The following is a 117,365-nucleotide window of genomic DNA, read 5'->3' as shown; positions in this document are numbered from 1 at the left end:
GGCGGAATAAACCGGTTGTATTTTGTGGCGTTGTCTTTGAGCAGCCGTCCGCTACGAAGAGTGCGAGTCAAAAACGACACGAATTTAACCGTAATATCCGGAATTGTAAGTGTATGGTATTTCAAAATATGAGCATACAAATCTGAACAATGAAGCTTACACATTCAGTCACAAACAGGTTTTATGTTTTCACGGCTCACATACAAAGGAACTTGCATGGATGGTTTAGTGGCCAACGGTCACTAGAGAGAAAAGAGGAAAAACAAAAGTATTGCAACTCATATTTATAAAAAAGAAATCCGAAAAAAAAGTTTAAAATATACATCTGTTTTAATTAAAAGATGAGGACAGAATGTGCAAAAATAGTGACCAAGGAATGTGCAAAGGTTCACTGGAGACTAAAGCTAAGGGACATTTCTTTAAGACAAAACATGAAGTGCCAAAGTATGAAAACAAAGCACACGCCTCATGGATGTACATGAGCACAATCACACACAAAGAGTCAGAGCCGGTCAGACCCTCCCCTCAGTGTCCATTAAACCACCCTGAAAGCCTAGTTATTGATCCGTTCGTTATGCTATGTATCAATTTAAATCTGCACAGGAAGCTTAGGCTCAGACCTAACTCCCTATGTGTGTAATATGATACTATGCCTAACTCCTTAGATTGAACTACACGCCTGGTGGGAAAGTGCTTTTTCATCATAAAAATGACTGTCTGATAGGGTCATGTTCAACAATGAAAGTACTTACAATTAAGTGAACGTCAAGCAATGCTTCTGCGAGCCAGTTTCATAGCGATGCCATTGACGGACCTTTATTTTGTAACTCAATGCGGTTCCAGGGGGAAAACAGGAAACAGCATTGTGGAGTCCCACGCGAAGGTTGACAACATGTCACCTCATTTGCCACCGCAGCAGCAAAAACAAGGCTCAGATCAAGGAGCTGGAAAGCATCATTTCCCCATCGGTGAGGAGCGCGTTTCTCATTGGCTGATGTGCTTATGTGTCCTAGAATACATCTAACTAAAAGGATATCACACAAGGAAACATAAACAATTATACAGAAATATTGTAGACCTATTAAAAAATTCCATCAAGAGCAATTGGTTTACTTTAGCACCACAGATACACCGAGTTTACATTTGATACAAAAAGGATTCAATTACCATCAAATACATCCATCCATCCATCCATCCATTTTCAATACCGCTTATCCTCATTAGGGTCGCGGGGGCGCTGGAGCCTATCCCAGCTGACATAGGGCGAAGGCAGGGGACACCCTGGACAGGCCGCCAGTCCATCGAGGGCACATGTAGGGACATACAACCATTCACTCTCACATTCACACCTATGGGCAATTTAGAGATCAATTAACCTGCAGCATGTCTTTGGACTGTGGGAGGAAGCCGGAGAGCCCGGAGAGAACCCACGCTGCCACGGGGAGAACATGCAAACTCCACACAGAAGGACCGCTCCGACCGGGAATCGAACCCGCGGCCCTCTTACTGTGAGGCGACAGTGCTAGCCACTACACCACCGTGCAGCCCCCATCAAATACAGTGAGATGATAATAAGGCCACCACAGACTAACCTCTGAAATGATTATATCATTTATATTTATTATTGACGAGTGCTTTAGTGATTTTTTAATGCAGGCTGTTTCTTTGGACAGCACAAGCATGAATATTTCACACAGTCTTATCCTGTATCTCCTCTTCAGGGTACAGTGGACTTGTGTCCGATGCGTTTTCATGTCGCGAGAACATTTTGTGTAACTGGACATCGCTGAATAAAATTACCTGTTGTGACCTCTGGGGAAATCGCGGCCTCGTGACTTTACAACCACAAACTAGAGTCCCGGGACATTCAAAAGGGGTCCCATGACAGTAAAGGGGAACAGAAGTAAAGGGGGAACAGAAGTGCTCGCCATACAACATTCCACACCAAATCTTTCTAACAAATGGTATCAACCCAAAACAAATTGCTGCAACAACTTTTTTTAAAGGCCCATGGGATGTCCGTCATCTACTCACATTAGAATGTTTCTTAGCTCTTAAATTATACATAAACACAATGTTCATTACGGATTGATGGCTCGAGAAACTTCCAGCTTTCAAATGATGCTCACCGCTTCTATGTGGCATGTACTGTTGAGCTGCTATCTCCTCCTCACATCCCCTGTCCCCCTTTTACAAAAAGACAGATAGTCTATGTGGGTCTCTCGGGTTAAAGTCAGACTTTAACTGAAGTCACTTTGTTTTCTTTCTCCCCACCACCCGTTGGTGACGCCCGTCTGCCTCCAGCACATCTCCGCTCTGCTTAGTATTCCATTCGGATCCCTGTAATGGCCCTCATACATGGCGGAGCGGCAGCGTCTCTCCTCTCCACTGAAGGAGCCATAACCCCTCTCCAAACAGCTGGTTCGATCTGGTTCACGCTGGGGACATCGCAGTTGGGGATGAAAAATGTCTCGTTAGCGTTTTTCATCAAGATGGATGGGGGAAACCTCTGTCTGCCTGAGTGTGTGCCGACCTTGAGCGAGAGCCTGACCCTCTAAATGAGCCCATCAGCAGGAATCTGCTTACGTTCGCCAGCAAGCATGCCCGAGGTCAACGAGTGCATCAAAACTAACCCAGACTTGTATATGCCGTATATAATGCAGTGTCTGATCTAAAGTGCTTTACAATACACTGAGCGCATACATCTTAAACTGAACATAAAAGCGAAGGAAGAGAGGAGAGACGAGTCTTTGTTGTAGTTCTTTTTTTATCTCATGATTTTTGATTCAGCCCCTCAATCTGAGGGGCTGAAAGTAATATTTTATGCTCACTTCCATCATTAAAACTCATCTGTTCCCTGAAGTACAGTAAGTACTCAAAGGATCACCCAGAAATACAAAAGTAGACCACGTCATGTCAGTTAAAACTAGTAGGGGTATGGAGAGGTCTGATCCCACAAACTATTAATGTCCAGCTATTCTGACTGAGTAGTTTGACCAAAAACAAAAACAAACAACTACTTACTTGCTTTCTCCATGAACTTCTAACCGTGACGCACACAAGCGGCGAAATGAAGCCAAAAACTGCAGTTCCTCCAATGGCCACTTGAGGGCTGGCTACAGAAGAGAGTCAATAGCGGGAATGAGTTTTTGGTTAAAGGCCTTGGTCTGTGGTTAGCACAAGCTTCAGAGAGCTCAACGTTTTGTTCTGCGATACAAATACTTCAACGTAAACATCTTAATCGGTAATTTTGAATTTTTTGCACGTCTTAAAAAAAGGGGGTTGCTAACAAGTGGCTACGAAACGCCATCACAGACGAGCCCGCCCTTTAGTCTAGAATGCATTCAGAAACAACACGGCCCACTGCTTGGACCACTTTTGGAGTTCAGCTATGCAATCACTGCAGATCCAACGACTCTGATGTCGACAATGTGGTCAAACTGTGGAACTTCGGTCGTGTGATGACGGTGGGCCGTACACGGGAGGGAGATGGTAATCCCGCCTCAATGACCTTTTGACCTCCTCCCACAGCGGTTGCCGTTTAGGTCTGACAGCTGATGGACTCCATACTCGCAGTGCAGCGACGGAGACGGGATATGTCCCAGTGCCTGTGTCAGTGTGTCCCATCCAAAATTATGTTGGGATTATTTTTACGAGCAGGGCGACCCAGGGCCTTTTTTTGGAGAGTGTGGGGGGGATATCTGCGTCTGGTTGCTTTGGACTCACCAGATAAGGCAGACTCAAGTGGCGCGCAAGCTCTGGAACAATAACAAACAGTGGATTTATCGTTGCAGACAGCACTGGTGTTTACAGACAGCACCCTCCTGCAGGCGCTGATATGAGGCACAAATGTACCATAATCACTCCGATGAAGTTCAGGGGGAGGGCTGGCAGTTCAACGTATGTTTCGGTCGCAATACTTTCTGTGCCCCGTCAACAGGTCCTTTCTCACGATGTGGCTCTCGTAATCCTCGAGAACTCCTTTATGAAAATAAATAAATAACCACAGTGAAAATTGTCAGTCAGATTTTCTCACCGGCTAGTTAAAACAAAGGCATTTATTTAAAAGTATCATGAAAACAGAATGCCAATAACCTAATGGAATATTGGATGGAAGTGTCCATGCAGAGGTAACCAAGGCAGGGAGTTATTATTTGGCATATGGTGCCCCCTACTGGTGAGAGATATAGGCTCAAGAAATACAATGTAGCAGTATGCCGCTGTAATAATTAGTCTTTCTCAGTGTTTATTATGATCTATTCAACAATATTAACAAATATAAATAATGGAAAATCATATTATTATTATTAGGCTCAAATAATAACATAATAAAACATGAAGAAGATAATTCAATCAATAAGTCTGTGATGATGATTTTGAAATTACTTTTTAAAGTGGCCTTGCAAGATTAAAGGGTTGGGAATGTTGCCAACTCTTTTTCAATGAAAGCAGCTGAACGAGCTCCAAAAGACACAAGAGGTTTTTTTTTCTTCTATTTTTTTTGTCAGAGCGTTTGATTTAACTAACTCCTACTGTCGGGATTTAGCCTCACAGAATGTTTTTTTTCTGCTTATCATTTTCCCCTTTGCGATACATTCGTCTTTGAGCATGGCCGCTGTAATTCAAGATGTCTCTCCTTCAAGCTGCACTGAACATACCGGTACATACATATACTTTCATGTTGAATGGGATGTATGTGAAAAGGCTCACTCAGAGTCACAAACCCACAGAGTCTTGCTGGAAATAAATAGGGAACTTTTGTAGAGTGATATGTTAATAATGCGGAGCCCGATTGACCGGTATTCAGAGTATATAACTGGGATTTGAAACGCAGTCAAAATGAATCATGAATCTAAATAAAAACGTCAAGCTCCAAAAAGAAAACACATAACAACTAAACTGCTGTCGCATTAACCGTCCTCCTCGAGGGAGGCTCCGGCCAAATGAACAATGTGCTTTTTTTTTTTGTGCGTCTGTCCTTTTATCAGATTTTCTCAGAGGGGCCGAACGGTGAGGGTGAGGTCCGCCCCCCGCTGTGGGATGATGTAGCGCTCCTCCCTGAGCAGGCGCAGCAGCAGGTCCTGGGTGTCCCGGGGCCAGTGGTAGATCCTGGTGCTCTGCAGCCAGTTGGGGACGTGTCTCTGCAAACACAGACGGACAGACAGCGGGTCAGCCTTTTCAATGTTCTTCCTACATTAATAACTCTACTACTGCAATTCATAGAGTCTAATGGAGAGGCTTATTATGGTCTGTATGTGTTCTGTGTGTATGCTCTTCATTGCTCGTCACTTGCCTTGAATGCATTCGGAAACAACACGGGTACCAGTCTGAAGTTCAGGCAGCCTTGTTGGATGAACTCATGTTGAATCTGTGCCAACAGGAACACGTGATTATCAGGCCGGGTTAGGAGTCAGCAGTTAAGCACCATATAAAAATAGTCAATTAAATATGAGGTCAAAAGAATACTTTTAGTTTTTTAAAGCGTGAATGGCTGCAACCACGAGAGCTCCTTGAACACACAGTCAGACACACACACACACACGTTACTTCAGCACTTGTGACACACCAACACCGTGGGGATAATGATAAAATGCCCTCATGTGGGAGGGGGGCGTTTAATGACACAAACCCGCCACCAGAGGGTGATATCTCCCACTGTCCTCAGTTGTTGACAGCTGCGTGAGCCTCACCTGATTGTGAATGTACTTGGTGTGCAGGCCGTGCTCGTCATCTCCATCTCCCTCCACATCCTGCCTGTACCTAGGGCTGATGACCACGATGATGATGACTGATTTCTGTGAAGTGACAGCACACTGTCAGTCGTTTGCAGAAGACAATCCGTTACACAATTTGGATTCAGACTCGATGGCTCGACTTACGTCATTCAAAAAGCTGTCCATCCATTTGTTGATGCCCATTCTTCGGATCGGATTATCAAAGATGTCGATCTGTCAGCAGGCAGGCGCATTAAGTGTGAGTGTTTGTTCGGAAAGTCACCGAGAGGCATAAAAGGTGATGAAGACATGACTTACTGCTGGGTTGAACCCCTGATCAGTCAGAAACTTGGTGAATGTAAGGATTTCTTCGGCTGTGTCCACTGAATACGTGATGAAAACATTCCCTGCCAAAGGAAAAGTCAGTGAAACCTCTTTACCTATGTCATTACACTTCCTAAGATCAAGAGCACAGGTGCATGCAGGGACACTGACGCGACTTACTGTACTCCTCAGACAGGCTGATGATCCTCCGGATCTCCCTCGTGGCCGGCCCTGGACTGGCCTGGAGGGAGCGGTACACGTCGACCTCGTGCATCACTTCTCGAGGAGGGCCCACGCGCTGAGGCACAGACCCATAGTGGGTATTTGGAGCATATTTAGATGGCAGCCTACCGTGGGGGGGATTCCTGTGGGAGGGTTATAATCAGAAACAAGCTGAGATTCATGCATGACGTTTGTGGAAAATTAACGCGTTTAAAATATCTGAATATCTTTGACAAACGGGACAGGAATTGTCCTGTCATACCGTGACTGTTGGTAGCGGTGAGGCTCGTCGCATGGATCCCCTGGGTAGTTGCGCTTAAAATGATAATTATAATTATCATTGTGACGGGGCATATTTGCTGGAGGGCAGCACGCACACTGTCGAACATGACTCCCCTGCATTGGATTGGGGCCTGTAGAGAGATAAGGAGGAGAAGCAGACATTAAATGAGGTCATGCAGACTCACCAGAAACAGGGTCGGAGAGGCAACTTTTATAACTAAATCCATCACAAACGTACAGGATCTGTGCATGTCATGGAAGTGGTCCTACTTTTGTAACAGTCATCGGAATAGCAGATTTACCTTTTAGTCAATAATATTCCAGATCTGTAAAAATAATATTCCATATCTGTAAAAAATATAATAATATCCCCAAATGACCTACTACTACTGACACTATGTTATTACATAGAGGGGTCATCCTCATGTCCCCACGATCCTCATTGTGAGAGATCGGTAAGGACAATCACTGCAGTTCAAAAAGGTGAAGACATACATTGAACATTTGACTTAGGGATGAAAATAATAATATTTTTTTCTGTAAAGAGAATACTGAACTGGTGAACATGGGACGCCGGGCATACAGACGCGCTCCCTGCACGAGTGCCACGGGACTCTGACGACACCCACACAAATTAAACTATTTAATGGTGAACAGTTCATTGAGTGAACCACCTGTTCAACAGCGAGGTAAACTTATCGATGGATGCATAGCACAACAAGACGAGAGGGCTCTGTGAGGCCACACCGAGGCACAGCGGTTCTGAGCTACTGTACATGCTGATGTCAGCACACTAACAGGCTCGCAAAGACAATGTAACCTCTCAGTTTGGTGTACATTTACGAATAACTTCGGAACACAAAGTACAGCAGCGGTAGCTGTGATTACAGTTCACTGTGCGTGGACCAGAGGGGGAACAGCGGTACACATTTTGTTGAGACATTGCCATCACTGAAACTAGCTAGCTAGCGGGGCTAAACAAGCAACAAAATAAATGTGTTCAAAACAGATTTACTGCTTTGTTTGGTCAGAGAAATGGTAGAATAAAATATATCGGTGCAGGCAACAAGCTTCTAATATTGAAATGAAATGAAAAGCTAATGTCTAGACTTGCTTTATTGAACGAAAGCTAATGGTTAGCGTAGCATGAAGTCAGTGACTTACTGAATATCTACAGGTGGGGTATTTAGTTGGTTGCAATCTGCACCTGGGAAAATGAGTCCCTGACAACTTAAACCTTTTGAAAAATGTTCTTAATGTAGATAATTGTGGTTTTACTTTTTACAGGTTTTTAAACATCTGTCTCTTATGTTTGCCTCTTAGAAACACAATGGAGGTGAATTCAATTTAATCTGTGGCATTTACAGCACAGAAAATTACATTTAATACAACTAGCAGCAACGCGTCTTAAAAAAAACAATATCTTATTTATTGTGGATAATCCACAGACCTGAAAGATAATTTTTTACCAATGTGAACACCATCATCAAAATTCCCATTACCTTCATTGTAGTGAGACAAATGACAAATAAAACAATCTGCAGGGATATAAATGCTAAACTAAAAGTAAGAGAAAATCTGTCTTTGTGTAATTTGACCCTATAATTAATTTAGATATTGGCCCTTCATTAATAAATTCTAAAATAAAAATGAAATATTAGCAGACATGTCATCCAACAACCAAACAGTATAATCTTATATTCAAAGATTATTTTGTATCTGCTGTGTAACAATAAAAAATAATAATTGTCAAATGTAAGGAGATATTCATGTTCCCCAACACTGACAGTAAAGGCCTTTGCACACCAAGTCGGTGGTTCTAGTCATAAATTCATGAACGTCTAAAAACAAATACGACCTCATGTCGTGACCTCACACTTTTCACAGCAGGTGTAATTTCCTGCATTGTTTCCCAAATTGTCAGAGTTGTTTGAGCACTCAGAGCCACCCTAATAAGAACGCCATCATCCAAAATGAAACCTGATAAGCTGATTAACTTTTAATTTAAAAAAGTAGATTGTGGCAGGTAATTGAAGAACATCTTGGAGTGTGGGACGGTCACAAAACAAAGGCTGTACGAAAGATTAGACCGTAGTGATAATGCTCTAGGCTAGTGGTTCTCGACCTGGAGTTCTGGACCCCCAAGGGTCCTGGAGTTGCCAGATGAAAATAAAAGAACAGCAGCTAAACAATAGCTTCTTGCTAATGTTGTTAATTCCTGAGCCGAGTTTGGGACTAGCACTACCCATTGCATCGACGTAATTAATTCAGTTGTGTCTCATATTGCAAATTGTCGTAACAAATGGAATAATAAAACGCATTAAACTCAACAGGCTCTACAGGTTAAAAACATACAAGGATTTGGTGTGCCTAAACACCAAACACATAATATTTCAATCACACTGACCGTTCATGCATGCTGCTGGGTATTGTGGTGGGACATCGTGGGTGCAGTTAACTTCAGACTTGAGTGAGAAAGGAGGCTCCAACGCCTCCTGGACAGAGTGACCATGGGGCCAGTCTGAAGGGCCAGCGATGCCTCTGCTGTGGTCCCCCACGGGACCCCGTTCATACAACAGCGCCTGCTCTCTGAGACTATGAGGCCAACCACCTGCAGGGAGGAGGCTGTTCGTCTGTCCCGGACGTGAAGATGTGACGGAACAAGGTTGGGGGGCACCGCGATAGGCTGCTCTGGGATCCTGCTGGTGCTGGTCCCCAGGGAGTCTCCACTGGTCGTCGTTGTGCGCTGGCCCCCTGGCTTGCCCATAGCTATGTTTCTGCAGGCTGGTCTCTGGATGGCAACTGCACTGTTTGCAAGCAGGAAACCAGGCCAAGTCCAGACTTGAGGATGTCATGCTCTCATCCGTCTCAACAGGAGCCCTCTGGTGCGGGCAGGGCCCTGACAACGGGAGGCAACAGAAAAAAGGAGTTCACTCGGAAAGACTCTTTGATCGGCTGGACAGACTTATAACTGCTATCTGATGAGGTGTATTGTCTTACCTTTAAAAGAGTCCATCTTGTCACTGAGGAAAACGTGTCTATTGCCTCTGGTGAAGTTGAAAATGAAAACATTGAAGGAATGTAATAGAGCGTGACAATTTAAAGAGACAGTATTTTACATGTGCACAACGTGTAGTTTCAACTGAGAGACTCAAAGTCCACTTTTAAAGTCGCTACCAAGAAGTAAAAACCATGATCACGATTGAAAATGTACATCTGAATGTGAATGAGCACGATCAAGTATAAACAGTTCTCAACGGGAGTATTACACATTCCTTTCTCTTCCTCTCGGAATAGGTGTGACACACTGCGTTTACCGTCAGAGGCGTGTTTGAGTGAAACACATCAACACGAAAACTAGTACAAAGGTCAGAATCATGGATCTAAAAGGTATGCCGAGTATGTCTCCTTGACAAAAATCTGAACAAGTTTTCAGTGTGTTTTCCGCACACACATGTAGAGAATAAAAGCAGAACGCTATACTACCTCACCTACCTTCTCTTAGGTCTGCTTATTCCTCAGCCACAGCACAAACCTGTTGTGAGGGAAACAGGAAACATTCCCACTATGCAAAGCAGAGTGGCCTCGTGACCCATTTATGCAAATTATTCAGGGCATTGAAGACTGCAACTGGCTTTCTGCATCCCAACAGAGTAAACTGTAACTTTGAGAGGTGGCGGGTCGGATTTACATACAGCCCCTATAAACGAGCACATGCAAATCTTCAAGCAACACATTCAAATTCGTCAGAAAGTACACAATTGACTTGACTTGTACATTAACAGCACCGCAGCGCTGCTCATATGTATTCAAATGTTTTATTTGGAACAAATCATTAAGCCATTTAATGTCTTGTGGCAAGTTTTGGATGATATTTCCAAGGCTATAAAACAGGTCAGGTTGCTTCCTTCATCCACATTCATATTTCACTCGCGGTATGATGGACGACACAGTCAGGTTGTAGTTGGCGATACATGCTAACGTTATAGTGCTAACACACTCACGATGACAAATGCTAATATGCAAATACGGTTTATAATTTTCCCCGATGCTAGCATGCTAGTTAACACTAAACACAAAGTGATGAGTCATTAGTTCAGCAGGTATTTCATCACAAACCAACAAGTACTGGATTCATTAAAATGTTCACCTAATGGTGGCACTAGAGGAAGAATGAAAAAGATCAAGTCATGAAGATATATCATCTGGGAACCATGAATGCCTTTATCGACATTCGTGCCAATCCATAAATGTTGGAAGCTGTCACCTGGAAGACCAGAGTCATCGGGATTCATCCTCTGAGGTCCATTCACGTCAAAACTCCATGGAAACACATCAAAACGTTTTTGAGATACTTCATTCTGGAATAAAAGGAATGGACTGACCACCCTTGCCGACCCTGTAGCTACTCAGCTCGGTGGCTGATAACAAAACCAAAAATGAAAGGCGCTAAATTCCAAATTCAGAGCATATCTGTGATTGTGGGGTGGGCGCCACACCGCCCTCAACATGGCGACGGTACGAACAGTGCAAACAACAGAAACAGTGGTGACAAACAGTGTTTACCCGTGGGCAATATATCTTATCTAAGATTATATTGTCAAACTACAATTTCCATGGTCATGGATGAACGTTTACTCTTTGAAGGTACAAGTCTGATCCATTCTTCCAGGTCCTTTCTACTGTCGGTTTGAGATTGGTTAGCACCACAGTCACAGGGTCGCTGGATGGTGAGGCCTTATGAACTGCCACTGAGAAGACTTTCATGGTGGTGTGGGTGAGGATGGAGCCCAGCTCGAGGGCCTTCGCCTTACATGTTGCCATTTGGACCAGCTCCTGCCGGAAGCGCCGGCTGACCATACAGTAGAGCAGGAAGTTGGTGGCGGAGTTGAGGTTCTGCAGCATGTTGGCTAAGTCTCCGGCCACATTGATGGGGATGCTGTAGTCGTTTCTGTTGAAATTCTCGTAGTTGTACTTGGTCCTGAGGATACAGTACGTGACAAAGCGAGGCAGGCTGAGGACGACGAAGGACACAGAGACGGTGCCCAGCAGCAGGATGGTCCTCCTCAGCATGCCCCTGGTGCTCCTCCCATGCATGACGCGACGCTCTTCCTTGGTAAAGAGGTTTGTGGCGCGGTACAGATGGTGCCCGATGAGGTAGTTGAAGATGATGACCGACACGATGGGGATTCCCCCCGAGAGGAATGTAGTTATCCACACAATAACTGTAGTGTACACCTCATTGCGGTAGTGACACCTGGGCAGAGTCATATTCACCCCGTCCACGGTGAGGTTGACCGGTGTGACGGTATTGATCCAGCCCACCGGCACGGAGACGAGGTGCGACACCAGAACAATGGCAACACAGGTCAGTTTAGTGACCCGGGCCTGGGAGAAGTGCTGCTTGGCCGCTGTGCTGCGAAGAACGAGGTAGCGCTCGATGGTGAACACCACCACGATCCAGGAGGAGCTGTAAAGCGATCCATACTGCAGGAACCCCAGGATGCCACACCAGGGATAGGAGTGCCAAAAGGGCTGCAGTAGCCAGAAAGTGAGGGTCAGGTCAACGAGGATCACCCACACCAGGTAGAAGGTGTCCACGAGGGCCAGACAGCTCAGGTAAACAATAGCTGTGTTGGACATCCCGCATTTACGGAAGCAGATCATGTAGAATGTGAAGAGGTTGGCTGGGGGACAGGAACACAAATTCTTAGATGGATACATTTTCCCGCCTGGTGGTACTTTATACCACAGACTTTAAAAATCCATTCATTGACTGCGTTCTGGACACTTCGGGGAAACAGCAAAATTAGGATGTCGAAAAATACGGACCCTTTGTCACGGCCCTTGGCGTCTGATACCGACGCACAAGGGTTTCAAGTAACTACCATGTAAACCCATCTTCGCCATTATTAGATGCTCAGAGAATATGTTACCGGGAGAGTGATTACATTCTATAAATACTGAAAAAAAGGTTGAAGCCAGTGTTGGTGTTCCAAAGTATAGTAGAGCTATATTTACTTTGTTACTTTGTTTTCCGTACTAATGTTATGTTGTCTATGTTTCACTTAGTTTACATTCTCATTTTAAGCCTAACCATAATGATTATTCCTTGACCTAGCTAAGTGGTTCTGCTAAAAGAACACACCACATGGCTAACACATGAGCTAAAAGATGCTAAAACAGAACGTAGACCTATGATTGACACTTTCACATTAGACAGAGATTGATACAAAATAATTATAAAAAGAATATTGGCTAGCGCCAACAAAGTATTCAAATGCCTAATAACTGAGTAATAATCGGTTTCAGTGTATAAATCAAAGGACATTTTGGTTTTTGCCAGAATGTTTAGCCTAGCTTAGCTCGGTCAAAAATGAGAAGTCCCCAAGTCAGTTCAATGTTGTCACAGCAGTCTGCAAACCTTATGAGACGATGTACATGTATCCAGCAGCTGTTGGTTAAGAAATATAGCCTAGTTCTCATGCTAACTCTTTCTAAAACAATAGGGTAATGCTTCTTTATTTCCAGTTGTACATGTTTAAAACATGCAATGTGTAACTAAGACCATTTTTGTTTCTGGAAGTGTATTTTTAGCTGGTCAGTTAGGCTCACCGTTTCCCTTCTTTCAGTGGTTTAGCTAAGCTACGGCCTTCCTACATCTGCAAAGAACATCAACCTTATTCTCTGAATATGGGTTTTAATGTCAGTGTGTATCACATATTTACAGGACTATCCTTTAATATGTGCAATTATAGCATTCACGTTAGTGATGAATATAAAATGGTGCTCGACCAGGATGCTTTGTGGGTCATAGTGTGCAAGGGATTGACGATTAGTGCCCGCAGGACAAACTGTGCAAAAGGGGACTGATTAACAAACAATAATGTCATTAATAACCTATAAACGCACGTCCTGATTAAGCCGATGCAAGCATTGTCCGGCCAAAGACGAGAAGATACAAACCTGGAATGCCCATGACGCAAAGCAAAGGGTAGTAGACCTTCTGGACGGCGACGAAGACGGTGACGTTGGCTCCCTCCATAGTTTATTCACAGCCAGGCAACAGCTCACATGCTAATACCTGCAATAAAGCCATTAGAGAGGCGGAGGAGAAGAGCAGTACCAGTAGACAAACACTGGGGAGGGCCTTTGTCACAGATTAGAGCTTTTTTTAACGCTTTAAAGCACTGGAGCTGTGGAGCTTTTATTACTTTGAACTACTTACGACCCATTTAGGTGAAAGTGGCAGGATTTTAAATGTCAGCTTCATCAATACAATGCTGCGATTACAATTATCACCAAAATGACTTAAATGTACAATTTGAAGTCGAGAAAAAGAAAACCGTACATTACAAATTTAACTTGGGATATGGATCCAACCTATACTATGCCATTATACCTCTTTAGCTTATTTGTTTGCACACCTCTTTTTTTTTTTAAGGTTTAACTAGTAAACAATAACTTGATTCGGGTCAAATGTGAGCCATTCAGCTGATGACTCACAATAAACGGCGGATGGAAGCTGATCGGTCTGCTTTAGGGCAGGTCTCATTGGGGAGTCGCTGAAGAGAAGGAAGCAGTGGAGGGTTCTGTTCAAAGGTGTTTCTTTTGTTTTTTTCAATCTCTAACAACATACAAAACAGTACACTAATCCACTGTTGACCACACACAGATCCCTATAGCTATGTCTAATGCTCGTTTTAGTGAGGCTTACTTATCATTAATAACCTTTTCTGAAATTAAGAGCAAAAAACAGAACAATGGGTAAAATCAGACATACCTGGTGTCTGTAGATCCTCCGTGCTGTGTTCTATATGGCTATGAAGTTATGCCTCCTCAAGGACAAGACTATCAGTGATATGAGGAGGGGTGGATGAGTCAGCTCCAGCTGCTGCCTCAGGAGGAGGGAGTCACACCACCTGACCTACGACTGGTGCTGAGATACTCAATGATGACTACAAGTTTGTACAGAAAGAAACTAAAATTTCAAAACGTTTTAATTTTTCCCCACTGGACAGCTGCAACTGAAAATACATTTCTCAAGGTATTAAAAATAAATAAACACTCAAAGGTTTGTGTTTTAAACCTTGCAGCTGTTGGGAAACAATGATGCTCCATGACACTGTACTGCATTCGGATGATTACTACTCTACTACTACTATAGTATCTACTGTACTGAGGTGCCCCTGACCCCCAAAGGTCTCAGGGTCACCTCATGTCAGTCAGTCTTGGTATTTGTTTTATTTTTTAAATGCCAATTAATTAGGGAATTTGCACCACTAAAGTACAGTATCAACTAAAGGGAGTCCGGCATTACTAATGTAATACAAATATACAGACTAAAAATGTACTTTGAAACTACAAACAACACTCATAACGACCAAACGTAATGCCCTGACACCCTGACACACACACACACACACACACACACACACACACACACACACACACACACACACACACACACACACACACACACACACACACACACACACACACACACACACACACACACACACACACACACACACACAGTGTCTTGGAAAGAGTGTAAAATGTTTATTGTCCTTTTCTGAATTCAAAACTCCATGTCACTGAATAAATGAAACAACTTTAAAAAAAATCTTTAAAAAAATTGAAAAGAGGGAGGTTAGCGACACTTAAAAGCAATTAGCTGTACGACTGAAACATTTTTCCATTGGCCACGAAACCATCTGTATTAAGACCTGATCAGGTCTGACTCGTTTTCTATTCCAGCTGGTTTCTTTGTGAACTCAACCCTTAAAGTCTTTCACATCTCATCGCAAATTGCAACATGAGTTGGCACCAAAGCTTCCACTGAACATACAGTTTGAAATTTAAATAAAATCACACTCTGTAAAAACTCAAATACTGATTGACGATAACCGTGTCAGGAAAACATAAAAGAAGGAGGAAGTGAGCTGGTCCAGGTTCAGCTGCAGGTCCACGAAGACCACCGCGCCGACGGCTCAAATAAGACACACATACTCTCTTCTTAAATTAATTAATTAATTAATCTCTTCCAGTTAAACAAAAGCAACACGGTTTTTCTAAAAATTATAAGCGAGGAGAGATATGTTTAAAAAATCCTTACACGCTCAGTTGTAATTTACAAAAACATGTGACATACATCATTTGTAAAAGAGCCATACGCAGCGGCAGCCTGACAGCTCTGAGAAAGATCTCTGGGGTGCATGGTCAGAAGAAAAAGAAAGAAAAAGGCTGACGGAGGACTGCGTCATGCTCGTCTCGAGTTGCTGGAATACTACTAACTGGAAAGTCAAGAATGAAGCAATAATCTGGGTTAGATTTGTTTTTTTTCCACATTATGGAAAATTTGAAAAAAATATATATGGAGGCTTTCGATCCGATCTCTAGAAAATAATACAGGAGCTACGGTATAACACAAGTCCAGATGAACTGTGCCTGCTCTGAAAGGGTTCTCTTCGTTTGCCTTCATCATTTGCATCATTTTCATATTACTTTTGTGCAGGAGAAAATACAAATCTTAAAGCAAACAAATAAACTAAAAACAAGCCTTTCTTATTTACATTGAATACATTGCATTATCACGATCCCGGTTAACTCCGTCCGTCGTCCTTCCCCACCACCTCAACCTCCCAAATTATGCCATTCGCCGAGTTCAGACACTAGAGGGCGTGTCAGAGACGGAGGGGGTTGTGTTCCGAGCTGGAGGAAGCTGTACAGATCTAAAAAAAGAAAAGAATAGACCTGGCTGGGAAGGCTCCAGAGTTTTGTAACAGCGCTGATTCAGCCAGTCCTGGCCCCAGCCCGAGGGGGGGAGGGGTCTAGAGGTTGTCCCCGGGCTGGTACTGAGGCTCTGTGGCCGTGAAGTAGTCCTCCAGGAAGGCTTGCAGGTACTCGAAGGTAGGCCGCTCCTCGGCGTCCTTCTTCCAGCACTGCAGCATCAGCTCGTGCAGCGAGATGGGGCAGTCCTGGGGGCACGGCATCCGGTAGCCCCGCTCCACCTGCTCCAGCACCTCGCGGTTGTTCATGCCTGGAAGTGAAAACACATGTGCAAAGTGACGGAAGTGCTGACCCTGAAACGCATCGATACGAGACCGGCTGCTTTCCTTTGGGCCTCGGTGACCTTTTGGGACAAATCTTTTTCCTGAAGGGATAGTTTGGGTGTTGTGGGGTTGTTGGATTGTACTGATCTCTGTCAGCAGGCTGCCTTTCCCCTCAGCTCATTGCGTGCTAACTGTCCTCAGCCCCACCAGCCACATCTGGACTAACATGTGTTTCCCTCCCTGCATGGAGCTGCACTCCGAGTACACTATGTGCCTCGCCTCCTCTGCTTTCAGGATAAGTTTCTGTCTGAAATGCTGTTTCACAGGCGAGTAGCAGAAATTAAGTGTGGTCTCATATTCTGGCAGAGAAAGGAAGGTTACCCAAGCATTAAATAACCATTTAATTCAATAAACTGCATGAGGGGCCTGTTGCCATGGAAAGAAAGCTGTGTTTGTTTTGGTAATGACTCCCGGTTACACTTACACACACTTACACACACACACACGAGGTTTGTTCTTATCAGGCCTCTTTATCGACGTGTCCCAAGTGGTCTCAAGGTGAAAGCGACGCCTCTGCTCTGTTTACCCCACCCCTCCTTCGCTCCACTCCACTCACCTGGGTAAGGCACCCGACCCTTGGTGACCAGCTCCGTCAGCAAGATGCCGAACGACCACACGTCCGACTTGATGGTGAACTTCCCGTACAGCGCAGCCTCCGGGGCGGTCCACTTAATGGGGAACTTTGCTCCTGCAGGAGAGCAGAGATGAAAGAAGCGTCGGTGATGTCCAGTCACCTCCTGAACCTCTGTTCTTGTTATAATACACAAGTTTGGTAAAGAGCTGTGGCCTTCTATGGTCGGACAAAGCTATCGCCTCTGTGTGCCTGCAGTACCTAAAATACATTCTGGTGTACTGGAGGTATGATTACCTTTTCAGTTCTATCTGACCCACTGCCGGGTCACAGATATACATGCGATTTTCTAAACTTTAAAGCTACTCAATGTGGAAAAGTTCCGACGTTAATTAAAACCACTCTAACGTTGGGTCATGAGAGGCTGAATGACAACGTTCAGCATCTGCCAGCTGTAAAAAAGATTTTACTTTTCAAAGCACAGCTTCAAAAACATGTGCGTGGCAAAATGACTTCATGTGTCAAAGGGAGAAGAACAATTCTTAAAAGATGATTTTCATAAGCACGGACAAACTGCATGAACAGGAACGGCTGTTGTGACCTCAAGCTCCCCAGCACTCACGATGTACTGGGTGACGACCAACACTTTGGAGAAACCAGTGTGCGCTAGATTAAATAAATTATCCAGCCAAGAAACAGAACTCAGTGTTGCCGACTTAAGACAGCATCAAGTGAAGAGAGATATAGGTCCCCGTCTGGACTCAAACACGTTGAACATGTGGCAGCCTCTCAACACTCCAAGCACCAGGGTAAAATGCGTGAAATATATAATGAAAAACACAAGCAATATAAATCAAAAGCATGTATGTGAAGGATGCAGCTGTGATGGGTGTTGTAGGTCCACTTACAGAAATAAGAACCCTTCAAACAACATAGTTCTTTGTTCATTTTGAGGATTGTTCTTGCATTTTGGCTTCCTATTTGAACATATCTAGACCATTTACTGTTCAAAAAACACATTATTTTCCACTTACCGTCTGTCTGAATTCACCTGACTTCACTCTCTGTCTGAAATGCTCCGTTTTAGGCACATGTCAATTTAAGAGAAGGGTTTCTGAATAACGAGAGTGCATTTCTGTGGATTGTTTTGTGATACTTTCACAGTATTTACATGGCACCTGTATCTGTTTTTTTAAATCAAAAAACACCTCTCACTTTCTACACAAGATTTCATCATCAGCGAATGAAATCGTCATGACAACCGAGCAACTCCGTCTACCGACAAAGCCCACAATATGTAGAAGCAAAGCCTTCAAAGACATCCTGGAAGTGCACCGGGAGAATGTTTATATCCTATTTCCAAGGGGATGAATGAACCTTCGAACTCTGCATATCTCTCCAGCCGACTTAATGACAAAAATCAAATAACAATAATAGGATGGACTGAACAAAAAAACGCTCATGCGGTCTGATTGTCAGACTAGAAACACTGTGGGCAGCTTCAATGGCCGATAATAGAACATTCATATCCGCCTTCTAAACTCTGAGAGTGTCTCCTTTCTGTTTCGGTGTTACAGTGAGCAAATCATTTGCAGCTTGATGTGGGCGTTTTTGCATATTTTGCAGTTCTGGGAAAATGTCCTCCATGACCTAATGCAGACACAGGGCCCGTGAATGTGTGCGAGCGGCACCACGTGCATTTAACATTGTGTGTGTGTGTGTGTGTGTGTGTGCGGGGGAAGCCCCACCTTGCCGGGCCGTGTATTCGTTGTCCTCGATGAGTCTGGCCAGGCCGAAGTCGGCGATCTTGCACACCTGGTTGTCTCCCACCAGGATGTTGGCGGAGCGCAGGTCTCTGTGGATGTAGTTCATCCTCTCGATGTAGGCCATGCCCGCCGCCACCTGGAGCCCAGAACGCCAGCGTAGGATTGTTTACTGCTGAATGTGAATTTGCCTCTTCGTGAAGAGAGAAGTACTACTTTGTGTGCAACTTTGAAGCGCATATAAAAAAAAAAAAGTGGATATATGTTGGTTGGGAGAGAAAACATGTCAATCCAACCCCCCCCCCAAAACAGATCTGCAGGGAAGTGATTCTGCAGAGCAGGAGAAGAGCTAAAAGAATAAAAACCTCCCGTATGCCCTTGGGCTTTAGAAATAGTTGATGGTAGTTATTGGTCAGAGATATTTACATTCAACATGCATGCATAATAAATACCTGTTTTTATGCAGAAAACAGAACATCATGTTTATGAAAGTTTAATTACTATTACAGTAAATGTATTACCTGCCGGACATTTGGGGTCAAAATAGGATGCTCTGCTATGGACTTATTAATATATTACGTTGAGAAGAAATGTTTTCTTTTGCACACGTTTTAAATTAAAAGCCGACCAGACAAGTTAAGTATGATGTTCTTTGAGGTGCTGGAAGTTTTTTAATGCAGAATATCTGTGTGTGTTCATCGATGGCGATTAAAAAACCCGAAAAGCATTTCTTCTTCAGGTCAGCATTTCCATCAAGAGGAGACACAAGTCGTGTTTCCATTCATGTATTTTCACATTAAGAAAAGGTGTATGGAAACAGTTAAATTGAATAATACTTAAATTGCCCCATTATGTTTTTACGCTCACGTGAGGTGATTTTTGCCTTTTGTCGAAAAAGAGATGAATTAGACACTGAAACCCATTTTGCCTCATGAGTTCTAACGTAGCAAACGTTTCGTTTAAATATCTCCAAACCAGTTGAATTAAACGCCCCAAATTCATATTTCTGTTCATTTGCTGTGGGCAGATTAACAGATAAATCAATTGCCAGCTATTCTGGGAGGATTTTACATTTTATCTTTAATATATGATTTTATATTAAATATTTTTGAACACTTTGAATATTTGGGCTTTGGACAGTTGGCCTGACACAGGAATGATCCAACTAAATGTAATGAAATATAGTGCTGGTGTCTAATACAAGCCTATTTCAAATGAAGGCCTGGTTCTCTGAGGTGTTAAAAGTACATAAAAAAATTTCCAAAGGTTCTGAATTAGTTTTTCTGTTTTCAGGAAACACGTCTACCATCCTGTTACTGTCATGCACCAGAAACCGGTCCTTTTGTTTTTTTTGGTGTACCTGCGCCGCCATGTCCACCAGGTTCGGCAGCTTCGACCCTCGTCCTTCTCCGTCCTTCAAGAATTCCAGCAGGCTTCCTACAGCAGACACAGACAGCGAATCAGTGGTGGCCCCGTTGCCTCGGCCATGAGTGTTTTGGAGACACGAGGCTTGTAATTTGTCCGTTTGCTTCCGATGTAAAACATCAACAATAATACATTGACTGTAAAAGGGAAAATAACGGATTGGGGGATCGCCACAAATACTTTGGACATTCATGAGATTTCACATTTTTTTAAAAACACATTCCCTTCTCCAACTCGACGGGCTGACCCAGATGTGACAGCTTGTGCATGCGACATCAAAGTTTCCCTCCTTGTATTCCCTGGTGTTTAATGTGCGTCCACAGCTCTTTCTTGTGGGCTTTCTGAATTGCAGTGTTTTTTGGAGGATTGTTTTTCGAAGGCCTTAATCATCTCCAGTCTCTTTGAAACAAAGAGTTTACCATCCCCATTATTCTGATTGGAATGAAACAACAACCCGTTCGGTCTAAATAAAAAAAAAGTGCAATTTGCTTAAATACATACTAGAAAGAAATCAGGTACATAAATATAGTATAGTACTGTAGATTTAAACCATTTTGTACATCTTACTGGGGTATTATATCTTTTTTGTTTTTGCTTTTGTGGCAACTCAGGTCAAACAAAGTTGAGACCAAGCCTATTCATTGTTATGCTCCACAAGCAGCAGGGCCTACATTAATGAGCACATCCATGGTCTTCAGAGGATGATTACATGTTTTCGGGGCACAAACATTAACAAATAATGTGTAGATTGTAATTTTGTACTAAGCACATTTATGCTTCCAAGAGGCTGAACCCTTTCCATTTTCAACATTACATGAGCTTTACCTTTATAAATGCTTGGCAGAAGGATGAATCTAAATGAACAACCTTTCCTCTCCCACTGGTCGAACTCAATGTGACAGACAGAAATGCATTGTAGACTGTTAAGGTGCTCACTAGAAACATATTGGGTTCTTTGGCCTGTCCCCATAGGAGACCCTTTTTAATAATAATAATAATACAAAACATTTTGGTTCCTGTGACCATTTCAGAGGGTTCCACCTAGAACCCAACTTTAATGGTTATATCTAGAAACATGTGTGAAATGTTCCAGCCAGAACCCCCTGGATGAGGTTCTACAGAGAATGCTCCATGAAACCCTGAATGCACCCAGGGGGCTCTGAAAAAAAGATACATTTTCGTGCCAAATGGAATTTATTAAGAAATGCATGTCTTCCTCTCTGCCTGTATCCATGTGTGTCATGAGCTCATGAGCGGTCAGTGGATACATATTGGCCGTAGCAAATACAGGAAGGAACAGAGTGTATCCAAAGTTTTGCATTAGCCTAAAGAGATATTTACAGAGAACAAACACGTAGCTTCAGGACACCGAGTCAGATTCAGGTCTCAAATTTAGCTGGACTAGTTTGGGCATATCGAGTTGGGGTCTTAAGGTGCAGGTTCAGGTCTCAGCTTGAGACTCTTTTGTATAATTGAGTGCAACCTCACAGGGCTGCTTACAAATTAGGTCTTGTTTTAAGTTTGATATGACTGTGTGTGTGTGTGTGTGTGTGTGTGTATACACGCATATGCTCATCTACCTTGGCCCATGTACTCTGTGACGATGTAAATGGGCTCCTCGGACACCACGGCGTAGAGCTGCACCAGCTTGTCATGGCGGAGTTTCTTCATGATCTGAGCCTCCTCCAGGAAGGACTCGGGGGACATGGTCCCGGGCTTCAGAGTCTTCACTGCCACCTTGGTGGTGCCGTTCCACGTTCCTGGCACACGCATACATAAGCTGGCGTCATAAGGGGCAACATCGATTCATATTCAAATCACATCACGTCAAAGTCAGACTTGCCAACCCCGCCGGCTGACCTGAAGAGAAGATCGGCGGCTGAGGGGTCGAGTCTTGCTTCAAAATGACAACGTGGTAAACATGCAGCACAGAATGAGATCAGGAGACAATATGAGAATCCGCTCGTCTGTAAGTCTCATGCACAGAGGTTGTGCTGGAGGATAATTAAATGGGTATGAGATTTAGACTGGACCTTGATTTTAAATGGCTTTTAAAAGCCAGGAGAGGCATCCAGCCACAATACGCCAACACGGGAGCAGATAATCCTTTGTAGGATGATTAACAAAAGGTGAGCCTGTAAGCTCCTCGCCGGTTGCATGCCAGGTACTGCAACACAAGCATGGCAATGCCACCAATGTGCACTGCCTCCGTGTCAGAGCGGCCATCATAAGAAATCACTGTAATCACTCCAATAAAGTGGTACTCCCTGCATCTCATTCTGTGACAGTACCGGCTAAACGAATATTAGTAGTGACCCAAAGGGATCGCAGAGCACATCGACTAACATGTCCGTGTGTTTGGGGGTCGGGGGCTTCTTTAGTGATGCAGCTGTGCAGACATTTTTGGGAGTCTGGACTGAGCTGGTGACGGTCACCTGCCGCGGTGGTTGGTAAAAGGATCCCAGAGGCTGGGAGTCATCTGGGAGAAGCGCTGTGCTCAGTATCTGTCCAGTTGGGATATGATAAGAATGAGCAACCTCATGTTCTGCAGTATGGAAGCCCAAATTGGCCAAAACTAAATAACAGGAATTTGTTTTTAACTTTGGTTTATTTGATAAGGAACAGTGCACATAAATAAAAACATTTCTGTAAATGTGCCAGAGTTAGCCAAGAAGCTATTTTTCATCTGTAGTCCCGAAATTAAATGAACGAAGAGAGTTAAACATGTAAATAGTGAAATTATTTAATTAATTCCTAAAACTTTTGCAGTCAGTGAAATAATGTGGACAAACCTGTGCCAGAAACTTACACACTAATTTCAGTGTTTAATTAGCAGTAGTGTTGCAGAATAAGAACCGCTGTGTTTAGCGGGGATGTACTAGCCTTGTTTGCTAGTTTGTTTTGCAAGCCAAGGAGCAGGACCAGATATATACCCTACATAAGAATCCCACAGTAGCTTGTAAACCAAATGCCTTTAAACCAAATAATAAAATACTTTGTCTTTCATAAAGAAAGAAATATCCTTTACAAAATACTTTGTCTTTCATAAAGAAGGAAACATCCTTTACAAAACAGATATGTTAGCTTCTGTTCGACTTCAAATCATTTAGCTTTTGTTCACTAGAGCAACGACGCAAATACCAAAGTCATTTGGAAACTAGAACGGGCACTCGGTAGAGCGCATACCTTGCCGAACATTTTGGCATTAGTTGCATGCCAATTGGATAAAAATTTACCGCGTTATGATAAAAATACGATTTTGACCTTTTCATGACCTTGACCTTTGACCCGATCGCTCCCACAATCTAATCAAATGGTCCCCGGATAACAGCCAATCATCCCACCAAATTTCATGCAATTCGGTTTAATACTTTTTGAGTTATGCGAATAACAAACAGACATATTTACAAATAAATACACAGCGATCAAAACATAACCTCCGCAAAAGTATTTTGCGAAGGTAACAACCAACTGGCGGTTGCTGTAACTAAAAATAGTTTATAGTCTTTTAGCTTGACGAGGCGGCTCATGCTACCTAGCTAGCCAGCTAGCTAAGAGTTTGACACTCTTAACTCAAAGTTAAGAGCACATGTTAACGACAGCAGCTAGCCGGCTAATTGCTTTGGTTACTTTGAGTTTCCATTAGTAACATGTTCGAACTTTGTGAAAAGTAAAACGCAGTCTTAATATTGACCATTTTGGAGTTCCATACCGCCCTCAATGCTGCACCCAATTGATTACTGGAAATAACAGCAAAGTAGAAATGTGTATTTATGCTTTAGAACCGATTTTCAAAACATGTATGGATTATGTTTTGCAAAATAAATCCTGCAGGAATGTTGGAAAGGCATAAGAAAGCATTTGCTTTCATCTCCAATTAGCGCACAAAATTTCTAATTATTTCTTGGCGTATTTTAGAGTGCATTTGAAAAGATAAATACAAATCTTTACATGTATTTCCAGGTTGGCCCAAGGTGAACATTCAAAATAGGGTACTATTGGGGGGCGGGTTGGTGAATTTCCTTACCGTAAAACACATCAGCAAAACATCCCGTCCCCAGCTTTACTTCCAACTCAAGTGTGTCTCTGCTGATCTCCCAGGCATCATGACTCAAGCCCATAGTGTCAGGGATGTAGTTCACACACACGCCCGTTAAATTAAAGCACAAACCATCCGCACTCTCTACATGGGGAGGGAAGGCAAGGCACACAGGGTTAACTACTGGGGAGAGGAACATGCAGTGAGGGACATGGAAGGGAGCCATCTCAAGACCGTGAGAGCAGAGTCTCCTGACACATTAGATGTTTTTTACAGATGATTTTGGAAGAGAGGGGGGGGGGGGTCAAAAAACAATATAATTCCCCCACCCAAACTGAGAATTATCGTAATTTCCTGCCCCTTTTTCTCATTTCATCCCCTCCCTTCCCAGGCCAAATTATTGGCTTGGTATTTTGGTCTGGTGTCTCTGCTGGCTCGGCCCCTTCCATGCGGCCCTCATCTTCCGGAGGCGACCGGATCCGTACCCATCCAGACCTCCCCAAACTGCCCGTTCCCGAGCCGCTTGATGAGCTGCAGCGACTCCCGCGGGATCTCCCACACGTCTTTGGTTTTAACGGACAGGTCGGCGAGCCGTGGCATCCCTTTGTGGCAGGGAACCACCAAGCGACAGCAGAGCCCCGCGGCTCGGTCTGCACGCGCCCCCCCCCGCAAGGCGATGCACAGATAAGAGCATAGAGAGATGTGGAGAGCGTTAGCAGAGCGTTCTGCAGGAGAGCGAGCAAATCCTCAAAGCAACAACAGAACGAGACAGATACAAGGAGGATGAAGAGCCAGCTGAAAATCAGGTCTAATGTGGACTCCATGATCCTGAGTGAGTCATCAGGGTTATTTTAATGATTTGGCTTGGAATCTACAAATCTCTAAAGGAAAGCTATTTTTCAAACCGAACTATTGAGTTGAATTATTATGGTAAGTGTAGGATGTAGTACTTTTGTTTTTTAGAAAGTCATAATACCTGATTCTCTTCTGCAAAGATTTAGACCGATTTTTTAATCAGACCCTGACGGTAAAAAAGTGGTTTAATAAAAAAAATTAAAATAAAGATTCTGACAAGTTCAGTGCAAGATGGATAAGCTTCCTCACCAATAACTCTTATTACTGGAGACACAAAGCAGCAAGTGTGGGGTCATAGAAGAAGCATGGCCCTGTGTTACGACTCACTTTGGCTAATGGCATCTACGACTCGCTTACACTTTACGATAATGACGGTAATTTGAGAGATTGCTCCGGCACATCCTTCACTCATCTGGGAAATGTACATCACACAGTTGTGGTTAAACACGGGGAGGGCCATGCTTGTTTCGGTCACCGTGTGGCGCTCCAGCTGCTCCCATTTCGATCCTCCGCGGCCGCGAATGCTCGCCACTTTAGCCGATGACACCGTGTTCCCTGTGTCACGAAATCAAACAACTCTTACTCTGGGAGGAAGCGCTCATGTTTGCCCACGATTGATTAAGCCGGTGGATTACGGGCAGAGTTTCCGTTGGTACCGCCATGCTCGTATCTATTAAGACCCCCCTCTCCACCCCGCTGCTAGCGATAAGGCCCCAGGTTGTTTGCACGAGGCAGTAAATACGAGATAAAGGCCCCCCCCCCCTCTCCCCCGTGGGGGGAGTTCAACATGCAGCTTGACCATCAAAGCCCATCTGGGCGGCCCAGCTGCTGCCTCAGCGGCTGCACTCAGAGGTCAATACAGCTCGATGTTCACCCTGCTGGCTGTCATAAACAATGTCGATGTGACCGCCACACACCACGCATCCAAACAGGCAGTATCTCCTAGAAAGGCTCGGAAGCTTCAAATGATGCCTGTGATCTGATCAGAGTCCGTCCATTCCATCCATTACCGCACGATGAAAGCTTTTTTAAATTATTATTATAAAAAAAAAAAAAAAAGGAAGAATCTGTCAGCGAGGGTGCAATTATTCAAATCGCTAAACCAGATTTTGTCTGACGTTTCTAACTTTGGCGCCGCCAAGTGGTAGTTTAACAACAGCAACTGATCCAACCCGGGGACAAAGACTTAATGGTCTTAGACCGCACCCGTTTTCACCGAGACGGAGATAAAACAGGAACATTTCGACGTGCAATTGCCATCTCAAAAAATGCGACGTACTATCTTCTAAACTTGACTTATTATTTCATAATAATGTCTTACTGAGTCAACTTTTTCATCTATTTGACTTAAGCAAGGCTGCTTAACCACAACCTCTTTTGTAAGAGGATGAATGGGCTACTTGTTCTTTCCAATATTGCATAATCTCGATTCTCAAGGCCTTTCTCGTCGCTTCAGTCGCATCCGACGAATAGCTAGAGCACATTTTTGCCAAAGCAGGGGAAAGCAGAAAGCACACGGGCTGAAAAGAGTCACGGTAATTAGCGAAGGCGCGTCGTCGGCGCCGTACACCATCTGGGTTTTTGATGAATAAATGGAGGTGATGTCGACGGGCCGTTATTGCACCGGGACACAAACGCACAGAAAAAACAAAAAAAACTGTGTTGATTTTAGAGCTTAAACGTCGATACGTCAATCAGAGCGTGGCGGGGGAAAAACAAATATTCGTTTCTCAGTGAGCGGGACACCGAGGATGAGAGCGGTGAAATGAAACGTGGCGACGAATGAGAACACATCATTATCGTTACTCCCTAGAGGAGGAGAAGCAAATGAGAACAGAGTGAATAAAGAGGAAAAACAACTACGAGCAATAATTCCCATCTCATCCTGTAAATCAGATTATCAAATCTATGCGTGTCAGCGGACCAGATGCAGCGGTCATCTCCTGACAGCAGTTGGAGCCGGCAGGAACAAGCCACACACACACACACACATACACACACACACACACACACACACTCTCGCCACTCAGCTGTGCTGCTCATTGAAAAATGAATGCGAAACTATATAAATAACAAAATAAATGACGTCTAGTAGGTTTCCATTTGGTCTGCCCCGGGGTTTAAGTATTCCTCTGTGTTCAAAAATGTGCTGGCAGGCCAGATGCAATTCCAGTGCAATAGTGTCTTCTCTATGCACTCTGGATCAATTCAAGGAAACCGTCACTGGGCCAGGAGAAGACTTTGATGTTGCTATTAACAGGGGACAAACGGGGCCCCCTGTTTATGGAAAGGGGCGGCGCAATGCTTCATGGGCCATATGGCAGCCCTAATGTACATACCATATTCTATTCAGTGCTGCAGGTTATAAGCTGCACCAGGCAACAATTTTGTGTAAATCACAAGTAAGGATCACATTTTCTGAGGCTTTGCTACAGCGATGCAGTTTGTCAAATTTGCAGACATGATGTCTGTATCTTTACTGCTGGATGTTTACTCGCCCTTTATGTCTGCATTTGCTGTAGTTTTTCTCTGCTTCTTTCCAGAATAAAAATGACCCATGCATCCTAGAATTAACCAGAATACATCCTGAAAAATAACAAGGATAAGTCCTGAAGTGATTGAGAATAAATAACGTCAAAGACGGTAACCAGAATTTATCCTAAAAATGACAAAGATATGTCATAAAGTGAACATGATTACATTAACTGGAATTATGTCCTAGAAATTTCATGGACACATCCTAAAGTGAATGACAGTACACAAGAGGAATGCGTCCTAAAATTAATCATATTAAGTCCTTAAATTCACAGGTTACTTAAAAGAAATCTCTAAATAGATTGAAAGCGCCGTGTTTAATACCTGAGTAGTGCTGGACCAGCTGCTGCAGCATGTCAAATTGAGCCCGTGTGGTGATGTAGTAGCCGCCACTGTCCAGCTTACGGATCTTATAATGCTTGACGTGGTCACCTTTCACATCGTCCCAGTCCCGTATGGACAAGGAGAAGGCACCTGGAGGGGGAGGGGGAGGGGAGAGACACAGTACAGGGTTGGAGTCGCTAAACATCACAAACCAGCCTGGTGTAAATCAGCAAAAAAAATCAAATCAAAGAATAATCTAACAAGAATCTGACCAAGCATTCAGCGCTCACTTTAAAAGACGTGAAACAATTTGGTTGCCACTTAAAAAAAGCATTACGGTTCTGTATTTTTCACTTTTTTTGTTTTATAAACAGCCTGTGTGACTCGAGTGGGTTTACCCTTTGTGGTTTCACTCTCCCGGATGAGGTAGGTTCCTCGAGGGTTGCCGGTGGACTGCAGCTGCCTCTCTGCGTCCTTGCGGCCCAGTTTACCAAAGTACCAGCTGCAATCGCAGGAGAGGACATGTTAACTCAACAGTACAATGCACCAGCAACACACACACACACCTTAACGGTGTGCAAGAACTTTGTGAAAAAAGTGAAAAAGAAAGCGGTTCAAAGCTGCAAATGTTGGAAACGTTTTCCCTGCACCGTCATAACTTATGCACAGCAGTTATTCTAATAGTCCTTTTATTCCTTTACAGCTGTGAGGGAGTTTAAGAATTATTTTATGTCATGGGCATCATATGTCAGATTAAAGTCTGCACGTGTGCGGCAGTCAGTCGGCAACTAATCTCCAGCTACTTCAGAGCACATTCGAGATGAAAGTCACTAGTCCTGGACCAGTGTACTGTGGCTCTCTGGGGAGCATTTACACACACACACACACACACAAAAAACTTACTCCTCTGCCTGGATGGAGTCCACCGGAGCCACGTAATTACTGGGAATGTAGCCACTGCCACCGGTGGTGAGCGAGCGAGCATCCCACCAGTCTCCTTCGCTGAAAGTGAGAGAGAGAGAGAGAGAGAGAGAGAGAGAGAGAGAGAGAGAGAGAGAGTTACAGGATTGGGAGAAGGAGGGGGAGAAAGTTAAAATCTCATTTACTGTACAGTAACCCTAACCCTCAGAGGCGTTGGAAGACGGGCAGAGCCAAGCAAGCCGTTTGCCCCCGCTTCCAGTCTTCATGCTAAGCTAGGCTAAACACGCCCTGTACTTTGTACTCTGTACTAATCAAGTCTATAGGAACGGATGGAACATGTTCGAGAGAAATGAGAAATGAATGAACTTCAATGAAAACAGTTTTCCCCTGCTAGGCTAGGCTAACCACTTCCTGACTCCAGTATTTCACATACACACACACACACACACACACACACACGAGACGCCGTTTTACTAGTTTTTGTTTCAGCCTCTGCATTCAACTGCTGGTGTGTGGCCACGATAAAAGAGGCTTTCTGATAAATGTCAAGGAGGAGAAAAGTAAGGGAAGAGGAGGTGAAAAGAGGAGAGGCTCCTTAAAGACCTCTCAGTCTGGACACCCACATGGCCATTAGTGTCTCTCTTTGATGTCCTCTGGGCATCTCTATCCGCCCCTCACTGCGCCTCAGACTCCTTTCATTTGTTCACTACTCACCCCCCACCTAAGATTTCTCATATTTCATCTTTACTTCCTTCCATATTGACATGCTATTCACCACACCTCCTTCCTCATAGTCCATAAAAACAATTCTGATCCACTTTTATTTGGGGTAGATTACCATGAGAAATGGAACTTTCTCAATGTTAAAATGTATGGAATGGCACATTTTAATATCCACTATATTGATATTTGACAGATAAAAAAAGGAAAAGGAGATTAATAACATGCACCAGGTGCTTTCTGTATGGATCTACTGGGTGGTTATTTTAAAAAGTAGCTATAATAATTGTAAGAACATCTTCTGAGTGCCACAGAGAGGGTAGGAAGAGAAATGCATTATTGTTATTTTCTTTTCATGGGATTCCCTGACAAGTATATAAATAATATCCCTTCGGTAAGTCAAGCTGAGGAGTTTTCCCATCCATTTATGTTTTATCACAGTCTTACAAACGCCCCCCCCCCCCCCATGTTTCCTTTTTCTTACCTCCACTCTCTTCTTCAGTAACTGGCTGTCTTAAGGGACAGATAGCAGTCGTAGTGGTTCGCCGTCATTACAAATGCTTACACGTGAACGCACAATAACTCATGTACTCTCCACACACACACACACACACACACACACACACACACACACACACACACACACACACACACACACACACACACACACACACACACACACACACACACACACACACACACACACACACACACACACAGCTCGATTCTATCCCACCAAAAAGAAAAGGGGATTTGAGAAGGATGCTAAAGACGGCGAAAGAGACTTTACACCTTTACTTATGCGGAGAGAGAGAGCGAGGGAAAGATGAAGTCCCGAATATCAGCCTTATTCTTCAGGGAAAAGTATGCAGGAGCGAGAGGATGTGTTTTGCGTGGGCAAGTGTGTTTTCATGGAGCCATGGGAGAGAATTTAACTGACGGGGGCGGGGCCATTGTCTGTCCCACTGCATCTTTCCGACAGGAGGATTTTCCCACCAAGCCCTTTACCACCTTTGTCCAGCAGGGGTCAGTGTGGCCAGCTGGAGGAAGAAGCCCACTCCTAAACAAGCAGCAAGGCGTGGACAGGGACGAGGGAGGTGGAGAGGAAGAGATGGAGGAGAGGGTGAAGATGTTTGGCCCCTGCTGAGGAGCAAGGGGAGGAAGAGGGTGTCGTCTTGCTCGTGGCTGAGGCCCGGCGGGGGCCTCGAGGTGTGTGGTGGAATGTGCGAGACGGCGGCTGGGACAGGATGCTGACCGGGTGTGGTGGTACGGTAGAGAGCTATCATAGCATTCATATTTATATAGTTAAAACTCTGTATTTTGGTGTGAAAGCACAGTGTGTGCTTGTTTAGAGGAAAGCAACTGTGAATACACTACAATAAACACTGGTGCTGCATTTCTTACATGCATTGGCAAATTTTTTTATGTATTATTGGATAATTAGTTTTCTCTTCATACACGTTGAATTGTGTGCTTGACTCCCTGCTGTTGGCTACACAAACGATAGATACATTGGAATTTAATTACATGGGCTGTTTTAAACAGTGTTGCATTGCTAGGCAACAGCTTGGGTCCATGTTTACTTCCTGACGGCGCATGTCATTCGTTTACACTGCGACAGGAAAAACACTGGGACACATTTTGGAACGTTCACAACTGAAATGCTCTTTTGATGGTTTCCACAGGTTTTCCTATTTTCCCATAATTACGAATTGTATTGTTCTTTATGGGAAACTTTGTGGGAGTTATTTGATTAAGGTACTAACACACATTTGTTTTTATTTATATTACATGTATTTAGTAATCTGTTGAATTCTATATTCTTAATATTTTTATTTTGCCAAATTCTCTCTCTTGAAACAATAGTCACTTGCTGTCCCTCTGCAGTGCAGTGGTGCGCCGTGCACGCAGAGAGCAGCATAATCACCACAAAATCTAACAGACAATAGTGTCGGAGCACAGACCCACCAGTCCCCCCCCGCCCCCGCCTCCTCACATGTCACTGCAGCGCTCCAGAAAACCCAAACAGAGAGAGAGGCAGCTCCAAGCAGCCTCATGCAGAGGTAAACAAACAAAATATGAATCCACAAGCCAAGGACACGATGATTAAAGAGCTGGAATACACACATGCACACACTGTACGTCTGCATTTCTGCTGAGCTGGAAAGACAGATCAACAAGCACTGTGGGTGTAGCGGGGCCCTTCCAGTCCAACCTCAGAGGGACGTCTTCAAGGAACACCTCTGCTCCCCTTAAATAAACATGTTTACTGCTCGTTGTCATGCTGCATGCTCGAGCCGCCGTTTTTACCTTTGCACCCTCTGCGCTTTTCTTTCATGTGTAAATTAATTAATTTGGCAATGTTGGGGCTCCCTGGTTGGTTGATTTATTTTGCTCCGGAGTAAGAAACCCAGACACTTATTTGTTTTTTCCCACGTACCCAGAGATGACTTACGTGCTGTTGATGATCTGGAACCGCTCCCCTTTCCTGAAGCTGAGGTCGTCCTCTGTCCGCGCCCCGTAGTCGTAAAGTGCCACGAAGAGGGTGACTCCTGCAGGAGAGGGGGGGGGTAAACACAGCATCAGTTGGGGGGTTCAAGTGCAATCCACGTGTTCACATTTGATGTGGCGTCACGCGATGTGTGCGAAATAGCGGGAAAGTTGTCTGCCGGCTTTCCTGCGGTTGAACCGGCAGAAGAACCTTTGCAGAATCATTCTCACAAAGGAACCTGAAGTCACCGTCACCTTCCCCACCAAGTCTTGTCCCCTCCTCCCACAGCTCTCATCTGGAGGTCTCACGGCCCCTTCTCTCACCGTGGCTCCCCCCAGCCTCACACACTGCTCGTCGCTCGCTTGTGGCTAACGTGAAGGGAGGAATTCGGCTGGTTGGAGGACGCGTTAGCAGATCGCAGAGGTTAACAATATAAATAAAAATGTGAGGTGGAGAAACACTCAAACTGTTAAACTGCCCATTTAGGAACAAATAGTCCATGATTAGGAGAAGACAGAGAAACAGCAGGGGGAAACATTTTGTACAGATATATACACACACTCACAAGATCCTCGGGGACGAGTTAAACCAGATAATATGGCTCACATCTCATTACGGCTTCAATTGAGTTAACACAAAAATTTAAAATTACACTCTGAAAAGATGAATCATTTATTCTGGCTTACTTTTAATTGGGGTTACAGGGTCACATAGTAGTTTGAGTGCTCCGCCTGCGAGTGGATTCACTTTCCAACAACTGAATAAGACGCTGAGCTCTTTGCCGGTAGACTCGTTGTGCGTTTCTCTTTAATAAAAGCATCAGCTAAATCCCTACAAACAAAGTCACGACCCGTCAGTAATGTGACTCCAGGGTAGAGCCACAAACGCTGGACGGCCTGGTGACGGAAGCTGGGATTTGGGGGTGCCTCAGTACAGTTTGACACAATACATTCCACGTATTTCAACGCATACTCCGTTATTACCGCTTGCATACTGCTTTTTGTTGTGAAGTTCAACAGGTCGAAACTCCCTCTCATGCATCTACTTTAGATCGCAGTAAAACATCTCCTTCAAACAATTATATATCCTAATTTATATTGGTAAGTTTCTCACCAAAATCTACATTTTAAAAGATTACATTTGAACACGTCACCATTACCCTATGAATTTGCCTAACCTTTGACTAAATAGAGCAGCACGATGCAGCAATGGCGCCTCCCTGTTAATGTTAGCTTTGTTATTTAGCCCAAGAAGGACTTTTAATGGACGTGTCTAAACTGGGCCAAATTCGGCATGGCACTCCCCCAGGGCCCCAGCAGCCATATTTCAACAATTGATTTAGTGAGCAGGCGACAGTGTTATTATAACCAAACATTATGAAATTATGAACAATGCTATGAACTGGAGTTGTCCTTAAAGAGGTTTTTGTTTCGCTCACTGCCTCACGGCGATCAGACAACGGCAGCACTGGAGAGCGTTTTGCTTCGGCAGGTATTAAGCTGTTTCATGCCTCTGAGTGTTTGATCGCATCTTGTTTTCTTTCTCAAGTCGCTTCACTTCAGACGCTCTCACGGGACCGAGTCTTTCTGGGTAACTGTGTTGATATGAAGAGAGGGTGTTTGTGAGGCTCTCGCCGTTAGGGCAGCCGATCATGTGGCAGCAAACAGAGAGAAGGGAGGGCACACTGTTCAAAAGAGAGTGTCTGATTGAAAATGCAACAAGACCCCGAATGCGTCACCGGTATGGTTTTGCACTGCGAATGTTCCATGAGGTCAGCGGAGGTGGGCATTAGGTACACTGGTGTATTGATTCGTCCTGGAGCTGTCTGCGGGGATCACACTCAATGTGCTACACAAGGTCATAGGTCCAGCTGGGAATTTCCATTTGGCAAACGGACATCAGCAAATGATAAACTGATAATCGATAAGATTCCTGATGCCAAATGCAATTTTGAGTCTCTGCAGTGCGACAGGGGACTGGGGGGTTGATTGTGGCTGTCAGAGCAAACAATCGAGGCAGCTGTGTGTTATAACAGGGGTTGAGAGGGAAGGGCCGGCTTATGTCCACATTTTTTCCCCACCAGGAGAAAATTAAAAAGCTAAGACTCTCTGCTCCTCTGCCCGCCGAGTGGATTTGGATTACTTGGTGGGGAAAAAAATCCGCACTTTGAGGGAGAGGACGCCTGTTAGGTCGAGTGGAAGCGCAGAGTTCCTCTGCAGAGCCGGCCCAGGGCTCAGTCGCAGAACATAAAGGATATCCTGAGTAGGAATATTCCCCTACATAAACAAGGATCCCGAGCGCACAAAGCCCCAGCGCTAATGCCAGCCGGACGTTCCTGGCGGGGGCCGGGCTGGGGTCGAGCTGGGGTCGGCGGTGGAGCTGGTGAGGATTGTCAAGAGTTTGGGGTCTCTAACCGCACCCCGAAGAGTTTTGCAAACGGTGTGTGTGTGTGTGTGTGTGTGTGTGTATTTGTCACTGGGTGCGTAGAATGCTGCAACTACGTGGGAATGCAGCCAAAAGAAATGACCTCCACACTCGGAAGATACTTTCCCTGTTCTGACAAAACAACAAAGACGCACTGAAGTACCTTTCGAATGAATTACTTCCGTCCTCCTTAGTTCTTTCTAAAATACCGATAGTCTCCCCCGAGCCTTGACTGTCTCTTTGAGATATCTAATAGCTCGACCACACTTTTTTTTACATGTATAACTACAGTGGATGGGCGTTGGAACGAGTGTGACCTACACTCAATACTGTGCCTGAACGCACCACGAGTAGAAGTGAGCCATGATGTTTGAAAGGTCACAAAAAAGAGATGTGTATTCTGTATTTTGGTGGGCAATCACAAAAAAACAACAGGGACACACACACACACACACATATATATATATATATACTGCACATACATACATACATACATATACACATATCCCTCACCTGTCCCACCGCGGGTCCTCAGGGTTCCTGTGTGCGCGGAGGTGCTGACCCCCCCGAAGACGGTCATCCCCTGTCCGACGGGGGCTTGGAAGTTGTTGTAGTTGGGGATGGCGGTGACCCCGAAGCTGGGGTAGTGCTGCGGCGTGGGGTCGGCCCCATAGCGGTAGCCCGCTCCCTGGGAGATGCTGGCGTCTCGGTCGTCCGTGAGTTTGGTTGCTTCCTTATCCTTGCATTGCACACAGCCCATTATCTATAATCTGTGGATGACAGGAGGAGGAAAAAAAGGACATTGGATTGGTTTATGAAAGTCAGCAAGAAGATTGCGCGTGATAAAGGGAGGGATAAAAAAACAAAACACAAACAGGCCAGAAAAGCATTAATGCAGGCAATGAATTTAACTTGTGTACTAAGAGCTGGACGGGTGGATCGATGGGATGAAAAACATTGTGTCTGGCTGCACTCGGTCACCTCAGCACACCCCCGAAGCGAGCTGAACTCATCGCTCCGTTCAAGGTTCTCCTTCTCACACTGCTTCCTCAGGCAGGGACATTGTGTTTATAGCCTGACACACACCGCTTGAGTGAAGGGAGGACGGAGTGTCGGTGGACAGATGCTGTTGTTTTTGTCATGGAGACGGACAATCGGCCTTCGTTTGTCTTAAACATTTTGGGCAAAGTATTCTACTTCATTCTTTACTGTGTAAATAAAAGTTATCTTGCATCGCCCATTAAGACGCAAGCTCGGGCCCCCGTCCATTCTGACTACATAATGTTAGCTTAACATATAAAAAGCCCTCCACCAATCTGACCTGTCAAAGTCCATTCACCATTCACGCAGAGTACGATTGAACCTGTAAAAACGCAGCAGCTTTGTCAAGTCGGACAAATGACGGAAAGTGACATCGCCGGGGTATGTCGACTCAGGTTTGGAGATGGAGTTGCATTATGGGAATTGAAGGATTCAGTGTTTGTGGAGCTTGACTCAAACTAAAATCAGGAAGTCTGGGCTTTGCTGCCTTGATTTTGGCTCATTTAAAAAAAAAAAGAAGAAATATATTTTACAAGCCATTTTAGGAAAGTGAAAAACTACCAAAGAGTTTGTGATGTTGCTTTTGTAACGGACCAAAACAAAGTTTATGTTGCACATGTGTGTGTAGATACCGCTCCAGACTACGGCCTTAAAAAAACATCTTGAAATACTTTCTCAATGGTTTATTGGATGGTCTTTCTCTCAGCAGAATAAATTGCTGAGATTTGAACAAAATAAATGACACACCACAGCGGGGGCACAAGATTGCCCTCGTTACGTGCTTCCAGAGGAATTAACACCAATCCAATTGTTTCTCTGCAAAAACAAGGACAAAAATCCAGACTCTCCCCTGAAGACAAAGTGTCGGTCTGGCCTTCAGCCAGTCTGTCCTCAGGATCACTTCTATGTTATATTTGCCTCCCTCCCTCCCTCCGTCTCAGTCGCCTCATCTGACTCCGGCGAGAGGCGGGATTCACCCGTGACACACGGTGAGGACAGAGAGAGGAACGGCGAATGAGGAGCGAGGGCTTCCCCTCTTTTCATCAGAGCTGGTGATAAACAAGTGGATGACCACAGAGAGGCATCTCACTCCCCCGTCTCGCCGACAAAACCATAAAGCACTCTGAAACGAAACAATCACACCCCGATCTAACAGGAAGCTGCCGGAGGGAAGAGGCTGACAGGCGAACAGCAACGCCAGCGCACAATATCCATCACAGTGAAATCTGCATACGGGGTTGTTTTGCTGGAGGCATGGAGCCAAAAAAAACTACAGAAAAACACACACACACTACAATCTCTAACGTCATCTATCTATACTTTCTATTTGAGAATTTCTCATTTAGATGTCACCGAGGACTCGTGACAGTTTTTCAATTCAATTCAATTCAGTTTATTTTATATAGCCCAATATCACAAATCACAAATTTGCCTCAGAGGGCTTTACAATCTGTACACATACGACATCCCTGTCCCAGGACCTCACATCGAATCAGGAAAAACTCCCCAAAAATAACCTTTGACAGGGAAAAAAGGGAAGAAACCTTCAGGAGAGCAACAGAGGAGGATCCCTCTCCCCTGATGGACAGATGCAATAGATGTCATGTGTACAGAATGAACAGCATTTACAAAGTTACATAAACACATTACATGAATATGACAATGTATGAATGGACCTCCACAATCCATGAAACAGAAGGAGGTAGAGAGGAGGCGCATCAGCAGGGCCAACGCGGGAGGCCGGTTCACCAGGCATCAGACACCTCCAGGTCCAATGGACCCTATGAGACGTGAAGTCACAACGACTCTGGGGAGGAAGCAGAGTTAATAAGGTGCAATGGAGAGATGTAAATTCATCCATAAGGAGAGAGAGAAGATGAGATAGGTGCTCAGTGTATCATAAAACATCCCCCAGCAGCCTATAAGCCTATAGCAGCAGTTATATTTCACTATTTTCGAATGAGGAATCTGTGGTTATCTAGCCTCCGCCAATTAGTGAGGTTGCAGTTCACATCCATACCGGTCCAAAATGTCATCACGTCGTCATTCGTATCCGATCAGACACTTCTTGTCACGTCAGCTGTTGGCGAAGGAACATCAGAGAGGAGTGCAGGTGTTGTCAGAGTTTTGTTGGAGTACAGAAAAGCGGAGCTGAGGGTTTTCATTGTCAGATGTTCAATGCCATGGCTGAATATTTAGATGATGTCGACGAGGAGGACGCAGGATTTCTGAACGAGACCCCTCCTCGAGCGAGACTCCGTTAAGACACAATAACAAGCAGACCGGATCACTTAAACCCTAACATACCCGCATAGTATAACCAGGGGACCACATGACTCCCCATGCAGTCGCTGTGGACTCAAATTCACTGACAGATAGGATGTTTTTCAAGTATTATACTATGAAACCTTTATACTATATTATATTATATTATATTATAAATGTTAAGATATTAGATTTTACCCCAGGTAATACTAGTAGTGTGTGTACGGCAATAGACTCCAAAAGAAATGGGACCATAGGGTCGAAAAATATCAAAGAGAACCTTTCAGCAACAAATAATTGCCCTATCACTGAAAACCGGATCAAAACAGGACACTTGTGCATGTAAAAGTACCCAGTACTCAGAATCACTCCAGTACTTAATTGACCTAATTATTTACATGTGATTCTCTCTTCCATTCTGATAATGGTAATAAACACTGTCAACGTATAGGATCCAGCTAGCAAGTCTTTACCCCTAGACATTCAATGCATCTTTTTATCTGAACCGCTGGTCTTTGTTGAGCAGCCCTCTCTCAGAGCGGGAGCTTCACACCGGCTGACACACTGTGACCGCTCTCTTTCAACGGAATTACAGGCCAGCCCCTCAGAAGGCACCGCTGGTGCCGAAACGCCGTCAGCACCAATCGAAGGCTGTCACAGGAAGTGAGAGAAATGAACTTATTATTTGTGTTCTTCTTTCTCTTCTCAAACCAAAAGCAGAGGACCAGCCTTTTCACACTGAACGCCTGTGTCTTCTCTCTTATGTGCTCATTCCGAGCTTCGTTTTCAATGTTGGCATCTTTCAGGAGTCACAATAAATTGCCTAAATTGTCTCTAATCATGTGTGTGTGTGTGTGTGTGTGTGTGTGTGTGTGTGAGTGTGTGTGTGTCTCACAGCAGATGCCGGAAACCGGCAGAGACCAGGATCTGCTCTGCGTTCGGACTCTTTACGTCACCCCACCGTGACTGGCAGAGGCAGCCTGAGTCAGCACTGGGGAAGCGGTACAAATGTATTGATCCCTACCAAGCCGGATGGACGGCTGTTCCTGTGCAGCGTGTGAACTCTAAATCTTTGGAGTAGGGGAATAGGTGTGGGTAAGCATCACAGCAGGTCGCGCGGCGTTGCCATGCCGATCGGTGACCTTGATGGGTTTCTGATTCGGGGCGGGTCATCTCTCACCATTGCGACGTGTAAAGCAAAGTGTTGGTCTGCTCCCAGATCCCTGTCGCAAATCTTTCAAGCCGGAGGGATGAAGAGCATACTTATACCATCAGTGGGTGTTTTGATGGAGAACACCGTTCAACATGTCACTCCAAAATGTCTCTCTCCTCCCCCCCCCCCCTCCAATAATTCAAACAAATACCACATTCTGTTATACGAGTACCCTGTTTTCCCCGACCAACTCTTCCCAATAAGAACAGCCGTTGTCAGAACTCAGGCTGAAAGTGCAAAGATGGCCGCTGCACCAATAACCCTCCGTTTGTCCAACGCCATCCTCCGCAGGCCCAGCGAGGGCCGAGCTCATCGCCGATTGCCCTCTTTGAACTGAAGGCTCTTTCATCTCTTTATTTCTCTCTCTTCCTTCCCTCCTTGTCAGGCAGCCCTCGCTGCTGATTAATTATTCCTCCTTCACTTTAAAAAAAAGAAAAGAAAAGAAGCCGCCACCTGCTTGCCGAAGGGGCTGTTTTTTTTGCCGTGTAGGCCCCCCCCCCCCCCTCTGTATATACTTTCATAAAAGGAAAGCATGAATTATTCTCTTTTCGTTGGCTTCTTGCTTTCTGTATGCCGTTATGATTGCCATCGGGCCACGCACCTCCTCCAGTGTTTCAGACAATTTCAACATGAAATCGATGAACCCTCCAGGGGGAAAAAATAAAAAATCCAATTCCAGGGCATTACGTGACCAGGGGTGGAGTCGGATCTATTATTAGTTAACGCAAGAGGCTATTCATGCAACACTGGATGGACGATTCACTGGGAGCTTTAATTGGTGCCAAAGACTAAAAGCATCTGAACGTGTAAAGAGAGGGATTTAAGGAGTGAATGGGGAGACAATTGATTAACTCAACATGAAACAAGGTGGCGCTCAACAGTGTTCCATGGGAATAAAGAAGCGTGTTGAGGGGGGGGGGGGGGGGGGGGGGGCATGTCACCCTGAGTGAATAATTCATGGGAAGGAGCTGAGGGTTTGTCATGGTGTTCGGGGGCAGCCGTCCGGGGACCTGAATTTACATTTGATGGAGAGGTGATGGGGCTCTGGGCTCTCACGTTCGGATCGCTCCAGGGGGGCTTTTTCTGCTGCATCGGTTCTTGGAGGTGTGAAGTGAACACCTGGCGGGATCGCGTCCTAATGAATGAAAACGCCTCCGGCTCCAGGAGAGTGGAAACAGGGTGGGTGGAGGTTGGAGAGGTGCTAACTAATTTGTTTTTTTGCACAGCTTGGGACAATATATGCTCAACAAGGACACGTTTATTAATATACAACACTTAAAATAAACAGTGCCGCTGGAAACAGAGAGCTCTAGGCTTGGCAACCATCTCCATGACAAACCTGAGTTATCGCATGTGTTAAGGTCAATAAATAACATGTACTTGCCGCTGTATTATATTACGTAGTGTATTGCTTGATTGTGTTTACCGTCAATAGAGAAAGTAGCCCAATGAGAGAATATTTAATACCTTGCACGACCGGCAGCAATAACGCAAAACCTCCTTTTATCATCTCAAAAACATATCCAAACTCCACCCCATTTTAACCCTGTCAGATGCAGAGAAGCTCGTCCACGCATTCATCTCCTCTAGACTGGACTACTGTAATTCCTTCTTCACTGGGATCACTGGCAAGAACATCCAGAAACTGCAATACATTCAAAACAGCGCTGCCAGGATCCTGAAAGTCCGGAAATATGAGCACATAACACCCATTCTCCACTCACTCCACTGGCTCCCTGTCTCACTCCGGATTGACTACAAAGTCCTACTACTCACCCATAAATGCATAAATGGACATGCACCTCCGTACCTACCTGAACTCATTACTCCCCAAACCTCCACCCGCATCCTCAGATCCACAAACAGCTCGCTCCTCCGGGTCCCCAACACCAAGCTCCGCCACATGGGCGACCGGCCTTTTGCTTATGGAACAGTCTCTCTGACCTCGTGAGGGCAACACAGACACTGGACTCTTTAAGACCGGCCTAAAAACCATTTTATGCAAGAATGTTTATGACTGTGTTAAATCACTGCCAGCTATTTTCTTTTTTATTATAGTTTGTTTTAACTATGTACTGGCTCTGTGGCATTATTATTATTACAACCGTAATATTTCAATGTTAACGCAACATATATGAGAGTATGGTAATACACCGTTGAGCAGCAAACAAGTGCACTAATCTTATGAGTTTACCCACGGTAGCTCGCTATGCTTGATGTTAGCACAACTGGAAGAAAACAGAAAAGAGCTGACGGGGGCAGCACAGAGTGATTTTGTGGGTTTTTCACATCTGTTTGGAAATTGAAGCCAATGAGGAAGTGCCTTAAAGTTGCATTCTGACTGATTACAAAAACATCCGTCAGATTGTATGTAAAGATGACTCTACGTCTCTCTTGATGTATTCCCTCAGTAAACAATGTTGTCTTTGTTTTCGTTCTACAACTGTTTTTGTTCTACAACTGTAACCCTTTCACATGAGTGTTCCGTTTTACTCGGCTCCACCCTCGCGTGGCACTAAAAATAATGGCGACGGCCATAAAACTTGGGCTGCAACTAACGATTTTAATAATTGATTAATCTGTCGATTATTTGTTCGATTAATCGATGAATCGGATAAAAAAACAAAAACGCATTAATTTCCAACCCATTATTCAACAGAACTGTGCCAGAAAATGCACAGGTAACAGGTACCGTAAATTCAGGACTATAGAGCGCACCTATCTATAGGCCGCACCTGCTATTTTTTTAAGAAAAAAGAAATTGTACATAAATAAGACGCACTTGTCTAAACCGCAGGGAAAGGGGGCGTGGCTTATCTCCGTGGCTTGTCTCTGTAAAAACACCCGTCCACCACGGGGGAAATAACCATTAGTTCTCGCACAACGTTACGGGTCTCTCCGATGGTCTTTGCTCTACCGGCTTTTTTTTTTTGTTGCTCCGCTCCGCTCCTCTCCGCTCCTCTCCGCTCCTCTCCGCTCCTCTCCGCTCCGCTCCCAACTCAACTTTAAAAAAAAAAATGTTATACTCAAACATCTCCGCGTCTTATTGGGTGGCGTAATAATCGCGCGACACAACGAATCAATAATGCAATTCGTTGCCAACTATTTTAATAATCGATTTTAATCGATTCGTTGTTGCAGCCCTACATAAAACCAAGATGGCCACGGCCAAAAGGCTTCAACACTATTGTCCACAAATCAATATGTGACATAACAGCAACTATGTCCACGTGTTATTTAAATTCTCTCCTCGACCCACTGATATAAAAATATGCTTTGGTGCAGCTCCAAATATTTAACTGCTGTACTTCTGAGTCAGTGCAGTTTCATGTTACCGTTTATAGAAAAAGGAGTTGTCATTATTGTTCCGCAGCACAGACAAAAACTCTTGAAGTGCTGACACCTGTAATTTAACCCAACGTGCCTTTTTCCCCGTTCATTTGTCTGCCCCCGTGTTTGTATCACCACACAAATGTCACCTTGAGCTCATGCAGTGGCACGACTGCAGCCCACTGCTCTGCTGCTGCAGCTGTGGCTCCATCACACCAGCGTTCACACTGGAAACATGTCAACAAAATCTAATTCAATCTCGACCAGTAATCAGGACTGAGCGCCCCCCCTGAGTCTTGTCAGATGCTGTGCAGGGGAAGGCCTTCCTCTCCGCACTCCCAGCATGCCGTTCTGCCGCTGGTGTGCAGAGAGAGAAAGAGGAGTTGGCCTGTGCCAGTCAGGCTTTCCTCTTCTATCTAGTCATGTGACACATGAGCTACGAGCACATGCATGCCTGCAACCAGCATCACCCCCCTTCATAAACACGAGTCACCGTAGACGCCAGATCAGGGGCGCCTGTGACAGAAAGCCGGGCTGCTGCGGTTGGCGGGTTCAACTGCAACGTTTACTCGCGTCCAGTTACTCACCCCTCGTCACATTTGCAGCATGGCGTGAGGGGACGCCATTAATCACCGTTCACCAAAGACGAGGCAGCGGGTGGGAGGACCATAGGCGTTGAGACAGTGTCAAGCAGCAGCTCTGTCCCGCTCCGTGTTGCCACATGGTGTCGTAACCATGCTTTTCTATCAGCATCTGTCGTAAGACTTAGGCCTGTGGTTTTTTTTCTCCTTTCATGGAAACTTCTTCTCGATTTCCACTGTGGTGTTCATGAGCTGCTTGTTTTTTGCACTTGACAATCAAATGAACACATCTACCGTTCCCTAGGCACAGGGGTCTTTACCTTTAAGTCTGTGACGTCTGTATGACAATATTCAGTGTCTGTCTTAGTTTGAGCAGCCCACGAGTAAATATTATACAGAAAGCAGAAAGCAGAGACCAGAGACACTCACCAAGCGGCAACAGGAGGAAAATATTTACAACCTTGGGACGATGTCAGTAAAGATGGAAACGTTCAAATAAGTGGAGTGGAAAGAAAACTAAAACACATTCCTTCCAATTTAGGAAGATAGTTAATAAAGACACAAGTAGCTGCCAAGGGCTTCCCCGAGGTCAACATAAAAGCCTCAAGTAAGCACTCAAAGGCTATAGCTCCTGCACCGCCAGGAACCTGTGTATTTCAAAGAGGCCGGGTGTAGTCAATAAAGCGAAGGATCTGGGCTCGATTATCTCGTTTTCACAGCTTTCTTTTTATAGCACGCATCCCCGCATGAGGCCTTTGTAAAAATCACAGACTCCATCCCTCTTTTATCGCTCTAAGTGTGAGCCCCTTTAAAGCGAGCAGATCGCCTCCTCAGTGTGTAAATGATAAGAGGCTGCGCCACCTGAGCCTGCAGACGGCCATAAAGCACAGAGAAGACGGGAGGCAGGGATCTCCAGTTGTTACTGGAGATACACTGCTGCTTATGGTTAGTCTCCTCTCGCCGGTTGGGGATTATGAGCTGTCAAAACTGGAAATGGCCCTTCCTCTTGCTGTTGCCGCCCGGCTTGTCTGTGGGGGGAAGCGGAGAGGCCACATGCTTGTCTACATCTCTTCCTGCTGGCTGGCACAACATGGGCCCAGCCTCAGTCGAGCACAAGCTGGGTGGGACGAGCGGTGACACCATTGTGTCAGGGCGGCTCAGTGTCAGCAGCACTGGTAAGAGCTAGCGGAGGGATGACAGCGGGCGCCTAGCAGTCGGTCCTCCGAGGTGGAGGTGGCGACAGTGACTCAGGACTACAGCTGCCGAGCCTTCGTGAGTGCTGACTACTAACTTCTGACTTCGTCCCCGGAGGCTGTGTCTGGATTCGGTCCTGGCTCCTGCCCCCTTGCCCCCGCTTCTTGCATCCTGCCCCTGGCCTCATTCCTCATTGGCCCTGCCTCCTTTGTGCCTCCTGCTTCAAGGGCCTGGCCTTATTGGCCCCGCCTCCTTTGCGATGCCTCCTGCCTAATGGGCCGGCCTCGTGCATCCGTAGCCCTGCCTCCTGCTGATGACCCTCCTCTCTACCTTCTGTTTCACTAATTGTGGAAATCTGGATTGTGGTCCATGCCTACTACGAATTATTCATACATTGTCATTTTCATGTAATGTGTTTATGTAACTCTGTAACTCTGTTCATTCTGTACACATGACATCTATTGCATCTGTCCATCCGGGGAGAGGGATCCTCCTCTGTTGCTCTCCTGAAGGTTTCTTCCCTTCTTTCCCTGTAAAAGGTTTTTTTCAGTTTTTTGGGGAGTTTTTCCTGATCCGATGTGAGGTCCTGGGACAGGGATGTCGTACTGTATGTGTACAGATTGTAAAGCCCTCTGAGGCAAATGTGTAATATTGGGCTATATAAAATAAACTGAATGAATGAAGGAATACTACTGCATTCATCCTCTTCCAGTAAAACTGAATGATCAGTCAAGATAGATCGGTTGATTAACTAAGAAATAATTGAATGACTATTTTGATACCGATTTATCATATGTTCAGCGTTGACCCCATACTGTATGGAAGGGCAATGAACAGCTTCTAAAGAGTATTCTAAATATTTCAACAAATATTTCCCCGCTGCAGTTTGAGCTGAAGCAGTATCGGATGAACCTGCGTGTTGTAAATCCTTTTGTTGGGGAATCGGACCAGATGACAGGCGTTAAGAAGATCTATATAGAATCAGCCAACCATTCTCTTTGATGGTCTCATTGCAAAATGTAGACCGTTTCAAAACCAGCTAAGAGTTCTTCACAGTAACCTCAATTAAAAAGCTTCTTTTCTTTTTTTTGTTGCAGCCCTTTAATGTTTTTCAAGTCAGTTCTCTCGCCCAATATGTCTTATCCATCTTTTTTTACGATGGAGGTAATAGATCTTGCTCCAGATGCTCCGCGTGCTATGTGCTATCTGCTTCTTGTGGTCTGGCTCTGTTAAGAAAGAAACGCAGAAGCTAGAAGAGAAGGCTTGTGAACCTTCATTAAACGGCCCACAAGGTTAAAAACATGTCAGGCACAGAAAGAAAACACCAAAAAAAGGAATGCTGCCGCTAGACGTGAGCCCTGCAGATGTGCGCTGGCAGCTGACCTTCTGTTAATAATGCAGCCGTGTCCTGGACTTGACCTGGCCACCGCCCCGCGTATGCAGCACTGGGCTTCGGCTCAGGAGCAACGCAGCACACAAGCAGAGAATAGAGGGGACACCTTCAGAGTAACTCCACAAACACCCTTATAGGGACATCTTGACATGGTGCTTGTTTGTTTTCACAAGGCTCTCACGCTGGGGGAACAGGGAGGTTTTCACATCGTGTCCTTCGGATCGGACAGAAGAGTGCTTGTTTCTTTAGAAACATTCAGTCACATTCAGCATTCAGTCACTGTGAACATCACTGTGACGTCTCATAGACGTCTGATGTTTCAAAACAAATCATTTTAGATTGACAGAATGATGTGTATTTACAAAATAATAAAGACAACTTTGAATAAAGCTTTGGTTGGTAATATTGGAGAGCCAGAATATAAAAAATATATAAAAAAACTGCCCGGTGCCAACTTCTTTCCCTATGAAAGTATCTAGCAGCACTAGCTCAAAAAAGTTGCTAAATCACAGACAAGCCCATCTCTTTAGGCCTCCCTCCAAAACCACTCCCCCAAAATGATCATCATAAACGTAAACAACGAACGCAGCTATTGTAACTCACCGCTGTCAAGCTTGCTTTTGTTGTATTCATTTTATTAGAAAGAAGACAGCGTAGAATCAAACTGGAGAAGGTAAATGACAAAGGTCCTTGGGCCATTCGGCTACCAATTGGGGCCAAGCCAGTTGAAACCGCAGGTCGATCAGACCCAAAGTGATGTGTCCCAAAAGAACACGTTGCTCACATTAAAGTGACCCATTTGCTACCTTCCAAAGAGTAACATTAGCTGGAGAGTAATCTACTCGTGCTGTGAGCCGGAGACAGACCAAACACTGCACTGCAGAGAAGCTTGCAGATCAACACCGAGCGCACACTTCCAGCTTGTTATGAAGATGGGAAGATGGAGGACAGCCCTATTGTCAAAGCGGCTTCCAAGAGTGCGTGCTCCACAGGAAACGGGAGGACACGAACCGTTGTTGTAACGCTTTGCTTCAGTTTCTCTCTGGGTCCTCAATAAATCAGGGGTAGCCCAGAACAAAGACTTTCACATGTACTGGCTTGGGGCTTGGCTTCTTACTGGTGCATACTGGTTTACAATGGAAACACCTTTATCAAACTAAAACTACAAACCAAAAAGAGGAACCAACCGCAAGCTTCACCTCTTCAGGCGCTGCGTTTCCCGCAGTGGGTGCAACACCCTGCTGAACGCGCACTTATCTCGGCCACACCCCCGTGCGACGGGATGTGGTTAAAAAAAGCCTGAAATACACCTTAAAAGGGCATTCAATTTCCATTCAACTCTCAGAGAACATCAGCTTTGCGAGGGCGTGGCTCTGCCACCCCCCGCACCCACCAAAAAAAGAACAAAACGTTCTTCCATTCAGGAGGAAGACAGTTTTGCTGATCAAGTACCTCATCAGAAAAAGAAAATCGCTTGTGCGTTTCGTCTTTGCAGTTTCACTTTCCGAACCTGGTGTTGAAAAAGGTCTTGGGAGGGGGTGGGGTTTGACTCGTGTCATCCACTTTCTACAACAGAAGTAAAACACAAAAGCTTCCTCAAGCGTTCAGATTTGCTTTTTAATCCTAATCCTCAATTTACAACTTGAGAAGGGGTGATACAGATTCAAGAGAGAGAGAGAGAGAGAGAGAGTCAGGATGACCACACACACAACTTGCATTCTACGGTTTTGATTTAGATTTTTTTTGTCAACAATTCTTTTTAAAGTGTTAAATAAATTAGGAAAATTCAGTAAAGAAAACAACCAAAATGAGCAGTAATAAGAACAGGCGCAAAATCACTCCCTTAGACAGCACTGCTTCAAAACCCATCTCTGGAATGAAAACTATACATCTCTGTGTTTGTGTGTGTGTGTGTGTGTCTTGTGACTGTGCGACTTCAGTCATGAGAATGTGCTGTGCCTCCAAGGAGGGGAGTGTGTGCAGCTGTGCCCGGCTCAATGCAGCACGTTCCCGCACACGGAGCTGCAAGAGTCTAGAAAAAAAGAAAAGAAAAAGAAACTCCCCCACTGCTCAGCACCTCCAAAGAGGATTGTGTTCGGGGATCATCTTTAAGGTCCATCGTTCTTTGTCTCAATGTGGACGCGCGCGTGTGCATGCAAACAATAAAGCAACGCGGCCCTACAGGCGGGACGGGACGTGATCACATGAATAAAGGCGTTTTTGTTGTTGTTGTTTCTTCATCACTGAAATTAACAAAGAAAACAGCAATATAAAAAATCTAGAATGTAGAGACTCAAAATTTCCAATGTCCAGAAAACGTCCAAACTAGCTTCGAAAAACATACCATAACATCCTGTGCTCACATCTACACAGAGATCCTTTCCCCCCCCTACCAGCCCAAAGCAACTGCTTTTATACACCCCTCAATTACCCAGAGTCACTCTGCAGCAGGCTGAACTATTCCTACAGTGACCACTGGCCACTCTCTAAAAACAGACACGTGTTTATAGTGAAAATGTTCCTTTGAATTCTTAACACTCCACTTAAACACATGATTACAGCCCATGTCCCGACAATTAAAGTCACAATTATCCTGGCAATACTTCACAAAATAAGTCATATGGAATCAGCCTCCCCCCTTCCTTGGTCTGGTCCAGTGACATCACTAACGACGTCACTCAGGGTATATAAGGGGGAAGTGGCTGGGTGCCTCCTTCTTTTATCCTGAGCACCTGGTGAGTATGAGAGTAATAATTGAAATAGGGACAAAGGGTGTGTTCTCACCCACTTTGTCACAACATGCAGTTCAACTGCCAACAAGTGTTGGAAGAAATGGGGCCTCCACGTGCAAACATATTGAACGATTTTCTACAACCCCACCACCTCAAAATATCTTTGTCATGTGATTGTTTTGTCCTCAGTTGAGCCGAGGAGCCCGGAGTTAAAGCTTTAAAGACCGGTCACGCAGCGGTTGAGCGGCGGTGGGACTTCCTGTATGATCGTCTCGAACCACCAGTCGTTGGTTCAATCACGGTGGGACATAAAACAGAGTCCGTCAATCGTGTGACAGAAGAGCTCTCTGGCCTCAGGTCTGAGGCCTCAGTCAAGCGTCAAAGACAACCAGCCCCGATCACACGTACGGCTATAAATAAATAAGACACATAAGATTAGAGCATCAGAGGTCGCTGTGACAACCCTTCAAACTCAACGCGCCCTGTCCGATGCGATTCTGTATTTTACACCTCTCACACTTGATTATGAAGAGACACACGAGAGGCCGGCCTGACGCAATCATTTCAATCCCAGGTCTTCAGTCCTGAATATTCAGTACTGGTTAATTGTATTGGCACTTGTGTGTCTAACCATTCAAAGCATTAGCAATGGAAGATTGTAGTTTTTAAAAGTAAAGGAAGTGGGGTTGTATCAAGGAACTTATCCATAACCATTGTGATACTTTGCAGTGGAGCAACACAGGAGCAAAGCAATGTACGGATGCAGGCGGGGGCAGCAGCAAAACCTGTTTTAGACACCCCAAAAAAAAGATGAAATATCACTTTAAATATACAGTCTATTCAGATCATTTTTAGCCGGTTAACTTTCGTCTTTAGACAGCAACCCAGTCGACGTTTCTGCCAAGCGGACTGGAGCAGGTATATTCCCCTACGCTCTCGCTAGAGCTGCCAGACGACCTTGAAAACCTCCCGCTGTTATTTAAGAACACGGGGGTCGCCGGTCGTCCGTCGCCGATCTGTCTGATGGCCAGATTAAGCGCCATACATTTTACTTAACTGCTGTCCCCCTCTACAACAATACATTGTAGACCCTCCCCTTCATCAGTGGCTGTAAATCCGCTGAGCAGCAGGCTTCTCCCAGCAGTCAAAACACAGAGGTTAAAGTAGCACTAATTCCTGCGGGGCTGCTCATTAAGCCGCTGGCTTAGTCCTTGGGGACCCGAGGCCGGCATATGGAGACAGCCCAACGGCCGCTCTCCCGCCACATTATAATTAAAACCACGTCACAGCTAAACCTCCAACATGTGGAGCGCTGATGGAAACCGTGGCTGATTATTGATGAGCCCGACTGCCCCGAGCGGAGGAAGCCAGTGCAAACATCAAAAGTGCACTCAACTCTGCGACGCCGTCATTGCCATCTCAACTGCTTCGACAACCCTAAATAAGATGACAACGCTGAGGGCTCTGAAGGGAATCAAAGGCGGTGGGTTGTTGATAACTGGAACCTCCATGGGATTTCACGGCATTTCGGCCCCAGATGGTTTTTCCTTTTGTGCGATGCGATGGCGTCTTGCCTCTGGGGAGGGTCGAGATTAGCACTCATTGGCAAACCAGAATTGTGTCTGAGTGAAAAGACTCCATTGTTGGCCTCTGTGCGTCCGTGTCCAGCAAGCCGGCCCAGCAGAGGGGGAAGCCACTCGCGGCTTTAGTGACCATGTACCCGTCACAGCTCTAAGTGAGTTGAACGCTTCGATGAGGAGCCACGGCTGCTGCTGTTGAGCCATCCGATTCCCCCCATCCCTGTTTTTTTTCTAAACCGGCCAATAAAACAAATTAATTAATTAGGGCTCATTCTCTCCTCCCAGGCCATATGGCGGCTTCCACGCTTAATCTGCATGCATTATAGACTGGGAGCACGCTTATTCTTTCTGAAAGGGGCCTTTCTGCAACATAGGAAAGACAAAAAAAATGGGCGCAAGGACATAACGACAGCACAAGTAGATTGGAGTCGACTTGCAGGACTTGTGTGAGAACCTTTCTGAGGCATAACATTCATTTTTTTTAAAAAACAGATTTGAAAGCAAGTTTGCAAGTGTGCTGCAGCAGACGTGTTGAAGGTGGTGAGTCAGGAACAACAGGATGAGATTACGCTGCTGTACTGTTTGCAGAGCAGGCCCTCTCACACACACACACATCTTCTCACACACATCTTCTCTCACACACACACACATCTTCTCACACGCACACGCACGCAGCCAGCCGTTCGGGCGCCGAGCGGAGACGGTTCGTGAACTTGAAAACAATGTTACTTTTGCCGGGCAAACAAACCCAGAAGCCAAGCCATGTGTTTTCAAACAGACAGACACACTTCAGCCTCCCGCACGTGGCCTCCACCCACCAGGCCGACTGCTATTACAGGCAACAGATGGGGGGGGGGGGGAGCGGGGGGTTTAGGTGACGGATCGTTAAAGCGCTGTGGTTGAAAACCCCTCCAGGCAATGATCTCCCCACGCCCACGCTGGCCCCTTTTATCTGAAGCAAAGTAAAGTATGTATGGTTAGCAGGGCTGCGCAAAAGAACACAAGCTCAAACCCCAACGGATAATTCTACCCGACCATTATGAGATTTTTTTTTTTTTTTTTTAAACTTAAAAAAAAAAAAAAAAAACTGCTCCTGGCAAACAAATCTGCATTTTTGGGCCCATTTTGCTGCTTGCGTAACATATTTTTATGTTGGGATATTTCTAGCACATTGTTCCACAATCATGCACAAGAATAATCCGTTACAGGACCACAGAAAAAACAAACACTGAACGAAAAAATACTTGCAATCCATGTGTTCTCTCAGAGATTTATTTCCAAACTGCTTTGTGGGTAATGTAGGAAAAAACATTAACAGGTGACAAATCAAAAGGAAAAAAACTTCAGGAACCCTGATAATATAAACAGAACCAATATAGATGCTTTTGTTCTGGTAACAAGGGCTCACTGAATGCTTCAGGGCTGAAACTAACAATTAAATTAAATCCATTAAGCAGATTTATTTTCCCTCAATTACTTGAATAATTATTGGGTTTCTAAAAAGGTCAGAAAATAGGGCCGATTGTCAATCACAGAAGACCTGGAACCAGAATAGTGGCTAATAATAATAACTGCAGGTTAATTTTCTGTGGACTGTTTCAACTCTAGATGGACCAACCATATGTATCTTTGATGTTGGAAACATCCAACGTCATCTGCGAGGCAGTTTAAAATGGTGGGGTTTTCCTTTTAAATGAGTTTCTACACGATGAACTAGAGCGATATCTACATTCAGAGAGGGGAGGGGGGGGGCGGGGGAACGACAACAATCTTCTATGATGAGAACCTGCTGGTGCTGTGTCCCGTGGAGGTTACAGAGGGTCTCTTTATGGTAAATGGACCTGTACTTGTTTAGTACTGTTCTAGTCTTCTGACCACTCAAAGCGCTTTAACACTACATGACATCATTCACCCAGTCACACCCATCCATTCACTGATGGGAGGGGCTAAGGTTCCACCTGCACATCAGCACATTCACACTCATTCATACACCATAGAACAGCTACGGGAGCAATTTGGGGTTAAGTGTCTTGCTCAAGCACACATCGACATGGGCTAGCGGAGCCGGGGATCGAACAGCCGATCCTCAGATTGACGGACGACCCACTATGCCACAGTCGCCCACTCTTTAAGGCTTCGGTAACAAGCACGGGGAGCCAACCACAATGCAGTGCCTCCGTATCCAGATGACTTAATTGGGCGACAGGAAAGAATGCTGAAGACAAAAAGAATTAGAAAAATTGCCACCAGACGTGTCAACGTAACGGAGTGCAGCCTAACTAGGGGTTCATTAGCGGCACCACTTCTGACCCGCTGGCTGCGCCTCTTTACAATTAGGCAAACCAAACCACAGAGATGGTGGTGGACTTCAGGAGGAAGACGACAGCTCCACAACTGCTGAGAGTTCTGGGAGAGGATGTGGACATGGTGGCGGAGGATGTGGACATGGTGGAGGAGTACAGGTTCCTGGGTGTCTCCATCGACAACAGACTGAACTGGAAGGCCAACATCATCGCTGTGTACAAGAAGGGGATGAGAAGAGTCTTTTTCTTGAGGAAACTTCGATCCTTCGATGTGTGCAGCAACATGTTGGAGATGTTCTCCCAGTCTGTTGTGGCCAGTGCTCTGGACTTATCTGTAGTCTGCTGGGGGAGCCTCATCAGGAACCCTGGGTGGGTTCTAGATGAAACCACTTGAATATACAAGAAACACTTGGGTGGTTGAAATGAATATGAAATGCTCCTCGGGTGGAGACCACTCGGTGGGTTCTTGGTTGCACCCTTAGAAGATGAAAAGGTTCTGCATAGAACCTCCAGAGAGTGTCCTGGGTAGAACCATAACACCATGGAAGGGTTCTCTGTAAAACTTCTCAAAGGGGGTTCTGGGTGGAACCTTTCATAGGTGGTTCTAGGTTTAGCAGTTTATATGCGTGTGCTCTGCCATCCTTGGGCATCCTCCAGAATGAGCATGTCCTGCGTCTGCCGTAGGTTGTCCACGTGAGGTTATCACAACACGCCCGCATAAATGCGGCCTGAAATCGAGAGACGTAGTGTGAGGTTAGAAATGAGTGTGACGAGTCATACCTCTGGTTTTTCAGCGTATCAGGATTTAATATTTTGTTCCTATTTCCTCCACATTGCTTTGTGCGCCGCCGAAACAGAGGCCCTGCGGGGGGAGAGGAGGGGAGGGGAGACCACACAGAGACGCTCAATTATTCATCATCGCATTTAATAAAACATGAATACCAACCCGCACTGGGCAGCCGCCACCATTCACACTTCTAGTCGAAAATGGGTCAAACTTCGGCCACAATACTTTGGGACTGACAGCCTGAACTTCTAAATGGTAAATTGTGAAAAGAAAGGTTTTAACCTATATTGTGAGGTACGAGGACGAAGTACGATACACACAGATGTCCAGCTGGAATAAAGGACCCTCCACATCCACTCAGAAGAACAACAAATGTAAATAATACAGAAACATGCTGCAAACATTTCAACAAGTAAACAGGTTGCTGCCAGTGTGAATCAAACAGCCTGTGCGACAGCCCCGTTTCACTGCCTCCATTCGCTCACCTCTCCAGGTGTAAATGAGGAGATGCGATTAAATGTAGGGCATCACAAGCAGGCTTGCCAAAACAAAAACCCTCAATGCCATCTAGTAGTGGACTCGAAAATTAATCTTTTAATTTCAACGCACAGAATCAAAGTGTGTGTTCCAATCTCAAGACGGCCAGTCTCTAGTTTGCTTTAGTATCTTCAGCACTCATTTGTATTAACATTACTTAATCTTGTTCCATCATTAAAATATAGAAATCGACTTAATTTGTAAAAAAGTTTTAGGTTTTTCTTCCTAGTTTTTGTTCTATCTTTTCTCTAACTACTCTCCACAACACATGTACGTCTCACAACCGTGAGGAGAAGAAATAGTGCAAAGCTAAACTATTAAAGGTCTCTGACACGCTCAAGACAAATCTCCCCCCGGCGTGGACAAACTTTAACGGCGGGAGCACAACGCAGTCATTGTGCGGCAGCGGGGGGCTGTGGGGGTGAACTGCTGCCTGATACATTGGAGCCCCATTAGCTGCTGATTTGACTTCTAGAGCTCAGCCGCACTGATCTGATTTAATCTTCCTCTGTGGCTTGTGCCGATTGCCGGAGCAGAGCGGATGACGAGGTGCTGCGGCGATGTGTCGCAAACCTTTTCTGCAGCAGCAGACGCCCACGTGGAAAGCTGCTGGTGGTTTGTGTGTGTTGGGTCTAATACGCGATCGCTTCCTGTTATTGCTTTGGATTAGGCCACCGCAAACGGTTCAATCGACAAACATTTTGCAATCCAAAAAATCCATGCGTGCGAAGCGGGGAATGCTGAAAAATATACATTAGTTTGTGTATAGTGAGGCGGTGACTGCCTCGGCCTCTTCGTCTCTTGACGGATTACACAAGACAAAAAGAAAGCAGTAAGAGATACAAAAATGCAAAGTCAATGAGGACAACAGGATGCAACACTCTGTTCCACTCACTTTTCAGAGAATTCAATTCAGCACGGTAGAAAACCAAACAACCGTTCATACAGTGAGATGTGACAAAGTATTCAGTTGTTCTTAATTGCTGAGCCAGAAACCAAACTGCTTTTTCACTTGTAGGATTCTATTTTGGGGATTCTGTGCACAAGAACTGGGGTTACCCAAAATACTCACGCTAACCTCAGTGTGTGTGTGTGTGTGAGAGAGAGTGGAACATGTGATTTAAGTCTTCTCTACCAGCAGAAAATTGCCATTTGGCTGCTCTGCATGTCTGCATCCGCTCTGTGGCCCTCTTCCTCTCCTATGCTCTCTCTCTCTCTCTCTCTCTGTCGCCTGATGCAGTCATTGTGACGGGGCTCCCAGCAGGCTTTGCTGCGAGTTCTGCGGAGCCCCTGGCACCCGGAGTGATAGCTGACTCTTCTCATCAGCAGCCCCCTACCAATAAAACATAATGGCGCTCCATCTGCGGGGGGGGGGGGGGGAGTCATTCAGCTAATGTGGAGCGGTCACATGACCGGCCTGGGACACAACAGACTCAGTCATTCTGCTGCTCGGCTACTGGGACAGATGAGTGGGCTACTGAAGTGAAAGACACACAGCGGGACCCACAGAGAAGACACTTATGTGAGCGACAGTTGGCAGGAAGGCAGGCACTGCATGTGCTACGCAGTGCAGCCAGAGGTCAAGAAGAGAAATCAGGCTTTGTGCAGATTTTTTTTATTTATTACTTTTCCACTATTTACCTCATAGAACCACGTACCGACCAGGATTGTTAGCTGCCAACATTATCCAAATAATAGTCCACGTTTCTAGTCTTTAATTAAATGAAACGGGTGTATATTGTATTAATTTAAGGTCCTATTTTTAATAAAGAAAAACATGTATCAAATGACTGTATGTAGGCCAAAGCCACACTGCACATATGAAAAGCAAAAAGTAGCAAGCTCATGTTAGCAGTGATAGGTACACTAACCTCTGCAAAGCATCATTCGTGCTCATGGTGACAGCGCTGATGGAGTGACAGCAAAGATTTCTAACAGTGCTGACAGAGATAGTCATTGCATGCATTCTTCTTCATGGTCAAAAATCTGGCAACCACATTACCCACAATGGAACTCAACAATGGACTTATTGTCTCTATATGCTTCATGCTCTCACCAGGTAGCTTTGAATTCATATACACAAAAAAGAACTTGACAAAACTTGAAATTTAAATTGCCAAAGTGCTCCTCCAAGAAACTGCTTGAAGGAAGGCAAGTGGTAGTGCCGGAGGGGAGGAAACAAGCAAGGAGCCTCTCTGAATGTGTCTGCAGAAGCCACTATCTTAGAGACATTGTCCCGCTCTCTCACCGGCTTCCCACCTCAGCCACCCGACATCTGAGTGGGCCCCCGGGGCCACTCTCTGAAGGTGCCCCTGCTGGGAAATTAACCCAAGTCTCTGGTGGTGGGCGACTGCTTTCCACTCCGCGCCGCTCAGACGGTTTAACACAAAACCAGCCGTCAGCTATCCACTTCTGGTTCATTTCGGGGCTAGTCTCTGAAGGGTAAGTAGGGCACTTTGCCATTTCAATAATAGCTGCATTTGCAAAGCTTACAGCTGCGGGCTGCAGCCTTTGCATGGATTTAAAGCAACCTTGCCGACTGTAATGAGAATATATTCAGCCGCTTGTGTTTTTGTCATGGGGTTCGTGGTAGAGATATGACATGCTGGAACGCTAATTAAATCTACAATGTTTCATCCCCGTTTCCATGAGCCCTGACGGTTGTGATTTGATTGGCAAGTCAGGACGGCCAGTGGGCTGCGAGCCCTTACGAGAGGCTGACTGACAGACGCCGCTGAGGAGTGGCTTAAAATGGACTATTTACTGCACCAGCGTTGCGAAATTCCAGGAATATTCAAAGTTGGAAACTTTCCACGGGAATTAACGGGAATAAACGAGAATATACGGGAATTAACGGGAATAAACTGAAAATGTAGGGGTAATTTAACTTTATTTACCTTGTCATAAGCAGACATGCATGCAAACATTTATAATACAACTTTTAAAAATGACATTTTGTGAGTAGAATTTTATTCTTTCATCGAACAACAAAAACATGAACGTTGAATAAAAAAAAAAGGTGTATTCCCTATGATTTTTTTGGGGTGTTTTTCCCTGAATCCTTTCAGGTCTAAATGCTTTCTTACTGGACCTCATCAACGTCCTCCTCACTGCTGTACAAAGTTAGTCTACTTTATACAAATAAACTTGGTATTAAAACATGGCTTCAGTTTACCAAGTAATCAATATGCTAGGTAATGACAAACAGTGTTGGGAAAATTCACTTTCTACATGAACTAGTTCAGTTCATAGTTCACACATTTTAAAATGAACTAGTTCAGTTCATAGTTAATAATTCAAAATGTTGAAGTTCACAGCTCCAAAAAATTAACTAGTTCAGTTATTTTTTTCAATATGTTGCGAGCTATAATTGAAATCTCTGTCTGTCTGCAATACCGCTCTTGGCCGCTACGCAACTCGGCGCTCTCACACTTGCCAGGCATAGGGCTGAAACGTTCAGACGCAACACTGATGACAAAGACGTTCAAAAACAACAGAACGTGAATGTTTACGTTTATGTTTCTGGCAGACAATGTTCCCAACCAGCTGCATTCAGGGTCCAGCTGACCTAGGCGTTCATAGTCTTGTTCTCAACTACATTTAAGTTCCCCGTAATATGCTTTTACCGGATACTTTCCACCCCTTTGCAACCCTAATCTGCACACATGCCTATACTACGAGACAGAGATTTGCCAGGTGATTAAAGCATTATGGAGGAAGCGAAAAGGGTGGTGTTTTTTCTTCTTCCACCAGATCAAGAATGAAAACTTCAGAAACTAAAAAGCTTCTGTGTGTTTGCAGGAAGACAGAATTCATTAGATCTTCGATTTCCTGATGCAGTTTATTCCACTGGAGGGAAACCAAAAAGCTCCCTTTTGAAATCGGGGAACCTCCAGAAAGAGACACTTCTGAGACCGACGGCACAATACACAGTTGGAGTTTCACGCACATCCTCTAAAACTCCGCCAGATAACTATACTACTGTTCGCGGGAACACCGTTTCTGGCCTAGGGGGTAATTTAACGTGACAGAGCATCCAGAAGACGAAGCCCTGTGACGGCGAAGGCCCCCGGGTCTGGCGTGCAACCGAACGCGCAATCGTCTCCTTTTTGCTGGCGTCTCGCAGCTGCACCGCCGATGCAGAGAAAGGCGGGCCTGCACAGTGGAACAGAAGCGTTATACAGAGGGAAAGACGGCCGGCAGAGTTCAGGAGACGGTGCACTGCAGTGGAAAGTGGGCCATAATAGCTCCCGGCAAATACTCGAGCATGCTCAGGAGCTGGAATTCTGCACATAAACACTCCCTCTGCGTGGACATCTGGGTGCATGTAAAACATTTTTTAAAAATCCTGAAATATGCCCACATTGAAATTCATAGACCACCATAAAACACAATGGCCTCTTTGCGATCTTCTAACCGCATTGTTCACGTGCCACACACACACACACGTATGCACGCACGCACGCACGGCAATGAGGTCATCATGTATGGAAGCACGTTTGTCCCCCTGTGTAAAAAGCAAAACACTCAGTCTGCCCGCCACCACTGTAAGACATCATGAAGTAATAGGACACTGTTAGCACCGTTAGCTGCAAGCCGCCGGCTCAGGTGTGTGAGAGGCCATCGAAATGCTCCCAAATCACATTTTCGTAACAAAGTTGAGATCCATGTTGTTATGTGGCACAAACTGAACTAGCTCTCCTACCAGTCTGGAAACAAGGAGAGAGAAAGCTAAACCAGACGGCGGTAGATGTTCAGTCGAAAAATACTCATTTACCAAAATGTTTTGCTTCCGTTTGGATTCCTTTGACCTTTCCCCGTTAATAGAACATCATGCATTTGTGATTTGTTTGATGCATTCTCGGAGTCATTTTGGAGTGAAGTACTTGATTTGTGTGTTTATAACACTCACAACAGCCAGTGAAAGAAAGAAATGCAACTCATTAGTTTGTGGATAGAGACACACAAGCTGCAATGACGCTGGGTTGGCATTTGATGCCCGCTTTCTCCCTGTCTCCTTGAGAATTGGTTGAAGGCTTTTTGCGTTTTATCATAATTGGGGCTGCTGCGGGAAAAGTCATCCCATTCACAACATACCATATACAGTATAGTAAACACTCTACATTATTATCAGGGTTTTCCCCCCATCGTCCAAGCAACAACTGTCTTTAATTAATTCCCCAAATTGACTTTTTGTTTATGATCTTTTATTTAATTGATTTTTTTTATTTTTTATTTTTAGACACACACACCCTTGGGCAGTGAGACATGATACAAAGATTGAGAGAGATTGCTGGTACTAGTACTGGGACTCTGTTGCTCGTAAAACACTACCGATGTTGTCCACAAGGGCTGCCAAATTCAAGTAATAGCTTTAAACGTGTGGAATTTAGACATTTGGACAAAACAAAGAATGCGACAAAGACAGAATGGTAGGCTGGGTATTTTCAAATCATTTCTGGCATTTCATATGCATAATTTAAAAGAACGACTGACAGATTACTAATATTTTTTAAAAAGTTGACTGTCTGATAATTGCAAGAAAACTGCCTTTTGTGCCATATTAAACACTACATCTTTGATGGCATAAAGCCAGTAAGCTCATTCAGCTGCTTTCCTAACCACCACATGATGCCTTGGATCTGTGGCGAGCTGCTCAGACACCCGCACATGGAGGAAGCCTGTTATAGTAACCTACCATTGCCATTCCAACGCTCCAGCACCAGCATTAACCTTACGCTGGCAGAATTAAAAGATACTTGCTCCATTTTATTCAGTGGTAAGGTTTTAAATATAGACAAAGGCACTATTGAACTACTGAATTAAAGGATAAATGGACGTGAGAGCTAAATGGAATCAAAGAGATTAAAGACAATGTAAAAAAAAGGAGGGGGGGGGGTTAAAATGGAAAATGTTGAGCATATATAAATACACACACGGACGGTATATATATATATATATATATATATATATATATATATATATATATATATATATATATATATAAATAAGAGAGAGAGAGAGAGAGAGACGGACGAACGAACACAGAGACGAGCCGTGGAAGTGGCGGGCTGATAAGGGACTGTGAGTGTGTGACGCCATATCAGCTTGACGGCATCGGTTACACCTGCCCTCGTAGTGAGACAAACAACTCCCGCTAATTGAATCCCTTTGAAGGAAACACCCTGAGGACGGACGACTCCATGGGGGCCGCGTCTTGACGAGCTTTCATGCGAGTGTATCGCTTTCACGCATCATTTCCTCCCTTGATTTCTCTGCAGCGATGACCCGGAGACATATGCCCGGCTCACAGATGTTCAGATTGATGGATCGTGTAAAAAGCTAGGAGAACAGTGTTTTTTTAATTTTTATTAGTAGAGTCAAAAGAAAACTAGCAGTTGAGATACGGAGATGCTGGAGGGATTGTAAGTGTCACAAAAGAATTAAAACGCAGTGGGCTTAGTATTTTTTGCGACTCGGTCAAGCTGTCAGAGCTACGTTGGAGCCCACACTGTCACTAACTTCACTACCTGAATACATATAATCAAATGTTTTGGAAAAGAAACAAAGTGATTTCAGAGAGAAGCAGACAGAAGGATTTACAGTGTGCGTACAGAAAAAAATGATAGATGCCGTGGAGAGGTGAAGAGTCTTATCAGAGGCCGTTAACATTTATGTATTTCATGAAGTAAACTAGTCCCAAATGCTTGAGTCTATGTCTCAGAGCTGGCCCTGTGGGATTAGGGTTGACGTAAAACAGAAGAAGATGGCTTTTTACATCACAGTTTCTATTAAATTTGGTAAGAAATGTCAATATTGACCCCACCACTGTGTGTGTGTGTGTTTCACATCATTTAGTTTAAAGCTTAAAAACATGTTTAAGTGCATAGTTCCTCTTTAACCTACATCCCTGATCTGTGGTTCAACTTTAACTGTAACAATAGCCATGTCACGACTCAGCCCCAGCAGGAGGCGAGGGAGAGGGAGAGGGAGAGGGAGGGACACACACACACACACTTCTACCCTCTCCTCTGGGAGTGTGACACAAAGGACAACGCTGTTGTGATGTCTTTCTGACCTCCGAGGTTCTGCCGTGACGCAGAGGAGCAGCTGACTGCACTCCCGGTCCCAGACGTATGAGCTGGGGCCATCTGACCCAACGCCAGCGCCGTGTGATGTCATCAACTGCTCCACTGGATTCTCCCGCAGGAGGGCTTTTTTCTTCTTCTCCCCCCCAACTTGAACTAATGAGACCAGGCGGGGGCTACATTTAATCAATTAAGTGAAAACACTGAGTTTGATTTAATCAGTTTTTCTTTTTCACTGAGACTGAGCTTTCTATGCAGACACTCGCGAACTTCAACTCCACATGCATTTAATTGGTCATGATGGTTTTCACAGTATTCTGGTGGCTGTAATTCCAATACACAATATGTATACATGCAGTATACTCAAGCAGCATACTTGCAAACACTACCACTTTCATCCACAGGGACCGCCAAAATCAAACACAAAATTAAAATTCTGTGTAGTAGCTATAAATCATGACCAGTTGAAAGATCCTCACAGTAACTTTAGGTGATCCTTGAACTAAAACAAAAAGTCTTAAGGCCATAACATCTTAAAAACAGACTTACAAGAGCAACAGGTAAAGATCTACTACTGCATTAGTTTTCCTGTGCTCTACAGCCCTCGCTTACCTGATCAGGTCTCTCCTGCCAAAAAACTGTGTCCAGCGTCAGTCAATTGACAGGTTGAACGGTATTTAGAACAAAGTGCTTTGTCAGCGACTCACCAGCAGTGTTAAGAGGATGACAAGCCGTTTAAAGCTATCTGTCTAACTGGGCTGGCATGCTAAACACAGGGGACTTTCATCAGCAATGCTTCATACTATTGTACAGCACCGATAAAAAAAAAAAGACGAGCAGCCCTTAACTCATCCTGACAAGAGTGGTATATATCTGCAATACAGAAATTCCCTGTAGAAATAGCAGATTTAACAAACTTGGCCGGAAAGATTTTTTTGTTTTGTTTGATGGCTGTAAAATCTAGATCTTCAGACCTTGTGAGCGTGATACAACAGCTTCTACAGAAACAAAATGATATAACAACAGACATTTTTGGCTTTCTTGGTGCAGAAATCGTATACTTAGGTGGAGCAAGCGAGCTGTCTGCCAACTGCATGGCTTTCTTAAAATAGGGATAATAGCACTTCCACAGCAGAAGAAAGCAGGGGAAGTGCTATTATCCCTATTACAACTGCACGTATAGTTGTACCACTTCCAGATTGTTGCAGTGCCCTTCTCCACACCCCTTTGAGAGCCAGTACAAATAAAACTCATTCCGAGTGGCAAGTGTTGTAAATACAGGCTGCTTCATTAGGAGACACTTCTGAAGAGGGATAAAATGGCCGTGGTGAGGCTTTATAGGCCAAATAAAAGGATTGGGAGATGCCCGTCAATTAAAAAAAGAAAAGAAAAAAGGTGATTGAGGTGATGGGAGCAGTTAGAGGAAGACGGCCGTGTCATCGTGCAACGCACCCGACTGGAAGAATGCAAAAGTCGGGGAGAGGAGCAAACAGCTTGGGCAGGACGGTGTTCTATTTTTTCAAGGGACGCCGACACACGGCATCACTGCACACCTCGCTGTACGCGGAGGAATGCGAGCAGGTCCTTCAGAGTCAGCTGAGCGCTACGGTTTCCTAACGCCTAGTGCCTAAACGCATCCCTGATATACGAGAGAGTGAGTGTGAAAGGGAGAGAGAAAGACTGCCAATCACGTGAGGTTGTCCTTCATCTGATCTCCACTGAGCATCTATAGGGAGATGCTGATGCTGCTGATGAAGGTGATGGTGAGGGTGAGGGTGTAAGAATGGTAAACAACCCGAGCAACCAATGCGTCAAGATGCGTTCAGGGGGTAAAAGCCTCCCACGCGAGAACAAAATAACGCACCGTATTCCGTGTGTTTCGCCACAGGCCACAGACGACCCACTCGTCGGGATCCTCTACAGGAGCACGGACTCGACGTGCGCTGTTGTGTACATTTCACCGGCTGTCATTCAAAAAACATCCGTCGCGTGCACCCCTCATTGTAGAGGAGCGGGAGAAACGCATAGCTAGCTAACATGCTAAAGCCCCTTTAACGTTCAATAAATGTCAACAATATTAATACTACAAGGAAAGCGAGAGAGAGAGCGAGAGAGAGAGCGAGAGAAAAAAAATCAAAGTAAGTCATACCGCTTCAGAGATACAGAGCCAGCCGAATGAGATTACAAAAAAAGGGAAGCGGTGTGTTTTACCTGTTCAGACGCGGCTAGTATCCCGCAGCTCTGGACTCCATTGCCGTGGTGGTGAAGTGATTTGACAGTGAGACGAGGCTGTGCTGCTGCGGTGGCCCCCGGTGTCGCGTGTGATGGCGTTAGCTCTGCAGGGCCCACGATGAAAGCAGCGCCGCCTTCACGGGCCGTCGGAAGTATCATGCTGAGAGAGGAGAGAAGCGGAGGGAGTACGCGACCTACGGGGGAACCAACACAGCGCCTTGTTCGGGTTGCATGGAAGCATTTTCGGAGGAAACGAGACGCTGGAATTGTTCTTCGTAGCTGAGCGGTCGGGTGGGATGTTTTAAGGAGAGAGAACGCAAAAGCCACGATGTCATTTGGTGGCTGATTCTTTTTCTGAATTCCAGCCTATATTATTGGTATTCCCTCTGACAAGGATTGGTCTCGTTAAATGTATGTCTTATGTTGTATGTCTTCAAAAATAAAAGAACTACATTCATTATAAATAAATAAACGATTTCAAGTACTTTTTCAGTCATTATTTATTGGTTTGGATTTTATTAGAATTGGGTAAAAAACAAAAATCAAGACACTCAGAATCCAGAGCTTTTCAGAAGTAAGTGAAGGAGGCCTAACGGGGCCTCCTTTGACTGACCCTCCAATCAGAGGGCAGTGAGGGGGGCTGTGATTGGTGAGCGTGGATTGAACACATATGTGACAACAGAACAAAATGATCCTAGACTTGTATTACATTTTAAAAAGCTTGATGGCATCCGACTTAAAGATTATTATGTATACGTCTCAATCGAAATATAGTAACATATAAACAGCTTCGTTTTGATATTTTGATAGATACATGTATGAGAAGTTAAGTTTTTATTGCAGGTGATGCTGTAATTCTGTTCGAATTCTAATGAAGTGACAAAAGGCTGCACGAGCTGTAGAGTATGTTTACTTTTTTACTTGACGTCAAAGCGCCATCTTCTGTCTGCACGCAGAACAGTTTCTCCTTGAGGTAATGGTGCACTTCTGCCTCCTGTGGCCAACACAAATCTTACAACAACAAACCACAGACCCATTTGAATAATTTAAATGCCAATAACCACGATAGATCCTAATAACAAATAAAAAAAGGAAAACATTTAGAATTTAACAGACGAGCGCAACAGACATTTTGCTTGAGCAATCTTTATTGTACAAATCAAGTCGATAAAAATAATTTTCACAGCAACAACTCAAGTCACAGACTTTGGTTCCGCAGAATTTCTGGGACATAAATGTAAAAGTATAGAGACCCATCAATGTGATCAAATTACACAACAGTAAAGAAGAGAAACACATGTTTTTCTTGAGCATTTGAAACCGAATATGGCATTTTAAACACAACTTATATGACAACTCGTGAAGTCTTGCGTTGTCAGAGAACCAGGAAGCAGCGATGAACTGCACCGGCATCACCAACTGACCTTTAAATACTTCCTGTTAATCTAAACACTGAGCGTATGCTTAGAATACTGATAATACTGGTTCCGGGAGTGGTTCGGTTTTATGGGCTTCCACTGGCTGCACTAAGCTGCTAGGAGACACACAGTAGCCATTTTATCTCTGCAGGTCGTTTACATCCGTTGTAAACTGAAAGCTAGAGGCAGAGGAGAGATCTCCAAACCTCTCAAAATGTTACATGACAGAAATACGGCGTGCAAGTCAAAAATATTCAGAGACTTACACGTATTCCGGAGAGAGACTTTCCTGTTTTTTAGACTGATAAGATAGCGCCAAGACGAAAACAATATGTATTTGGGCATTTTAAGGTGAACTGTCCCTTTAAGTTGTGACCCGCATGCGTTACCATGGGACATGGGTCAGAAGGGGGCAGTTCCCAGAGTTTACACACAGTAACGGCCTTTTACCAAATAGTGCATAAACTACCATCTGAACGTCGACATGATCCTGCACACAACTTTAAGATGGCAACACTATCGGTTTCGAGGAGCTCTCATTCAGTAGCTCGCCGAGAACGTCATTCTCAGCTGGAAGGAATAATAGGAGAATGTTGAAATAGGCTTCCAGCACAGCACATGTCATGTCAATTCCAGCGGGAAAAAAAAGTGTACGAAAAGGCATTTCCTGGACTTTCTGGTGTGAGAAGTTACTGCAGCAAAGCAGGTGCCGTGCACGAGCAGGACGCTGTCTCTTTAAATTAGTGCTTTATTGGGCTATAAAGGCTCCTTTTGACTTTGAGAATTCACACGTACTCCAGCACTAACAGTACATAAAGAAAACATATGATACTTACAACATTTTCAGAATCTTGCAAAGACCCATAAAAAAACAATCTTGAAAAATACTGACTGTCTGGCGGGATGCTGTTTTTCATCAGTCCACTCCAGATATCCGCTTTCCTCCGAGAGGTCTCAAAGACGACCGTCACCCTCCTCGCTGGAAAAGAATAGATGGAGACATGTGATGGAAGCAATGAATCCTGAGCCTAGCAACGCCATCCCTCCTGTCTGCATCCCAGAATACATCAGTTGCAGCTTTTTGGGTTTGGGGTGTCTATTCGAGTGACAACGCTCCGATTGTGGGTCAGTGAAGTTCAAGTAAATCATTGGTCAAGTCAAGGTGCAGCTTCACACCTCTACTATCTTCATTCCCCAATTCATAAACATAAAATAATTTCAAGTTACTCCAGGGGACTTGTATTTTATGTTGATTGTGGTGTGCCCCCCCCCCCCCCCCCCCCGCATGGGTCTGACTCAGTCCTGGTTCTAGCAATCCTCTAGTCCCCCTTTTTTCCTTATCTGATATTTAAGTGACGTGAGCCTTGACAAAAAAAGAATGGTCTTAAAGTGGCGGCGTCAAACCTGAGCTCGGATCCCTCCACGTCTTCGATGGTGTCAGGCAGCGGCTTATTGGCTGTCTCGGGCAGCAGCAGGGTCAGGGCGGAGCCCAGCAGAGGGCAGAGCCCGTACAGAACCATGGGGGCCTGCGGACTGATGCCCTTCAGGAGGTACATCATGGGAGCCAGAACCCCTCCGACCCGAGCACACATGGAGCCCATGCCGATCCCGTTCTGTCTGTGGGAGACGCACAAACCGGGTCAGAGCCTCAAAAGGTGAAGCAACGTCTCATCTATTCTCTGGCATTGGCCTGTGCATCCCGCACATCTACATCAGCTGTACCGGAGGCCTCCCCTCATTTTGCCGGGGGCCCGAGCCCTTAAGTGAGCCTATGTAGTGTGATTTAGAATATAGGCTTCATTTTGGTTTTATAAAACCTTGCATTGCATCGTTTTTTTTCCCTGGGAACACCCAGCGAAGTGTTTGGGAGGGAAACGCTCACCTGATAACGGTGGGGAACACCTCTGCTGAGTAGACGTAAATGATGGAGAGGGACGCCGTGATGCCAAACTTCCCGATCATGGCCAGCACCGTTTTGACGACGGACAGCTCTGGAGGAGAGGTTAAAGAGAAGTGAGGGGCGGGGGGGGGAGAGGTTCTCACTCACGGTTAAAACTTATAGCACCGCTGTTAATGACGGACTCTCTGTAGCCAGGTAAAACACCATGGCTCCCATCAGTTTGTGGCACAGAAACCATTTGAAAAACCAAGAAGTGTAGATTATCTTTTTTTTTTACCGTCAAGCCAAAAAAACACATTGAATCGTTGGCATATCTAATTATATATTTTTTTTAACTATGTTGCAGTTAGCACACCATTCTGCAACTGCTTTACGCACGCTGATTTTTATGTATAGTGTATAATTGTGTGGGGCCTCCAGTTTATACATGAAGAGATTAGTATATAAAAAAGAAAAATTCCATTTACTCCTGACTGTAAAGTAAGCCACCATAAACCTATATAAAAGTCTGAGTCACGCAAAAAGAAAGGTCATAGCGCCTAGCACTAACAGATAGAGTATTTTGTTAGCTGGACTCTGTTTGGACCGTCTGCGAGGAGGTCGACAGGAAGTGTGTCCATACACACCACTGGGGATGAAGATGGTCAGCAGGCAGGCCATGCCGCCCACGGCCAGGAAAGCTAGCTGGGAGAGCTTGCGTGAGCGGTTCAGGGTGAACAGGGTGATGGTGCGCGCCGGCATCTCCACCAGGCCAAAGATCATCTGGGTCAGGTAGATGTTCATTCCAAAGTCAGAAATGTTAAGGGACAGGCCGTAGTACACAAATATGTTGGTGAACCTGAGACGGGGGACGGGGGGAGTAGAAATATAGCGTCAATTCTGGAGGGCGCCGTGTGGGATATTTAGGACATGAAAAATTCAAAATGAAGTTTGGGTGTTTTTCAAGTTTACTCATAGTCAGTGTGTACCTGCAGTAGATGACGGTCCACACGCCCTTAGTTTGGAGAAACACTTATCCTTCAATGCTCTTGCCAAAACAACAAGACGCAGAAATTTCACCTCACAGCGGTAGACCAGCACCCCCCCCATGGAGTCCGGTGGCTCCGAGTGCATAGGCAACAGCATCCAGTTCCCAAAATATCTTAAATATAGTCTCCGCTTAAACTGATATTAATTGTATTAAGCGGACCTTCATTTTATGTGTCTAACATACGTTTTGCTGCTGCCACAGTGGTCCACTGCTTCTCACCTGTGTTGGTACTCATGTCTGATCCGCCAAACTTGGGGCTGACCATCATCTACTGCAGGTAATATACCGACTATGAGTAAGTACATCCTAAAACCCCACTTAAAAACACCCACATTTATCCCTTAAAAAAAACAACTCCACGGCACTTTTCTGGATTCTACCACCGCGTGGCACTTAAGTAAGGCGATCCCAACTCCTCCTCATGGTGGCTTTAATATTAGGTGAGAGAGACCATGTTGTGCTCCTTCGCTTCACACAAGGTGGAAACAACAAGCTACACAAACAGGTAGTGCAGTAGAGAACATGTCCTACAAGTGGATTGTGGGTGCCTGAGGATATTTAGGTTGAGAGGTACTCAGACAAGACATTTATGGTCCTGCAGGCTTCTGCTGTCTGAGACAGTGATGCAGCTAGTCCGGATGCTTTCTCTGGTACTGTAGAAGGTGAGGTCAGTTGAGGTCATCGCAAAATGGGCACACCCAAAGACCTGCTTCTCCCGCACAGCAGCGAGTCGATGAGGAGGGAGGGAGGAAGGGAGGAAAGCGGGGTGGCGTCGGTCTTACGAAAGTCAACTGACATCCCCTTCGTCTTGTCGCTGTTGATGTTGTTTACCCAGCAGCGTTGCGTCATCCGCAAACTTGGAGATTATGATTGTTTGGCACATCCCTGGTGGGGGTTCGAGTGAGGTGGGGAGATGGGGTTCGTGACACTTCCAGACTTCCAGGTGTGCGTGTCGTTCAAAGCAACTTATACTTTTATTACATTTGTTAAAAACATATTTTTAAATGTATGTATTTATTTATTTCTGTATTATTTTCCCTTTGCATTTCTCCCACCATTTATTTCCCCAAACTTATTTCTGTGTTCTTTTCGTGACACATGTTTTGATGCATTCCTTCTTCTTTATGCATTACTCTGTCTTTAGATGTCAGCACAAAGATTCTGTTATGTTTCATGTAGAATGCTTAGTTAAGTAATGTTACACTTTATGCTTCTCTTCTTTCATCTCTGGTGTGTCAAGTCTTTCGCTTGAATTAATAATACATCTATTTGAGTGTGGTTTGTCTCAGTGATAAAGGGAACTGTCCTTGAAAATGAAATGTGGTGTGCGGCATAACCTTTAATTTATGAATGCTGCTGCTCAGCCATTCTTTTTTCCTTGATTTGTGAGACCAGTTTGAAATATTGCTCGGGAGGAATGAGCTTTAACAAGAGGTGGCAAAGAGAAATATGCTGGGAAGACAAGGATGCGTCTTCATATCCAGATATACTGTATATTCCGACATGAAGAAAAAGGGAATGCTCTGCTCATACTCACCAGAGATAAAAAACAATCAAAGAATGCTTCCTCATTTTGGGGGTTCGAACGAGGTCTAGGAAGGAGTGTTTTTTCTTTATCCCCGTTTTCTCTTCAACGTCATGGTCCTGGAGAAACAGCGAATAAGATCGTCAGCAACAGACTTTGGAGGCAGGTTGAAAAGGAGGCCGAGCGCTACTGTTTGAGTAGTTTGCACGTGTTAATGATGATGACATTCATGCAAAGTAATAATGGTTGCTTCAGAGTGATACTGGAGTACCTATATCATAAAGTTAGTGCACTCTCACCGCTACTAAAGCAAAGGGAACTATTCAGTTCTGTGCAGCAATAATCAATGAAGTGATCTGCAAATCAAGATTTTGATATTGTTTACAAATGCCACATTTTGCTCGCTTGTCTTTGTGTCATTTCAGCCCAATCACCAGTGTCGTAACGCCACGTCGTAACGCCACGTCGTAACGCCACGTCGTAACGCCACGTCGTAACGCCACGTCGTAACGGCACGTCGTAACGCACGTCGCAACGCACGCCACGTCGCAACGCACGTCGCAACGCACGTCGCAACGCACGTCGCAACGCACGTCGCAACGCACGTCGCAACGCACGTCGCAACGCACGCCACGTCGTAACGCACGCCACGTCGTAACGCACGCCACGTCGTAACGCACGCCACGTCGTAACGCACGCCACGTCGTAACGCACGCCACGTCGTAACGCCACGTCGTAACGCCACGTCGTAACGCCACGTCGTAACGCCACGTCGTAACGCCACGTCGTAACGCCACGTCGTAACGCCGCCTTGTAACGCCGCCTTGTAACGCCGCCTTGTAACGCCGCCTTGTAACGCCGCCTCGTAACCCCGCCTCGTAACGCCGCCTCGTAACCCCGCGTCGTAACGCCGCGTCGTAACGCCGCGCCGTAACGCCGCGTCGTAACGCCGCGTCGTAATGTCGCGTCGTAACGTTGCGTCGTAACGTTGCGACGTAACGCCGCGTCGTAACGCATGTCCCAACGTAACGCAGCGACGTAACGCCACGACGTAACGCCGCGACGTAACGCCGCGACGTAACGCCGCGACGTAACGCCGCGACGTAACGCCACGACACCAGTCTAAATATCTATAGACTAGAAAATAATAAAACATTTTGCATTTCTACCTGCCACAGATTCAAATCTTTTCTGAGGGGCCTCCCATTCATCTGCGCCGCTTTCCGGATCAGTTCCCATGCTTCCTCTTTTCTGTCATTGGCCATTAACCAGCGAGCTGATTTTGGCAACACCCTAAAAATGTAAAGGCACATTTTTGTCAGCGGTTGTCTATGATTTGTTATTATGGATATTATGGAGCGTATATGATATAAATTCAACTGGAGAGTCCATCTCCTCTATTTGAAGGAATTGTTATTCATGCTCAACGAAAACATCAAAGAGGTGAGAGATGCCTACTTTACAGGCATCATCAGTGACAACACATAGAATCCTAGGTTCCTGATCAATACCATCGACCATCTTGTAAACCCTGCCAATCCTGCTGCATCTGCCTCCTCCCCAGAAGATTGAGAACGCTTTTTGTCTTTCTTTGTTGACACAATCAATAACATTCTATCCAATTAAAGAAATGCTATCACTTCTCCTGACTGATCAGTCTACTGTCCGACTCTCTTGTCTGAGTTCATCTCAATCTCCTAATGAATATATTATCTCCCATATGCACATATCCTACTGCCCTTTAGATGTAATCCCCTCCAAATTCCTTTAAGAGGTCCTGCCTAATGTGGGCCCCAGCCTACTCATAACTATTCATCTCTAAGTAACCTCTTGCTATGTTCCTGTTGGTTTGAGGATGGCCAGCGCCCCAAAAGAAAACCTGCTTAACCAGATGACTCCAAACCTAATTAGAAACTCATTGCACAGCAGTTCCTTGAGGTCATTGCAAGACAAAATAGTATCAATAAATTCCAATCCGGCTTTCATCCCCATCATAGCACAGAAACAGCACTACTAAGAGTGACAATGAAAACAGTACACACTGCTGCCCACTCACCAGATGTAAAAGATGAAGAGGAAACCGGGTGCTGAGATAGCCAGCTGCAGTTTACGCCAGTCTCTTATGAGGTACGCCACTCCAGCCAGAAGAATGTAGCCAAAGCCGAAGAAGTAGTCAGTGATTATACCTGCCAACATCCGCTGCTTAGATCCCGTCCATTCTGTGCCTGGATGAGACACAAACAGGAAACGTGAATTACATACAATAATACTTATACGTACTTATAATAACTTGAGAAACTACATTACTATTCAATCGACAACGACGACTACAAACATCTGATTGCTTTGACTTTCCATGAGACACTGACCGAGGACAAAGGCATTCATGATGACACCAGAGACGGATGTTCCAACCACAAAGCGAAGGGCAATGTAGACGTAGACATTAGGGGCAAAAGCAGCCCCAACCCCAAAGACAGCCTGGATAGCCAGGTTGACGAGAATGATGATCCTGCGACCATACCTGGAACGAGACAAGACATTTCAATACTTGAAACTTGTACTGATGCATAATTATAAGACAGCGCGTGATGAAGTAATTCAGAGGGCTTATCGTGGGAGAAAGTAAAGAGTCATGTCATTTGTTTTAATAGTGCTCTGAGGATGGATGTGATCAAACTTACTTATCGGCTAAGCTCCCAAAAACAACAGCTCCTACGAGAAGGCCAAACATGTATATGGAGGAGCCCATGTTGTTCAGGCTTGCATTATCACAAACCAGGTCCCACTGCAAGAAGCACAGAAATATGAGATTCTGTATATTCATGATACCCAGAGGGTAACTCCTATTCATTTTCCATTTGTTTCCCTGTCTCAGGTATCACCAGGGCCCACTTTAATAACACAGACCCTCCACATTCCTCAGCTGCATGGAGTCCTCATGGTAAACACATCAGGTGAAAACGTAGATATGCGGTGAATTAAAATCCTGAATTGAGAGGCTGCCAGGCAGCCGGTTGGTTTTTCCATTCACCTCAGTTACTGTGGTGCTTTGGAAGGTCTCTGTGCTGTACTCCCAGCCCCCCTGGCAGCTCCCAGTAGGGTGTCCATTGCCAAGAGCTACAGCACCGCTGTGGTTCAAGGGAGCCGCGCAGGACAGCTCATGCCGGCCATCAAGGGCGACCAGATGGCTGAAGTTGAAGTTCGAAGAGGCCGGAGTCCCCGCCGAGGGCCACGAGTAGCGGCATAAATGCGGGGGGACGGCCCCAGTGAAGACGGAGACCAACATGTGGAACGCCAGAAAGATCTGAGGCAGACAGATCCACACAAACAAGATCTTCTGGAACTTCCCGAAGCCTCCAATGAGACAGAGAATGTCATCGAAGTTCATTTTTCCTGAAGATGCACACTCAGATTCAGAAAGTCCAAAAAAGGTCCTAAAATGGAGCTGCCCAAAGATGCACAAGCAGACAGAGGCAGCGGGGGTGGAATGAATGTCGGCACCGCGCTGATGATTAACAGGTGGAGCGGGTGTGCAGTCACACCGGTGTTGTGCTGCAGTGTGAGTGCAACCTTTGGCTATCTGCTGTGCGTCTGCCTGAGAGTGACTCTCATGGGAGCGATGGCAGTGAACTAAAGCAGGAGGGAGGGTGTCTGCTCTCTGTGGGAGGAGCTCTGTCACTCCCTCTTCTCACTGAAAAAGTTGTGGCAGGTTTTGTTCTTATTCAACCCGTGTGGACTGTGAGCCAAGAGTTTGTGAGCCAAGAGTTTGTGGCGATCTCTCGGATGCCCGGATCGTTCGCTACCAGAAGCGTGACAAATCAATAAATAAAAACGGTTACTGCCCTCACAATTGTGTGTGTGTTGCCCTCTTTGGTGCCTGCCCGAGACTCGAAACTGTTACATAGATAAATACAGCAGGGAGGGATTATTATGATGCCCCCATCACCAGCTCCCATGTCTCTTCTCTGCCTTATCAGGTCATTTGTTGACATGAGCTACAGTTGCATAGTTTGACCTCGGCGGGGGGCCTCCCACTATTCCGTGGCTCAAAGCCGACAGCGCTCTCAAAACCAGACAACGAAATCTGGAACAGAGCTCCCGGGGTAATCTGAGAGGGCCGACATTCGGCATTCTTAGAGGAGTTGTGGGGCTCCGCGTTCCCGTCTCACACTGTGAGCGGTCCACATGGGGTGCTATTCACGGGTTTGTATTTCCAAAGCAAGAACACATCAGAGAAGAGTAGAGTTTAGGAGAAATTCACCCAGGCAACTCGAAAACAAGACAGTTTGGTCTCACAACAATACAGTTCAATCAGGAGAGACCAGTCAGATGAAGAAAGGATATATTTTTATTGTTAACAGATGATATGAAATGATGAAGTCTCAGAGTCTTTGGCACTTGGACTCTACAGGGAGATTTATAATTGAGGGCCGACGCCCCGACCAGCAACGAGATAGATCCCCCCGTGGAGTGCAGACCTGGTGGTGATGAGCTGATAGAAGGATGAGTTGATGAAGCTGATGGATCCGCGAAGACTGGGTGGAGATTGGGAGGTGGAGGGGTGCGTAATAGCAACATGAATGAACTGAAGGTAGAGAGAGACAGTCATATTTAAATGTGACAGCAGCAAGATGATTGGTTAACCATGTCAGTGTTTCCGTGTGCTTATTGGATAGAGGGAACCAGCTGATCTGCGCAGCTGGTGTCATGATTGACGGCGCCAAACGATGACAGCGATTTCCTCTCTAATCAAATCTGAAATTAGAGGTTAATTGTTTGATGAAAGGGGATTTTCTAGAGCTTTTATTTTGAAATTCAAGATCAGAATGTCCTATCGCACACTATCACATGCAAACAGTATTTGAAGGGAAACAATATTTTCCATTGTGTAAATACTTAATACCTAATATCGACAGCATGCCACCTTGGAAGGTACCTCTTCCAATATCAGTACATTTTTCACTCATTTAGTTTAATTCGTTAATGTATCTGTAGATTTACAGACGTATTGACATATTGAATTTGACATTTCCTATCACGTTCACCGGAGGTTTCTTACACGCTCATGCCTCGAACATACGCATACCGGAAAAAACTGTGCGGACTGGCTTGACTGTGTTTTTGGAAGTGGAGGCTGGCTTGACCGCAGGGTATTAGGTTTGAATATTAGGACTGTATCAAGCAGGTCCAATGTAGTTTAAGACTATTGACATTTTAATTAATTACATTAATAGATACATAGATATAATTATTAAGTATTATGGTATGGATAAATATAGAAGCATAGTATATTTTTATCAAACAATCAATGGATAAAGTGTTAAAACTATAGTGATTCCTCTTTGGAGTAACCATAACAGCATCAGGGAGTTTTAACATGGCAGCAAAAGAGCAAGAAGAAATGTCTTGAAGTGCTCTAAATGCAATTAAGATAATTACTTTAATTTAATTTTTAATGTCCTCCAGCCCATTGCGTTGTATGGTAGTAAAGTACAGGGTCAGCACAGCTTTACCGAAACACCCTGCCGTATCTTTGAATGCTGAATTCAGAGAAAAAACAATTATAACGCAATATTCAAAAAAGCAGATGACAACGTTCTCTGGCCCAAAAAAGAGATTGTGAATTGGCAAAAATATCTCTCGTCTGTCAGAGATAGAAAGCAGCGACAGATCATGAACCCAGAGCACGCTCCGTGACCGCAAACTGGCGAGTGAATGAAAAAAAAAATCATGGCAACCAATAGAAAACAGAAAATATCCTTAGAGCCTGCCAGCCCCCCCATCCAGGACGAATACAGGAAACACCACTGCAGACCCTCCACACTCTGGACACCACCTGTTTGGTAGGCGCGACAGTACACGGCCTTCCTAAACAAGTCACTCTGACGGACACTTAAACATCAGTTACATAGCAATCCATCCAACAGGTGTAGAGATATTTTACACCTGAAAATCAAATAATGGTTGATATATTATCACCAGAACTCTCAAATATCAGTATTCGCCTCATCTAGTATTGGTTGGGCTCTTATTGTTGGTAGTACAAGCAGTCAATAGCAGGCATTGGAGGTAATACAAAAAACACAGATATAAGCGGGTTTCATTCTGGTCTGCTCATGTGATCGCCCCAAAGGGGCGTCGGCTGTACGTGGACGGAGGGTGGAGGGCTGAGAGGGACCTCTTTACTCAGTGTAAATAATAATGGAATGTGGCCTCAAACACATGTCTGTGAGCATTAAGTGGGACCATACAGCTGAGGAACCGCATTAAACAAACAACATACAGTGGGTGCATTTACACATCCAAACTCCACCTCTTTTTCTTTTTTTTGTTGTCCATTAAAAAGAATGAACCAGACTGTGTGTTCTTTGCCGAGTGCTACGTAGCGGTCTGTCACGCATGGCTCACATTTAACCGTAAACGTAAACCAGATAAGCGTGCGCCGAGGTTCGGCCAACTCAGAATAAACACACGTGGGCAGGACTTGAAGGCCCTGGAGTGGCCCGGCAGTTATGAAGACAAATATTTCCCCTCTGGATCAGTAAGGCGGGGGCAACAAGGTGTGTTTGGAGAGGAGACAGAGGGCTGCTTTGTCCCCCTTCTCCGACAGGTCAGAACTCCCAATCTCTACCCCCCTTATTCCTCTCTCTCCCTCTGCCAGTCTTCCTCCCTAAATCCCACCTTCCAGCTCCCCTCGTCCCCCTGCGCCCTCCGGGAGCTCACACAGACCTTCTCACTTAAGAGATGCTATCGCTTCTCTGCCGTTCCCTCCTGCTCATCCTTGCTCAACAGGTAAGAAGAGCATTCCCTTTACTTTTTTTCTATTTTCACACTATAGACTGGGGATTTTGATTGGACAAACAAAAACAAAACTGGAATGCTTTAGTTTTCTCAGTACCAGGGCACCATCTGAATTTGCCTTTTCTTAATTAGACTCTTGGAATATATCTAGTTGAATAAATGTTCTGAAATAATAATCAGTTAGCCATTTGTTCTAAATTGTATTGGGCTCAAAGTTGGTCTTTTTAGAGAGGAAAAGGGGAGCAAAGGTCTTTGTATTTAAAGCTCCCATGGACTCATTTTCACACCATGAAATGAGCTCATTCAGTAAACCTGGCAGACAGGCTTCAGATTTTTGGCATAGCCTGCAGTGACCCTTGAGCAGCAGTCAGTGGAATTGGAGCACAAGTGGCACCGTGCAGAGATTGCATCATAGCGAATAGCAAGCAAACAAGATTTATAGGACTGAACGACGACAATATTCATAAGCTGTCGGGCTGTCACCGCTCCGAGCTATCTGTCATTTTCCACATTTTAAATTTCTTGCTCCATGTGCAGTTGGGCTGAAGGTTTAACACATGGCTGTGTTATACGAGATGAAACGCTTTAATTACAAGCTACAAAAGAGCATCATATCCTCTGAGGTAGTGGTGAAAAGGGAGAAGCTGGGATTGTAGTCGATTGGGCTTAAAGGGCAAAGTGTGTGCAGGTTTTGGCGTCAACTAGTGGGGAGTTGGCAGATTGCAACTAACTGAAACTCTAGCGTGCCACGTGAGCGGGCGAACTACGGCGGGCCGATTGGAAAAATAAACGTGAAAACTCAAAATGGCCTTATTTAGAACAAGCGTTTGGTTTGTCCACTATGGGTTACCGTAGAACTTGCTCCGTATATATATATATATATATATATATATATATATATGTACGGCTCATTCTAAGCTAACGGCCACAGTACTCCTACACACTGGTACTTTTAAAATGGCTCAAACAAAAGTGAATAGTGCATGGGAGGGGGGAGACACTATTTTCAGCAGCAGATTAATCCACAGTCAGCATTTAAGTGAGCATTTGGGACAGCAGGACTGTGTGAGAGGCACAGAGTCAAAAATAAACTGCAGTGTGTGTTCATGTTAATGAAGGAACATGTCACCCAGTGCAACAGTGCAGCTCATTGATGCGTTTTTAATAGTTTCTGGACAGCAATGGAGCTCTATGGCTCAGTTGAAGGAGATTCATCAGGATTTGAAATTATGGTTTGGGTCTTTTTCTTTTCTTTTCAAAGAGACAAGTTTCCAGGTGCAACTTTGACACATCATGTAGATTTATCCATCCACCTTTCGGCCTTTTAGTTTTTTGGCAGTTCTTTCTTGGTATACAAGCAATAGGCTTGATTTTAGTCAGAGGAATGATAGAAAAAGGACGGAACAATGTCAGCTTAAATTATTATGTATGCAGACTTGATACAATAACCTTGTACATACATGTGATGTGTAACTGTAACTATGAATATCCAACAGAGAGCAAAATGTCTTACTCTTGTCCAAAGTGTTGAACAGACAAACAGAAAGGCAGATTGACTGACGTTCAATGTTCAATGAGTGCATTGATGAATGCAACGCTGTTCTTGCTGCATACCGAGCGCCCCGCTCTGCAAGGCGAACATAAAAAAAGATGGCACCGAGGTGCGTGGGTGTGCTGAGCAGAAGTGTTCCGAACGAGTCACAAACAGGAGGTGAAGAGTTTGGAATGTCACTTTTAGCACGTTTGATACGATTTCCAAAGCCGCAGGATGCTTCAGCTCCCATTGGTGTTTTGCAAATCATCAAACCAGGCTCCAGTAAAATAAAAAGAAGAAAGAAATTATTAACAGATCTCTACCCTCTTTCTCCCACAGTGCTTCAGCTGGGCTCAGAACAATGGGCAGCTGGCTCCTCGAGATGGGCGGGCTGCGGTCGAGAGGCGGCAATTCTGCCAGTGGCCCTGCAAGTGTCGGCAAAGACCCAATTGCGCCCCGGGGGTGAGCTCCGTCCTGGACGGGTGCGGCTGCTGCAAGAGCTGCGCAAGGCAGATCCGAGAGCCGTGCAACGAGAAGGACGTCTGCGACCCGCACAAGAGCATGTACTGCGACTTCTCGGCTGACCGGCCGAGATACGAGGTCGGAGTGTGCGCATGTGAGTTGCTCTCATCTTTTCCCAAGCTAGTCAAAGTTATGCAAGTTATTTTTTTTATTTGATATAATGTACATCTAGGCAACAGATACTTGAAATGCGCATCTGATATATTGAAACAACAGCTGTAGCCTTCTTAAAGTTTCAGACCTCTAGAAGCAAAAGCGACGCAATCCCCATAGACTCCAATGTTAAAATGCCCAACTTTGTCAATGTATAAATTAATGTATACACATTGCAAAACCTTTATTTACTTTCATTGTATGAATTAGTACATGTTTGTATATAAATTAATGCCATAAATGTGAACATTCAGTTTGTCAACATAATTGTGTGATTAAGTCATGGATCGTCGCAAAAAGACCCGAAATGAAGTTACACAACGTTTAAGATTCACAGTAACATCATCAAGAGTGAGAGATTGACATCTTCCCCTCATTCCTTCAGACCTGATGGCAGTGGGTTGCGACCTGAATGGGGCCCACTATGAGAACGGAGAGGGTTTCCAGCCCAGCCCCCTCTATAAGTGCACATGCATTGCTGGAGCCATCGGCTGCACCCCCGCTTTCATCCAGAAGCCTGCTGCTCTCTTGGGCCCGGCCCCGCTGATGGGCAACATGCCAGCCGGCCTTCGCAGTGGCCAGAGCGTAAAGAAGCACCAGCAGGACACAACCTACATGTCAGGTGTGTGTTTATGGAGTAAACCAGTGAGTCTGGCCTGGAATGCTCATTGCATGTCCGAGTTTGCTGGTTGGGAAGAGGGAAAAGGGGAGTGGGCATTTCATTACCCTGGCGGTGTGAAGAGTGAGCGCCTCACTCCGAGAAACAGAAAGATGGATGGTTCAAGTTATGAGCAGCAGGAGGGAAGACTTAACGTTTTGTATTAAAAGCCCCGTACATTCCGCTTTTATGTACCAGTGCAGTTGCTTTGCTTTGCATGAAACTCTTGCAGAAACATATCTATATCATGATCTATTGTGGAAACAAATACAATTTCTCACTGTGGAAGGAAACTGAAATATAATTTCAGCTCTGCTAAATACCCTTTTATATTCTACTCCTTAAATTGTACAGCTTTAAAAAGGGATATGCAATTGGCGGGTGAGGTATTTGGGGCCTAATCACTGCTCAGCAGAACGGTGGCACACAGACTAGTTCTTTGCGCTGGGGTGTTGTTGACACAGTGCCCTTTAACTGTAATACTGAAAGCTTACAGGGATCCTCCTTTAGCCTGGAAGAAGAACTGTCTGATCCAGACCACCCCCTGGAGCCCCTGCTCCAAAACCTGCGGCCTGGGCATCTCTGTGCGCGTCAACAACGACAACGGCAAGTGCGAGATGAGGAAGGACCGACGCCTGTGTCTGCTGCGGCCGTGTGAGAAGAGCGTGATGAGGAGCGTCAAGGTGACAACTTTGTCAAATTTTATTAAAGTTACTAAATTAAAAGATAGAAAATCCAACACATATACTAATACAAAAATAATTGTCTCCCCCAACCTGCCTCTCTTACTCAGGTGCCAAAGGGAAAGACATGCCGGCCTAAATTCCAAGCAAAGAAAGCGGAGAAGCTGACACTCTCGGGCTGCACCAGCACCAAGAAGTTCAAGCCCACGTACTGCGGTGTCTGTACGGACAAGCGCTGCTGTGTCCCCAACAAGTCGAGCATGATCAAGGTCAACTTCACTTGCAAGGCGGGCTCTAACACACAGTGGAAGATGCAGTGGATCTCGTCCTGCGTGTGCCAGAGGAAGTGCAACGACCCAGGCGACATGTTCTCTGACCTGCGGTTACTCTAACGGATCCAACCAGGACGCGGGCCGTGACCCCTGCTGTGGCCGACTAACGGCAGACACGCATGCATACTCTGCTCATTACGTTCGCCTCAGCAGCGGCGACGTGCCTCCAGAAGTCTCACAGAGAAGACTGAAAACTACAAAACCTCTTTTCATAAGGACGAGTGGCTCATTGAATAAAGGAAGATTTCTAGTTATGATAAAAGCTTTTATGAACCCTATCTTCAGGACATCTATATGCAATAACAACGAGGACTATGGTCGCTGTAACAGCAGATGTTGACGCCTTAACAGAACCTCGTGATACCACGGCCAGGGAACCAAGAAATGGCAAATCATGTCACAGTACAGATTGAGTTGTTGTTGTTGTTCCTGCTTCCCCCCCCCACTCCCACTGACAGAGAACATTTTAATTTGGTTATAAATCAGACAATATTGATACATAACTTATAAAAAGGTATATACAAAAGATTTGGTTGTGTGAAGTCCTTATAAAAACATCATCTTTGCCTTAGAAGAAGAAGAAGTTCCTAAGATTTACAACCGAGCGGACCTTCATGTGGCGATGCCGAGTCTGGGTGCGTCGGGCACGAGTCTCCCCTTGGTGGCATCCAGCTGGTGGTACTCTTCAATCAGCGAGCTGAGAGAGCCCAAGGCCTCTGAGAAGAAGCTCTGCTCCATCCCTTCTACGTGCAGGTAGTGGTGTAGGTGAGCCTTGAAAAGACAGTTATAAAGTCAGAGAAAGCTTTTTTGATCGGATTCCTCTCACTCTTCATTTATATATATCCAAAACCAATGTCCACCACGAGAAGCTACAGTATCGTCAATCTGCTTAAACTGTTAAACCAATTGTGCAAAAACTATGGAGTAATGATAGTGTTACTTATCATTAAACTATGATAAGTAATGAAGGAAAGCAAACTTGAGATCAACACATTCAACAAGACGTACCGAATAAATACTTGATAGTTTTACTTGATAAATCAGATATCCCTTGGCTCAATCCTATCTTGGTAAAAAAAACAACAACCATACAATAATGTTGCACCTTCTTCCTGTAGAGCTTGGTGAAACGTTCCCTCAGCTCCATGAACGTGGGCTTCACACAGGTGTTGTTGGCCAGGGCCAGCAGGGAGTGGGAGTGGCCGACAGGAGGCACCGAACACAGGCCCGTCTTCCAGCCCTCCTGGTTCCACGAGACAAAGGGCAGTGAGGGCTTCAGTCTAGAGCAGAGATGAGAATGACGCGTCAGACGCAAGGAAGGAGCTGCAGGAAATGGAGAGGGGTTAGCCAGTGTTCATGGAGCACCTCAGGACATTCTACATTTCTGTGATTGACAACCAACCAGATGTCTCAGTGATGGTGTTTTAGGGCCATTGTAGGAAAAGAAAGAAAAAAAGAAAAATCACAGAGCCACAGGAAGCCATATTCTAAGAATAAACAGAGATTAAAGAATACTTGGATATTCTCTGAGATATGAATGGTAATTTTACAAGAACAAACTCACAAATCTATGAGAAAAAAAGAAAGAAATATTCTCTCAGATTATGAAGTCATAAGGTTGCGAGGAAACCATTTGAAATTCTCTAATAATTAGGTAATAAAATGGCGTTTCCTCCAATTCCCAATTGTAGAGCTGTTCATAATGATTCATCCGTCCACAAATGTGTCAGTGTTTAGTTTCGTTAACACTTCCAAAGTTAATGGTAAAAGCATCCCGATGAAATATAGATGCTGCGTAATGTGTCTAGTGACAATGTATGCCCCTCAAGAGTCTTTTGGTGGGGTATATTTTGGGGCTTTTCCTCCCCCTCCTTTTAAACCATGGTTACGCACAAATACGTGCTCTTGAATGGACCAGTCATGAATCACCGCCGTCAGGGCTGAATGGGGGCACTATTTAGAACCCATCAGGGTTGCGCTGCGGGAGGACGGCTGCTCTGACCTCTCGATGTTCCTGCGGAGGTCAGACACCTGCACGTTGCCCCTGACCATGAGGGCGCAGGCCAGGTAGAGGCAGCGCTTCGGGTCGGCTCGGATCAGCTGGTGGTCTTTACTGAAGGCGTCGCTGAACATCTGATCCAGTCTAGAGGGCACAGGTAGAGAAGACAGAGAGAAGAAGTAAAAATATATGCTTTGTCATATTGCACATTTGGTTTTTCACATTTGTCGACCTTGTTGAAACACAGCAGCTGAAAAAAAACACGTTGTGTACAAAAGCTGTGCCTTTGGTAAAGAGGACAGAAACTAGCTCGACAGTAAATGGCAGCAAAATGCAGGTAAGACTTTCCCACTGCGCTGAAATAAAACAACATGAATTGGGTAAACTAAATATTTTGTTAATTGCTTTCAAGGAGAGGCGGGTGGTTTTTCGTTGGGGGAGCCGCACCCCGAGGCAAAGGTGGGGAATACAGTAACACTAGTCTCTATTTACTGGTTGTAGCGGGTGAAAGGGCGGAGGAGGGATTTCAGGTAGACTTGAGTGAGACCCGGGGGCCAAGGGGGCAATATTTGAGAGAGGGGAATTTTTGTACCTTTATTTGTCCAGGAAAGTTCTGCTGAGCATGCAAGATATTTTGTAAGCAACACCCTCCTCTGCATTCATACACACATTCCCCCTCTGGGGGTTTTCCCAGGACCACCGCCACTCTTTTAGACTTATGAGCAGACGAGGTCTCACACAAGGCCACTTTCATTGCGGTTGTTGTTGGGGGAGCAGGTGGGAGGGTTATATGATCGTTCATGTTGTCATTTCACATCTAAATTAATTAGACATCTTTCCTAATTCAATATCTACGGAGCAGCGCCACAATTCATACTTGATGACATCACAAAGAAATGAGTTTTAGCACTCTGGTTTTTGGATTTGAGACTTATTCATGTTTACTAATATTCTTGGACTCTCTTAGACCAAAGGAATAACATGTATAACAATGGGTGTAGTTCCCCTTTAAGTCCTAGCACTATATTACCAGCATTGTTTCATCATGTTTCACACTCCCAATCCGTGAGGGGAGAAGGTGGGGGGAGAGGGCGGTTTTCTACTCATTCATCACAACAGCCAACATGTGTAGAACGGGGGTGGTGGAGTTCATGTGAGCTCAATACCCGGGATTCAAAAAAACAACTGAGGTAAAACATTGGTGCTGTGACAGCCAGAGAGCAGACCTTCTGGTGGGGACACTGACATCAGCCAGTGTGTAGAGAGGGGTCAGGCTGGGCACCAGGTAGTGCAGACGAGGGAAGGGGACCAGGTTCATGGCGATCTCGTTCAGGTCCATGTTGAGGGAGCCGTCGAAACGAGCTGAACTGGAATCGAAGGTGACGCATAGCATTTATAATGACACAGAAAGATGGATTAAGTGATTTGGCAGGAAAAAGCGTTTTGGCTCCCAATGTAATAACTAAATCCGATTAGACTTAAGGGTGCGTCCGATTGACCTCCATACTTATAGTAGTTATTGTCCTCTCCTGGCTGCCGGTGCGTCAAAGTGGGTTTAAGGGGTATTTGTAAAGAGCAACTGAGAGATGTGGAGTAAAGCATGCAATGTGTTATTAATAAAGCATGCAATGTGTTATTAATAAATTACTATTCTGCTTCTTTTTTGACCCGCCTGTTCAAACCGGCAGTCTTCTCCTTTTCAGAATCAAGCATCAAAGGTCAGAGGGTGACGATACTGATATTTAAGGGTTTATAAATAAATGGACCTGACATATATAAATAAATGGATGAAACATAAATACATGAGGAAACAAAGACAGATGCTTCCATAGGACACACAGGTTTAGTGAGTGGTTCGATGTGCTCAAAGAAAAAGTGAATCATATGTTTACAGTTTTCAGATCTGAGCCCGAGGTTAGTGTCTAAAACATTCTACTATGCCGTCTGTTCAACGGTGAGCTTTTTGTTTGTGTTCTGCTAATAATTTGATTTTTGATGATTATAGGCTGATCATATGCAGAGTCAATCAGCTGTTTATGAACAACAACAATATGAAGATACATTTGCCTGGAACTTTTGATGGATACAATTAAGACACTGGGAGCACTCACTGATATACTAGGACACATAACAACTATTATTATATTTTGCTTATCGTAGCACCATTTTGAAAATGTCTAACATAAAAACAACACCAGTGCTAAAAGCGTGGCAGCGTGTCCTGTGGTGAAACAAACATTGTGAGACAGGGGTCGTCTGTGTATGAGCAGACAGAAATACTATACCTGGTAATATTGAGCAGCAGGTTAGCCACGATATTATTCATGGCATCGAAGGGCTTCTCCGCCCCGCTGAGCCCGCCCTGCCCGGAGATGACGGCGCTGTCCCTCTTGATCGCCGACCCTGGCTTCCCACCGTGAGACATCTGCCTGATCTTGTTCACAATGTCAACCAGCGACTGGAGGAGGAGAAACGACTGCTAGTCAGTTTTTTGACCGTGTACATGCTGCAGCGATTCGTGCAGGAAGAGGCGGACAGTGAAACACACTTGGTTTTCGACAGGCAGGACACAGTCGGCGTGCTCCGTGAGCTCCCTCATGGCCAGGACACTGTTGTAGGGGGAGGTGACGACGTCGTCCTCCGCAGACGGATAGATGGAGGAGACGATGCGGCACACCTCGGGGAACTCCTCCTCTAGCAGGCCCAGCACCCTGGTCCCCAGACCGGAACCCGTACCTCAAAGTCAGAATTGGCACATTAACTTTCTGCTGGAACCAGACTGCCTCAGTGCCACGTAAACCAGAAACCTGGTGTCTGGTAATAGTGTGGAATACTGTACAAACCAGATTTTCCCAGCTCAATTTCGCCCAGAGAAAGCACGTTTTCCTGGGCATACGCTAAGTAATTTGTACAACAGAAGATAATGTACACACAGAAAATACACAAATAATAAAATCAGGAAGCAGAGTCTTTTATCATCTCTATGTTATATCTGCATGCGAAAGATTGGATTTACAAACGCATCGAATGTCTAAAGATTACCGATTACAAAATAAAGGCCTGTTGTGTCCTCGTCTCACCTCCTCCCATAGAGTGAATGAGAAAAAAGCACTGCAGACAGTCGCAGTGTTCTGCTGCCTTCCTCAGCTTGTCCACGATCTGCTCCCTGTAGGCTGAGCCATAAGTCATGTGTCCGACTGCCCTGCAGAGAAAGAAGAAGCATTTTAACGTTGTAAAAACAACGCTTTGGTTTTATGAAGCAAGAATGGGCTGCAGTTTTCTCAATGTGGTGGTAGATAGTCCTGAGTGAATGGGTTTATCCGACAGAGAGAGACAAAGTTAAGACTTAAAAAACATTTGTCACACATTTTGAGTTGGTGTGATAGCTGCAGGATCAAAGTTGTTTGTAATGTAATGTGTAATGTAAAGTAGTTACAATGCATGTGAACTTCAGAATGAGAGGCTGGACCAGGCCTTTGTTGAGGGGGAAATGGATACGCTGCGATAATCACGGCTCTGACATAACTCAGCCACAACACATGTCTCTCTGTGTACTGCCTTTCACTCTGCTGCAAAGTCCTCTCCCGGTGTTTAAACAAGTCTGCTTGGCATAAGCATGTTGTTGCAAAGAGGCATTGCTTCTTTTTAACAATGGCTGTCGGCCTAAAACACACAGAGGGAGTATTTGCACCGGCCCTGACCATTCCTCCAAATTAGGCTACGTAGGCTTGAGTAGGGGTTAATGGGGAGTGGGCGGACATCACCCACTTGTTGAGACTACTAAACTTCAAGCTTCAAGAAAATTAAATGGTAATCCAGTTTCATTGACTCAATCCCCGAACACCACACCATTACAACTGTCTGTGTTCTGTGGTTTAAACGATTGTGGAACAAGTCAAATTATGGTTCGCAACAGTTGCTGCCGAACACATGAGCCCCCGTGGGCAGAAGCCCCGTCTCTCACCAGTTATTGCCTGAACCTGACACGTCTGTGAGGAGCTGAGTGCTGTCGAACACTTCTCTCAATGGGCCCTGCAGGATCTCGTTGACCACACCCTCTTCCATGTCCACCAGCACTGCCTGCGGATTCAAATATGCACGTATGAGGCCCGCACATAGATTCCGTTGCCATTATACGCTGAGCGCATGCCTTTGACACTCTGGCATCATTCCACAACTCCTCTTCGTATTCTTAACCGATGTGTGCCAAACCTGAAACCTAAATTCTTTCACACTGTTTTTCTAGTAATGAGCCAAAACTCACCCTGGCCTTCAGACGCTGGATTCGCCCACCAATCCCACAGGCTCCCCCACCACTTTCACTGAAAAAAGAACACCAAAGATAACAGGGCTACATTCTGACCACAGCTGGGAGGCTAATGTCTCAACCCATGTAGCCGTTACTCAGTAAAAGAAGGTGTGATTACCTTGAGTCCACGTTTCGGAAAAAGCTACCGAGTGCCTCATCATACAATCCATTCTGAATATGGGGGAAAAGAAGAGGATGTTAGGGATGTTCTTACAAGTCGAATGTCGGCCATCAACATATCGGTTTAAAGAGTTCAGGGCATAACAACAATGAGCTTCCCTCAAAGGTTAGTTCAGGTTTTATTATATGCATATGTTGTGTTTTCTGTAGTTATGGCCATCCTTCCTGTCTGTCTGACTTCGTGACAGCAATGATGTTGTGTTCCAGGTTCTCAACAATTATTTTAGTGAGTACAGCAGCACTGCTTGTCCTGTGCATCTGATTACAGGTACTTCATTAGATGGACAATGCCGTGTGATAAATCCTACAGAAATATTTATTTGCTGTGTGTATAGTTGGAGGAGGTATTTGTGAATGTCCCAGTTACTGATAGGAACAAAGGCCACAAAAACTACAAAAAGGACCCATGTTGTAATACACTGTAAATTACTTTTTTGTTTTTTGTCTGTATAATCGAACAGATATATGTATGAAAGTGTGTATGCATAGCCTGTGTATTTGTAGGTGTGTGCGTTTATATGTAGATCTCTCTAATAGTTGGAATTCAAAGGGTGCTTTATTGTAAGCCAATGTAATGCAAGATGCCAGTGTGCCGTCCATGAGATTGTGTTTGACTTAGTTAAATGAGAGCTCATTCGTGCGCGTGCGTTACTTACTTTATTGACATGGGCGTGTTCTCGCAAAGCAAGATCCCAGAACCTGCAGCCGACCTGGTTGCCACACTGGCCCACTGGAGAACACGGGTTACAACAACGTTTAGTCAGCGCAGCTCTGGGGAACGTTACTGCGCGTCAAACCACTCGTTCGCTCAGCGGCAGGTAAACCAACTCAACAAACTAAGAGCTTATATATGCGAGTTACGGCCGCTCAGCTAGCAGCGGGGCTACCGTAGCTACACAGGAGGTGACAGCTAAGCTAGCTGTTAGCTCGTAGCCTAGGTGCTAACGTCCACTAACTAACGTTACGTCTTGTACTCACCCTGGACAACAATGGACTGTGTCATGGTGGCAGCAACACGCAGAGCCCTTTCTACCGCTGGGCTCAGGCATACTTCATGTCAGCATTTCACCATAACTGTCCATAAAGACGACTTTTTTTTAGAAGACTTTCAAACGTTACGTGTCTCGCGCCTCCACTTGTGTTTGGTCGACGGCTGATGACGTGTTACCATGGAAACGGCGTATTTGGCGACGCAGAGCGTAAGCTGCGGTTTTCAATTAATATTCATTAATCACTTACTCATCTCTTTGGCTCATGCATATTTAAATAATGAATATGTATTATGACATATTAATTGAGTCTCCACAGGTTTCTGTACAGCAATATATGGAAAGCGATATAACATTAGTAGCAGCCTCTTTAGAAAACAGCACACAATATAATGTAGAATTGTAACCTAATAAAAGGCAATAAATCAAATTCAAATGTCTAAAGCGTGTTTATAATAAATAGTTTGGCTGCTTTATTTTCCACATACTTTATTTTCCACAAACACTAGTATTCATTGGAACCTATTTGTTCCTGTCCTCCACTATGATTCCAAATAATTTCTGGTATAACAGGAGAGAACAAAATAGTTTTGATTCTAGCCAATCATGCACCAGAAAGTATTTATATTTAAACAGAAATACAAGTTTATGTAATTACTATTTCTACATCACAGAATATACAGTTATTGGGATCAATGTTGAAACTTTGGCTAAAGCATTCTCCTGAAGAATATTTATCTTTGTATACTTTGAAATAAACCTCTTTTGCTTTTGGAGGTAAAGGTAACTTTGCAGAGGTTGATCCATCATTTACTTAATGGAGAATGACAAAATGTGAGGAATGCATGAGGAATAAAACACTTGCAAAGAGACTACGGATCACTTTGTTTGGGGAAATCTTAGTTGAGAAATCATGTCCTTCAGTCATCGGTGAGGGGAGATTGCAAGGGGGCAACCATACGAGAAGTATGCTTCTAATAACCTCAATATTCTGTTTACGGTTGCACTGGAAATAACAATTCATCGGCTGCAGAATTCTTCAAAAGTTAAGATGTTGCGGTAATTTTTGAACCAAAAAAGTCACAACATAGAAGAAAATCAATACCGCCAATCTTAAAAAAGATAAATAACCCTGGGAAGCAATACAAAACGCAGTCGTTATTTCCAAAACAGAACTTTAATATTAGATCTTTAAGGGTTCCATTTCTAGTCAAAGTCAATGGCCTGCCGGCCATCACCTTCATAATCTTTTGCCATGATAGCTTTCTTTATAGAATAAGGTTTTCTTTTCCAAATGTCAGTTTAAGTTGTTGATTTTCTTTGTTAGATTTGGAAAGGAATGAGCGGAATGAATAGACCTTGCAATATCTCTAATTGACCATCTGTCTCTTCTTGATTTGCTTCATTCGTTTTGTTCCATACATTAATTTTGAATGCTTTGTAATATATTAATATAATGGGGATATTACGTGCTGCCACAAGGTGGCAGTCGTGTATTACTAATAACTCACAGCTTTGTTTCCTTCCAAGTTCAGTTGTAAACTAGATGCTTTTGAAAATAATTCTAGACTCGGAAAGGCTCAATATCTGAATTTATTTTGGAAGAATTGAGAGTATTTCTGCTGACGAGAGATTGAGAAATGGGCAGCCTTGTTTTCTATCTCAGTTAATTGTAAAACAAGGCAAAGCACCACCTGACAGCATTGAGCTATATAATGATAAACACATTTGAGTTTCGATGCTGGGGAAATAAAAGGAGTGACTGCTAAACAGAACTACATAAAAAAGATTCTGAACCAACAAAAAAGACATGAAAACTTCATGAAACGTCCTCTGTTTTAGCAATCACGCTTTCAATCAAAACCATTACATGGATGTAAAATATGTTTTATTTATCAGAAATAACACTGTACAAAAAGAAAGATGAGCTTGTACAAAAAAGAAAGTGTCATTGTGAGTATAAGGTGGGATGGCGAAACATAAAATGCATTAACATGTTTAATATTATGTCAGAAGCCTAAATCATGGATACACTGTCAGTTCCTCGGGATGGTTGTGAGCCTGACATTTTCGTCTTCTAAATCTTTTCTGGTTATTTTCAAATTTTGGACAATTTGGTTGTATTCTTGACATGAGACATTGTCACGTAAACAAAACAAAAAACAAATAAATGAACAAAATGAATTACAGTGACGATACTTCTCTTAACGGTTATGTTGGACAGGAAGAGCATCTTGTCACGTTATTTGGTCAGTGCTGTATTGGGGATGGCGTGGACGGAAGGAAGGGTTACGCTGCGGGACAGCTTCCAACGCTGACCGCCCCACTGACCAGAACGGCTTTGTTGAAGCTCACTCGGCTGTTATTGACGGTCAGGTTCCTCATGCAGCCCACGTAGGGCTTCCTGGTCGCGATGCTCTCTGGGAGGAAAAGATCTGAGAGGGTGGTTGGGGGGGGGGAGAGCACATCGCATGATTAGAGAGATGGGATGATATAGATGAGTATGACTGGAGTAACATCTGAATTGTGTTCCTGGGTTCACCTGGAGCTCCGCCAACGAACACTGGCTTCCTGGTGTCTGTAGAGCCGGGGTCCAGAGGACCCACCACATGGTTGACCTCAGAGTCCACATCCAGCTGGATGACGTTGGCGTCCCGGATCACTAAGGTCAAGAAAGGATGGAATGCATCGGTTGAGCCAACATAAATCCAAACAAGCTTTATAAAAGTTGTCATAATGAAACCAAAGCACTGTCTAACTATTGAGTCTTTATCATTTTTAATAGTATTTAAAGTATTCAGATAAGTTACTTAAGAAAAGTACTAAAAACCACACTGTACAAATTCTCAGTTCTTTAGTAGATGTAAAAAAACGTTTATAATAAAAACATACTAAGCAAATATGACAATGTTTTTGATACTATTTTTATTTATTTATCAAAGTCACCAACTGTGATTTTAATGAATCATTTCTCACCAGTGATCCTGTGCCAGTTGCCAGCACACAGACCCTGTCTCGGTGACACCTTCGTGAAGAACTCACGAGACCCATCGTTCACAACAACCACCACCTGCAAACACACGGAAACACTGCATCCGTACTTTTAAGCAGAAGGTGCATGTTTGATCAACACCATCCGACCCCAATGTGGATGTTTTTTTTCCTCCCCTCTGTGCCTGTGTGACTTACCGCGCCTTGATGAATGTACATGGTGAAGTAGCCCTCCGCTGTGCGCACATTCAGCAGCACCCCTGATGCCACGCGGGGGCGCACCTCCATCACCAGCTCAAACCTGAGCCCCAGGTCGAATGTTTCATCTGAAGGGAGAGAAGCAGAGCGAGCGAGATGAAGTGAGCTGTGGGTACCTCATCCGCTCCGGGCCTCACCTCTTTGCCACATTAATCAGACGCGTTTCTCTGCGGTGCGTCCACGTGTGAAATGACTCTGCTCGTTCAACAGCTGCAGCTCGGTTCCCAAGTTCCTTGGGGCCTTCCTAACTCCCTCCCCTCCCTCTGCTCTCCCCTCTCAGTAGAGACACAATTTACCACAGTTGCAGCGAGGGTCTCATGTCCCCCCTCCGCTCCCCCCAACCAAACTCTCTCCATGCACACAGGGATGGTGAGAGACCAGCAAGGGTCTGTGAGTTTTTCTCTAAAAGGGAATCTAATGATCCGTGTAATGTAACAGATGTTCAATTTTCGCAAACAGTTGCCCAATATGACATATGGGGAGAAAGATTGCACAGAATCAACACTGCAATCTTTGTATTCAACCACAGCGTAGGATTCCTTTTGTCTCCCATTAACAAACTACTGGAAATGTATACCCAGCACGACATATCCTCCTTCCTCTGAGAAGTATGTTCCCGCCTCGGGGAGTCCCTCGAAGCACGGGGTGACGCCAAAGTTCTCCGCCACGGAGGACAGCCACTGTCCGTCAAGCTGAAGGTTCTTCAGGCAGCCGGTGAAGCTGTAAGCAGAGTTCTTCTGAAGGGACACATATCAGAAGGTTAAAGCAACATTATTGGGTTATTCTTGTGAGGACCAATTTGGAAGAAAAATTATCATTTCAATTCCTCTTACAAATAAAAAGTTAGAATTCATAATCAATAAAACACATCATTGCTCAGGGTTTTTAAAGACCAAAGAGCATTTTGACCAGGCATAACCGGAAAAAATAAGGATGTTTTTGATATCAGAGGAGGGAGATTATTTGTTATACATTTTTATCAAAGTTGAATTGTTGAAATATCATATTGAGAATAAAGTTGACATTTCAAGAACAAAGTAGAAATACCATTTTCGAGACAATGAGAAAATTACATCGATACGCTTAGAATAAAAAAAGTCAAAATGTTGAAAAATAAAGTAGAATTTTGACTTTATTCTCTACATTTTTACTTTATTCTCGAAATGAAAGAAAATCGCGCTCTTCTTTTTTCCCTGGCATGTACAGTTTTGGTTTGCCAAAAAACATCCATTACTACTGCTTTTAAATTACAGAGATTTGTAAGAGGATACACTTTTATTCAGAGCTACAGACCTTGATACAATATTTGTGCATTTCATATGACCCCCATGCTGTTTATGTTTTATCTCCACATAAACTTGAATCCATACCTGAATATTCTTTTGAGCCCTCTCTGGAGGAACTCCCCCGACGTAGAGGGGACTGCTGACATGCCAGGAGACGTTGCCTCCCTGAGCTCTGTCTTCCAGCACCGTGAGACCATCAATTATTAACCGCCCCATACTCCCATCACGGATAAAAACAACCTTCAGCAGGAGAAGAGAAAGAAATCGTCACTGTAGAAACTGTTGACGTGTAACTGAACGTGCATCCACTCAGTATTGACAGATGGAATACGTTTGTGAACTTACATTGTGCCACGCACCGTCGTTGAACTTCTCCTCGCTCCTGATTTTGACTCTTTGGTCGGCTACGTTGAAGGTGTATACAAGCTTCCCGTGGGCCAGGAAGAGAGCCATGAAGTTGTCCTCTTGGACATCCGATACATAAAAGATGAGGCCAAAGGACGAGTGGGTCTTCAGGGACAAGGAGAAGTGGGACCTGGAAGGTGGTGGGCTCATTAAGTCATGCGTGCAGGCAAAAAACAACAACACACTTTCCAACACACTTGACCTTGAGGTTACTTGATGTACCTCTCAGAGAGGGAGTCTGGTAGGTCTGTGTAGTGCTGCCTGCTGTTGGCAATGCCGCCGTAGTGGAAAGCTTGGCGGGTCGCTCTGGGACTTGAGGAGAGGTAGCATGGCTCGACCTTTAGCTCCGATGGCTCCTGGTCATCACTCTTCAGTTCCATCAGGCCAAGAGGGAGGCTGGTCTCCTCCGTGCTAACCTATGGGAGTATTTATTGAATGTCAGGATGATGCAGATCATTGCAACTAAATTAAGATCCCCCCCCAAAAAGCCAGTTTTGCAGCACTCTTCTATTTACCTTTTGTGATTGGCCCTGTTTGGATCTAGAAGAGTGTTCCCTGTGCCTTGACAGTAGAGCAGCCGGGGGGCGCTGGACTGGACAGTCCTGCAGGGACGTCTGGACCTTCTCTGTATATCGCTGGAAGTCCTCTGGCTCAATGTCCCGGTCCTGTCTACAGAAATACAGGAGGAAGAGTGTTAAACATGTAAGAGAGCTCTGAACACACTAGTATGTCTCCATAGAAACCAACACTGTCCTTAACTACTCAGCTCCCAGCCTAATTTGTGAGTCTCTTCATCTCATAGATTGAGTGAGGGTAAAGGCCCGACACTAAACAGCAACCATCTTACAGTAAACAACAAAGGTTCTACCTAGGACCATATAGGGTTCTACAACTTCTCCCCATCTGTAAATCTTCTTAATATTTCCACCTTCTGGGGGTACTAACGAGTACCCACCCAAGGGGTTTTACCAAGAACCCTTTCATATTCCAAGTGTTTCATCTAGAACTCACTTTACATGAGGTTCCTAAAGGGCTTGGGCTGATTTGGTACAGTCCAAACCACACAATCACAGTGTTTGGGTGTGTGTGGACTGGGAGGAACTTTTAACATCCATGCTTTCAACAATCCTTAATTAACTATTTCTTCCAAAAAGGGTTCTTTGGATGAAAATGGTTCTTAATGGAGCCTCTAGTCTTACAAAGAACCCTTGATGCTCCTTTTCACAAAAAAAGTTTATTCAGAAGCAAATAGTTCAGGGTCGAACTTCAACCCTGTAGGAGGAACCCTTTTAGCCAAATCCTTGATTAGAAAGATCTCAGCGTTGCAGTGTGGAGAGATATAAAGATTGTGCAGGCTGTAGGGGAGGGTAACCTGTAGGATAAATCTGTTGCATCCCGTCTTACTTCAGGCTGAATTGGCTGTTCAGTGGGGATCTACCTGTTGATATAGGCGTAGCTGATGCAGCCTGTGAAGTTCTTGAAGCTGCTGCTTGGCGACCCTCCGTAGTAGAAGGTCTTCACAGCAGAACCTGATGAGGATCTTGTGGCAGATGACGGACGTTTCTTTTCCTGTTTGTCTTTGTCATCCACCAACAGTGAATACCTAAGGTAAACAGTTCAACCAGTCAGTCAGTTAATTGTGACATTTATTGCTATAGTATGGGCCAAATAAACCAAATTGAAACATACCAGAACCAAATAAAATTCCTCTCAAACAGACTTTCTAACATGGAGGCTCCAAGAAGAGTTTAACACTCTCCATGTATCTACATTTATGTTGAACGTCATACAATTGAGAGGAGACAGGATGTAGAAACGACTAAATGCAAAACCCAACACAGTTGTGCACAAAAGGCAGCTGTCGGCAGGACACTGCAGCTGCGAAGTTGAACACTTACTTCTGATTGTTTACTGAGGCCAATAAGAAGTGTGTCCTTCCGTCATTGTATTGTTTCTTGTGCGATTTAACTCGAGTGCCTCTGGAGTTCAGCACCACAGCTCCATTCTCCAGAGAGATACTGAACTCATCAGACTAAAGTGGGAGAAAGTAAGTTAATAGCTATCACATAGCAGCACTATGACAACATATTACAAAAACATCCCAGGGAAAAATCTTGATTGGTCTTTTTATGACTAAATCATACTTGGAACCTCAAATCCTTTGACATTGCACAAAACATGTTTTCCCACCAAACCTTTAATGCAACTTTGTTATACATGTGTATAATAAACAATAAACAAAGATTTGAGTATACCCCTTCACTCAGATAGAACAGGAGTCCAGCAGGCTGCAGCGTTTTAAAGTTGAGTCCTCCCTCAAACTTGTCGAAGGGTGAAATCTTTGCTGTGGACCCCAGGTAGCTCTCTCCGGTGAAATAGGCTTTCCGGGACATCTGACAAGAAGAACACATCACACTTTCATCACCCATTACCTTTCACTCTGGATTCAGCTTACAGTTCAGTCATGCCCCAATGGGAACAAGGTTTAAATCACGGAAAAGCTGTTTATCAATTACAACAGAATAGTTTATGTCAATTGAGAATACAAGTTTGTGTGCAGATGTGTGTTTTACTGATTGTTGGACTCTCGTCATCAGTATTTGGTATTGGTTCCAGGGGGATGCATGCAGTGCATTATCACTGACAGTGTGTGGAGGAGGGAGCACTTACGAAGGACTCCTCAGGGCAGCCACTGCTGATGCCAATGGTGCCGGGCTCCTCCAGCAGATTGAAGTCTTTTTTCTGGAACTGGAAACCTTTCACGCAGCCTTTCAGGCCTACGACAGCAGACAGCTCAGGCCTGTGGTGATACACATATTGTCACCATCTTATTGTCAATTTCTAAGCAGTGCTAGCAAAGTTATATATATATAAAAGTCAAAAGGCTTTCTTATGCTGGCAAATTGCATTGTGGTTACTCATATTCAGTCACCTATGTTCCCCAAACTTAGATATAATTACAACAAGGGCGACTGTGTGTCAGTGGTTAGTAGGTCTGTCTTTCAATCAGGGGGTTGGTGATTCAATCCCCACCCTAGTCAATGTGTCCTTGAGCAAGACCCTGAATTGCTCCCTGTAGTTGTGTCTACGGTGTATTAATGTAAGATGATTGTAAGTCGCTTTGGATAAAAGCGTCAGCTAAATGACATGTAATGTAATAATGTAATAACAAGGAAAGCTCTATACAAACATGTCACTGGTTGAAACTTTGAAGTGAAATCTAATCTTTGTTTTTCAAGCTGTAGTAATACTTTTTGAAAGACAAAAAAAGACACCTGATAATAATAGGCCTGTAAGGTTGTTATAGCTGACATGTTGGCACCTCCAGCAGACACTGTCCAGGAGCTGTGCTGCTGGCCACCTGTCGACTGTTATCTCCCCTTTTATCTCTGGTTTGGTTTCTATGGACTCCTTGGAAAAATATTTGCTCTTCAGTTGCTAGTGGACGTTGTCACTGTGACGTCACCTCTCCAGCTCCACTCCGGCGAGAACTGGATTGGCAAAGTACCGTTAGCAGCTTACGCTAGCTAGCTGAGCAAGGTGCATCCATATTTCATGTTAACTGTGATACCATGCTAATTTGAAAAATGGGAAAAACAAAATGTGCCTCGTGGTAGAAACACCATGGTAGTGACCTGTCACTCAAAGTGGCCATGCCCATACATACATACATACATACATAACTTATGTTAACTTTAAGCCTTGATATATGTCCTAGATAAAGACTGTGGGTATGTGTGGATTGACTCACTTTTGGAGCAAGCCTAAAGTGTCCATTTGAGAAACTGAAGCTTTTGGCCCTTCCATTTTGGCTTCATTTCTCAACTGGAGGTTGCCTCTCACTTGAAACCTGAATGCTATTGACTAATCTATACCTCTGCTACAAAGATACCGTGAAGCTTCCGCAGAGCCACAGAGATAGTTTAAGGACTGCTCTGTGTCTGCTGGATGTGTAAATGATGTGTAATGATGTAAATTAAGTTAGCAATGTTATAATATATGCATGGCAAAACTGTGTTTACAGTTGGTTCCTACTCAATTAATTGCAGTTAGTTTTAACAGCCGTGAGCAACTGTCACATCCAGAGAAGTTGGACTCTTGCTCTCAGCTGCCACTTTGGGCTTCCAAAGGGTGATGCCGAGTTCAGCTGTTGAATGTTTTGGTCTACACACAAGACTACACAGTTCCTGCTGAGAGCAATATGTTTGGTTGCAAGTATATTTTACTTACCTGGATTTGAGAATGCTCGAGGGAGCCCCTCCGATGTAGATATCGGAGAACGGCAGCGTGGTTTTGGGATTCTCTAATGATTTAACGTGGCTCTTGTCCACAAGTAGGATGACCTTCTTTGACTGATGGTAGATCACTGACACCTATGCAAATGACCCAGAACGACAGTTAAAAACAACACATAACTTATTCACAAGCTCAAGTTGAAATTGTCTAACAGGCTAAATGAGAAGTGGGAGTCTACCTCATGGTATCGTGCATCATTTATTTGCAGCTTTGGTGTGTTATTCTCCATAAGTTGTGGCCCTTTGCTGAAGCCAAAGTTGTACATTAGGCGCAGGAAGCCATTCTTTAACTCTAAAAGGAAGAAATTATCCTGAAAATAAGACGTTAAAATACATTAGGATTTGCCTGTTACATTGAACAATTTTTCGACAACACAAGTTATTTGTCAGTGTGCAGAAGCTCAGGCTGCAGGATAAATCTGCCAGTTTATGTATTTGGCTATATGTCTGTCAGAATATTATCTTTGATATCGACATTTCCACTGTGCACTGAAGAGGTTAAAGATAGACTTTAGACTTACCCCATTGACCATGAGGAGAAGGACACCATTGTTTGCGACAGTTCGCACTGCAATATCAAATCTTGTGACAACACCAAATTTGCCCCTCCTCTCAATATTATTGATGAGTGCGTACCCCGTTCCATCAAACAGGTAGCTGGCAATGCGACTCTGGGAAAATGCCAACTTGTACCTGAGAGCAGAAGGAGAAATGGTATTTCCAAACCGTCTGTGTGATGTATTCAGAATGCAGAATGTTTCAAAATCTTGTTCAGATATATTATTTGTTCATTCAGCATGAACAAATTAATCCAATGAGAGGGCTGAATTACCAAATGGGAAAACAATTGTCAACTTCTACGGAGCCCCAGAAATTGGCAGGTTTACTGAATGCTAAATGGTTTTGTTCATTTGATGGATAGCAAATTTAATGCAATTGTGTACTGTACCTTGGGCACGGTGCTGATGTAACAGGATCAATTTTGTGAGTCTCTTTGAAATTGTATAGACTGATTACATCGTTGTTTAGCGAACCCAACTCGATGCAGCCCACAAAAGGAGCGAGACTCAGAGGAGGTGGAAGCTGGTTAATTAAAAATAAAATACATGTCATTATTTAAGAAAAAACATTAATGATTTCTGTGTAAGAAGAAATGCTTGAAATAGGCATTACCCTGACATCTGCTGGGACGCCACCAACAAAGAACACTATATCCTTGGGGTCGATGTCAAACAGCGACTCAGTGCCTGGAGCTTCACCTTTCTGGATGAACTTCTGCTCGTCGGTGAAGCTCTGGCTGGGGATGGTCAGGAAGACTTTTCCATGTCTGCCCAGCCTGCAAGCAAAGTACAGAAAGGAGCATGAGTACTCAGTCATTTTAACAGCCATAACTTGCTGACATATTGTCCTTCACACACTGTAATGGACTCAGTTTTAAAGCTAGAGGGAAAAATATTAGAAATAAATATTTCATTTGTAGGCTACCAACCATGTGTGATGCTAGCTTGTTGGGAAAGAGGCTAAGTAACACTCCTAAGTTAGGATACATTTAGTCAAAGGTAAAACTGGCTTGGCCTCTCACCTCAAGATATGCTCATGAAAAAGGGTTCTATCAGTATTCCCCCCCTCCAATATTTCTGCTGAGATTATTGTAGATCCAATGAGCCCAGTTGTATTCATGTGTGATCATGTAAGTCACCGTAGTAGCCATTCTTATTGTAGTGAGACAATATTTTTAAAACTTCAAAATTACCTCTGGGTAATTACCTTTGTGGTTGTTGTCAAATGAGGCTGGGATCACAGCCTCATGACACTTGACAACAACCACAAACTAGAGGCCTTGTGCATCTTAGTGTATGTATGGCTGTCAAAGGTATATTGACAAAAAGAAGGATTTATGAGCAGTTTCCAGAACAGAAGTGCTAAACATCCAATTGCTGCAATTTCTTGTTGATGCATTAACATATTGAAATGACAGATTCCTTCAAATAAAAACTGGTTGTGTCTATACAAGTTTTATTAAATCCCATGTATGTGTTACTTGGACATATCTGTTTGTTTGAGGGATTCATGTATAAAGCATAAAAACTTTGATTAACGGATAATACCTCTCCACTTTGATGTAGTTGAAGACTGCGGGCCACTGGCTGACAGGCTTTGAGCCCAATGGGATCTCAACATCTTCACCCCCGAGATTGTACACGTACACAAGGTTGTCATTCTTGATAGCCAGTCCCATGTAGTCTTTCCTACCCTGTGAGCAAAACAAGCAGAAAAACCTCAGGGTAAGTTCATACCCTGTTAATTTTCCCATCATGGCCCTTGTTTAATCATTTTACAACAACTCACCACTGCTGTGTAAGTTTCCAACAGGGAATTTATCATATTTTATGTTATTCAACCTTGGAATATAATGGATTGACAAACAGAAACATCCTTCATTTGAGACCTATCGAGCTTTTGCTGAAGGCATTATTCCACACTGAAAAGTTGTAGACAAACACAACTGCATAGAATACAGTGGCAGTGAAATCACCAGGGTGAAGTGTGGTTAAAGAGAACAGAGAGGCCTCATATTGGGTAGCTGCACTGTTACTGTGCCCCGGTGGGTGGGGGCTAATGGTATTTATGTAAATGAACTACAACTTTGAAGGCACACACAAGCACTATTGTAACAGGCGTCTCTTGGAGACCTTTTGAAAGGGCAACTGTGCGCCTTCAAAGCCTGTCATTCCTGCCTCCATGATCACAACAAACTATTAATGTCCACAAGCAGCTCTCTGCCTTTCATCTTTACCCTGGAACTCTAGGTGCAAGTTTGGGAAGTTTTACCAGCAGATCTGGGCCATGTACCCTTCCTAAAACCTCCTTGCTAACTATTGTAAGGAACAATTCAACACATACAGTATAATGCGGAAGAATTTCACTTTTTTTACCACTAGGAATAAGGGTTACAAAAGGGTTCCTCCTGAAGGCCTGAGGTGTTAGCCAGAACCATTTCATATTTTAGAAGAAAGAGTTTTTCAAGGGTTTCTTTGTAAGAAAAAAAGGTTCACCATTGAGGGTTCCCTTTTCATCTCAAGAACCCTTTTTGTAAAAAAGAGTTCTTCAAGGATTGTTGAAAGCATGGGTGTTAAAAGATCCTTCCACGCACAACTGTGATTGTGAACCACGATTGTTGTGGGTTGCGCTGCACTACATTATCGTCTGCCCTTTAGTCTCATGAGGTAACCTGGGTTCTAGTTGAAACCCTTGGAATATAAAAGGGTTTCTAGTAGAACCCACCTGGTGGTGGTAAACCCTTGATATACAGTATATAAGGGTACTCTATAGAACTCCCTAGGTGGGTTCTTGTTCGCACCATTTGAAGGTAGAAAGGTTCTGAACAAAACCTCCGGAGAGGGTTCAGGGTTGAGCAGTTACACTAATGAAGTGTTCTATGTAGAGATGGTTCTGGGTGAAACCCTGCACATATGGCTTTAGGTATACCCCTTTATGTTGGATTCTAGGTAGACCCTTTGAAACCCCATGGGTTCTCCTATGGGGACAAGCCGATGAACCCTATTGGGTCTAGTTTATTTCTTAGAGTGTAGAATTGGGAGCTAAATGTAGTGCTTTTACTTTATTTAATGCCCCCCCCCCATCTGTATCCACAGAGTATCCAGGTAGGCATTTGTTTTATAGTAACTGATTACCCCAAATGGCAAAGCAACCAAATAAGCTTTTTTTTGGATTCCTCACATTTCTGTCTCCCAAGTATAAGATGAAACGGTCCTCTATGGGATCCTTGTCAGGGTCCACCCTGATGAACAGACTGATGGATGTCACTGTCTTCAGGTCTTCTAGGTTGCTGTGAGGATGAACCTGTACTGAGGACTGACCGTTGAATTTCATGGACACTTGGACCTGGGGAAGAAAAAAAAACAGAATGTCTTAGAGCTTATGGTGACATCAACATCAGTTTGAATGCCATACATTTCAGATGTCATCACAAAAGTAGGGTATGCAATAGGGATATACCAATCAAACTTTTTCAGTCTGTAACGTAACATCAGGCTTGACTTAAATTAATTCCATGCTTATTACAACCTAATACATCCATGGTATTGTCTATTTAGCCCGATGTTTGGCTAACTGCCATGTAATATTCGCAACATGATGAAACTATTCATGAAGTCCATCCAACATTTGATCATGTGGCCACTTATAGTTGATTAATTTATGTGAAGATGCCACCGTATGAAGAGTAGTAACATAGCCTTCAAAATGCTCTCTTTGACTTAAAAATAGCACTCCACCCTAAATTGACCATATTGTAGGCATGTTCCAAATGATGAACTCACTTTCTTGGCCACACTCCTGGCTTGAGCTATAAGCTCTCTGATCCTCACAATGTTGGTGGTCACGTTGTTGACAGGCTTCTTATTCTCGACCACCTTCAGCTTGTTTAGCAGCTTGGGGACGAGTACATTCAGGTTTTCCACTAAAAAAGTGCATTGAACGAGAGGAAAACAAGATAATTTAAACAGGGTAAAATGTACAAAAAAGGAAATTGAAAAAAACAAACATGACATTGCAAACAGGGTTAATACAATTTAGAGTCAATGTTAAATGGTGATTTCCTACTAAGGACCTCTAAATTATCCAAGATATGTTTGTGTTGCAACAGTAATGATACCTGCTTCCCCAGCAGAAAGGACGGCCTGTTCATAAGCAGCTGTAGAGTAATCCTGGTTTCTCATGTTGTTGGCCCACACCTCCACCTTGGTGCTGATGGGGTTGATGGTTTGAAGGACCTCTGCTGAGCGGTTGAGAGTCCCCTCAGCCACATTCAGGGAAAACTCCAGTCGCTGTGGTGTTCTGTCTGGAATGGAGGCGGAAAGTGACGGAGAGTAAATTCTGATAATCTATGTCAAAGTCTACATTATTGTATTCATGGGCCTATAGGAAAGGTGGTCTGGTGTCATTAATACACATTTCAAGACAAATAGTATGTCTTAAAACCTGGACAAATAACACCAAATCTATATGTGCAGCGAGATATGACTACGTGGATGAGAACATTTCTTTTTTTCTTGTGCAATTTGGGTGAACCCAATCCGCTTCACTACCAACTCGTCAAAAATACCGCTGATTAGTCAGTGCTCCTGGACGTCCAGAGATACCGACACACCTAGGCAACCTTTGGTATCTGTATGAGACACAGCTGGATTTTAACTAACTCCAATAGTATCCCATCCATGTCAGTATTAGACGCTCAGAGCAGATGGTAGGGTAGGGTGGTTGGGTCAAACAAACACATTACTTTCACCCAGGAGACCATTGTTCGTGTCTGATCTGAGCTAATTTCTTTTTAATAACCAAGTATTGTCTTACCTGCATGAATTCCACTGATATCTTCCACTATTTCTGCAAGTTTTTTTGTGTTTTTATCCATGGTATCTTTGGTCTCCTCGATGTATTTGAGCTTGTCAATCACCTCAGCTTCAACCTCTGTTGCATGGAGATACGGTAAAAGTCAAAGGAACTCTGGATAGTAAACACATTAACAATACAAAAAGAGACAGATATATCATTATGTGACAGCCCCATACCTTTTTGTTCTGAATGTAATGAAACAGACTCCTTGAAAACATTGTCACTCTGGGTTACCAGGTGCCCGAGCTGCATATTGATCCCAGTGATGGCCTGAAACACAGAACACATGAAATCAAAGCTGCAGAATTGACAGGTATTAAAGTGGATGTGTATGGTGTATTTTTTGCGATATAACATACGTCTTCAGCTCGTTGGGACAAGTTGTGGGTGGTGAGCGAGGTGATGTTGGCATCGTCGATGTATTTCACAATGTTGTTGTAGACGTTGGCAGCACTGATGGCTTTCTGCACAAAGCCATTGGCGTCACTCTCTCTCAGATCCCTGGTGGAGACAGGGGGATGAATGTTGTTGTCTAGACTGAGTGTTTCTCTATTGTCTATAACAGCATCAAGTCAGCTCATGGAAATCATATTAAATTAAAGCTGCACTGATCAATATTATCATATTAACATTTAAAATGACTATTGGTGCTCGTATTGACAAACCCTGGAACCAGGTACTAAACAACAGTCTTCCAACTTTTAACTATTCTTTCAGTGCGTCAGCCAGTATTGGCCATGTATCATGGCGTCTGGAGAGGATGACAAGCATTCACACGTTAACTGATCCTTAGGTCAGAACTTATTACGCAGAGCTGTTTCCACAACACATTTAGAAAAAACAAAAAAACAAGTGAGTGTAAAAAAACTTTTTAGCGCATTTGAGGCAGTTTTATAAAATTTCCATACAGCTTTTCTCATGCAATACTTAAAAAATTGGAATACATCAATGGAAACACAGATGTTGTTGCACTGGGTGTGCAGTAAGTTCCATCATTACCATTAACACACACCGTTTACTTTGAATGTGTACATACTAATTATTGCATGGAATGTGTAGTAATTCGCGTCCCCCCCATAAATGCACTATATGCCTTTGAAATTTAACTTTCAAAGGTTTACATTATTCAGTGCCACAGACAGGGCAGAGAAGTCTTGTGCTTTTCATGGTCTGATTATTTGGAACTGATAAGTTTGACTGAGAAGGGGGGCTCACTCCTCCAATGCATTGGCCTGTCTGTCCAGCTCTTCGGCATGATCATCGGCCCTCTGCACCAGATCTCTGTCAGCCAGCGAGAGACGCTCGGTCTTCTCCGTCAGCCTTTGGCTGGCACCATCGATCGCCGCATGGTACTCGGTCACGTTCTGTGCAGACGCACACGCGCAAACACACAAACACATAGACATGTCATTTACTATTTGCGAGGGCATTCCATCGCTTTGCATTAATGTCCCATTATCAGAATCCCCAATGATCTCTGCTTTTCTTAGTTACATCCTGAGAAAGTGATTTATATTTTTACCTCAGAGCCAAGCTAACATTGTTACCTCAGGATGATTGTAATTCACAGAGTAACTCAATACAGAGCTACTTGAGTAAAAAGGGAGAGCTGTTTGAGAACACAGCTTATTCGATCTCTGGCCTCCACAAATTGCTTCCAAATCAAATTGGCCAGATTTAGATACGACACAGCCTTTCTGAGGAATCCATTTCATGAATAAATTCAATGCAATCTATGACATACTGCAGCCCTAAGTCACAGTCTATTAGATTATGAAAGATATCCCCCACATACACAAACAGTGAGCCCTGAAGAAAACCTGAGCATCATTGGACAGCAGGGAACCAGAGATTTGTTTCCATTCTAACAACCTTCCTCTGCGTATGGGTCCCTCCTGATAGTTTTAGGTCTTCACAGTCATGCAGGCCTCACCTGCACCATGGCGTCCACCTCAGCCACTGTACTCTCTGTCTCAGAGATGGAGCCTCTGGCTATTCCGAGCGTATTGTTGACAGCGGTGTGGTCCTCTGTCAGCCTCTGCTGCTTCGCCTGGGGACACGCAGAAATAAACATGATCAAATGTAGCCACAATTCAAGCTCCAGAACTACGATACAGGAGAGATTGATATTAAATGAGAAGTGGGATCTCCACGTTGCAAATACATTTCAAGGCCTTGGAACAGACCAAGGAACGATTTGTCATTTAGGCAAAAAAGCGAGAACTGAGAGGTGATTAGCTTAGCATGAAGATTGGCAGCAATTTAAAATAGCCAGCTATGTCCCATTGGCTTTGTCATCCCCATGCATCCAGTCTTTATGCTAAGCTAGGCTAATCACCTCCTGGTTCCAGCTCCGTATTCAACACACCAGTCTAGTCTCCTTTAAAGTACGTTCCCATGCAATTAAACAGCACACGTTAGTCAGGTGCTTAAAACTGCGTCCGTAATCAGTAATAAAAAATGCTGTTTAGATGTATGGGATTGTAGTTTTAAATTTAAGTTTGTATTCTGTTGAATCGTGGGCTAACATTTTACTTGTATAATTAATTAATTCACAAGATGTCATATGATCCCATTGTGACACCATATTGGTGTTGACAGAGGAAAAACTGTGGTATTGTGTTTAGTGTCGCCGAGTTAAAAGACACATACGATACGACCGCAACGATTTGATTACAGCCTGGGACTTTTGTTGCATGTCTTGTCCCTCTCTCTCTGTACAGGAAACAATTCAATAAAGGTAATGATGCCAAAAATGTTCAAACTACTAAATATTTTATAGTGTTTCATACAAATTGTATCTGGTTGTCGGAGATAATATATTCCAGTACCGACACCCCACTTTTAATGTGACTGCATGACTGAGTATGGCACAATGGTGTGATCGTTGGATTGGCCGTGTGGTGGTAACCCGGCAGTGTGCACACTGTGGCTGCAGCCGGTGTAAACCGGACTGTGCTGAAGCTAGATGGAGCCCTGGGTTAGTAGAGGCTCCGTGTTTGGTTAGTGCACCATTCATGGCATTGGTTTACAGCACGGACCCTGATCATTGAGATCCCCAATCCTGATAACACTCGCACAACCAAAAATACACAAACACAGGGCTGTGGAAATATCGCCATCCATATCCACCCTGTCGGGTTTGTTCTACTACTACTACGCTCTTCCCAAAGGTAAAAAAAGATAATTGAGTAAATGTTCTGCTGTTGGCCTCCTATTAAACTGTACTACATCAATTAAACCCCAATAGATTTGGGCTGAGCCCCAAATGTTAACAACAACTGGCTGGGATGCTGGATTTTAAATGAACACTGTGCAGCCATTTAGGGGGAATCTAGTGGCAGAATATTATATTCACAACTATGTGTTCTAGTGTATACCTGAGAACAAGAATTGTGTTAGCTTCAAACGGGCCATTTATAGCTACATAGGGAGCAAGTCTTCTTCACGGAGCCGGCTGCCATGTTTCTACAGTAGCCCAAAATAGACAAACCAAACACCGGCTTGAGTTGGGATAAGATGTATGTTCTCCGTACAGTAATTATTCTACTGTATGTAAGTCATCTTTCTACGGGCTCTGGATTCTGTCGTGGGAACAAAAAAATGGTATTGCAGCATTGCTGCTCCCTCTGTGCCGGCCTCCTCCTAATGTAACAGTCCAAAGCTCCCACAGATGGTTTTGTGTTTCTGTTCTCGGCACTTAAATACCATCAGTAATAGACTTCTCTGACACGCCTGGCAAACAACAAGCAGATCTCAGTCTCTCTCTCTCTCTCTCTCATGTCTTTAAAGGCCAGGGAGGTGCCTCGTTGTAATTGAGTGAAACTCAACATTGTTTGTAACATTGGGAGACGAGATAAAGCAGACGGCATTTGCAGGAGGAACTCCGTGCCAGCACACTCCCTCACAGCGGGGGGAGGAAGGACTGTGAGCTCTTTAGCAGGACTGTCTACTAATGCATCCATCCATACTGACAAACGCAGAAAGAGAAGGGGGGGGGGGGGGGGGGGGGGGTCACCTCATTCCTCTGGAATTTGAGGATGCTGGCTCTGTTCGTGTCCTCCGTCTCCTGGACGGTGCCGGCTGCTTTCTGCAGAAAGCCCTGAGCGTCCGACAGCTTGGCGGAGAAGCGGGACAGGATCTCCCTGACAGGTGGGAGGCGGCCGTCTGTGATCATCAGTTTCTTCTCCAACTGACGGATACGCCTCAGCACTGGAAACACAATCGGAAACACGAGGCATGAATAACTTATTACTAACTACTAGTATTCCTGGTTTGGTCTACTGTGATTTATTTGAAGTGCTAATTGGTTGCGTTCCAACTTTGGTTATCAAACACTTAATTTCCTGCAAAAATAAAATGGAATATAATGCAGAAAGGCTCTCAGGTATTCTATATTTCTTTCAAATATTTATCCTCCTGTAGAGCCACTTTCCTCTTTTAATGTTATCTCTGCTGGTTTCGCTCACATGTAGGCATGATTTACTCTTCCCTCTTCTTTTCTGTCTTTTCTTTGTGGAAGTAACCTCTTTAAATGTGCATGTGGCACCTATTCACCTCAATGATACATGAACTTCACATTTTAATGAATGTATAAACCCCTGGACTTAAAGTCAAAATAACTGAAGCACACTCATCAGCTCTGGCCTCCTTTGGTCCATGTGTAAACTAGCATGCTAAAATAAGATGGTAATCATGGGAAATATAACCTGTTCTGTTAAGATTCTTGTTGAGAATACTGAACGTATTAGCACCTTTATCATAGCATTCAGAAAGAGCCACTGTGCTAAAGTATTGCCTCACAAACCTGCAAACATCTCTTCACATGCACTCAGCTTACTGAAGAGTCATTTTGGATACAATTTCTGTAGTGCGACTCATTGCTAACAGATTAAATAACCAGTGTGTTGAGTCTGTTTCGGCCTGTATTTGCACTTCCGTGATTTTGTGAACTGCTGCGTATCTCCTCACAGTCATGGGCTTCTGTCGACTCGTCGGTGGCGATCGGCCCCCGTGGGGACAGATCCAGTGTCCTCATCCAGGTCACCATTCCCTGGGCCTGCTCAGTGTTCCTTCTGGCCACCTCTGGATCCACATCCTGCTGAACACTGTACAGCTCCCAGTCATGGATCATCTCTGTGCACATACGTCAACACACACACAGATGAGTTAGGAACCTAAATACACAAGTGACCCAGATGGCAAGTGTAGACTAAGGCGTCAAATGGTCCAAACAATATTCTGCTTTATTACAGTGTTGGCATTGAGCCTTTCAAGAACTATATATTCAATGCAAAGCCAAATATGCCATCTAAAGAGCGATGGGCCAGACACAAGCACCTTGCTTCAAAAGGAAATGGAAGATGACACTGACTGGTTAAATTCATGTTACACACAAAACCCAGCTATGATTAATTAAGAGACCCTTGCGTCTTACTTTGCGCCCGAGATTGCGCTATTTAACTAGCAAAAGTGGAATTGGTCCGCCATGATTGTGTTATGCACTTAAAACCATGCACTATTGTTTTTTTAAATTAGGACCCTGAATGTGTTTTAAAATGATGGTCAGCAGAATGCAAAATCCACTGCGCCATTTGGTACCTTCAATGCTTCGGTTGAGATCGGTGAGGTTCGTGCTGAGCTGCTCAGCCAGGGTGAGGGTCTCCAGCGTGTCGTTATCCAGCTGGTTCCCCAGAGTCTTCACCACACTCTCCTGGAAAACCACCACAAAAACAAATCAATGATACATCAATGAGCGGGTGAAGTCACTTGCTTCTAAAGATCTTTAGTTACAGCCCTAATTGGCGATGTAAATATTGCATTGGATCTGATGGCATACTGTATAGAAAGGTATGGATATGAGGAAAAGCAGTTTGAAGGAACTTTAGTGGAATTATGAGAATAGTACAATAGTTTATCTGATGCCCATGGGAAGAACATATATTGGCAACAATGTTTTCTATGTACTTATTATAGGAGCAGGGGCTGGACTACCTTGCCTAAACAAATTACACTCATACCAAGATTTATGCAAAGTGCTAAAAAAAAAGAAGAAAATGCACAATGGTTAAACTTCTTTAGCCTTTTAAATTCCATAAACTTCCCTTAAATGGTGGAAGTGATTTAAATGAGAGATGATGGTTTTGCTGACCGATTCTCCGAGCTGTTGGATGTCCACCACCACGGTGTCCATGGCCTTCTCCAGCTCCCGAGTCTGGGCCTTCATCAAAGAGGACCCGTTTCTCCAGCCTTTAAACTGAGTCTGGGAGCAAAGCAGATTCATTAATTTATCGGGCCAACTCATTTGTAGTGTGAAGTACATGTCAAGGAAAAGGAAAGTTCCAGGAATGATTGTGTATAGCTCCTATAGCTAGTCACTGACATTGTCCCCCATTTGGTGCTGGGTGGGTAATGTACAGTCAGAGCTGTTTTGACTGACAGGAAACAAGGTGCGTTTCAGCAGTGAAACTGGACCAAACATTACATTTGTGGGCCATAAAACCAAAACAATGAGCTTAAAGAGACTAATTATCTTTGTAGCGATAAGAAGAAATGTGGGTGATAATTCTTACCTTTCACAAGTTTCATATGACAAATATTGATCGTTCTCTTATTGCATGTTGTATTCTTCTTGCATTTACATCTGCATTTGTTCTTGCATGTACCTGCAGTTGTTGAGCGGTGTAGTTGTAGTATTTGAGCCGGTCGTTGGCAGCAGCGCCAGTGGAGATGTTCAGCACTCCGACTTTCAGCTGGTCCAGTGTCTTATTGGACATCTGCAAGTCCCCGATCAGATGCCAAATGCACTCATCACAACCTAAAACCAAAGGCAACTGCATTACAGCATTGCAGCAGAGTTGCAATTATGCTATAACTTCAAACAATTTGTGGAGTCTCTGCGGTTGTTAAGTCCACTTACTGATGTTGCACAGGTTGACAGTTGCAGCCTCGAGCAGGCACTCTCCTGTATGCATATCACAGTGGCCGCTCTCACAGTCACACTCTGTGGAAATAATACCCAAAACAGATGCAATTCGTCATAGAGTTTAAATCCGTTGTCGATCAGCTGGAAACCGTTTAGTGCAGTTATCAAGCATTCAGTATGTAAAGACCCACAGAAATTAGTTTGGCTCCGAGCCTGTGCATCTGTCTTGTGGCGTCTCTTGTGTGGGATTGTGTTTGCAGCTGTGTGTGTGTGTAAGTGTGTGTGTGTGTTTGTGTGTGTGTATAGATTTGGGCTGCATGGTGATGTCATCCAGCTCCGGCCACAGGGTCGCTGCTCTTGGCAGATGCTGCTCTGACATCATGCGCACTACCGTGGTCGTGGGAACATGAGCACTCAGGGTAGCCGTTTCCACTGGGAAAGCGTTATCTGCATTGAATGTTTTCATTGACGAGAGCAAGAGAACATTTGACATGATGTATGACGGACGGATGACTTACTCTGGCAGCCGGCGGGACTGTAGTCCCAGTAGCCTGGGAGGCAGCGCTCGCAGTAACGACCTCCGGCCCCCGGGCGGCAGGGACAGCTGTGGGTGAGGGGATGGCAGGTGGAGCGAATGGAAGCTGGCCCGCATTCACACCTCCGGCAGCCCTGACAGCTGGAGAAACCAAAGTATGCCTCCTAGATTACATGAGTGAAAAAACACAATTAGATTCCGCTACCTGGCTGTTCATGTTCATTTAGAAGCAATGTTGTTGCGGCATCAATGAAAGGATGATTCCGGTCTAGGACAGCTAGGGGTCTTATTTGGTAGTTTAGGCCATCATCAGTTATGCAACAACATATGCAAAAACATTCTCGCTAAAGTAACCGCTGAGATCCGAGAACACAGTAATACTGCTGGAACAAGCGGATACGGGCACTCTGACAATCAGACAGGTTGTCACAAACCATGATGTTAAATTATGGAAACCATTCTCTTTGGAGAAGGACATCAATCGAGCGCACCCCTGGAAATGTTGGTTAATAATCCCTCATTGGATAGGAAAACTGGGTGCATGCCCAAATATGGTGAGGATCCAGAATCAAATTTGAACCAGGATATCGGCCTACTCCGTCTTCTCTTCCAAATATCAGCATCAGCTGCAAAATACTCTACCTCAAGTGCCTTCACCTCATTTGAAATATCAATGAATGTTATTGCTTCGGCTGTAACGTACACTTCTTCACTGCTTTCCTCCACTACATGTCAACTGATATTTCGACTGCTTTCATTTTATGCTCTTTAAACGAGAGTTCAACTGTTTTGCATTTGTGCACCTTCGTTTCAACTGAAACTTCAGTTCATTGCAGTAAGTAACCTTCAACTGACAGTCAGATTGCCTCCACACAAGTCTCAACATGGCGACGCCTGAGCCGGCAGCATGAAGCTAACGGTGCTAACAGCACGAACAGTGCAAACAACGGCAACGAGTTGGACCAGAGTCCTGCGGATCCTCTCACCTCACATTGGTCACAGAGTCGTCCGGTGACACCCGGCTTGCAGTGGCACACTCCTTTCCTGTCGTCGCACGAAGAGGTGCCACATTCATTGCACTCGCACTCTGCGACAGACACAGGGCACATTCACCGATGAGAACATTAGAGGTCAGATGATGTCACGAGCACAGCGGAAAGGGTTATTTTTGGACTTGCAAGGCCTCCATCAAGGCAAACGGTAATCCTTGATCCTCAATTGTCACCTTGCCTTCAGGTTGACACGCACACACACCACAAAGTACATAATATGGAAAAATATTGATAGAACTGAGAAGAAAAGTAAATATAAGGGTACATAATTTGTAAAGTATTCATATGCCGACTCCCAACATGTTGTGACACCACATGCCAGCAGTTGCTCAGCTTTCATAGAACAGTAAGCAACTGCGATACCTTCACTGAAGCAGAACTTTTGAACTTAAGCTCCCCACGAGTCTGTCAAGGGCGGATCAAACATATCTTGGACGAATGAGTCAACCCGTTGCTCCCACCTCTGCAGTTCTTGGCACTGATGGCGTCGCCGTAGAAACCTGGGGCACACCTCTCGCAGTTGGCACCGCCGGTGTTACCCCAGCAGTGCTGGCAGTGGCCCGTCATGTTGTGGCACTCGTTGAAGATCAGGTTCGGGTCGGAGTTGCTGTTGCAGTCGCATCGCTTACAGGAATTACCGATCGCCATTGGGTTGCCATAGAAGCCTGGAGCACACCTGGATGAGAGAGACAGCAGGTGAGCCACAATACCACTGCCTGCTATGATGGTCAGGGTCATCAACAATCCACCTTTGTGGACTCCCTTTGATTTTTGGTGCATCTCAGGATCCCATGATTTTCATTGAATGTGCATAGACGTTTGATTGATATAACTTCTTGATTAGTTGTTGAAAGCCTCGTCAGCACTGACCTCTCACAGAGATGTCCGGCGTAGCCCTCTTGGCACTTGCAGCGCAGAAGGCCACTTCCTTTGTCACAGCGTGCCGCAAAGCTGTCCGGAAACACAGGGGGAAAGTATTTTCAGAGATTACCCACCGCCTGCCAACGCGCAGTCTTGCGGCTGCAGAGACAAAAAACAGACCGGCTTACTTGTTGGAGGGGACGGAGAGGGGGCAGGCGCAGGGTCGGCAGGAGTGGCGTCCTTCCAGGCTGCGAGCCAGCATGTAGCCATCTTCGCACATTTCACAGAAGTCACCTGTACTGTGATCTCTACAGTTCTGAAAGTTAGGATTATTAGAAGTAGTAAATGATTTGTTCAGTCTGATGCGGAGAGAATCAACGTGGGGGAAACTTACTATACAAACGCCAGTGATGTCTTCGCAGTAGTCCGCGTGGCCCTTGCAGTTACATGGCAAGCAGATGTTTTGCTCACTCAGGAAACGTCCCTTTCCACACACCTGCAGCGGGGACAGAAATTTCTCACTGACAAATGTAATAATCTCAAAGATTTTCATTCATATAAGCGTCTGTTCAGTTACTATCTTTCGCCAAAGGAGGTAACACATTGGTGGTGCGAATTGGGTGTCACCAAACCAGTGGTTCGGCCAGAGAGGGTTTGCTCTTCAACTCAGACACAAAGCACAGTTTTGTCTTGTCTCTGCTGCGTGTATCATAAAGCAGCAAGAAAATCTATGCATTGTTTTTGAGATTTTATTTCAAAAAACTAATTTAACGCAACATGCAGCAACGCCACAATCCAAGCAATCAGCCCGTTCTGAACAGAACCGGCGACAGCAGTTGAACTTCTCCATCAGAGATACATCTGAGATGATTAGTGCACCAAGTGAGTTGGGAGGAAAAGTTCACTGAACGGCAGCAGTTCCCTCCCATTTACAAAATGTCATTTTAAAACCTGCATCCTGTCTCACGTTTGTTCGACATGGTTTCCCGTGATGGTGTTATGTCAGGGTTCAGAGCTGCAACAACCCCCCTCCTACCCTCCACACACACACACACACACGCACACACACGACACACGCACACACACACACACACACACACACACACACACACACACACACAGCCCTTTGAACCTCTTTGAACATTTGAAGCACCATTCAATGAGGAGTACAATAGCAGTCTGTAAGAATTCCATCGTTTGAGCTTTTTATTTCCACTCAGTTGGCTCGACATTGCTGCATCCAGGATGGCCACAAGATGGAACATTCCACAGACCAAGAGTACTGTATGGCGAATTATGATTCACATGTTTCCTTTGATTTATTCACAGATGGACTGTTAGACAAGGACATGCTTCTGTAGTCAGCTAATACGAAACAACCCGTGAACAACAGCACTGATTCTTCCAGATGACCCCCTTGCAGCCCTTCCTGTGGCTCTCCCCTTGACCCACAGTTCACATGCGCTGATACCAGACCAATACATCACTACCACGTAAACATTCACGATGTGTCAACCTTCCGTGTAAACACATCCTAAAAAAAGGCAGCTGATGATGCAAACGGGTCCTGGGCTTGAGAGAAAAAAGCAAAAAGTTTTGGCCCCAAAACACAAGTTTATGGGAAAAGCACTGAGATCCCGAGCTACTTACCATTTGTAAAGCCACTTTAAAGTGTTTTAAATGGCTTCAGGACTATATGCTGTCGTGACAGTGTAATGGGTAAAACAGCTGCTGGAGCACAGGGCAGTGGATTATGGTCATGGGAGTCGCTGCATATGGTCTTGAGGCAGGACATGGACTCTTTATAGACTAGAGTCCTCAAAATTGAGAGGAATGCATCTCAGATATACAACCCAGCAGCTTGTGGAATAACATTTCTCTGCCCATGTTTGGATGACTTGATGTAGTAATCTTTTGCCTTTGCTCCAGACCCAAAAGGAATATTTCAACATTTTGGGAAATCCGCCTAGTTTCTTACTTTCCAAAAGTGAGATGAGAAAATGTATATCAATCTCACGTCTGTCAGTTAGTATAAAGCTAAGGCTAACGCCTAGCGTAACATAAAGTATGGAAGCAGGGATAAACAACTTACAATGGAGTTAACAGTCAGGGTTTGGGCAGTGGAGAAACCCACCTGACACACAAATACAGGAAACTGTCTCTCAGTGGGGCTGTCTCCTTTCTGATGTGTCTCTGCTTTAACATTGAACAGAGCCAGGCTAGAAGCTTGATATAAATCTAAATATTTATATCAATATCAATTAAACTACTCGTTTAAGACCTATTTCCATTGGGGGGTAGAGCTCTAATAGGAAATCTGAATAGGAATTTCAAACATAGTGGTTACTTTAATAAACCCTTAATTAACTATCATGGGAATTTAAACAATTGACATTTCCAGCCGTCTGCCAACTGTGAGCACACTCAGTAATGTGAACTATTTCTGTGGCCCTCCCACTATGCCCACCACAGGGGAGAACAAAGATGACATTCAACACGTTATATACAGCCGCTCTCTGTTTTCATGTGAAGCTGCATTTGTCAGTGGACTTCCTGTGCGTTGACTGGATGCTTATGGGATACAGCATAAGGCTCTATCTCTGCGAAACAGAGCCGAACAAAATGCAGCTGCTAATCAAGCACAAAAACAGGATTTGGCTCTACAGCTGAGCGCAGTCCAAAGTCAACACTCTGGTCATGGAGCTCCCAAAACCGTGGCCATGCACTCTCTCTGCAGTGTGCGTGGGGTAGGGTCTCTATGACAGTTGGATCTCTAGAATTATGTTTTTCAAAGTTAACTTTTAAATGTGTGTGTGTGTGTGTGTGTGTGTGTGTGCATGTGTGTTTATGTACATCTGCCCGCCGACAGAGTTTTCCCAGAGTGGGAGAATTAAGTGGATTAGGTGGTAAAGCTGGAATCTCATTTCCGCTTTGCCTCGCAACTGGCTGCTGTATTTATATTGACCTCGAAGAGGGGTTCAGATGCTGGATTTAGTCATGCTAACTCCTCCGAACATCCTCAAGACGGGACAGATCCAGGGTCATGAGATTTTCATCCTAACTCAATAACTGCACACAGACAGTCTGGCTGGAGGGGCGAGGCCTCCTCTCTGGGGACGCTTAACTTTGAAGTTGAGAAATAAACATGATACAATAGAAAAATAAATTAAAACACAATTAAATTGCGCTGGTTTAGCACTGCCAAGTATGGGGATTGAATACCTCTACATTCTCTATTTTCCCAGGATGTTTCTTCATACAGATCAGCTTTGAACAAAGTCACCATATAGCCAAGAACCAAGGCTCTCCGGTTCAGTCATATGGGGCCAATGGACACAAATCCACCCCAAAAGCATCCAAAGCAGCCACATAATTACAGTCACAGTATAACGGAACATTTCTGTAAAAGGTTAGAGTTGTAGTTTATCTACAGCCTGACATCTTGTTCTACTCATTTGCAGGGAGCACATACATCATACAAGGTTTGCAGATGACTAAGATGACATCCAAACTGTGCAACAAATAACGTTTGCAAAAAACCACGCATTGGCTCATTAGAACTTTGTTGCACCTCACACAATCTGCTCGAAAGTAAAGCATTTTGAAAGGTTTTGCTCAGATAGAGTTGATGATAGCAACCCTTTTACTCAACAATAACTTTAATATTGTTCGACTCTGCAGAACCCCAGATTAAGATATATCAAATGCCAGTGTATTTAAAGATTTAGCTTTCCACAAAATCCCTAAATATTTGAGGGAAATAACCTGGTTATGGCAAATAAATTATGGTTACGGTACTATTGGGAAACCAAAAGGCATGGTTAAATCTAGGAAATCCATAGATGTCCAAAAGATAATCACTTCATTATCATGAGAGATTTGTGTGAAATTGTCATAAGGATTCTTGAGTTAAGGTCCAAACTATGTTTGGTGAGGTCTCAATGAACTTTGACCACCAAATTCTATTCAGTTCATCACTGAGGCCATGTGGACGTGCCAAATTTGAAGACATTTGTTCAATGCTTTCCCCGAGATATCACAAAACAGGACAGACGTGAAGTCACAGTGACCTTTGATCTCCAAAATCGAATCAGTTTTTCCTTAAGTCAAAGTGGATGCTTATCCGTCCGTCGTGAACGAGAATGGACCGGACGGACAACCTGAAAACCACCAAGGTTGTCACCGGCGCAGCGGCACAACAAAAACCCGGTGCAGGTCTGTGACAGGACGAGAACTCCAGTTTCCTACATGAAAGATGACCCACACATCCCAAACATCCCCGTAACCTCCACACACTTGTATCTGTTTACAGTGGGGACAAACAAACAGTGGACTGAGAGAAATTCAACGCGCAATCTCACGGTAACGATGATTATCAGGATCGAATGAGCAGGATGCGGGGAAAGAAAATGGCGACGACTAGGACCAAAATGCATTTGATATGATCTTATACATTACAACTTCAGAGCAAAACAGATGAACTCAGAACCAGAAAAGATTTGAATGTTTAAAACAAATTGTCTGGCGATTTGAAAGTTTGGCCCCTGAGCTCAAATCCTTCCTAGCATGGTGAGCTAAGGGAACATTGGCAAGTTGTCCTGTACGGCTTCTCTCTTTCTCTCTCTCTCTCTCTCTCTGGGCTGTTCAACATTTGGCAGCTGGTTTCCATTAGGGAACTGCCAGGGAGGGGCAGGAGGGGCATGACAGCAGTGGAGACAGTAACTCAGAGCCCATGTGAGCTTTAGCCTCCGGGTACGTCTGATAACATAAACACACACATGCGTGAGCACAAAGCAGGACGTTGTGAGGTCCGCAGAGACCCCTCCAGACTGCCATAACTGCCAAAACGCACCCCCAAGCTGCCTCATCTTTTACGGTTTTCACCGTCACATTTGTGGACACAATCATTAGCCTCATTAACACATTAACATACATGTGCAGTGGGCAGAAAAGGGCAGAATCCAAACGAAGCTGTGATGGCATGCACGGTTTCACCAGCCAAAATAAGATCAAACCAAATCTGTCTTACTTTCAGTAGCGATTGTTGCTGTTCCCCGAGCCTGGCGGCAGAAGCTTGATAAGCAATCCCTGATAGGATGCAGAGAAGACAGAGGCAGGTCAGAGATTCAGCAGCCATATTTGTGTGTTTGCCCAGTGGAGCACTAATCCTCCCTCTCTGTCCTGGTGTCAGAGTCTCCTTGCCGTAGGAAAGTCTCTGGGCAGCTCCACTTGCTTGGCTGCTCCCGTTGGTTTTGTTTCTCCCACTGCTGCCGACCCCCAGATGCAGCACCGTGTCTAGTTCCCGGCCCGGCCAGAGTCCTGTAAAACAAACTTGTGTGGACTTCCTCCCTTCCTCTCCCTCCCGCCCTCCCTTCCTGCCCTGATTCCTCTCCCCTAGCGGACTTGCCTCTCCCCTGAGCCTAAATCACATGCAGATGGGAAGGCTGGAAACGGAGAGCAAGAGTGAGAGGGGGAGTGAGAAAGAGAGAAGGAACGACGGAACAACAGAGCAACAGAGGGCTTCTGTCTCTTGGGCAGAAGGCAGGCAGACAGTGCACCCATCCAGACTGCATTACCCCCCCCCCTGTCAGATTGAGCGTCAGCTCCCCCCGTCTCCATTTGCAGGTCAGTGGCACCCTTTCACCTTGGGCTCGACAGGCTATCCCCCCCAACCTCTGCCCCCCTTCCCTAGGGGGCCTAAAGCTTCAACACTCACTCTGCACTCTGCAGGCAGAACAGAAACAGCTGCTCTGATATCCCAGGGCCCAGCTACACCTCACAGCCCCCAGACATGAGCTCTCTGTTTGTTTTCCAAGGTCAGACCATCAAAAGTGGCTGAATTCATGGGTATTGTGTGAGGCCCTTAACAGGAAGAGTCTGAGCGGGACACTTGCAGCACAAAGGATGTATTGTCAGAAGCTTAAAAACAGTAGTTTCTCAAGATCTGATGAGCTGGATACTGTAGATAGAGGTCACATGCTGAAACGGATGACGCTAACACGCAAGTTTGCAGATAGTCGTGGCTTCACCACGAAGCTGTTCCAAATATGTCCAAGCTATGTCGTGTAAGCCTATAGGACCATGTGGAAGATATATGTCACAAGAGACTAATAAACGGGTTGTCACAATCCAGTTTTGTATGGCAGAGATGTCATACAAGAGCAAAACAAGGCCTCAGGCAGCTCTATATTTACTATTCCCAAAAGAACCTGGTTTATAACTCTTTTTTGCAAGGAAAAATTATAACTTTTTCAGTTTTCAAAAGAGGATAAGACCACTTTTGAACAGATTTGGGGACACAG

The 117,365-nt window shown here is 44.6% G+C and overlaps 7 protein-coding genes and 1 long non-coding RNA gene across 12 annotated transcripts; 2 read left to right on the top strand and 6 right to left on the bottom strand.

Moving 5' to 3' along the window:
• Positions 1 to 4,040: 4,040 nt before the first annotated feature.
• traf3ip2a (TRAF3 interacting protein 2a) lies at positions 4,041 to 10,084 on the bottom strand. Its single transcript, XM_034528437.1, has 10 exons — positions 10,038 to 10,084; positions 9,543 to 9,589; positions 8,950 to 9,441; positions 6,523 to 6,673; positions 6,219 to 6,403; positions 6,033 to 6,121; positions 5,880 to 5,948; positions 5,691 to 5,795; positions 5,294 to 5,368; positions 4,041 to 5,141 (listed from the first exon to the last, which is right to left on the bottom strand). Exons 2-10 carry the CDS (start codon positions 9,556 to 9,558, stop codon positions 4,995 to 4,997), a joined length of 1,329 nt encoding a protein of 442 aa, XP_034384328.1. The 5' UTR covers positions 9,559 to 9,589; positions 10,038 to 10,084; the 3' UTR covers positions 4,041 to 4,994.
• LOC117727891 lies at positions 4,997 to 6,339 on the top strand. The gene is made up of 3 exons (XR_004609067.1): positions 4,997 to 5,168; positions 5,718 to 6,135; positions 6,231 to 6,339. It is a non-coding gene; the product is annotated as an uncharacterized LOC117727891 (long non-coding RNA).
• Positions 10,085 to 11,162: 1,078 nt separating the features above from the next.
• On the bottom strand, positions 11,163 to 14,353 carry LOC117727759 (probable G-protein coupled receptor 139). Its single transcript, XM_034528193.1, has 3 exons — positions 14,326 to 14,353; positions 13,509 to 13,626; positions 11,163 to 12,229 (listed from the first exon to the last, which is right to left on the bottom strand). The coding sequence occupies exons 2-3, from the start codon at positions 13,585 to 13,587 to the stop codon at positions 11,163 to 11,165; spliced, it is 1,146 nt and encodes a 381-aa protein (XP_034384084.1). The 5' UTR covers positions 13,588 to 13,626; positions 14,326 to 14,353.
• Positions 14,354 to 15,082: 729 nt separating this feature from the next.
• Positions 15,083 to 63,328, bottom strand: fynb (FYN proto-oncogene, Src family tyrosine kinase b). Of its 4 annotated transcripts, XM_034527071.1 has the most exons (14): positions 62,981 to 63,328; positions 53,138 to 53,219; positions 35,239 to 35,495; positions 32,266 to 32,362; positions 29,073 to 29,171; positions 28,568 to 28,671; positions 28,170 to 28,319; positions 24,941 to 25,105; positions 24,444 to 24,599; positions 21,997 to 22,176; positions 20,352 to 20,428; positions 18,977 to 19,130; positions 17,214 to 17,345; positions 15,083 to 16,584 (listed from the first exon to the last, which is right to left on the bottom strand). In XM_034527071.1, exons 3-14 carry the CDS (start codon positions 35,483 to 35,485, stop codon positions 16,376 to 16,378), a joined length of 1,770 nt encoding a protein of 589 aa, XP_034382962.1. In that variant the 5' UTR covers positions 35,486 to 35,495; positions 53,138 to 53,219; positions 62,981 to 63,328; the 3' UTR covers positions 15,083 to 16,375. The 4 variants fall into 4 exon arrangements, with proteins under 4 accessions (XP_034382962.1, XP_034382963.1, XP_034382964.1 ...); XM_034527072.1 differs by lacking the exon at positions 24,444 to 24,599; XM_034527073.1 differs by lacking the exon at positions 24,941 to 25,105 and having other exon boundaries at positions 62,981 to 63,327.
• A 1,961-nt stretch (positions 63,329 to 65,289) lies between these two features.
• Positions 65,290 to 72,265, bottom strand: si:dkey-119m7.4 (uncharacterized protein LOC560629 homolog). The gene is made up of 10 exons (XM_034528081.1): positions 71,909 to 72,265; positions 71,559 to 71,662; positions 71,244 to 71,398; positions 70,931 to 71,099; positions 70,044 to 70,167; positions 68,887 to 68,993; positions 66,946 to 67,157; positions 66,302 to 66,410; positions 65,824 to 66,036; positions 65,290 to 65,398 (listed from the first exon to the last, which is right to left on the bottom strand). Exons 1-10 carry the CDS (start codon positions 72,263 to 72,265, stop codon positions 65,374 to 65,376), a joined length of 1,575 nt encoding a protein of 524 aa, XP_034383972.1. The 3' UTR covers positions 65,290 to 65,373.
• A 943-nt stretch (positions 72,266 to 73,208) lies between these two features.
• On the bottom strand, positions 73,209 to 87,219 carry tube1 (tubulin, epsilon 1). Of its 2 annotated transcripts, XM_034528084.1 has the most exons (13): positions 87,027 to 87,219; positions 86,705 to 86,778; positions 85,987 to 86,039; positions 85,824 to 85,881; positions 85,524 to 85,639; positions 84,640 to 84,761; positions 84,108 to 84,295; positions 83,845 to 84,017; positions 82,786 to 82,926; positions 81,563 to 81,703; positions 80,666 to 80,840; positions 80,171 to 80,331; positions 73,209 to 73,462 (listed from the first exon to the last, which is right to left on the bottom strand). In XM_034528084.1, exons 1-12 carry the CDS (start codon positions 87,049 to 87,051, stop codon positions 80,173 to 80,175), a joined length of 1,425 nt encoding a protein of 474 aa, XP_034383975.1. In that variant the 5' UTR covers positions 87,052 to 87,219; the 3' UTR covers positions 73,209 to 73,462; positions 80,171 to 80,172. The 2 variants fall into 2 exon arrangements, with proteins under 2 accessions (XP_034383975.1, XP_034383974.1); XM_034528083.1 differs by lacking the exon at positions 73,209 to 73,462 and having other exon boundaries at positions 76,940 to 80,331; positions 87,027 to 87,217.
• ccn6 (cellular communication network factor 6) lies at positions 75,587 to 79,620 on the top strand. The gene is made up of 5 exons (XM_034528085.1): positions 75,587 to 75,669; positions 77,552 to 77,828; positions 78,273 to 78,509; positions 79,035 to 79,228; positions 79,339 to 79,620. The coding sequence occupies exons 1-5, from the start codon at positions 75,622 to 75,624 to the stop codon at positions 79,618 to 79,620; spliced, it is 1,038 nt and encodes a 345-aa protein (XP_034383976.1). The 5' UTR covers positions 75,587 to 75,621.
• A 1,690-nt stretch (positions 87,220 to 88,909) lies between the features above and the next one.
• On the bottom strand, positions 88,910 to 116,317 carry lama4 (laminin, alpha 4). Its single transcript, XM_034527585.1, has 40 exons — positions 116,093 to 116,317; positions 111,458 to 111,559; positions 111,252 to 111,379; positions 111,073 to 111,153; positions 110,664 to 110,878; positions 110,137 to 110,237; positions 109,134 to 109,314; positions 108,610 to 108,693; positions 108,356 to 108,507; positions 107,842 to 107,952; positions 107,292 to 107,403; positions 106,662 to 106,826; positions 105,709 to 105,902; positions 103,624 to 103,740; positions 102,906 to 103,054; positions 102,050 to 102,191; positions 101,867 to 101,960; positions 101,649 to 101,765; positions 100,951 to 101,136; positions 100,616 to 100,755; positions 100,014 to 100,178; positions 98,381 to 98,526; positions 97,446 to 97,608; positions 97,222 to 97,355; positions 96,794 to 96,965; positions 96,452 to 96,583; positions 96,208 to 96,350; positions 94,648 to 94,777; positions 94,233 to 94,370; positions 93,876 to 94,009; positions 93,416 to 93,580; positions 92,493 to 92,646; positions 92,200 to 92,393; positions 91,918 to 92,107; positions 91,657 to 91,812; positions 90,864 to 91,023; positions 90,227 to 90,354; positions 90,014 to 90,107; positions 89,580 to 89,699; positions 88,910 to 89,472 (listed from the first exon to the last, which is right to left on the bottom strand). Exons 1-40 carry the CDS (start codon positions 116,198 to 116,200, stop codon positions 89,327 to 89,329), a joined length of 5,643 nt encoding a protein of 1,880 aa, XP_034383476.1. The 5' UTR covers positions 116,201 to 116,317; the 3' UTR covers positions 88,910 to 89,326.
• Between the last annotated feature and the right edge of the window lie 1,048 nt (positions 116,318 to 117,365).

This window comes from Cyclopterus lumpus, chromosome 24 (genome assembly GCF_009769545.1).
Source record: "Cyclopterus lumpus isolate fCycLum1 chromosome 24, fCycLum1.pri, whole genome shotgun sequence".
Taxonomy (NCBI): Eukaryota; Metazoa; Chordata; class Actinopteri; order Perciformes; family Cyclopteridae; genus Cyclopterus; species Cyclopterus lumpus.
Note: the sequence above shows the minus strand (reverse complement) of the source record. Positions and strands in the feature narration are given on the sequence as shown.

Coding starts and splice junctions, on each gene's coding strand:
- ccn6 (XM_034528085.1), top strand. CDS start 75,622: ATGCTATCGCTTCTCTGCCGTTCCCTCCTGCTCATCCTTGCTCAACAG. Junction 77,829..78,272: donor CGAGGTCGGAGTGTGCGCAT/GTGAGTTGCTCT, acceptor TCATTCCTTCAG/ACCTGATGGCAGTGGGTTGC. Junction 78,510..79,034: donor GGACACAACCTACATGTCAG/GTGTGTGTTTAT, acceptor TAATACTGAAAG/CTTACAGGGATCCTCCTTTA.
- si:dkey-119m7.4 (XM_034528081.1), bottom strand. CDS start 72,265: ATGAACTTCGATGACATTCTCTGTCTCATTGGAGGCTTCGGGAAGTTC. Junction 70,168..70,930: donor CTCTTCATCTTTTACATCTG/GTGAGTGGGCAG, acceptor TTACATTTTTAG/GGTGTTGCCAAAATCAGCTC. Junction 65,399..65,823: donor GTGGAGGGATCCGAGCTCAG/GTTTGACGCCGC, acceptor ATTCTTTTCCAG/CGAGGAGGGTGACGGTCGTC.
- traf3ip2a (XM_034528437.1), bottom strand. Junction 6,674..8,949: donor CCCAGCAGCATGCATGAACG/GTCAGTGTGATT, acceptor ATCTCTCTACAG/GCCCCAATCCAATGCAGGGG. Junction 5,142..5,293: donor TGTTTCCGAATGCATTCAAG/GCAAGTGACGAG, acceptor CTGTGTTTGCAG/AGACACGTCCCCAACTGGCT.
- fynb (XM_034527071.1), bottom strand. CDS start 35,485: ATGGGCTGTGTGCAATGCAAGGATAAGGAAGCAACCAAACTCACGGAC. Junction 29,172..32,265: donor TTCCAGATCATCAACAGCAC/GTAAGTCATCTC, acceptor TCTCACTTTCAG/CGAAGGAGACTGGTGGGATG. Junction 28,672..29,072: donor GACTCCATCCAGGCAGAGGA/GTAAGTTTTTTG, acceptor CTGCGATTGCAG/CTGGTACTTTGGTAAACTGG.
- LOC117727759 (XM_034528193.1), bottom strand. CDS start 13,587: ATGGAGGGAGCCAACGTCACCGTCTTCGTCGCCGTCCAGAAGGTCTAC. Junction 12,230..13,508: donor TTGCGTCATGGGCATTCCAG/GTTTGTATCTTC, acceptor CCTGTCCCCCAG/CCAACCTCTTCACATTCTAC.
- lama4 (XM_034527585.1), bottom strand. CDS start 116,200: ATGGCTGCTGAATCTCTGACCTGCCTCTGTCTTCTCTGCATCCTATCA. Junction 107,953..108,355: donor ACACCGCTCAACAACTGCAG/GTACATGCAAGA, acceptor CTTTGCTCCCAG/ACTCAGTTTAAAGGCTGGAG. Junction 106,827..107,291: donor TCTCAACCGAAGCATTGAAG/GTACCAAATGGC, acceptor GTATGTGCACAG/AGATGATCCATGACTGGGAG.
- tube1 (XM_034528084.1), bottom strand. CDS start 87,051: ATGACACAGTCCATTGTTGTCCAGG. Junction 86,040..86,704: donor AACACGCCCATGTCAATAAA/GTAAGTAACGCA, acceptor CCCCATATTCAG/AATGGATTGTATGATGAGGC. Junction 82,927..83,844: donor CTGCTGCTCAATATTACCAG/GTATAGTATTTC, acceptor CTTCGATTCCAG/TTCAGCTCGTTTCGACGGCT.